Source organism: Grampus griseus, assembly GCF_964374135.1.
Source record: "Grampus griseus genome assembly, chromosome: 20".
NCBI lineage: Eukaryota > Metazoa > Chordata > Mammalia > Artiodactyla > Delphinidae > Grampus > Grampus griseus.
In genome coordinates this window covers 33,024,990-33,169,168 of record NC_139014.1, presented here as the reverse complement: position 1 = coordinate 33,169,168, position 144,179 = coordinate 33,024,990, and the positions used below count along the sequence as shown (strand labels likewise).

At 44.7% G+C, this 144,179-nt stretch overlaps 1 protein-coding gene across 2 annotated transcripts; it reads left to right on the top strand.

The window, feature by feature from the left end:
• The first annotated feature begins 49,893 nt into the window (after positions 1–49,893).
• On the top strand, positions 49,894–102,339 carry HLF (HLF transcription factor, PAR bZIP family member). Of its 2 annotated transcripts, none has more exons than XM_082679002.1 (4): positions 49,894–50,397; positions 52,571–52,906; positions 94,786–95,006; positions 100,009–102,339. In XM_082679002.1, the coding sequence occupies exons 1-4, from the start codon at positions 50,283–50,285 to the stop codon at positions 100,222–100,224; spliced, it is 888 nt and encodes a 295-aa protein (XP_082535128.1). In that variant the 5' UTR covers positions 49,894–50,282; the 3' UTR covers positions 100,225–102,339. The 2 variants fall into 2 exon arrangements, with proteins under 2 accessions (XP_082535128.1, XP_082535127.1); XM_082679001.1 differs by having other exon boundaries at positions 100,006–102,339.
• Positions 102,340–144,179: the final 41,840 nt, after the last annotated feature.

Sequence of the window (144,179 nt, the reverse complement as noted above, 5' to 3'; positions counted from 1 at the left end):
AGTAGGGTCATTGAATTTTCATTCTGTGGGATTCAGTGCTTTCTCAAGAGGCAGGCTGACTATGGAAGGTCTAACACCCCTGGCGGTGGGTAGGTCCACAAAACAAGTCCGGGTAAGCGTGTGAGTGTGTGTGTGTGTGTGCACGCAAAAATGTTTACCTGTGTGTGCATGTGTGTTTCATGAGAAGAAAAAAGTGAGATGAAAAGGATTGAGGTCACTGATGAACCACAGATTATCTCACAAACCCCTGCCTCTAGAATATCCACTTGTTCTAAACGTCAGGGAGAAGAAAGCTGAATCACTGACGTCTTATATAAATCTAAATTTTCTAATGGCATTTTACATTATTAAAACTTAATGAGAAAAGACTGAGTAGGGGAGAAGTCTAGCTTATTAAGCTCATTTTTGGGTCTATTTTTCATTTTATAAAGAGATTCAAATTCAAAGCCTACACAACAAAGAAGCACTCACTCTCCTTTTTGGAGTAATATGTTTGGGGGTTTTTTTCTTTAAATTGGGCTTAAATTAGACCTCAGAAGGAGGGAATTCATTAAAATCCTGATCTGTGATGTTGGCAAGTTGCCATCTGAAAGGCCTGTATTACTTCCTTTGACAGGGTTCAAAGGAGAAATAACAAATGCCAAAAATAAGATTATGGTTTTGCTTGATGTGCTAATTTATAATGTTTTCATCAGATTACAAAATCACAAAATTAGATAAAGAAGAAAAAGATTAATTCTTGATAGGTAGTTTTTTCCCCAGTTAAAATATGCATAGACCTTGTGTGTTTTCTTCTAGCATTTTTCTATGAAAAGATACACATGCAAATCCATGGACATTCATGTATGTGGTAAAATTGATATCACACATCATACATAAATTGTATCCTGCTCTTTCCCACTTAATCCTATATTATTATCATTACTTCTGACTGAATGTTATTTGAAAACAATTTTTAACTATAGATAAGGCATAAATTATTATTAATTGAAGAGGCCTCTGTCATTGTCTGTAGGGACCATTTCCAGTTGATCATCCTTGTCAGTAATGTATGAGAAGTAACCATGTTTAAATATAAATATGGAATCTGATATTGCTTTAGATTCTTAGAAATGGAATTTTTATATTCAAAGAAGTGCTCATTTTAAAGCTTTTGGGATATTTCTTACAAAATGTCTCCCCATGAAATTTGTTACTGTGTGACTGCCATGAGAGGGGATATGGGCCAAGCACTCCCCCCACCCTCACCAGCCTTGAGCATCATCCAATTATGTCAATTCGTGTGTGTACTTTGCACATTTTTATACCAGTGTTAGTATAATTCAAATTTTTTAAATTTTAAATTTAAGGCTATTAGCCCTTCTTTTTGTTTGTTTGCAAATGGATTTTCCAATTTGTCATTTACCTTTTAATTTTGTTTTTTGTGCTGGTGACAAACTACTTACATTTTTAGGTAGCCAGATATAACAATCTTTATTTTAAAGGTCTCTCCTGTTGCTTTTATGCTTGTAAGTCCTCATCTATCCTTAATTAGTTTACTGCCTGCCAATAATTTCTTCCTGTTTTTAAATTAAAAATATATATATAATCCAGGGACTTTCCTGGTGGTGCAGTGGTTAAGAATCTGACTGTCAATGCAGGGGACACATCCCTGGTCCGGGAAGATCCCACATGCTGCGGAGCAACTAAGCCCGCGTGTCACGACTATTGAAGCCACGTGCCTAGAGCCCGTGCTCCGCAACAAGAGACGCCCCCACTCACCACAACTAGAGAAAAGCCGTTGTGCAGCAACGAAGACCCAGCATAGCAAATTTTAAGTTCCTAGCATAGTGGCTGATACACACTTTATGTTCAATACTTGGTTATTATTGTCATATTATATTTATGATCTTTAGTCCTTTATCTAGGAATTTGGAGTGTTTCTTGTTCAAATACTTTTTGTATTTCTCAGTAAATTTTTAAGATTGATACCATACATTTTTACTTATGCTTATTCCTAGGTATTTCGTGTACTGTTAAAAAAAAGACGTTTTCACTACATCTTTTAATTGTTATTTGTTAAAAAGGCTGAAACCTCAAAACGATAGGTGTCAACTGCATCTGTATTCCAAAGTGAGATCACCTTCACCTTCAAGGACTAGCAGAGGAGACAATGAAAATCGGTTTTACGATCCTTGTCTTTTTACCTTCTCAAACATCACAAGGGTTAAATTGGAGAGGTGAGGAGAGTTTGGAAATGGAGACTTTTAAAAAGAGAATAGTCTGAAAGATGCATCCCATTCCACTCCCCTCCCTCTTACACACAACACACATGGTCCCATGGGTAAAAGGTGTAGGATGCTCTTCTCTCTACACAAGTCAAGTGAAAGTGGATGCATTGGGACCACTCAGAGAACTGGTCAAGAGTGCCCTGGAGCTGGCGGCATGATGGTGTGGCATCTGAGTCAGGCCTCAGGAATCTAAAGGATGAGAGTCTGAAGCAGCTTCAGGCAGAAAGTAGAGAGCTATGGTAGAATAAAACTGCATCCACCAACAGCAGATCTAAGAAATCTGTTTCTCCTGGAGCGCAGATAGAATCAGTGGAGCTATCTGGTGGCACAAGAGGACTTGATCAGGGACTTCCCTGGTGGCTCAGTGGTTAAGAATCCACCTGCCAATGCAGGGGACACGGGTTCGATCCCTGGTCCAGGAAGATCCCACATGCTGCAGAGCAACTAAGCCCATGTGCCACAACTACTGAGCCTGAGCTCTAGAGCCTGCAAGCCACAACTACTGAGCCCACGTGCTATAACTACTGAAGCCCACGTGCCTAGAGCCTGTGCTCCGCAGAAAGAGAAGCCACCACAATGCAAGGCCTGCACACTGCAATGAAGAGTAGCCTCTGCTCAACCCAACTAGAGAAAGCCCACGTGCAGCAATGAAGACCCAATGCAGCCAAAAATAAATAAATTAAAAAAAAAAAGAATCATGAGGTCGATTTTTTTTTTTTTTTTAAAAAGAAGACTTGATCAGCAAGATGCTGGAAGTGGGCAGCCAAGGGAAGAGTTGGGATGACTGTGTGAGTGTACATCCTCCATGTCAGTACATGGTAGTAGACATGAGATCCTCAGTGGTAGGGGCTTTTCAAAGAAGCCACAAAGTGCTCCAAAGAAAGTCCCCTTGAAGTATCTGAGCCCAGAGAGTGACAATGCACAATATGAACCAAATAAGACATTTTCTGCCCTTTTTCCTCTCCTCCTTTTTTCCCACCCCTTCCCCCCACCCATTTTGACTTTAGAAGGGTGAGAACTGGTATCAGCAAGTAGAGTGGTGGAGGAATGGAAACACACACCCAAAGCTGGGAAATGGGAAAAGCTTTAACTTCAATGGGAGTTTGGACTTGGAATTGGAATGAGAATGTTTTAAGGATTATAGTGACCGAAGCCTTATTAATTATCTCAGAGAGGCCAGAACATCATGGTTTCTGCCCTGGATTTTATCCAAGAGATTAGGAAAGAATTAGCCCTCCAAAATCAGTATGCAGGAACAGTGGTAAGAACAGAAGCAAGTCATTTTCTGTTGTAGCCTTCAAATTCTGATGTTCAACATGACAGTTACATTTGTTCAAATTTTAATATTATTTTAATAATAAGCATAAAAAGTAATGAAGGGTGTCAAGCAAATTAGGAAAGTGACATTCAATTATTTATCTTAGGGAGTTTATATAGCAGCAGATATGTTTTTAGGTGCTCAAAAATCAAACCAGTAAACCCTAGGGACGAACAGTCCAGGCCATCTAGTCCATTGCTCTGCCTACAGACCAAGGACAACTAAACCATCTGTGTCATATGCAAATTCCCTCTATTTAAGAAACTTGTACGGGAGATTAATCAAACCGTTTCTGAGCAGGCCCTTTGCCACCAAGAGCCCTAATGTAAATAGTGGATATTAATTTTCAGGCCATAAAACTCATGGACACAAAGAACATAATTTTGTAAACTTTTTCTCTAACTCATCCAATACAACTCATCCAGGGCCTTCATTCTATCTGATGTAAAAAACATAATCTATTCAATCCAGGTAAACTGTCAATTAATTAAGTGATTTTCTCCAGGCACCTTAAGCTAAGACTTATCCTAATCCTAAAGTAGCATCGAACTTTGAGAGGAGCTTCAGTGGAACGGGTGCCTGGTCGGCAGATTTCCTCCTGTATCTGATAGAGTTTGCTGGGATACAAAGCACCCTGTGTAAACTCTGTCATTACTTGGGTCCCTTCTGTGTCTTCCAGCATATGCTCCATCCTGACTTGCCTCCAGCTGACAGGGTCACGGAGGTCATTGTCTTCATTCTGATGACCAGGGTGAGCCATCCTGGTCCTCTGGGTGAGACATCCTCTGTCAGCCACTCTGTGTAGCTCTAAGGGGCACGTGGAACTTTTGGCCATTATTTCATGCTTCTCCAGTGTCATAAGAGCCACTGAGTTGGGGGGTTGGTGCTATCTCAAGCTCTCTTTGCCTAGACCTGCCCTATTCCCGTTTACGTGGTACAGCCACTTTCAAAAGCAGATGTAAAAGACTTCGCTAAAGCACTGTCACCCCCTCACACTTATCTGAGAAGCAGGATACAGATCTTCTCTACTTTGGTTATTGTGCCCCCCCCCACCCCCACCCCTGGGCTGTGTCCTGCTGTCATCTAGCTTTTCCAGGCTTATTCAGGGCAGGCGTAAAGGGCCAGGCTCATCTCGGGTACCGACTGGCAGCTAAGCTTCCTCATCCTTCTCAGAAACTCCTCCTTATGTAGACTGTCACCTTTTTCTATAGAAAGCTATAGAAGGAGTTAACGCTATACCTGCCTTCCATCAGCGTTTCAGCCTAGAAACAAAAAACCAAAAAAAACCCACCAACAACTTCTTCTCTTGCCTCAAAAATAAAAGACCTTAGATTTCAAGACTAATGCCTCTGCTCTGAGTTTCAAGAATCTGTTTGGAATTTAAAAAAGGAAGGAAAGAAAGAATTTGCCCCTATTCTCTCTAAGTTCTTTGTGGCTCCTTTCAGTGAGTACTCTCTGAGCTGTTAATGCCGCTAAGTCAACGGAGAGAGGGTCATGGTGTGAAGGAAGGAGACAAACGTTACTTAACATTTCTACATTTTAATCTGTAATACATGTGTTTCAAATCTTCAGTTATCTAACAAAAGTCACCACACGTACACCCACTTCTTCTCTACCCCTAGCCAACAAGGAGGAAACATATAATTCTACAGTTTCCTGGGCCTAAGGGTGGGGAAAGAAACTCGGCAGCAGGCATATATATATGCCCATTACTTACCAAAAAGTGCACTTTTTGGAGGTCAGCTGGGAGAGGTTCTAGCAGATCTGTGCTCTCCTACATCAGAAGTATCCCTGGAAACAAAGGGTAGAAATAAAGGCAATCATACCCAGAGGGGATTATTATTGAGATCAGAATCTGCTTTAAGCATTCAGAAAATTACTTGTTTACTTGCATTTTTAATTTTATGAATTTGACAACGCGAAATGAATGACAAAGTCTATCCACCTAGGTGCTATACGTTGGACAGTGAATACATTTTAACTTTGTAACAAATGAAACCAGATTAATACGCCTCCAACCTGAAATGACTTTGGAATTCTCAGAAAAGTGAACTGGGGAGTGTGACGTCCCACCTCTATTTACTAATCAGTTTGCAATGTCTTAATTAAATTCTCTTCTGAGCCTCGAGAAGGTATGGTGAGACTGGAAGGTATAACTTGAACCAAATTCTCCAACAACCACAATATAATATAAGTAGGGAGAAATAATCTCTGGATCTTTCCAAGATAAAAGGAAAATGGAATTCTTTCCTATCACATATTCTCTGTTAGAAGGGCTAACAGGTGGAAAAAAATTAGATTTATTTGGGGTCCTTGGCCCACAAGGCAGAATTATACTTCATTTTCAAGGAGGAAGACTTTAAAATATCAAATTACCCTCATTTCTCCCAAGTCATGCTAGTGTGGAGGCAGCAGAGTGGAAAGCAAGGAGAAGATAAGAGGAAAGAGGCTGAGTCACTGCTAAGGGTACAAGCAATAATCCACAGTGGCTTGAAATCACATTTCCAGTAGAATCATCGGCCCTTGAATTCTCTGGTCTCCTGCTTTCCCATGGCAGGTACTGGGAGAGGAAGGATTCATTCATTTGCTTCTTGCTGTTAGCTTGACATTCTGTCGTGTTGTCAGGTGAGCTCAATTTTCCCTGTAGTGGCCTTGACCATCAGATCTTCTTTGCCACCTCTGTTGCATTCTTAACATTGGGCTGTCACTGCCTAGCTTGACCTTCCCACTGCCAGTGAAATGGGAGAAGGTTCTCTCTTCAGCAATAATGTAACTTTTTTACAAGCAACCCCAAAGGGTAGCTTGGCTCTCACCATTTTCATTCATTCATTCGACATGTGTTCAACAAATATTTAATCAGCAGCTGCCACATGCCAGGCACTGGGGTTGGGACTGGCGGCACAGTGGACAACAAGACAATGATGGTCACTGACTTTGTGGAGCACAGAATCTAACATTGCACTTTTCTTCCTTTTCGAGTAACTTCAGAAAACCTCCTCAAGTGCCAAGGAACATCTGGGGGGCACTCTCCAGGCTGGCATTCAAAAGCATTTGTTCTGGGACTTCTCTGGTGGTGCAGTGGTTAAGAATCTGCCTGCCAATGCAGGGGACATGGGTTCAAGCCCTGGTCCAGGAAGATCCCACATGCCACAGAGCAACTAAGCCTGTGCGCCACAACTACTGAGCCTGCGTTCTAGAGCCCACGAGCCACAACAACTGAGCCCACGTGCTGCAACTACTGAAGCTCACGTGCCTAGAGCCCGTGATCCACAACAAGAGAAGCCACTGCAATGAGAAGCCCACGCACCGCAACAAAGACCCAACGCAGTCAAAACTTTAAAAATTAAAAAAAAAAAAAAAAAGGCATTGGTTGCCCAGCATCTCAGAACCTTCTCACTTCTCCACATTGCAACAAACTTTCCGTTCACGCAGGTACTTCTCCCAAATGCCTTTTTCTACTTACCTTTCTCAAAAGTTTAAAAAATATATTTATTTATTTGGCTGCACCAGGTCTTAGTTGCGGCATGCAGGATCTTCATTTTCGCACGTGGGATCCTTCAGTTGCGGCATGCATATGGGATCTAGTTCCCTGACCAGGGATCAAACACAGGCCCCCTGCATTGGGAGCTCAGAGTCTTAACCACTGGACCACCAGGGAAGTCCCTTTCTCAAATATTTTAATCACCATATCACAGAAAACAACTCTCCAATCCATTTCTTGCCATTTTTCCCAAGAGGTATAGAGGGACATTATGAAAGTGGAATTTCTTCAGCCCTAGTGGGCCAGAGCTATACTGATTATATATGAGAAGATATGAAGGAGTATCCAACCTTAAGAGTTGAATATTCATATTATAAAAAAACTTTATAGACAATGGACAGTTGAAGTTCTTGGTTGAAATAATAAATAGAGGATGCATTTTTTATACTTTGCACACTTTTCCTCATAGCTGAATGGTAAGGAACCCATTAGGAAATTTAGAAAAGAGTAACAAGATCAGGTTTGTACTTTCCATCATATACAATTTATTTACTATCTAGGGAGCTTTGAAATTGGGAATATTTAGACGGAATTGGGATGAACTATAGTGACTCTCCAGCTTAAAGAGAAAAGGTATCCAATTAATTTCTTTGCCTTTTTCTCTTCAGGGTAGTGCTTTTATCCTTCCTAAAATCCTGCATTGCAGGGACAACCAGCATTCCCTTTCTTCTTAAAGGGTTTTCTGGTCAAAAAATAGTTCTATAGTCAGAGCTATAATTTTCCTTTGTCCATAGTTGCAGACTCTATTCATGCTGGAAAAGACATCTGTGGTTCTGAGCATCATTCTCTAGGATGCAGAGGCTGAAATGTTTGGTCTCAAGGAGGTCAGAAGGGGAGGAAGTTGAGGAAGGAGCTGGTTTTCAGTCAATGGTCAATCAGTCCGTATCACAGACCACCCTGCCACCAGTTGAGGACCTGATGACAAACACCTCTGAACTGGGGTCAAAAGTCAGGCTCATTCCTCCTCTTTATCTTGAAAATAGTCCTTTTATGTATTATGGGCTGTAGGTTTTATGGTTGGCAGAGCATGTGTGAAGAACTGGGAAGGAACTGAGAAAGACATTGCAATGTGGACAGGACAGGGCGTGAACAATTATAAACCTTTGTGAAAGTGTTATCCTCTGAGCTGTCATTCACTTGCTTTCTCCCACGCTGAGAGTGTGCTCATGAGGTCAGTAAAATTGACTGAAGACAGACAGACAGAAACATGTTTTCCAGGGATCTCAGAGGAGTAGCAGCTGCAAATAAGACATCCTGGCAATGACCACAAAAGAGAGAGCTGGCTTGACAGCCTTGAATGTACAGGTTACACCTAGATGCCTAGAAAGTATCCTGATTCTCTACAGTGACTATTGACCAAAGGCAGAATCATCTAAGTAGAAGAAACAATGAAATGCACCTGAGAATTCTGACATTTTGTCAACAAAATCAATGCAGAAATTTGATATGGAAAATTTTCCTGGACAAAGGGAAAAGGCAAGTTGATCCCAGCCTAATTGATATTAACCTATCTGAAGGAAGACTATGGCAAGAGAAGAGAGTTGGTGAGCCAGAAAAGCGTAGAAAAATGGGGATCAGAGAGGCAAAATTCGGCCTTGTGTGCACAGTACCCAGGGGAGAGAGATTGTAAGTCTGGAAGATTCGTCACAACCTGCATATATTTCAAGAGGCCACAGAGCACATTGTTTAGGATGTCTCTGGAGTCAGACTAACGTAGTTCAAACACTAAGACCATAGCTTACTTACTTACTTACTTAATTGCTGTCTTGAACAAGATACTTAAGTTCTGTGAGACTTGGTTTCTTCATATGTAAAACCAAGATAATATTAATAGTTCCTTGTTGCCCCTTCTTCCTGGGCACACAGTGAGACTACATTTCCCAACCTCTCCTGAACTTTTAGGAGTGGTCATGTGACTGATTTCTACCCAATGGAATAGGAGCCAAAGTGGCATGAAACCCCTCCAGGCCCAACCCATTAAAAACTTCCTATATTCAATCTTCTATCCTCTTTACTTTCCCACTGGCTGGATGTGGCAGAGCCTCCAACACTTTGGGGACCTGAATGACTGTGTGAAGCAGAGCCCCTTTACCAATCTGGAACCACGTTAGACTATTTGTAGGAGAAAAAATTAAATTCTGTAGGGTAAACGATTATTCCTTTGGGGACTTATTTGCTCCAGCAGTTAGCCATCTTAACTAATATACTACTAATTGTTTTGTTGCATAAAAAGAGATGAGTCCATGTAAAACCTGTAGGATGGTACCTGCTATATAGAAAGTGCTTAAAATGTATAGCTATTATTTTTATTCTGAGCTAAACCAGATGCCTTTGAGGCTGGTGCAAGTTTGAAGATGACAAAATTGATGTCAGACTCAGCTGAAGTTTCTTCATTTTTTCTTTGTCGTATCAGCCAAAAAACACTACACAAGGTATAAATGAGATGATGAATATATGCCAACATGAGCAGGTCTCCAATACTTGCTTTCCAAGTGATAGATGGGGTGGGCTCAACAACCCACACAGAGCAAGGGTGTTGTCAAGTCAGAAGAGCCCAGAACTATAGACTAATAGCCTTCATACACTTTAGCTTGGGTTAGTAGGTGAAGAGGAGAGAGGGGGTCTCAGATCATTTCTCTAAGATGTCATTTGAGTTTAGGTTTATATCTTTTGCTGAACCATAGTTATATAATATTCTTACTTCCATATTTCATTTCTTATTGCCCCACTGGGTCTACCAGAGGTATCAGTGCAACACTACAAGCTATAACCTACCGCATTCTACCATCCTTCTTCCTTTGTACAAATTCCTTGATTTCCAAACTAACATGTATTCCGATTAGCTTTCCTGCCCTCTATAACTGAAAACTAAAGCCCAGGAATGAGGACAAGCATTGACCACGGAAAAGGAAATCTATATTACCAATGCATATATAAATCAATTATCTACCAGTCCCACTCCAGTCACTCTTTATCCTCCATCCTGCCTTATTTTTTCATGGCATTTACAGCTATCTGAAATGTCATCTTTTATTTATTTTCTTACTTATTTATTATCTGCCTCTTCCCCCTGATGTAAGCTTATGAGGATGGAGACTATCCTGTTGCTGCTATATCCCAACATTCAGAACAGTGCCACTCACAAAGTAGATACAAAGAAGCACATTTTTTTTTCAAATAAATACATAAATTTGTTGAACGAATGGATGTTTGTCATAGGTTGGTTTCCCTGAATATCTTCATTTATGGGGAACTGATGAAAGAATTTCTAGACCAAAAAAGCTAATTATTGGGGCCTTGACAAGATCTGGTACCAAGATCAGGTTACTTTGTGGATACTTGTTTGGGTATCCAGACAGCTGGGATCTTTAGGTAAAGTGACTCTACACAACCACAAAACATTTGGGAATGGAAATGTGTACATTACTTCTGGGGAGGTGAATCTAGCTTACTGTCCCTCAATTATATTACAATTCGTTATTCCCTGTTCTGGTGTCAGGAAAAGATTAGAGCCCTTGGGATTACTTAGCCTAGAGGATAAAATGCCGAGATGAGATACAATCTGCTCACTAAAATATGCCTTGTCAAATTCATCTCATGTCTTTTTTGGTGAGGGTCATTAAGCTGATGGATCTGGGGGAATGTTCTACAATAAAGGATTTTGTGAGATCTCTCAGGTTATTCTCACAGACAAGAAGGGAAAAGACAGGTGAATTGGCATATGGTTGAATGTTGAATGACCATCCCTGAAGGATGCAGGAGGGGGTCTTTGGTGATGGATTTCATTGGATTTTGTACAAGTACCTGGAATGCATTCTGATCAAATCTGTGGATCACAGATATACCTAGGAATAAGAACTAACACATGGGTGACAGAATCAGGTCCCATAAATCTCTTATTGAGCTGTAACAATGAATGTAATACAGCAAGACTGAATTTAACAGAGATAAAGATCAAGTCATGCACCTGGGTTCAACAAATCAATCACACATCTGACCCAGCTGAGTTCTTTTAAATCATCCAAGCCACTCCCAAGCTGCATAGCCAATATCCTGGAAAACTCAGTCCCTGACACCTTACAGAGCCCAAGTCTAGAGCCTTATTGCCCAAGGCCACAGCTAATTCATTTCTTGACCTGGTCTGTTACCTCAGCTCCTGACCCCTTACTCCATTCCCTGGCTCTGGCTGAACACTTGCACTTTGGCTCTGACCATAGGCTCCCCTCTGCTGCTATGATCCCATTTCCCCTGCTTTGACCTCTCCAGCTCCTTTGAGTCTGGTCTCTGGGACCCATACCAGCACCTTCTCTGAGAATAGATACCTTAAGGACAGAACGTTCCAAGCATTGACCAGTCTTGGCACCCATGAAGACACATACCTATGGAGAAGACAGATAAGCACAAAAGTAGATATATAGATAGATAGATACATACATACATACATATATATACATATACATATCTATATATACATATAGATATGTATATATATCTTAATTTTTTCTTTCATTCTATACATATATATATGTTTATAAAAATTCATCCATACTTTATTGCTACCTTTTTGTACTTTATAATGTATTAAGATGTTTTGACCATGAAAATAAATATTTTTCTATGGCAGGTTCATTGAAGAATGCATGTTAGAACTTTTTAAAAAGTATAGAGAGGGTTTTTTTATTTCTAAACTTTAAAAAAATATCACACATCATTCCATGCTAATTTCAATGATTTTTTTGTAGGAAAACATAAATGATCAAAATTGGTTCAAAAGGATGTCCACTTAGCTGGATCTCTAGCTTGAGGCTCTCTGAATGGTGACCCTTGTCCACCTGGTCACACATCCATAGTGGGACATGCAATTATTTTGTTTGTATGTCTTGTCAAGGGCAACCAGATATGTTGGAAGGCATTTCATTATCTCCAAGTTTTCTTTGATAATGACTTAATTTCTAAGAAATGAAATGCATCAGAATCCAGCCACAGCTGCCGGATTCAAGGGCTGCTCTAATGTCTCCCCACCCCCATTTTTGGCCCTTTTCCACCTTCTCTCCAGGCAAGAGGAAGGTGCCCTCCCTCCCCTCTCTCCTCTGCGAGTTATGTCAGGTGGCTTGCTTGGGGAGGTGCCAAAGAATAATAAACGCTGTTTTCAAACTGGCTCAGGAGCTGGTAATTCCTGGTGATTTCAGGCTGGTTTCCAAGCTGTTTGCCAAAGTAGGAGGGAGGACAGAGTTCTTAGTGAATGCCATCCACACACCGCCCTTCCAGACTCACTGTTGGGCCCTGCAGATCATCTCCGCTTCTCCCTCCAGGAAGGAGGCAAAGAATAGTGAGCAGTGATGTCATTTGGGACACTTCTACTGTTTCTATCTGATCCCAGCTTCCTCTCATGAGGAGCAAAACCAAGTCCCCCAAAGCTACCCGTGTCGGCCGTGGCCCACTTAGTCTTCCCAGGCACAGGGCCCCCTGAGGCACCCCCTCAGGTTCTGGGAAGAAAACAACCTTCCAGAGTGTGCCCCCAAGACTAAAGCACTCCCACTCCCTGTTCAGAGCCAGTGAGGACTGCCTCGGTGCAGGCCTCCTGCTGGGGCCTCTGGATGGAGCCCTTTTCCCAGCTCCTGAGGGCTTAGCTTGCTTCAAGTGCCAGCTCGAAGCAACCCTGCCCCAAGAAGCATCAACCACATCTCCTTCACCGGTGCCTAGCTCGCTTGGCACCCATTGCCTCAGCGCGCGGGGCCCTCTCTCTTTCACCCTCGTGTTATACTTATCACTGTAGATACCTTGACTCCCTCCCTGGACTGTAGGCTTCTTTATGGCACAGAAAATGACCGATTCACCTTTATTTCCCCCAGACGCACTCAGCAAATCAATGAAGAATGGGGTCATTATCCTAAAAGCTGCCTGAGTTCCTGGTGCCCTGGGTAAAGCTGCCTACTTCTGTTTCTTCTGGGACACATTGTCAACGATGCCTGTTTCCAAACACACTGCCACCTTCCAACTCTCTGGCTCCCAGGAACCTCTGACTGAGTTCTCTTTCTCAGAATCAGGAAGAGACCTCTGGGCTCTTTCCCAGCACATGCCCACGTTCCACAGGCTCACCTAATGCCATCTTGACCTGCAGTAAAGACAGAGCTGTCCTGATTGAAATAGAAAGGAATGTGGTTTAATCCCTTTTGCTTGATTTCTCTTTCCCTGGTTTCCTCATCTCCAGCTGCCCCCGTGAGAGCCCCTGGGAACCTCCGATGGCCCCACAGGACAGTCTGAATCCATTGCACAGATGGTCACTGAGGACCCCTCTTAATCTGCGTTTCTGATTCATAGCTTGGACAGCAGCAACAGCCGGACATGGAGGGGAGTTGAGGGGAGCAAAGCTCGTTACTGAGGAGAACCTGAGATCTACCCAGGAAAGTGGTCACTGTGTGCACACGGGCCACGTACCAATGTCCCAGGCCTCGCAGGGTATGTGGCTGTATTTTATCAACCTCTGCATTCTCACCACTTAGCATGTGGCTGGATCAAAGCTGCCATTTCTCCATCACATTCAAGGAGTCAATGAATATGAGTTGCTTTCCACACCTCCTCTGGCAAAGCATTAGATTCTACCCTGCTTTGCATCTAAGCTAGTTGGTCATGAATCAGTCTTGTCACTACGCTGTAAGACACTTGAAGGCATGGATAGTAGGCTATTCACCTCTGCATCCCAACCAGGCACAGAGGACAGAATGAGCCAAGGGTGAAAAGTCAGGTGAATCAACCTGGAGGTGTTGAGAAAGCAGCCAGAGAGCCAGCAGCAGGAAGTTTAAGTGGGTAGAGGATGATCAGTTTCAACTGTGGGTCAGGGTTAGAACACAGTGCCAAACCTCAGGCGGGCAAAAGGAAGGCTCCCGAGGGCAGAATAGTGCTGAGGTCCTAAGTGTGGGCCCTGGAGTTCTAGTGACCAGCAGTGTAACTTCTCTCTGCCTCAACTCATCATTTGCCAACGTGAGTGGATAACATTACTCACCTCCTAGGGTTCTTTTGAGGATGAACAACGTAATGCGTGTAGAGTAGTTAGCACGGTGCTGGGCACATAATAAGCTCTCAAGCCATTACGTCATTATTTGTGTGTGCAATTCATAAAACATTTTCCCAAATGAGCAGCAATTTCTCAGAAATATTTGATAGCTAGTGCCCTTTGGGGGCTCTGAAAATAGCTATGAAGGAAAGACTCTCAATAAACTACTTATAAATGGTTGGGCAGGGTCTTAGTCAGTTCAAGAGTTCTGGAGGCTGGAAGTCCAAGATCAAGGTGACAGCATGGTTGCCTTTGCTGAGAGTCCCCTTCTTGTTCATAGCCCATGTCTTCTTGCTGTGTCCTCACATGATGGCTGGGGCTAGGGTGCTCTCTGGAGGCTCTCTTATGGACAGCTAATCCCATTCATGAGAGCTCCACCCTCATAACCTATGCACCTCCCAAAGGCCCACCTCCTAATACAATCATCTTTGGGGATAGGATTTCAACATATGAATTTTGGGGGGAAACAAACATTCAAACTGTAGCAGGGAAGGTGTGCAGACATAAAAAGAAAAACACACCCAGGGATACACAGGCCTGCCTGATTCTCTGTCTCTGTCTCTCTGTCTCTCTGTCTCTCTGTCTCTGTCTCTGTCTCTCTCTCTCTCTCTCTCTCACACACACACACACACACACACACACACACTCCCCTTTTTCAGGTGTCCCTTGGATAGAATTCTGCCAACAATATGTCATAGCAAGCACTCTTGGCTCTGCCCCTCCAGGGATGATTCCTGAGCCAATGTGGAGGAAGGCATTCTCATCACCGTTTCCCTTGAGAAGCCTGTGGTTCCTTGGGATGAGGAAAGCCTGTAATAAAATGCTGTGCATGAACTGATAAAGTAACTAGTATTACTGCGGACAATGGAGTACAAGAAACGATCTATTCAGGCCTTTGAGTGTATACTTCCCTTGTTCTGTTACACACTGAATCAATCTTTTACAAAGCAAAAATGGATGTATATGTGAAATCTATACATCCCACTTCATAAACCGGGTTTATAAAATAAGTTCATTTTTCTGTTAACAATAAAATCTATATGGCTCTAAGGTTACACTTGCTGCTGAAAGACAATTCCTTCCTGCCCTATAATTACTTTTTCTGTGATTCCAGGTTGTTGGGAGAATTAAATAAGTTATTATAGGGAAAGTGTTTACATCAGTGTCCAGCTCAATTCTAATAGAATAGCAAGCACTCAATAAATATTCTTTGTTATTATTCCCACCATCAATATCATTCCCAGTATTTCAGTCTGCCATTGGAGTCTGAATTTGGTGAGCCAGCTAGAGGAAAAGGATGTCACGGGCACAGTGGTTGTTGAAACTGCTCCTAAGTATTCCAGCTCCCGGGTCTTCCTGGCACCAGGTAGAACTGGACTCACTCAATGGCTTGTGGTTGGGCGGGGGTCACATGACTAGTTCTGGTTGCTGGTTGTGAGTGGAAGCAACGCATGTCACCTCTGGGCTGGAGCTTTTAATTGCTGATGCAGAACCTGCCAGAAGACCAGTAACGTTTCAGAGGAGGGCTGCTCCCTCTGTCTCTGTCCTCAGCTGAGAACAATGACGAGATGGAGTAGAATTCCTGCCAGCCTGCAATGGATGCATAGGATGAGCAAGAAATAATTCTTCACTCTTTTAGCCACTGGGATTTGGATTTGCTTGTTACTGTGACCCACCCTAGCCTATCCTGACTGACACACCAGTATCTCGATTATCCCAACACAAGTTATTGCATTGCAAGTATATCACCAGAGAAGGGGGACATGGCTTATCAAAAATTCAAAAACGTTCTTTACCAGTGGCTGTTTCTGCCACAGCATTTCCCTGGGGTGGGGTTGGGGGGGTGCTGGGTGGTTTCTGGGAAAATATGGGGGAAGGGAAAATAAGGCTCCCCTTTCCAGTATTTTGCTCAACTATCAGCTCCCGGTGTTATGGTCATTCCTTGCTAATGTTCACTTGGTGATACTTTCGTCCAGCCTCGAACACATGCTTCGTCCTTGGTTTGACAAATGCCCTGTCTCCAACCAAGTCACCCCTCCATCACCGTGACATTTTGGTGCCCTTTTCTACTCTGCCTTTAGTCAGTACCATCTACATCATCAGAATTTTTCAAACAGTGTTGAACATCAAAAGGGAAAGTAAAAGGGAGTTTCCCGCCCTTTCAAAACTTGGCTCCTCATCCAAATATGCTCAACCCCGTCGGGTAATCTTTTAGTTCTCTATACTGGGAGAACGGGTAGCTTTGTCACACACCAAATGTGTCTCCCAGTTCCCACATATCAGGCATCTGGTTCTCTCTCCTGGCTCTTCATAGCACTGGGCAGAAACCTCTGTTGACCACTTCTCAGGACCTCTGCAATTTTCTGTTTTCAGGTCTGTCCCCAAGAGGTCTGTGAGGCTTTCAATAGCTGAGATTTAAATACACTTCCTTTCCCTACCCAAATTGCTTATGCGGGGGTGGGGGGTGGGGGTGGTGTCTTCAGAGAAGATGCAGCTCAGGTGTCACATCCTATGGAAAGCCCTTCTTGACCTCCTCTACCTCCCACCCGCTGCCAACTGTGGTAGAGGGAGCTGTTCACTCTCTTGTATCCCAATGACCCTGGCAAAATTTTACACTTGCTTATTGCCCTTATTTGTTTACACACTTGTCTCCTCCTTTTAAGGTGGAATTTCCTGGAAAGCAAGCATTTCATTGAGTTTTGTTTATTTTCATCATAGTCCTAACAACTAATGCATCCCTGGTCTACCATTGCAGACCATTAATGCATGTATGTTTAATTATCAGGTGGACAGACAGCTTATATATCCACATAAATTCACACACCAAGTTAATAATCCAAAGTGTAGCATATGATTTGGGATGTAAGAAAAAAGGATGGATGAGAAAGATTTTCAAAAGAAAGAAATAGAAAGAGGAAAAAAAACAGACAAATAAATACATGGATGTGAGTCAAAATCAACATCTACCACAGCCGACTCTTGACTTCCTTGATATGCTGTGAGTCTTAATGTCTCAGATGGACACTTTGAGGTTTCTAGTTTGGGCCTGTCCCGATTACAAGACAAAGACAGGGGCACACCATTCCCGTAAAGTTGCAAGATCCCAAGTGAGGTCCTCCCTAGCAGCTTCATTTGCCTCAGTTTAGCCCTGGCCCCGCCCTTGAGGGTGTGCCTTGATATTGAATTGATAGTTGTTGAATATTTGAACATTCAGTTGGCTGGAGGAGAAGCTTCCCCTTTCGGTGTGAACATGCCAATTATATGGACATGTTCTCCGTGTAATGTAACGTTCTCTATGTGATGACATAGCACACCACAAACACAGTGGATACATTTGGAACCATTCCTGACTCCTTCCTGTCCTTCCCATATACGCAGTCAAGTGGTGGTGAGACATCTTTCATCCTCCTTCCTAGGAAAGGATGATATGAAGGGGAACAGAGCAGGACAGGAAGTGCATGGCAGTTGCTGTGGGGTGACTATAATTGGCTGACAGACCTCTGAGCACATGTGAAAGACCCTTGAGTACTCTTTGATATAACTGGATGAGATTTGGAAAGGATGAGCAGGTAAGAGCAGGAGCCAGTGCAATTTAAATAATTACTGTGCATCTTTATCTGCAAGGGATATAAACCTGGGGAACCTGGTTTCTTACACTCCGTCATCTCTCACTCCTCTCCAACACAACCCTTCCCCATGCCAGTAAGTCTGGTCGCTAATCTTGAGAATGCTAGATTCATTTGTACCTCCACTCCTTTGCTCATATGGTGTACGGCCATCTATATAGCCCTTCCTTTCTCCCCTGTTTATCTGACCCCATCTGAGCCATCCTTCAAGACCCTCTTCTATTTCTCTCTTTAAACTAATATCTACCTATGTGGTCTCTCTCTGCTGTGAATACCTGCCACACTGCATTATCATCCACTTAGGCACTTAATTGCATGCTGTCTCATATCATTATTTTAAAGTTTTCCTAGTGTCTATCTTGTTTGCCTAAGTTGACTATATTTCCTTTGAGTTTAGGGGTCATAAATGTCTTCCATTTTTCTCTAAGAGCCCTTGTGCTTCCACATATAGTAGGAGTCTAATACCTATTGGATGTGTGGATGAAGAAATAGTACATAAATGTGGTGTTTGTATACTTCCTTTATATGATTCTGCCAAAATGACACCACTTAATCTCTCACCATAACTTGTTTTTGTAGTAGTGAAGACAGATTTTCCCTGATGTACTGACGCTCTTACTCACACCCTCAATGGGTAGATGTACATTGCAGGAAAAACTGCAAATACACTGGCTGCATAATTTGGGGCAAACCAAGATCTGTCACCCAATCCACACCTGGAAAAGGGGACAGTAATAGGCAATAGTAGTAATAAAAGTGATGTGAGGGGCACTGTGTTTGCCTCCTCAAGATCTACATCCAGTATGTTTGCTTGTTATCTGTAGCTCCCCCCAAAGCAAGTGGGATAATGGATTAACCCAAATGAATGAATAATCCGATCTCCTGCTACCATTGTTGATTCAGTTGTGGGCACTTTCCCCAACTCAGGCCAAAGAGTATGGGGAAGACATTTGCTCGCTGACTCTGGAAGAGAAGTATTTTCATTAAGTAAGACCTTCCCAAACCTTTAGAGGAAGCTGACATCATAGAAGGCATGGCAGACGGAAAGAAACCGGCTCTTGGTGACATTGTTTAGCTGCTGAATCAGACTATCCCTGAAGTCCGTCCTATCCTGGACTTCAGTTAAATGAGGTACCTGTTCAAGTTCAACTCAATCCACTTAGAGTTGGATTTCCTGTTCCTTGCAACCAAATATATTATAACTGGTATACATATAATGACAATAATAGCTGCATTACAAACTCACAGAGTAGTCTGGAGAGTAAAAGTTAATCATGGGTACGTAACTGCTGTGTAGGCTTTATCATGCAAATGTTTGTTGCTGAGAGTCCCTCTGTTAAGATGTCTTCTCTTAGGAGATAGAATATGGAGAGGATCTTAAAGATGCAGAAGTCTTGTTGGGTGGCTATCTTGGGAGTTAAAATTTTTTCTCAACAGAATTTATCAGAAAGCTTGAAACATTAAAATACAAGCTGAACAGAATAAAAAGTACTGCACATGACGAACTTTCTAGAAGGAAATGATTTAGATAAAACCCGATGCCCAGCACACAGTGCTAAATAACTCTTTGTTTTTAAATTCTATTTTTATTTTTAAAGACAAACTAATCATACAGGGTACATGAAGTTACCGAAGTCTGTAAGTGTAGTCTCTCTCCTCCCCTAGCCCTCAGTAGCCGATAAACCTTCCTTTGCATTTCTTGTGCATATTTCTAGAGCTATTCTGTACGCACCCGTAGCATCCCATATACACTGCCGTGCTCCATTTTACTTTTTTTAGATCACATGATGTATTTTGGAGGCCTCTCCACATCAGTGTCTATAGGGTTGTCCATTTCTTTTTAACCACTTCAGAGAATTCGAAACATAGCCCAAACGTAATTTCTCCTTCCATGAATTTGACCATGTTTACCTTTGGACACTTAGAACGTTTCCCATCGTTTGCGGAAACGATAATGGGATGTAAAACAGTGATGTCATGATTATCCTTCTAGGGAGACATTTCACAGAAGTGGGAACCCATCTGTAGGATAAATTCCGAGTCGTGGAACTGCTGATTCAAAGGGCTTATGTACAGTAACTTTTTCATTTTCGAATTCATGAATGTTAAATTCGATGAATTCGCGGGCAGCCGCGTGGGGAGCCTGAGCACTTCTCTAAAGCAGACGGTTAGATACTGGGCTGAGGACTAGGAGACCCGCAGAGCGAGCCCTGGCTCCGGCAGCGCAAAGCGGAGCCACGCCCCGCCCGGCCCACTCGCCCGCCGCCCCACCCTGCACGCGACCTGCCCGCAGCCCCCGGCGGAGGAGCGGCACGTGCGATTCCACGTGAGGCTCCTAGCGGCACGCAGAGGAGGAGTGCGCCTGCGCCGGCCGCAGGAAAAGTAGGTCAGACTCCTCCTGTCACGTGACTCGCTCCCCTCAGCTACCCCGGCGCCTGTCGCCCGGGCAGAGCCGGCAGGCGCTCCGCACCCAACGTGACGGCCGGGCGCGGCGGGGCGGGCGGGGTCCGCGAGCGCCCGGCGCCCGCGAGGATTCGCCGGTTCTCCTCCCTTTGGGGCTCTCCGCTCCGAAGTCGGGCGGGCAAGTGGAGCGCCGCACTGAGCCTCCCAGAACGGGGTGGAAACACACGGCAAAGGAAAGCGGCCTCGCGTCCCTGACACCCGCACGCGGCTTTTTGAAGCATTGCAGCCTGGAAGGAAGGGAAGTGCGTCTTGTTTCGGTGTTAGACGAATCCCACCGATCCTTTGCGGTCCCCATGTTATAAGGGAACACAGACATTCAAGGAAACAAACTTTGTCAAAGGAAATAGAAAAGAATGTGAATGGTTCCTGAACATTTGCAGGAATGTTCTACAGGCCCCATTTCTAATCTTCTGCCCACCGCCGCCCAAATATACCCGCCTACAAGGATTGTAGGCACATTTCTCACCTACAAGAGACTTCAGAGGTGATGGTGGTGCCGATGGGGCTGGGTGTGTGTGAAGGCAGCCCTGAATCAACTGAAGTCTGAATTTTATGCATTAGGAATCATTTTATTTCGTGCCATCCTTTCTGATTTTAAACTTGTTGCACAAAGACAGGCTCTGCCTAAGTGGGTTGCAATCCAGTGGAAGAGACTGACAAGCAAAGTCAATGGTCTACACCGTGGTGGGCTGTAAATCCTTCGTTAGAGGTGTGCCCAGGTGTTACATAAGCCCAGAGGAGGAGGGGCACCCGAGCGCAGGGTTGGGTACCCTGAGCCTTGAAGGCTAAGTGGGAGTTAGCTGGCAGAAAAGTAAGGCAGAGGGGGTGGAAAAGTGTTCCAAACAAAGGGAGCTACTAATAGTTACATAATGTTTCCCTCACGGAGTTCTTTACTATAATTGTTTTAGCCATGCATGTAGTTGGAATGTATATAGTTTCCATTTATCTTATTCTAAACCAGTCTTTAATGAACATCATTATGCACGATACTTTCCCCCCTCCACTTTAAACTCCAGGAACAGGATGGCTGCGTAGAAGACACAAACATTTTGTATCTTTTGTAAAGCATTGTCAAATTATTTTTCAAAAAAGTTGTAGTAAATTTGTACCAAGGTGGCATGTAAGTATTTAGCATTCAGGCAGTAAGTTGCCTGTTAATTATTTCAAGTCAACGTAGCCTGATGAGATTAACACTTGATTTACTAGAATGCCATAAATCATAATACATGCATTTCTAGTTTTCGTGATAAAATTCTGAATGAATTCAAGTTTGAAAAATGGAAAATACCAGATCAATGCATTTCATCCTTACAGGAAACCAGGTAGCATGTACGAGGGGGAGAGGAGGGGAGGAGAGGAGTGATACTAACTAAAGCAGCACAAATACCTGATTACTCTGATTACTCCTTTCTTGCTGTGAATCAAGAGGAAGGGAAAGTAGCTCCACACAAGCCAGAACAAGACAAGAAGTTTCCACGCCTCTCTGCAAGTGTCAGAACAGCAGCAGAATCAAAGAGGCCCTGAGTTTGACCCAAAAGGCCACTATAACTTACAGGAGGAAGGCTGGTCATGTGTTTGGGAACGAAGTTCCAGAAACCAACATGCTTCCGCTTGGTCTCTGTTGGCATCTGTACCTGCAAGGAGAAAACAATACTGTGACACTGAAAAGGACATTTAGGAGAAAAGTAATTTAGGTAATACGGACTATGAAAGCAGAACATTTCTTACTTTTTGCCTGTATTAAGCTAGATGGTTAAGGAAAACAGAAGCATGGTGCAGTTATGATTTTGCAGAGACGTGGCTGTAGTTCGTACTGTGGTTGTCTCCCTAATATCCATTCTGCACATTGCGTAATGACCTTATACTTTGGGGGGCAGGGCTTACCTCCCCTCAGCTTCAGGGGCTGGCCTTGATTGAATTAACAAATCAGTGTAGTCCCATTGCTCTTTTTATGAGGATTAGAAGAGTTAGTTCAGCAAAAGCACTTAGAATGGTGACTGCCACATGTTAAGTGCGCAATGAACATTTGTTGTTGATACTGTTGTTATTATTAGTGTAACAATGACTATTCAATGAGGGAAGGCCTGAACTTGTTTCAGTGGTTACAGGATGACATTCTTTCTCCTAGGATGGGGATAAAGAAGCATGTGTAACCACTGATGCCATCCATCCACCTTGAGGGGAGCCAACCCACCACACACCTGATAAACAAGGGGGGCAGAGGAGGCCACACCCCGATCAAACTTCAGTTGTAGCCGGCACCAACCACCTCTTGACAGTTCAGTTGTTTGAGCCAAACACATCCCATTTGTTACTTCAGTCACTGGAGTTGGGTTATTTGTTATTTGCCAGCAGAAGCATCTTATCTGAAACCATGCCTAGGTCCTTATTTTAACTAAAGGGTTAAAATGATGGCACTGGCATTCCATTCTGAGCATGAACTTGTTAAAGAATGGGATTAAATCTTACCTCCATGGCAGATGAATACAATGACCCAAAATATTCATTTTCTAGGGCTGCCATAACAAAATACCACTGGATGGTAAGACTGGTGGCTTAAACAACACAAATTTGTTTTCTCACAGTTCTGGAGGTTAGGAGTCTCAGATCAAGGTGTTGGCAGGGTTGACTTCTTCTGAGATCTCTCACCTTGGCTTGTAGATGACCATCCCCTCTCTGTGTTTTCATATGTTCTTCCCTTAGTGTGTGTGTGTCTCCCAATTTCTTCTTCTTATAAGGATGCCATTCATATTGGATTAGGACCCATCCTAATGACTCTGTTTTAACTAAATTACCTCTTTAAAGATCCTATTTCCAAATACAGACACATTCTGAGATACTGGGGACTAGGGCTTAATATGTATGAATTTAGTGGTGGGGGGCACAATTCAGCTCATAACATCCAACAAGACATTGATGATATAATATGGGTTATTTAATATCAGATCTTAGTTCTTATTCTAGTTCTCTTCTCCAAGGCTTTTGTTCAGGACTGCTTGTGTGTGTGTGTGTGTGTGTGTGTGTGTGTGTGTGTTTAGGGGCTCAGGAAGGGAGAGAGACGGATGTTGGAAGAGCATGCCTGAGGGTATAGATCCAGAAAAACTGCATGCAATGAAGCTCAGGCTAGATCTACTCTTAAATATCTGTCCTCAAAGAACAATTCACATTGAGGACAGGAAAGTAAAGGTAAAGGAAGCCTTGATTATTTTACTCTTTGTGAAGATGGGTGACTTTGCTAAAGAATATGCTTCAGGCGGATTTTTTTTTCCTCCCTTAACACTTCTTGGCTAAACTGCTGGTGCTTTATTGAAGAGTAGAATCTGATTTCTGGACCTGCTTGAAAAGCTGTTTCTGTGTTCTAATTTCAGTAAGGCAACATTCCAAAAAAGAATGGAGAGCTCAGTTTGTATTCCTAGGTTGGTCATTGACTTGCATACTTTGTACTATAGGGAAAAGCTGTGGGACATAGAAGACACTTCCCCACCTTTGGGCTCAGTTTCTCTGAATGTTAAGTGAAGCAGTTGGACTCCATGATTTCCGTTGTTTCTGTCTATTTATCATAGGATTAGATGAAAAGAATGTATTTTGGTTTCTTTGTTGGGCTTTATTAGTAAAAACTGCACTTAGTGTTCTCAAAAACTCTTTCCCAGCATTCAAGTGGCTATTTTTAAAAAATATCTATTGGCTGCACTTGGTCTCAGTTGCAGCAGGCAGCCTCCTTGGTTGCAGCATGTGAACTCTTAGCTGCGGCATGCATGTGGGATCTAGTTCCCTGATCAAGGATTGAACCCACATCCCCTGCAATGGGAGCACAGAGTCTCATCCACTGCGCCACCGAGGAAGTCCAGCAAGTGGCTATTAACACCACCTGCATCAGGTACTCACAACAGATAACGAAGGCACATTTCTTAAGAATAAGATGATTCAGATATCCCATCTTTGAACATCTGCCCATGTTTATCTCATTGTACAATTCTTTTTTTTTTCCTAGAGCGAGGAAAGGGGAGGGAAGAAGAATTGTTCAGAGTGGAAGCCAGCATTCTAAGGAGAATATTTTGTTATTGCTTCTCAGTGTACCATCCCAGGAAGGCATGCTCCAGCCCAGAGGTTCTTAACCAGGGATGAACATCACAATCACCTGTGACAGTTTTTCAGTACACATGCCTGTGACTCCATTTCTCAATATTTTGAATCAGTGATTCTGGAGAAGGGCCTGAATTTGTGGAAAGATCTACAGGTATAATGCCACACATAACCAGTTCCGAACTGCGGGTTTGATCCAAACACTTTCCTTCTTCCCATAAGCCATTCCCAGTTCCTTTTGGCCAATGATGCTAAAACACCTTGTATTACAAATACAGCTCATGTTAATGGAAATATATCTGCAATCGAGGGACAATTCTTTTTTCCCAAAGTTACATATTAGGAATTTTAGTTGGTTGTGAGAAAAATAATCTAAGTAACTCATAAAATTCTGCCTATTTTGCCATTGTAAATGCAGTTAGCATTTCTGAAACTAGGGGTAATGTTTTGCTACAGAGCTGATGTACTCTAAACAACAACAAAACTTTGTATGGCATTTGCAATAGTTGCAGAGCAATATTTGGTATCAATGTTTTTGTTAAATCACTGAGTTACATTCTGGAATTACAGCACTAAAATAACAAGAGGCTTGATTCCATCAACTCTCCTGGAGGGTTTATGTAAGGAAATTATATTTGCTTGCTGAACTGTAAATTAAACAGGTTCTAGCTTTCCACTCCTTCAGACTTGCATCTCTCTGGCTGCATATGGATTTTGCTCTCATTGGACTCCAGTAAAGAGCATCCAAGTAGAGAAAAAGAGGAAACATTACTCAACACATCGAAAAACAAAGAGTTTTCTGCTTCCCCCAGAAGTCCAGCTCCTGGAGCAGTGGAATAAGCAGACATTTTGGAGTCAAACAAAACTGGTTCAAACTCCAGCTCCTTCTTGCTACAACTAGTTTACATGTGTAACTATTTGTGTCTTCACCTTCTGAGCTTCAGCGCTCCTGAATCTGCGCAATGGCAGATCACACTCATGTGGCAGGGTGGCTATGAGCATCAGAGTAAAGATGATGTATGTAAAGTGCTTGGCACATAATAGGTACCCTCAACCGGTTCCTGGCATCATCATTATTATTTTCTTAGAAAGAAAAAAATAGGTGAAAATAAGCAAGGCTTTACTTTTTCTTCATAGTTCCCCCTTAATGAGAGGAATTCAAAAGGAATGAGAATAAATTTGGAAAGCCCTGACTTGCCTCTTGGTAAGCAGGGATGCCAACTCTGAAGGGGCTGCTTCTCTATAGATGAAGCACAAAATGTCTACATATACTATGGTATATGTGACATTCTCAAGGGAGTGAAAAGAAGCCCTTAAACTTCCTTTGAACTGCACATTAGCTGTGAATTGATAGCTCCACTTGAAATCTAATGAAAACTCAAACTCCCTGGAGTTTAGGCACAATCTTTTTCAATATGGGGGAAGTGGATTCAACTAGGATATGTAGTATTTACATGATCTCAGATTCTTATAGAACCCAAGATTACTAAGTACAAAGCAGGTGGCTGTAAACTGTACCTTAGTTGTTAAGAGGAAAGGGAAGAAGAAAATTGAGCCCTTTAAAAAAATTAACCTGTTAAAGTTCTGAATTTGCTTGAGTCAAATTCTTATAACAGCCTGAGTGTCCAGGCAAGTGGAAGTAGAAAATAAGGAAGGGTAATGATGTTAACATCAGACGTTCAAAACCAAGGGGAAGTATAACTACCCCAAAGTATAACTATCATAAATCTTTTTGCACCAAATAACATAATACAAAAATGTAAAACATAACTAATATGGTTGAAATAACATAGACAAACATCAGTGTTTTACCCTGTAAATAGAAAATACATGTTCTTTTGTTGTTGTTGTGTTTATCTTTTTTTTAAAACATCTTTATTGGAGTATAATTGCTTTACTATGGTGTGTTAGTTTCTGCTTTATAACAAAGTGAATCAGCTATACATATACATATATCCCCATATCTCCTCCCTCTTGCGTCTCCCTCCCACCCTCCTTATACATATTCTTTTTTTTTTTAAGTGTTGAAACATTTATAAAAATACATACTGGGCTCAAACACTTGACAAATTATCAGATATGGACATAGTATTATCAGTGGTTAACTCTAAAGGTGGAGTAAGGAGTGACATTTACTTTTTCTGTGTTCTTTCGTATTGTTCGAATACTTTATAACCAACATTTTTATAAGAAGACGTAAGATTATTTTCATTTAAAAATAATACCAAATAATTTCTGGATACTTACTGTGTTGATATAGGTATTAAGCATGTGTCCTGACATTTCATTTCATCCTCACAAGAACCTCTGTAGTAGTATGGCAAAGATTGATGGCATCTCCCTTTCCCATACATATCTTTTCTCTACTTCTTCCATAATAATAGAAGTTTTAGGTAGACATGCACCACACAGCTAGAGACAAGATTTCCCAGCCTCCTTTGCCCCTTGCCGGTAGATAGCCAACTAATTGGATGTGAGTAGAAGATGTCAGTGCAACCTCTGCCCCTCCTCCCTCTTTTAACCTTTCCTGCTGCTAGAATACGGACCAGTGGACATGGTGGGAAGCCGTATTCAACCAAGCCAAAGAGGGCCCCCCTGTAGGGAATAGAGAGCAACAAGAGAGAGAAAACCTGGGTTCCTAATGCCATGGAGCCCTAGATCAGCCTTGGACTGTTTGCACTCAGACTTCTGTAAGAGGGAGAAATAAACTTCTATATTCTTTAAACCACTATTAGGTTGGTATCTGTTAAATCAATATTCTGTTATTATATTGCATAGCTTTTCTTTCGAGAATTGTAACTTTTACATTATGTTTTATAACCATAATTATTTAAAAATTCACTTTAGCAACTTCCCTGGTGGTCCAGTGGCTAAGACCCTGTGCTCCCAATGCAGGGGGCCCAGGTTCCATCCCTGGTCAGGGAACTAGATTCCCACATGCATGCCACAGCTAAGAGTTTGCATGCCGCAACTAAAGATTCCACCTGCTGCAGCTAAAAAGATCCTGCATGCCACAACTAAGACCCTGCGCAGCCAAAATAAATAAATAAATATTAAAAAAATTCACTTTAGGGCTTCCCTGGTGGTGCAGTGGTTGAGAGTCTGCCTGCCAGTGCGGGGGACGCGGGTTCGTGCCCCGGTCCGGGAGGATCCCATGTGCCGCGGAATGGCTGGTCCCGTGGGCCATGGCCGCTGGGCCTGCGCTTCCGGAACGTGTGCTCCGCGGCGGGAGAGGCCACATCGGTGAGAGGCCCGCATACCGCAAAAAAAAAAAAAGAAAAAAAAATTCACTTTATGCTTAGTATATTTCAATGTTCACCAATAATCCTTATGTGTCTCAACATCACCCCTTTCATAAATACCTTATTCTTAATCATGCCCAGGGGCCCTGGTGGTATCTTTTCATTCCAAAAGGGATATATGAGTGATATATTCCCAGAGTTCTTCATATTTGAATGACAGTTTTTAAAAATTGAAATATAGTTGATTTACTATATTGTATTAGTTTCCGGTGTACAGCACAGTGATTCAGTATTTTTGCAGATTATACTCCATTATAGGTTATACAAGATAATAGGTATAGTTCCTTGTGCTATGCAGTAAATCCTTGTTGCTCATCTATTTTATGTATAGTAGTTTGTGTTTGTTAATCCCAGATTCCTAATTTATCCCTCCCCATTCCCTTTCTTCTTTGGTAATCACAAGATTGTATTCTATGTCTGTGAGTCTGTTTCTGTACATTCATTTGTTTTATTTTTTAGATTCCATAATAAGTGATATATAGTATTTGTCTTTCTCTGTCTGACTTATTTTGCTAAGCATAATATTCTCTAGGTCCATCCATGTTGCTGCAAATGGCAGTATTTCATTCTCCTTTATGGCTGAGCAATATTCATATATATATAAATACACATTGCACATCTTCTTAATCCAATTGTTTGTTGATGGGCATGGGTTTCTTCCATATCTTGGCTATTGTAAATAGTGCTGCTATGAACACTGGGGTGCCTGTATCTTTTTGAATTAGTGTTTTCGTTTTTTTCCAGTATATACACAGGAGTGGAATTGCTGGTTCATATGGTAGTTCTATCTTTAGTTTTTTAGCCTCCATACTGTTTTCCATAGTGGTTGCACAAATTTACATTCCCACCAAGAGTGTACGAGGGTTCCCTTTACTCCATATCCTCTCCAACATTATTTGTAGACTTTTTGATGATGGCCATTCTGACTGGTAAGGTGATACCTCTTTGTAGTTTTGATTTGCATTTCTCTTATAATTAGTGATGTTGATCACATTTTTATGTTCCTGTTAGCCATCTGTATGTCTTCTTTGGGCAAATATCCGTTCAAGTCTTCTGCTTATTTTTTGATTGGATTGTTTGTTTTTTTACTATTGAGTTGTGTGAGCTATTTGTATATTTTGGATATTAACCGCTCGTCATCATTTCCAAATATTTTCTCCCATTCTGCAGGTTGTCTTTCAGTTTTGTTGATGGTTTCCTTTGCTGCGCAAAAGCTTTTAAGTTTAAGTAAGTCCCATTTGTTTGTTTTTGTTTTTGTTTCCTTTGCCTTGGGAGATGGATCCAAGAAAATATTGCCATGATTTATGTACAAAATTGTTTCACCTATGTTCTCTTCCAGGATTTTTATGGTTTCATGTCTTACATTTAAGTCTTTAAGCCATTTTGAGTTTATTTTTGTATATGGTGTGAGGGAATGTTCTAATTTCATGCTTTTACATGTGGCTGTCTAGCTTTCCCAGCACCACTTGTTGAAGAGACTGGTTTTTTTGTATTGTATATTTTTGCCTCCTTCATTGTAGATTGATTGACCATTGGTGGGTAGGTTTATTTCTAGGCTCTCTATTCTGTTCCATTGATCTTTGTGTCTGTTTTGTACTAGTACAACACTGTTTTGATTACTGTAGCTTTGTGGTACAGTCTGAAGTCTGGGAGGGTTATACCTCCAGCTTTGTTCTTTTTTTCTCAGGATTGCTTTGGCAATTCTGGGTCTTTTGTGGTTCCATATAAATTTTAGGATTATTTGTTCTAGTTCTGTGAAAAATGTCCTGGGAATTTTGATAGGAATTGCATTAAATCTGTAGATTGCTTTGGATAGTATAGCCACTTTAATAATTTTAATTATTCCAATCCAAGAACCTGGAATACCTTTCCATTTCTTTGAATCATCTTTAATTTCCTTCATCAATGTTCTGAAGTTCTCAGCATATAGGTCTCCTTGGTTAAATTTGTTCCTAGGTATTTAAAATTTTTTTGATGCAATTTTAAATGGGATTTTTTTTTTTACTTTCTCTTTCTGATATTTCATTATTAGTGGGTAGAAAAATGCAACAGATTTCTGTATATTAACCTTGTATCCTGTAACCTTGCTGAATTCATTTATTAGTTCTAACAGTTTTTGGGTGGAGAATGACAATTTGATTGTTTTAGAATTCTTGAGTCACTCCCTTGCCCGCTTAGGTCTCTGGGGATTGCTTTTTCTTTATGTGATTTTTTTAATCTGTTATTTATCTATTGGGCTGAAGGGAGGTTTAAGATCAGCCTGATTACTACTTCTTTTAGAGTAACCTGACTTCTGCTGGGGCACTTATAGATTGTAAACTTTAGAATAACAACTTCACAAAGATTATGTGATAGCATTGGTCAATATTTAATCATTTTAAAAAACACCATAGACCCTTCATTGTGTAGCTCATTGGCTTTCATCATTCCATTTTCTTGTTATATTGTTTAACTTTTCTTTTTATTCTGTTATCTTCAGATACACCAACTATCTGTCTTAACTCATTCATCCATTCAACAAATATTAAATGTTGGTTACCACTCAATATTTCTATGTGGCAGGCATTGTTCTAGATGACAACAGTAGAGGAATGAATGGGATGGACCAAGTTTCCACCCCATGGAACATACCTTTTATTGGGAGGAGGTAGTAAATAATTAAACAGAAAACTAAACAAGATCCTTTCAGATAGAGATACGTTTTAGGAAGAAAAACCAGGATGATGTTAACAGTGTGACTGCCAGGAAGCAGTGGATCGAGGGTAACTTTAGTGTTTGAGCTGAACCCTGAATGACCTGAAGAAGCCATTCATCCAAAGACCCTCAATTCCTCTTTCTTTGTCTCACTTCACATCCAACCCTTCAGAAAGCCCAGCTGAGGGTTTTTGAAAGTAGATTTCAAAATATATCTCAAATCAGGTCACTTCTCACCACCTCAGCTGCTACTACCCTAGACCAAGCTATCTTTATTTCTCCACTGGTCTCTGTTTCCACTCTTCCCTCCTGAATCTACTTTCCTCTAGTATCCATAACAACTTCTGAAGAATCAGTCACATTGTGTCACTGCCTTGCACAAATCCCTACAATGACTTTCTATGACAGAAAGGGTTATTTTCTTTCTTTTTAAAACAATTAATTAATTTTATGGCTGCGTTGGGTCTTCGTTGCTGCACGTGGGCTTTCTCTAGTTGTGGCGAGCGGGGGCTAACTCTTTGTTGCGGTGCACAGGCTTCTCATTGTGGTGGCTTCTCTTGTTGCAGAGCACAGGCTCTAGGCACTCAGGCTTCAGTAGTTGTGGTGCACGGGTTTCAGTAGTTGTGGCTCACAGGCTCCAGAGCACAGGCTCAGTAGTTGTGGTGCACCGGCTTGGGTGCTCCGTGGCATGTGGGATCTTCCCAGACCAGGGCTCAAACCTGTGTCCACTGCATTGGCAGGAGGATTCTTAACCACTACACCACCAGGGAAGCCCGAGAGCATTATTTTCAACCAGAAAACATTTATGTCTTCTTCCTCTGCTAATAGAATTACCTAATTTTAGCTAGGCACATTTCCCAACTTCCCTTGCAACCAGTTTTGGTTATGTGACCAAATTCTGGCCATAGGATGCGAACAGAATCGATGTGAACAATTTCTAGATTGTGCCCTTAAAACGAAAAGAGTTGTCCTTTCCTTCTCCTTTCCTCTGGTCCCCATGGGGAACATATGGTGATGAGCTACCTTCTACCATGTAGAAGATGGCAAATTATGAGGGATGAATAGGATAACAAGAAGAAAGGTGGTTCTTTTTTGTGTGTGTGTGTGGTACGCGGGCCTCTCACTGCTGTGGCCTCTCCCGTTGTGGAGCACAGGCTCCGGACGCGCAGGCTCAGCGGCCATGACTCACGGGCCCAGCCGCTCCGCGGCATGTGGGATCTTCCCGGACTGGGGCATGAACGCGTGTCCCCTGCATCGGCAGGCAGACTCTCAACCACTGCGCCACCAGGGAAGCCCAGAAAGGTGGTTCTTGACACCATGGAGGTCCTTGGACTGCTTACCTTCAGACTGATACCTTCTCTTACCTTCAGAGGGAGAAATAAACTTCTGTGTTACTTAAATCATTGCTATTTAGGGCTGTGAGCAGAAATGATGTGTGGTACTTCTGGATCATGCCCTTAAAAGAAAAGATCAGGGCTTCCCTGGTGGTGCAGTGGTTGGGAGTCTGCCTGCCGATGCAGGGGACGCGGGTTCGTGACCCGGTCCGGGAAGGTCCCACGTGCCGTGGAGCGGCTGGGCCCGTGAGCCATGGCTGCTGAGCCTGCGCGGCCAGAGCCTGTGCTCCGCAACGGGAGAGGCCACAACAGTGAGAGGCCCGCGTACTGCAAAAAAATAAATAAATAAAATAAAGAAAGTAAAGAAAAGATCACCTTGCCTTTCCCTGACTTTGCTGTCTGGGATGCAAACACAACAAGAGCAGAGGGAGCAGCCACCTTGGGTTCAGAAGTAGAAGCATTGTCTTAAGGATTGCCTGGCCACCTCCTGATCCTAGGCTTCCTACTTATGGACAGTTCTGTGAGAGAAATCAAATCAACTTCCAACTTCTAACCTGTTGGAACCTCTATACTGTTGGGGTCTCTTTGTTACATCATCTTAGATCCTACCTAACTGATATATTTCCTTTCACACTTAAATCTGAAGTCCTTAATGAGAAGACCAGTATGCATAGGGAGGTCAACACCTAGCACAGTGTTTGGAACAAAGTATGCACTAAAAATATGAGTGCCCGGCCCCTCCCCCCACTTCACTCAGCACATCATTTTAATGCCTGGAAACCCCAAGGTCAATGTGACTACGTTTTAATGGGAAACTAAATACCGATAACTACAAAAGGTTGTTCTTAAGAGGATAGCATCACTACATATGTTTGCCAGGAGAAATCTTGCTATATTTTTGACATTAAAAAGTTTCCAGTTCTTTGGGAAAGTGAGGCATTGTTGATTTCATGCCTTATAACTGTCACAGATAGCTCTTCATCCAATCTAAGCCTTAGTTTTCTCACACTTCTCAGAACGCCTGCAGGAATGAATTCATTAGACATTCAGTGGCAGAAGCTTGATGTGTTAGCCCCGTGTGATGGTACAAGCTCTTTTCTTACCCTGTTAAGGCCTGTGAATGTCAGCCCACTGCCAGGGCATTAATTAAATTGGGCAACAGTGAGAGCCCTGACTAGAAAATCCGTGGAATAGTGAAGAGAGGTCTCACCTTGCTCAGCCTCCACCAGCTGCTGCCACTACAGAGAGGAAAAGGCAGCCAACAGGGTTTCTACTAAATACCAAGAATGAGACAGGTGCTTTACACACGTTGTTTCCTTCATTACTCGCAAGAGCCGGATAAAATTGTCGTTACGATCTCCGTTTTATTGATGAGAAAACTGAGGCTTAGGAGACTGGGCTATTTGTCCACAAGTGCTGAACAAGGAAATTATGAAGTCGGATTTTCTTGCGTTTGTTAAAAACTCATGCTCCTTCTATCCACCCACCCTCCCCCACCCACAGGCTTCTGACACTGTGATGAAGGGATGTGAGTTCTGGGTGGGGCCCAGGAAAAGGGGTTCTCAGGACCAGGCACTCGGGGCTCAGTGTCCTCATCTGAAGGCCGTGGGTGCTGGGGTTGAGCTAGACTATCTCAGGCTCTTGTGGGAAGAAGGCTGTGGAACCTGCAGCTGGTTAGGAATGACACAAAGTGCTTCCCAATCCTCATGTTGGGCCAGTGTCTCTGCTCTCTTCCTTGCAGCCACACACACGCCCTGGGCCGGAGCTTCCTCACAGGCCCGAGACAGCCAAGGATCAAGGGCTTCATTCACAAAATATATATTGAGCACCTTCCAGGAGCCTGACCTTGTGCCCTGGTCACACTGATCAACAAGACATGCATGATTCCTGGCTGCATAAAGCTTATACTTTAGTAGGGGGCACAAGCCAGAAACAAACAATTACCCAGTTTTAAAAGTATTTAGGGGCTTCCCTGGTGGTGCAGTGGTTGAGAATCTGCCTGCTAATGCCACGGACATGGGTTCGAGCCCTGGTCTGGGAGGATCCCACATGCCACGGAGCAACTAGGCCCGTGAGCCACAACTACTGAGCCTGCACATCTGGAACCTGTGCTCCGCAACGGGAGAGGCCGCGATAGTGAGAGACCCCCGCACCGTGATGAAGAGTGGCCCCCGCTTGCCACAACTACAGAAAGCCCTCACACAGAAACGAAGACCCAACACAGCAAAAATAAATAAATTAATTAATAAATTCCTACCCCAACATCTTAAAAAAAAAAAAAAGTATTTAGAAAGAAAAAAATAAGGCTTTGAAAAAAAGAGAAAAAGAGTAACTCGACTTTAGAGACAGCAGCTCTGGGGGCAGGGGGTAGACCTGGGAAGGTTAGGTTTTGACTGACCAGTCCAGGCTGGAAGGACTCGGAGTTCTAGAGAAAGTGGCAGGAAGAGCTCCAGGCAGAGGGAACAGCGTGTGTAAAGGCCCGAAAGCTGGAAAGAACATACCAGGTTTGAGGACCGGAGGCTTGAAGAAGTAAAACTGGAAATCGAATCAGGGGCCAGAATCTGCAAGGCAGGGCTTGAGAGCTGTACTAAGGAGCTTAGATTTTAGCTGAAATGCAGGAGAAAGCCAGAGAAAGATTTTAAACAGGGAAGAAGTGATCCAATGCCTCTGCCTTTTTTAATCCTCATGCTTTTCAGGGGGTAAATTTATTGACGTTCATAAGTTCAGTAAAGTCCACTTATTGTAAGTGTTCGGCTCAATAAATTTTAACCATGTGAAGATCTCTAACCAGCACCCAGATCAAGAAACAGAGCATCACCCCAAGCCCAGAATCTCCCCTCATGTCCCATTCCATTCACTTATCCACCCCCGTCTCATGCTGAAGCTGGCTCCTAGTGGCTTGTGAGTTATGAGGACTAAGTTTTCAGGAATTTATGAACTGGTTGTTAAACACAGCAACTATGAAAACAATTTATACAAACTTCTAATTAAATAAATTATATTAAAAAGAAAGGTAAGAAATTCTAGGAAATGAAAAATAATGAATAGTGACAGAAAACAGACCAGTGTATCCTGGCGATGGGGGAGGGCAGGGAGGGAAGGAGGAAGGGGTCGCACAGGGGCATCAGGAAATGTTGAGGTTGGTGGATATGTTCATTATCTTGATTGTGGTGATGGTTTTGTGGGTGTATATACAGCTATCAAAACTTAGATTGTATTCTTAATCGTGTAGTTTACTTTATGTCAATTATACTTCAACAGAACTGTCAAAAAGAAAAACTGATTGGAACATAGCTTGCTAAATATTTGTTCATAAGCTGAATAAATATAGATAGACTAGGAGGGTTCAAGAATGGTAGAAATCGGGCTTCCCTGGTGGCGCAGTGGTTAAGAATCCGCCTGCCAATGCAGGGGACATGGGTTCGAGCACTGGCCTGGGAAGATCCCACATGCCACGTAGCAACTAAGCCCGTGCACCATAGCTACTGAACCTGCACTCTAGAGCCTGCGAGGCACAACTACTAGTTGTGGCACGTGGGTGCCACAACTACCGAAGCCTGCACACCTAGAGCCTGGGCTCCACAACAAGAGAAGCCACTGCAGTGAGAAGCCCATGTACCACAACGAAGAGTAGCCCCGCTCACCACAAGTAGAGAAAGCCGGCACGCAGCAACGAAGACCCAACACAGCCAAAAGTAAATAAATAAAATCTATTAAAAAAAAAAGAATGGTGGAAATCAAGAGGGTATTTGGACATTTGACATCATTTCAGTCCTATGTCTTAGAAGACATTAGCTGCTGGGGCTTTCAAATTTGCATGTGAGTGAGGCGCTGGACAGGTCATTTAGTACCCAGAAAAAGGTAATAAATATTCAAAATTCTCCACTTCCTAAGCATTCTAATACATTTTATTAGTATTTATGCTCTTGAGGTTATTTACATCTGTCCAGTGGAAATTCCACATAATGTTGTGCTACAATATAGCTTTTCCCAACTCTGCATTAAATGACATTGCATTAGTAGCTTGAAATTGGCCGAGATAGAAGTATTTACACAGGGCAAACAGTCAGTACTAGAAATCTTGGCTTTCTTTTTCCGAGAGCCAACTGCTAAGCATTCATCTGTCCCCCACCCATCCCTCCAAGAGTAACGGCAACTATATGGGCTTCTAGACCCATAGAAACCTTATACACGGTGCATATACTCTTTTGAATCTTTATCTCTTTGGCTCCATCCATACTGTATTTGTGGGACTCATCCATGTTGTTACGTGGAGTGGATGCACTGAGAGGAGAATGAATAGCAGGGGTACAAGGATGGGAGAGGTGGACACCCGTGAAGAGGTGCTTTTGGCCAGATTTTGCTTTCAGGATAAAATCTGAGAAGGGAGTTAGAAAGGTGAGGCAGAGCTTTGCTTGGAACACAGTGTGGTTGGTTGTTGGCCCTGATCCCAGTGTCAAGGAGGGTCACAGCTTCTGGAAACATTCTAAGACCTGGAGTTTTGGGGTAAGAGAAAGGATTGAGGACTGTATGAAAGGTAAAATGTGTCTTGTTTAAAGAGGGGGCAGCTATAGGATTTGTAACCGATAGTTGGAGGATTAGGTGTACAGGAAATAAACATATGGTAAAAGAGACGGGGCTCTTGTAGGCAAGGCAGTTTGCAGCCATGAAATTAAGACGCCCATACTTTTGCTGAAAAAGCAGGTATTATTGTGAATCCTTGGTTTCAAAGACTTCTTTAGTTTGAAACAGGGGAAGGTGACTAACACACAAAAAGAGAAAAAGGAGGAATCTTATCTCAATGGTAAAACCATACTGATAAGACATAGGGAAGAGAAAACCAGGATAAGGATTACAGGGAGGAAGGGCTGATTATTTTTCAAGGTTCAATATACAAAGCCCTGCATGAGTTGAAAGAAGAGGAAATACTTCCATTCTTTTGTGTGTTTGTTCATTCATTCATGCATTTAATATCTATGTTTCCAGCAGTAGGTTCCATGCATTTGGTGAAGAGGCAGCATCTGAGCCTCAAACTTTGCTTTTAGAGCCAAAGTCTTATATTGGCTGGAAAGGAAAGGCATTCAAGAGGGGAGAGAGAGAGGGAGAGGGGGAGAGAAGAGGGAAAAGGAGGGGAGGGGAGGGGAGAGAGCAGTATGGAGCAGAGGAAGGAAGCCAGCCCTTCTGCACTTCCTCCTCTCCTTTTCTTCCACAACAGCAATGTGGCAAGGAAGATGTGCTCTGCCCAGGGGGAGAGCATTCTCTTTTATTTCTTATTTTTCAACTTACTAGTATTCTAGTGTAGAACTGTCTAGATATCATATAAACTAGTACAAAGATAAGCTCTAAAACTGATCCAGGACCTAGGGCAGCATTTTTACAGTATAATCCCAGAACTCTATAAATCAGAATAACTTTCTGTAGTGGGTCGAACTTAGTCCCATAAAGAAGATATGTCCAAGTCTTAACCCCCAGTATCAGTGAATGTGACCTTATTTGGAAATAGCATCTTAGCAGATGAAATTAAATTAAGGATCTCCAGATGAAAGCCTCCTATATTTAGGATGAGTTCTAAATCCAATTACTGGTATCCGTATAAGAGAAAGAAGAGGGATATTTGAGACACACCTCAGAGGCAAAGGCCATGTGAAGGTGAAGGCAGAGACTGAAGTGATGCAGCCACAAGCCAAGGAATGCCCAGAGCCCACAGAAGCTGGAAGAGGCAAGGAAGGATTCTTCCTTATGTGCCTTTGAGGGGACCCTCATCTACCGACACCTTCAGTTCTGGCCTCCAGAACTGTGAGAGAAAAATTCCTTTTGTTTTCAGACACCAAGTTTTTGGTAATTTGTTAGGGCAGCCCTAGGAAACTATATGCCTTGATGAAAAGGCAAATACTTAGACCCTACCCCAGACTACTGAACGAGAACCGTTAATAGCAGGCCCAGGAATCTGCATTCTTACGAATCCCTCCAAAAGTTGGTATATAAAGCTTGATGGCTGCTGATAAAGAACAATGGAGTGTGGCTTCTGTCTTTCAGGACTGAAGTGGCCCAATATTTCAAGATTTTTTTTTTTTAATGAAAAAGGAAATCCCATAGGCTGCCTGCTATTGTCTTAGCACAGAACCTAGGATTATTAGGCAGAAGTATGAGATACCCAGATTACTAGTTATTGGAGAGATAATTACTTAAGCCCTGACTGTGCAGCAACTGGAACTACAAGCCTGGAGACCTGGTGGCCGGTCTCATTGTGGGAAACCTCTCAATCGTGTGTGCAGAAACTAATGAGGGAGGAGAGCTGAACGGTCATGGGTTGGTACTGGCAGGTAAACAGAAACCGAGCTGGAGAGGTAATGGAGAATCTGGGAAGCATTGATAACAAACACGACTAACACTTGACTTGGATAAAAGCTGACAGGTGAAGGCGGAAGGACCAAGCTACCGAACTCTGTAAACGATATTTTCCACGCCTTTGAATGTAGGCAAGTAGGAACTGCTGAAATGTGAGAGTTAGAGAAAACAATGGCTAGGTAAACTGATCGGTACCTTTGGATGACCTGGGCAAATGACTCTAAATTTTGGTGTTGCCCCCATGCTATCCATATTTTTATGCCTTCAAACAGGTATTGTCTTCTATTTGGTGGTACGGAGTTAGGTATGGTGATGAATACCAAGAGGAAAGGACCACACCTTTGAGGAGAATAGGGAGAGATGGACATGTAAGAAAGAGTTTCAGGAGTACAAAGGAGGAGGAAGTGTTTCTCAGGGTGTCAGGAAGGTTTCAGCAAGGAGTGGCAGCTGAGCTGAGCCCGAAGGTCAAGACAGGCATTCATCAAATGGGGAAAGGAAGGGAGCATGTGCTGTGAGAGCATGACTACTCATATTTATTGAGCTCATACTTTGGGCCAGGCTCCAGTCTAAATTCTTACGTGTATTAATGCATGTAATCCTCACCTGTGAGGTTGGTACAAGTGCTATTCTCATCTTATGACTGGGGAAACCGAAGCACCAAGAAGCTAAGTGACTTGCCCCAAATCATCCAACTGACAGATGGTGGAGCCAGGATTTGAGCCCTAAGGTCTTGTTCCAGAGGCTTCCACCTAAACACTGCATGCTGCCCCCTGCTGGTGGGACTGGAGTACAGGTGGAGAGCAGCAGATGGCAGGAGCTAGAAAGAATCTGGAGGCCGGTGCTCAACTGGGACAGGGTGTCTGCTGCATGGTAAGAAGGCTGGGTTTCACTCTGCAGGTAGTGTGGAGACACTGAAGGCTCGTAAGTAAAACAAAACAAAATAAAATCCAATCAGGCTTTTGGAAGATAACTTTGGTGGAAGACTGTTTCGGGGTGGGAGTGAAGAGAGAAAGTACAGGGACAGCAGTAGGTAAGGAGGCGCCCTTCTAAGGAGAGCTGAAGCAAGTCTTAACCAAGCCAACGGCACTGAGGACAGAGGGGAGCGGGTATTTCTAAGAAACAGATAGAATCTGCCTTTGATTTTAAATATTGCATTTAGTTCTCAAAAAGTCAAATTAGGAGGCATGAGGAAGAAAGAAGGGTCAATTCTGTAGGTTCTAACTTGGTGACTTGGTAAATTGGTGCCAGTGGTGGCGGCGGGGGGGGGGGGGGAGAAGGAAATACAAAAAGGGGAGGAGTTAGTTTATTTGAGAGTAGGAGGAAAGTGGAGCATAATTTAGAGTTATATTGCAAAGAGCATTAGATTCTCAGCTAAGCTCACTTGGTTGAATTAGAAAATTGTGCTAACCAGGCCGTATTGTTTCCATTTTCTATTTTCTTCATATTATGACGGTTTGACATCTTAAAAACCTTTCTGGCTGCGGGGAGACTGCCCCTCTTGGTGCTAGACAATTGTTAGAGATAGCAGAGGACTCCGCTGGGAGCATGCCTTTGATTTACAAACCAACCAACCCAGAGCCATACCTCCTCTAACTGGCCTTCACACCCCCAAGGACAAAATTCCTTTGCCTTAATTATCCCAGGGCTGGGTGCTGTGCAGCTAGGGACCACCTCTATAGCCTGGAGCCCGCTGAAATTATTAAACTAACCAATTGTAGACTGTGTACCCTTCCCTGACTTGCCTTTCCCACAGAAACTCCAGTAAAGGCTGTGGCCCAGGTTCTCCCCTCACTCCTGCCCCTTCTGCCTCTTGACCAGCGCTGGTGTTTTCTCCCGTGGCCCCGCACGGAGTGCCGTGCCTCCCATTTCTAGGACCTGTGGGTATAATAAACTTGCTTTCCTGAGCCTCTCCTTGTCTCCTCTGTGGCTGCACCTGACTGACCATCACCTGAAAGAATAAAAAAACACAGGCAAATTCACCAACTCTGAAGCCACAGACTGCGCTATTATCCTTGAGGGGAGAGATAGAAGAATATAGTTACCTCATTGCAAATCCATCTCTCCTCATGGAAAAACAGGTCTAGGCAGAAATAATACGTAATCCTCATATATTGAAAGCATTTTTTTAGACTATCAACTTTAATTTTGATGAAATAATGTAGCTCCAAAGGGTTTGACTTTAATTTTGTCCATTATTTGGCATCTAGTTAGCATTTATGTGCACGAGTTGAACCCAGCACTTGAAAACAAGGAGGCAGCTCTCTGACAGGGAAACTGGTAAGACTCAAAACCGAAAACAAGGAGGTTGAGATAACCCAACATATTGTCTGTAAATGCATGGGGAGGAGGCCTGGGGGCCAGCAAAGGCCAAGCAATGTCCTTCGAGAGTGTGGGGCTGTGTAGGGGAGTGGTAATCAGTACTCAGATGGACCAGGGCTTCTCAGCCTTAGCACTACTGCCATTCTTGAGCCAGATCATTCCCTGTGGGGCTGTCCTGTGCAGGGTACAACTTTAGTAGCATCCCTGGCCAGAAGCAGCCCCACCCTCAACCAGAGTTGTGAGGAGCTGAGATATCTCCAGATGTTGCCAGCTGTGCCAAGGGGAGGGTGCAAAATCCTCCCTCTTTGAGAACCACAGAGAAAGACTTAGATTGGATTCCAGTTTCTTCTACTTATTAGCTGTGTGACCTCATGTTAGTCAGCCTCTCAAGCTTCAATATCCCCATTCCTAAAATAAAGAATGCAAGGGGCATATGTGATTTTGTCTGCCAAGGACCCTCTCCTCTAACTGGTCTTCCTTCCACTCCAACCATTTGGTCCCAGTTGAGTGGTCACATTCTTACCATCTACAACCATTGCTGATTAATCCCAGAATGGGCAGCCAACTTAAGCTGGGCCCATCTGAGCCCTTCTCTGGGATTTTTTTTTTTTTTTTTTTTTTTTTTTACTAAAACCAAGAAATATCTGAAGTCAGGGAGGCTGATTCCTCCAGCTCTGTTTTTTTCTTTCTCAAGATTGCTTTGGCCATTCAGGGTCTTTTCTGTTTCCATACAAATTGTGAGATTTTTTGTTCTAGTTCTGTGAAAAATGCCAGTGGTAGTTTGATAGGGATTGCATTGAATCTGTAGATTGCTTTGGGTAGTAGAGTCATTTTCTCAATGTTGCTTCTTCCAATCCAAGAACATGGTATATCTCTCCATCTGTTGGTATCGTCTTTAATTTCTTTCACCAGTGTCTTATAGTTTTTTGCATACAGGTCTTTGGTCTCCTTAGGTAGGTTTACTCCTAGGTATTTTATTCTTTTTGTTGCAATGGTAAATGGGAGTGTTTCCTTAACTTCTCTTTCAGATTTTTCATCATTAGTGTATAGGAATGCAAGAGATTTCTGTGCATTAATTTTGTATCCTGCTACTTTACCAAATTCATTGATTAGCTCTAGTAGTTTTCTGGTGGCATCTTTAGGATTCTCTATGTCTAGTATCATGTCATCTGCAAACAATGACAGTTCTACTTCTTTTCCAATTTGGATTCCTTTTATTTCTTTTTCTTCCCGGATTACTGTGGCTAAAACTTCCAAAACTATGTTGAATAATAGTGGTGACAGTGGGCAACCTTGTCTTGTTCCTGATTTCAGAGGAAATGGTTTCATTTTTTCACCCTTGAGAATGAATGATGGTGGCAGTGGGTTGGTGATATATGGCCTTCATTATGTTGCGGTAAGTTCCCTCTATGCCTACTTTCTGCAGAGTTTTTATAATAAATGGGTGTTGAATATTGTTGAAAGCTTTTTCTGCATCTATTGAGATTATCATATGGTTTTTATCGTTCAATTTGTTAATATGGACAGGACAGGAATAAAGACACAGACATAGAGAATGGACTTGAGGACACGGGGAGGGGGAAGGGTAAGCTGGGATGAAGTGAGAGAGTGACATTGACATATATACACTACCAAATGTAAAATAGATAGCTAGTGGGAAGCAGCTGCGTAGCACAGGAATATCAGCTCGGTGCTTTGTGACCACCTAGAGGGGTGGGATAGGGAGGGTGGGAGGGAGATGCAAGACGGAGGGTATATGGGGATATATGTATACATATAGCTGATTCACTTTATTATACGGCAGAAACTAACACTACATTGTAAAGCAATTATACTCCAATAAAGATGTTAAATAAAACAAATAAAAATAAAAAAACCAAGAAGGAGAGTTAGTCCCTCTCTGGTGGAAGAAAGCCAAAGAGTTTAATGAAACTCCTAAACAACCGGAAGTCATGTAGTGCACAGAAGAGGCCAGTTTGCAGAAAGAGGGAAGCAAGAGACAATGAGAAGGCAAAGAGGAGGCTTCCCAAGCTCCCCACACTTGCCTCAGCCAGTGTGACTTTGGCTTATGACACCCCAAGAATTTTCATCAATAAAAATATATTAGGGCTTCCCTGGTGGCGCAGTGGTTGAGAGTCCGCCTGCCGATGCAGGGGTCATGGGTTCATGCCCCGGTCCGGGAGGATCCCACGTGCCGCGGAGCGGCTGGGCCCGTGAGCCATGGCCGCTGAGCCTGCGCGTCCGGAGCCTGTGCTCCGCAACGGGAGAGGCCACAACAGTGAGAGGCCCGCATATTGCAAAAAAAAGAAGAAAAAAAAATTAGTGCCCGTCTCATAAGGTTGTCTTGAAGATGGTCTGTGATGATACAAAGTATTTAGTACAGAGCCTGGCCTGGTCTGTGTTCTGCAAATAGTCATTGTCATGGTTAAGATCATCTGTATCATTCTTATTCTTGTGAACTTGGCATTCCAGAAACTGAACAGCCCGTAGTTCCAGCTGTGCTATTCCACACCTGTGTACTTTGTACTGGGCAGACCTCTCCTGTTCCCCACCTTCCTAATCTACTCCTATGCTATCTACAAAACCTTCCTGAGGCCCCTCTCTGAAGACTTCCTAAGCCATTCAGACAGAGGCAGTCACTTCCCTCTTCACACCCCCTTTTTCTCTCTCAACTGTTCAGATCATACTGACGTAGGTATCTAGTTAACTGGCTGTCTCCCCACCTGACTGCAGGGAACCCCATACTTCTCTTCTTTGCTTTAATCCTCAGCATCCAGCATGGCACTTGGCCCCGAAGGGTCCTGCATCAGTGTTTTGTGCACTGAGGAGAAGAGGACCTGCAGAATCAGGAAGACAGGCCCGCTGTAAGCTCCTCAATCTTCATGTTCCCTGCCTGACGTTTAAAAAAAAAAGCACTAACAGATGGGGAATAGTGTGCTTGGAGTCTAGTAAAAGTGGCAGCCAAAGAGTCAGGAAGCCTGCTTCCAGCTGTGCAAAGACCAGTAGATGTGAAGCCTGTGAGTTATAACCAGCAGGAACGGTTATAGGGATTGCATTGAATCTGTATGCATTGAGCTTAGAACATGTCTGTCAGTGTGTGAGAAGACCTAGCACAATCTCTAGCCAAGAAAGGCCCTTTCTCCTGCTTCTCCCACTCTGGCTCTCAGCCTCTGTGATGTAAATGTCCACATCCTCACAGCTACTCAATGGGAGAGAAGTCCCAGCAAGACTGTGTGCAGCCGGCTGGCTCTGCCTGGTGGCATTAAGGCCATGCAACTCACTTGCCTCACTCTGACTCCACGCCCAGCAAGGGTGCTCCCACGGAGAGTGTTCATATGGGGCAGGGAACACACTGTCCAGTTGACATGAATTTTTAAGGATTGCTTGAAGTTCAACATACCTGGTTTGCCCGGAGCTCCTTTCCAAAGGAAAGCCGTGCCAAGTTAATCTGGTGGCACATGGTTTGTGCCACGTGTTTGAGTTAAACCAGCTGCCTTGGCCTCTAGTAATTGAATCGATTACCAATGTCCCAACAAAGACACACACTTATAGGCATCAGGTTGGCCAATCACTTATGAGATGGCAAAACTCGATATAGAATGGTGACGCTGTCTACGGATCAACCTTTGTCTTGGCGTGAAGACACAACGAACAGAGGGAAGTTTGTCCTGCATCCCTGCATGCGGAGAGCCAACTGTTCCTGTTCTCTCCAGGTCTGCGGGATGTGGTGGTCAGGGAAGTGCTTGATCCATGACAGCATGTGTCCTCAGCACAAGTTTGTGGTCTTCCTCTCTGCATGTTTAGCCTAACAGTAAATTCTCATCACCTCAGGGCATCTGGCCTTACATCTTCCATGCACCTAAAAGAGCCTAATGCGCAGCTTGGAAATTATATTTTAGAGAGTGATTAACGCTAATCGATTTTGCTGAGCCTGATGGACCCTGGATCCTGAGAAAACTGAAGACTAGATTCTAGGTCATGGCAAGTCCTTGCCTCTGTAGTTCAGCTGTCTCTAACTTCGGTTATATTTACTAGATTTGAAATATTTTCATGTGTTAATTAAGCCACAAATTTCTATTCCTCAGCTTTTAGTAAGACAGGAAATGGGCATCCCTCCTCTACTCTGGCTGAAGAGCTATTTGGAATCTGCTTTACTTGATTGTTTCATTGAACTTCAAACTCATATGTATTTTGGAGTCTGGGAGCAATAGAAGGTGGCTGCCCTGGGGAAAGGGAGAAGAGGGTGAGAAGAGAAAAGGACATGTGTGTTTGGATGAAAAGGAGCATTTAATATCATGGACCAAATAAACAGAAATGCAAACACACAAGTGGGAGCATCCCTGCAAAGGAGCAGAAAAACAGAAAATGCAAAAAGCCCCACTAAACAAGTTCTGACATTTGTTTAGTCCTTCACAATTTACCAAGCACCTCCATGTGCACTATCTCATTTAGTCCTCCAAGCGACTCTGTGAGCTTTAGTTTATATTTTACACAAAGAAAGTGGAGATCTGAGAGGTTATTCAAGGTCACACGACAGAGACAGAATTTGAACCAGCTGGAAGCCCAGCAAGTTTATTTGATGGATGATTGCCATTCATTTACTGTATGGAGGTTAAGAGCGTAAGATTTGCAGTCAAGCAGAACCGTTTTCAGCTACAGCTTCTCCATGTCTCAGCTAGCCATAGGACCATGGCAAGTCACTGACTTTTCTGAGTCACACTGTCCTCATCTGTAAAACAGGGAAAACAATGCTCCCTACCCTACGCTGTTGTTGCAATTATTATTTCAGTAGGAGCAGTAGTAGATACCGAAGTATGTCTCACCCCAAACTCTGTTTATTCTACTGTAACACACTGCATTTTTTTTTCTCTCCCTTTTTCACATATATCTTTTTCTTTCCTTCTCTTCAACACAGTTTTTCTTCACCTTCCTTCCTATCACACATCCATAAAGCCTCTGGCTTTCAATAAACACACACATACTTGGCTTACTACCTATCTGTTTGTCCCAGTCTTCCTCACTCACATTCACTAAGCACCCCACGACCCAGAGCTGGGATAGGAAGCCCAGCCATGGTCCTTTGCACGAGTCATCCTTTGGAGGAGAGCTTAGCCTTCCAAACACGTGTTTGATTGTTTTTGGTTTGCATGTTCCTGCACCAAGAAAACGGATTTGAGGGTCTCCAGTAGTTAAGCTAATTCAATACAATTTTCCATTTTCAGTGTTTTAGCTGGGATAGAGGTTTCAGGAAGGAAAGAAAGCTGGGTTAGGTGTATCCAGCTCAACTCCCATGTGCTGCCTTTTACTTCTGATTTAATTCCCTGGATAAAGTGCCCTTTCTGGCAACAAGATGAACATCTTCATCTAGAAGTTTGGCTCGCTGGCATAGAAAGACTTTTATAACCCCAGTGCTTATCTCTCTCCACCCCAGGCTCCCAGCCCCTGGTAGGGTACAGTGGCAGGCATTGTGTGCTCAACAAGGTTTCACACCCATTGGGAATCTGAAACACAGACACTATTTACCCTGCAAAGACCTTTCTGCAGACCTGCAGGGCCAGTGCCAAGGTGGCTGCATCACATCTGCCCCCACTGGGCTGCGAGAAAGACTTCCTTACCCAACCTCACTATTCAAATTCCTGAAATAAGACAGGTAGAAAACATTGGCTGGGCAGAAGGCTGATTTCCAGAGCTTCGGGGCAGAGTAGGGCTGTGCTGCATCTTTTAAGAAGTGGATTCTGAGAAACCTTTCTTCTATGGTCATTTCTATTTTTAGGACAGTTCCATACCCCGGAAGCCTCTGTTATCCTTCCTCGCTTGAAGAGGCAACTGAAGAGTTTTCCACTGACTTGTCAAATGTTCTCCTTATAGTATTTATTTGTTTGGATTTATGCAACAGAGGTTTAGTTTTGATTTTTTCCCCCCCAAGCACATGCAGGTTAGGACAGGAGTGCTAAAAATGCTCATAGTTGTAACCAAAAACATTCAATAGACTTGATTATTTGCACATATACATAAAAAGCAAATTGGCCATTGCCTCTGCCTCTAGGCTCTTATTTACCTTAATGTAGACAACTTTGTAGAAGGTCTTGTAACAAACCAAAGGAGCCATCGAAAGTGAGCCATTCATTTTAGCTATGAACTTGGATGAACTTTGTTCTGTTGCTTGATATGAATCAGAGCCCGGGAAACTTAGAAATAGCATTATTCTGTCCTTGGAAATAAAGCACCCACTTTCCCTTGGGGTCAAAGGTTTTGGTCACCCACAAATATACAGTCAAATAATTTTCAACAAATGCACCAAAGCCATTCAAGGGGGAAATAAAAGTCTTTCCAACAGTTGCTGCTAGAACAATCAGAAATTCCCATGAGAAAAAAATAGAACCTCAACCCCTACCTCAGTGCTATCCACAAAAATTAATTTGAGCTGGGTCATTGACCTAAAAGGAAAAGCTTAAACTATAAAAGCTTTAGAGGAAAATATCTCCAAAACTCAGGATTCTTAGTTCACAGAAAGTAATAACCATGAAAAAATTTTTAATAAATTTCATCAAATTAAATTTCCATGAGTCCATGAGTTTTTGCTCATGGAAAGGCAATGTTAAGAAAATTAATAGGCAAGCAACAGATTGGAAGGAAACACAACACATATATTTGTCAAAGGACCGAAGTATATAAAGAACTCCTAAAATTCAATAATAAAAAAAAACGATTTTAAAATGGACAAGGCACTTGAACAGACACTTTGCACGGAAAGATGTACAAATGACTAATAAGCACATGAAAAAGTGCTTAACATCACTTGTTATCATGAAAATTCAAATTAAAAGCGCAATGAGACATCCACCCACGTCAATGGCTAAAATACTTTAAAATTGACACCACCAAATATTGGTGAGAATCCAGAGCAACCAGAATCCTCAACTGCTGCTGGAAACGTAGAATAAGTCACCTACTTCAGGAAGGTGTTTGGCGGTTTCTCGGAAAGTAAAACATGTATCTACCCAATGAAGCCATCTCCACTCCTATTTGTTTATCCAAGAGAAATGAAAACACATTCACAAATTGTCAGTTTCCTTTCTCCATATCTTTACCCATGTCATTCCCTTCTGGAATTCCCTTTTTCCTATCCCATCCCTGATTTCTGCATGTACAAATACTATGCAGTCTTAATGTCCTGTTTTGAGGAAGGTTGCTGGTTCCCTTCCCTTCTCTTTATCCTCCAGACCTCTTCTGTACTCTTCCTGTGTTTCTCATAGAACATCACTTTTCACATTGGTTACATATGGCATATCGCCAGCCAGTCTCTAAGCTCCCATCCGACCTGATCCCTCTGGTCTGATTTATCTTTGCACAGCACTCAGAGCTTTACAGTACCGAATGAATGACTGAGTGGACACATACTCATCCAATGACACACTGGACTTACGGTCAGAAGATCTTGGTCCAAATACTAGCTCTGTCCAATGATGTTGGATAAATTCTCTGATCTTATTTGCCTTTATTTAAGATAAAATAACTTAATGACTGTGGTAGACTCTTACTTTGGGGGCCTCCCAATGAAGTATGCCACCCAACTTCCATGCCCTTGTATGGTACCTTCACACACCAACTCAAGGCTTGGCCACATGTCTTGCTTTGACCAGTGGAACATTAGCAAGAAAAGTCCTGATGAGCACTGCACACTGGGGCTTATCTTGGATGGATGGCTCTTGGCAGCCCTGAGCTGCCACGTCAGAAGTCAGACTACACTGCTGGAGAGACCACACAAAGAGACCATGTAAGGAAGCCACATGAAAGTAGAGAAACCTTGACCCTCCATGGAGAGGAAGAGAAGGCTGGCCATGTCAGAGTCCCAGCTGAGCCTAGGCCAGATTGCAGGATGATGAGAGAAAATAAAATGGTTGTTCTTTTAAGCCAGTAGGTTTTTGAGTGATTTGTTTGGAGATGTCACTTCCATCTATCCATTTTTGCTCATTTAAGACAATCTTATAATGCACATATATGCCAGGCCTGAAACTAAACTTCCTTGAGGGTTAGATATGTCTTATTCATCTTTTTCTCCCCAGTTCCAGCATAGTCCCTGGCATACAGTTGGTGCTCAATAAATGGATGTGGCATTAGCTAAGTCTGCTGTTTTGGGAATTTGGTTGAAATCTGAAACATTACAGCACCGTCTCACTTAGAATCTTTCGTCATAATTTTCTAGTGAGGAGAAATGTAGAGGTCACTTGATCATATGCCTTTTATGAGGAAACTGCAACTCAAAGAGGGAAGGGCACTTGCCAGTAGTCACCCTGCCAGGGGCACCCTGCACTTGGTCTCCTGGCTTCCAGATGCCATCGGGGGCTCCAGGGAAGAGCCGCTGAGACTCCAGCATATCCCACCTCAGAGGCAGTCTTTACAGAGGCCTTTCTGCCTCATTGAAAGAATGTTTTCTTTAATTTGTTCCCATTCCTTCTTTCAGTTCCTTCCCCAGATGACGGTACCCTAATCTTAGCGAGGAGACGAAGGCGGGGTGGAAGACCCCGATGCCTGCTGCGAGCTCTCCAAGCCTGGATGCCAGCGCTCCCACCCAACCCACACCCAGTTGCTGGCAGTGCTCAGCGACCACCAGAGCCCTGAGACCAAACTGGCAAAGCTGCGGCCGCTGCGATCGCCCTGAACGCCTATACCACTTTAAGGGAAACTTTACAAAATTATTTTAATTACCGTGCAGATCTCGTAACCCAGGCACAGTCATATGTTCTCTCCTAGAGCAAATATTTCTGAAATACCATTCCCTGTGTGTCTCTCTCCTGTCCTCACTCAACTTCAGGCCAAAGTTTATCCCTATAAATACCCCCTTCAAAGCGTGGGAAACAGTTCACAACGAGTCTCTGTCGTCCCCCTCTCTGCTTTTTGTAACTCATTAGAACTTCTAGCAAGTACGGGGCAAGAGAGAGGGTGCTAAGCTTGGCTGGCACCAGGAGAAATATTTAGAAGGGTATTTTCAATTCGATCTAAACCAATCATTGTCGAACTTGGCAGCTCCTTAAAACCACTCCGGGAGCTTTAAAAACTAATGTTCCCTGGATGTCAGGCCAGAAGTCCGATTTAACTGATCTAGGATGCGGCCTGGGCATCTGGATTTTTTTTTTTTTTTTTTTTTAACTCCCTAGATTATTCCCAGGTTAAAAACTACTGAGATAAATTTCTCATTCCTCTTCTTACTCTGAAAAAGTTAGATTCTCAGCCCAGGTCTGTGGCCCAGGGGACCTGACGCCCCGACGCCGGTCTCTTTGCAGCCCGCTAGAGCCGCACGGTCCCAGAAAATTGGAGCGCGCGACGACGCTAAACACGCGGCGGCGGACGGGCGGGCCCGCGTGGGGCCCCGCCCCCGCACGCCTATCGGCGCGCGGTGCGGGCCCTGACGTCACTCTTGTCAGGCCGCGGCACATGGGCGGCTGGATGCGCTGAGCCCGGCGCTGCGGGGCAGCGGAGCGCGGGGGAGCAGCGGCCGCTGGCTCGGGGAGGGGGGTGGGGTGGGACGGCCCGCGGCCTCTGAGCTAGTGCGACGCGGCCGGGCGGTGCGGTGCTTTCCGCCCTCTGCAGCTGTCTGCATATTTTTTCTTTCTTTTTCGCAATTTTGAACATTTAACAAGACGAGGGGTTCGAAGCAAGTGAGAGCATCTTGCACGTCGTGGAGGAGCCCGCGGGCACTTGGCGCGCTCTCTGGGGACTGCATTGGGAACCCGAAAGTTTTTTGTTTTTATATTTTTACGCAGATGTATTTATAAAGACATAAGTAATTTTTTTTTCTTCCCTGTCTGCACCGCCTTGAAAGCGAGAACTTTTGGCAAAGGACGGAGGAAAAAGCTCAGCAACATTTTTGGGGGAGGTTGGGGTTGTTTTTTTTTTTTTTTTAAGAAAAAAAAAATTGAGTGCATCGCGATGGAGAAAATGTCCCGACAGCTCCCACTGAATCCCACCTTTATCCCGCCTCCCTACGGCGTGCTCAGGTCCTTGCTGGAGAACCCGCTGAAGCTCCCCCTTCATCACGAAGACGGTGAGCGCTGCCCTCCTGGCTGCCCCGCTCTGGGAAGGAACAACGCTTCCGGGGCCCCCTCCTGGGCCGGGCACCCCCGCTGGAGCATCCATACCCCTCCGTCCCTGCCCCCGGCACCCCGGCCTTGCTTTGATGAAATCGAGGAGCTCACCTATCGCCCCATCCCTCCTCCTCAAAAAGGGGAGGGGACCCCCTCGCTGAGCAACGTTTAAAATAGCGTTGGGGACCCGGCCGGGCCTTCCCGGGTCCCGCTCGGGCGGCGCAGGTGGGAGATAGAACTTGACAGGTCAGTGTTCCCTAGATTGAGGTTCACCCGCACGCAGAGTGAAACCGCCTGCACGCAGGCAGAGTAGCGCGGGCTGGGAAGAGAAACCACAGGGCCGGCTTCCACGCGGGTGGGGGCTCGAGTCGGGGGTCTCACTGCGGAGCCTGGGTATTGGGATCGTGCTTATCGTTGCTGTTAGTTGTTAGTGTTTGGAACACCCGAGGTGAGAGCGGAGACGCCTGTTCTCCCTGGCTGGGTGCTTCAGAAAGGGGGGTGTTGGTTGGGGTTGGCTGGGGGAGTGGTCTCTGGGCGGGATGCCGCGCACGCCCCCAGCGCTGCCACCTTCCCAGCGCACTTTTCCTGGTGGGAGGGGAGAGCGGAGCAGGCTCACGTGTAACCGCGCAGGAGCCTCCTCTGGCTTGAGCCTTTTCTTGGTAAGTCCCAAACCTTCCCCAGGCAACCTTGGTTGGAGCGGGCCAGGAGGGGTCGTGCGAGGAGGCGCCGAACCCAGCTGGTGCCGCCAGGGATTTGTCGTTTGGGTTTCATGCCTTCGATATCATGGTAGCAGATATGAACCGTGCGGTGAACCGTGCGGCTCAGAGTGTAAAGTCTTGAAAGATCATTTGGCTACAAGTAGCCCGGGATTACTCGCATCTTCTTTCCTAGGGCAACCTGTTGCATTACAAGAGTTGAGGGGTTTGGTTCGCCGTCTGCAGAACATAGCTTCCCTCTTAACTCCCCTTTAAGGAGGAGCACTTGGGAGGAAGGTGTTGCCTGCAGGCTTTTGCATCTGTGGGTGTTTTAAAGTCAGATTCTTGAGAGATGAGACCGTAGAGGATTAGAATGAATGGCGATGGAGACTGTGTTTCTGTGAGGAAGAAGCTCAGAAGCCAAATTGCTTAATCCCAGATGCCACCCGCACCTGAGTACTAGACTTGTTCAAATCCAGAGCGCTGGTTAAAGACCTAATGGGGTGAGTGATACTTCCAGGTAGAAAGCAGCTGCACACCTCCATCACAGGTATCCAGAGGAACCACCTTTTCTGATACTTGTGTTTTTGACAGGTTGCATACATGTATAATTTTTGAGTTGGATCATACTTCAGTGTTTGGGGAAGAGGAGGAAGAAAACACTTTGTATTTAAAACCAAACCAAAACAAAAAACTCCTTTTGTAAAATACGACGTACCTCAGTGGCTTTAGAAGCAAAGCACATTGTGGGCTAGGCAGTTCTCAGCTTTCCTCTCTGCAATGTGAGGCATTGGTCAAGCTCCTATCAAGTCTCAGAGCCTCCATTGCTTCATTGTGAATGGGGATCGTCGCTATTTGCAAGTTTATTATGAGATTTTTTTGAGGGAAAAATATATGGAAAGAACCAGGTATGTTAGTAGGTGCTCAGTACATGGTATCAAAGAAGGGTGGAGAGTCCCTGCTTTACCAAAATTAGAATTATGAATGCACTGGCTTTCTAAATATGAATGACCTCATATTGTTACCGTAATCAGTTTCCTGGAGGATAAATCATGCCTGGTTATTGGCTGTGTTCTTAAAAATCACAGCACTTGTATGTAATTGCAGGTGTTATTTTACCACTGTAGATTTAAATTATCGTCTCCTCAATAATGCACTGAATCCTGTGCTGTCTTGTTTATATCCCAGATCAGTCTCTAGCCCTGTCCCGAGGACTAGTGCTTTCTTTCCAAAGTAAATAGGAAGATGTTGAAAAACAGGCAGAGATCCATGTCCTGCCTGAACTTTTAACTCTAGGTCCACAAGAACCAGCAGCTAGAGAAGAACCCCGGCATTTGTGGGAAGTAGTCTTGTAGCAGAAGCCGGGAGGAGTGATTAAAAAAGCAAGACTTTTTCATTTTCTTTTTTAAACTCCAATTCCCCCCCCCCCTTTTTGCAGCATTTAGTAAAGATAAAGACAAGGAAAAGAAGCTGGATGATGAGAGTAATAGCCCGACGGTCCCCCAGTCAGCATTCTTGGGACCCACCTTATGGGACAAAACTCTTCCCTATGATGGAGATACTTTCCAGTTGGAATACATGGACCTGGAGGAGTTTTTGTCGGAAAATGGCATTCCCCCCAGCCCGTCTCAGCATGACCACAGCCCTCACCCTCCCGGGCTACAGCCGGCTTCCTCAGCTGCCCCCTCCGTCATGGACCTCAGCAGTCGGACCTCTGCACCCATTCACCCTGGCATCCCATCCCCCAACTGTATGCAGAGCCCCATCAGACCAGGTAAACTCTCAGAAGGTTCTCCCTTCAGGTGGGGAGGAGGGAGAAGGAGGGAGAGGGTGCGGGTGATATAAACGTCTTAACGATCAGGGGTGCTTTAGCACACTTGAAAAGTGGAGTCTTGTATTTCATTGTAGTGGTTGTCCCACTTCAATGAGCATATCAGCTGGAGAGTCAGCTAAAGGCAGATTCTATGGAACCTACCCCCAGAAAGTCTGATTTTTCAGGTCTGGATGAGGCCCAGGGATATGCATTTTTAACCGGCTCCCTGGGGGATTCTATGCAGCTGATCCAAGGACTGCAGTTTAAGAAATACCAACCTACAGTTAATGATTTGGGTAATTTAGGCATCCATCTCATCTTCTGTCTCTTTTCCTCATTCCCCAAATACACAGATAATAGGACCTTGCTGAATGGTTTGGGTAGACAGACTGTCTATAAGGCTGTGGTTTACCTATATGCATTGTTCTCTGGCCCAAAGGAAAAAAATGTGAGTCAGGGGTGTGGGGCAGATAGCTTTTCCATCCATTTCATCTTGTGTTGTCGTCGATTGAGAAACTAAATCTAAAAGCAGCTCTCACATTAAGCGTGGCTTAGCCTTCTTCAGCATCAGATCCCGTCTCTCTCTTTTCCCCATTCCTATAAACCAAATTGTTCTTATATATTTTTTTTCATTTTCATCTGTTCACCACACGTAATCCACTTTTATCAAAACCCACAAGGCCCCAAGGCTGGCTTTAAATGGTGTTGAAATATTACACAAAAACGTTACCTGAAATGACCAGTACTTCAAAACCCACCGCCAAATGCTCAGATATAAACACAAGTTGAGGGAGCTCTGTCTTCGTGCCTTTAGTACCCTGTCGTACAAAATGAACAGGAAGAAAGGCCACTTCACGAGCGAGCGCAGGTAACCAGGAACAAAGATGCAGCCAGATAAATTGTCAGGAAGGTCGCTGAGCCAAGGGCCTTAGCTGCGGGGAGGACAGAAAGCAGGACAATGGGAGACTTGTGCTAGAGATCATTCCTGAAGTCTATGTCCTCAACTCGTGTAGAATTTCTGTGACACACAGAGCGAGATTAAAATGAAACGAAACGGTGCAGAGGAGGAAGAGAACGCCCCTGCCTTGAAATGTTAGTGTTGAAGCTTTCCCATCAAATCTCTCTGTGCTGCCCCTTCTCCAAAACCCACTTTGAATTATAACTTCAAGGCTACTGGCTGGCATGGCTTTAAGTCTTAGCCTCTGACCACCTCAGAAGGCCACGGAAGCTTAGGGAAACACTCCTTTATGTGACCCTGAGCCCCTGTTACTTAGGACACACAGGCCGTTTTCCCAGGAACAGACAACAAAATAAATAACCATTCAGAGTGAGAAAACAACCAGGAGGAAGGGGACAGAGCCTCAGGGAGAAGGTGCAGTTATGCCTCAGTCATCTTCCCTGCAGAATGAGACTGACCACTTCGTAGCCGTGTGACCTTACAAAGTGATACAGTCTTTCCGGGCCTCAGTTTCCCTTTGTGTAGGAGGGTATAATTTCTATTTGATTGGACTATTGTGAAAATTAGAGACAGTATGTATAAAGGGTCAAATGACAAGCACTAGTTATTTTTTAATGAGAGCAGTTACGATCATTATTCTGTGTCAACTTTCATCATTTATTCCAATTTCTGCCTTCTGAAATACCTTCATAAAGTAATTAGGTACAGTATATAACCCTTTTTTCTGGAGAGAAATGTCAGGAGATTTTGACCAATAGTTTTTGGCTTGGGGTATTCTAAGCCTAACACATATACTCAGTTGACACGTATTTCTCAGTTTTCTCTCACGTACAGGATATGTGCCATGTTAGAAACGCTGTATTTTTTCCCAAGAGGCATGCAGATATTGGGACCCCACCCTTAGGTTTCTACTGAAAAATCAAGAATTGGGGTTTTGGAGTTTGAAGCTTCCTTAAAAGTCACTTGTCAGGGCTCACAGAATCAGTATTAATGACTTTCAGAAACTTCTGATGCCCGAATCAGGTTTGCAATCCATAACAAAGGACTGCTGAGTTTCAGTGGCTATCATTTTGTTAGGTTATGGAGTTAAAGGCACTAGGATCAGACGGGGCACTGGCATCTAGAAATAAGCTCTTCATTTAAGCGTCCTTTTTCATAATGGAAACACACTTCAAAATAATACTCTTCAATTCATTTAAACTCAGTGATAGTCCTGACAAAAAAGGAAAAGAAGTTAGAGCTCTTCTTAAAATACCAAATGCAGGTAAAATAACACTGCTTTTTCGTACAGTGCTGATCATTATAAAGGTGATAATGCAAAGTAAAATTCTAGGGAGTGTTGGATGGTATATCACAAGCAAACCTGAAAAAGGAGGAAGTTCTTGATTATTCTCTGTAATCACAGTGGTGACCAGAATAGAAATACCAAGTTAATCTTGAGGAAAATAAGTCCTCAGAAGGGAAGAGCACAGATGTAGCTGTGAACATTCTGGGAATTGTAGAATTTCAGTCTAGAGCAAGATTTCTCAGCTTTGGCACTGTTTGACGTTTCAGGTAAGTCTTTGTTGTGAGGACTGTCCTGTGCATTGTAGGATGTTTAAGGGCATCCCTGGCCTCTGTCCTCCAGAAGGCAGTAAAACTACCCCCTCCCACAACCTGTGACAAGTAAAAATGTCTCCAGTTACTACCAAATGTCCCCTGAGGGCAAAATCACCCCCGTTGAGAACTACTGATCTTGACTTTCGATTTGAATGACAAAATCTGGGCTTAATTCAGGGTCCTGTCACACACGTGGATGCTTTTTACCTCCTGTAATGCTTTATGGCAAAACTTTTGAGACGGTCAGGAGACCTTAAGTTGCCAAGAAGAAATATAATGTTAATAAGAGTATACTTATACACTTTTAGTTGATAAAACTGAGACATCAGACTAATCAGGAGATAATTGCAAAACAATTTTATTAAACATTTGTTTTCTGCTCTCTGCTCGGCATGCATCTTTTGAGTTACACTCAGTAACATTGTGCCATTAGTGCTGCCTGTGTGGTTGAAAGGAAATGAAGCTGTGAGGTGACAAATTATGCATTTCTAGGTTTACCCCAAGTGTGTCTTGGAATGACAAGGTGAGCGTTCTTGTGAATTCTCTTATTATTTACCCTGACTACCCTCCAACCCCTTTCCTGTTTTATATACTCATCCTTATTCCTCTGTCTAGCTATCTGATCAAAGAATGAATTAAATATCTGAATACAATTTTCCTTGAAGAAATAACCCAGGGATCCATTGAAACCTCCTGTGGCTATGGGGTTATTGCTAAGCTTTCTGGGGTGACATCTTAATGAAGGAAGAGTGGTGGTTCCTGGGTGCTATAGCCACCTGCACGGGCTTCTCAGTCACCCGAGATGCAGCTTCCTGGACTTTCCCGGGCCAGCCTGGACTTTCCCAGGCAGGAAATCATCCTGACCACTTCGATGTTTGCATGTCAGATGCTATCAGAGGTGGTACCTGGGAGTGCTTTCCTGGAGGTATGTGCTGCGTACTGGAAAAATAAGAATCAGTTTGCCCTGAGAATTGAGCAATTGCTTTAAGGACAGCAGTCCCTTTAGGGAAGTCATCTATAGCAGACAAAGGCAGAGTTATTTTTAAATCACATGCTTGTAAAGCCAGATTTGAAATTGTTTCCTCTGGTGGTTTTTCTTTGAATAGCTTGAGGGTGTCCTACCACTTTAGACCCGTATTCAGCTGAGAATTCCGAAGCCTCTCTTTCCAGTTCTGAGCACAGAGCCTAGGTTGTGATGAAGGCTGGTTACGGAGTGAAGTGAAAACCCTTACATGTGGTGGTGAGTGGGAAGAGGAGGGCATGAATGGGTGGCCCAAGGAGAGTGAGGAGGTAGGGGAGACCCCATGGTACCCTCGCAGGATGGAATCCGTGTCCTGGAATTGCTGACCTTGCCTTGTAATGAGCTTTTCACATGGAAAGAAGATGCTGGCTCTGGGTTCTGAACCATGGTGGAGGGGAGTTCTGTGCTGGTGGTTCTGGGATTATGAGAGTCCTGCTTAGGCAACAGGCTTCTTTTGGTTTTTCCAGCATCATGAGATGAAGCTTCAGTTTCTCCCTTCCCTTCAGGGCATGCAGTTCGTATATTTTCCCTTCCAGCATGTTGATAAATCTGCAGATTGGCAGCGCCCTGATTGAGTTGAGGTGCACCGCGCCCCAGGTATATCTTGAAAGTGCTTTTCATTCATCAGGTTCAAGGAGATCACGAGGGGAGAGAGACGGCTTTGTTCTGGAAGCAGGCAGACTTTTTTGTTTCTTGTAAGGGTTTGTCTTCTCCACCACACCTTGTAGAGGACAGGCCTGCCCTGTTCTCTTGGCTTTGTCATGTGAAACATTCCCAGGACAGTGGATCCTAGCCTTCTGGCAAGAGGTATTCCCAGACAGGTATGGACAGCAAGGGTGACTGGGTGCTTAAGAGTATCAGCTCTGGACCCAGGGACTTGGGTTCACATCCTGGATTTGTAACCAGAGGTCGATTCCTTGACCTCTTTAAGCCTTGGTTTTCTCATCAGTAGAATGGAGACTGTAAATAATCCCCCTTTTGTGGGGTTTTAACAGGGTGTGTGGCACATGCATACTCAGAGCCTGGAGCTAGAATGATGTCGTGGCTTGCAAGTAGGGAAAGGAATGGCTTATTCCCAAACCCGTTCTCCATTTAGGGATTTGTTTCATCCAGTGCCCTTCCCTCTGCAAAAATAGGACGTGCGTTTTTTTGTTGTTGTTGTTGTTTTTTCCCCAGCATGCCCAGGCCCTATTCCTTAGAGCCTGCCTGACTTTTCTCCTCTGCTCTGGGTTGAGACGAGCCACTTCCCTGACGTTACCCCAGCAGCTGCGCTTCTGGGTTAGCAACTCCTGTTCCTCCAGTGTGGAAACAGCCGCTCACTGGCTACCCAGCCCCCAGGTCTCGTGCGAGCCCGGGGCACCCTGGCTGCCTGCCTGCATGACCGTGTGCTCCAGGCACGTGGCTGTGCCCTGTGGAGCTCGCCCAGCTCTGGGTGGCGTGCTGGCTGCCTGCCACCCTCCTGCCCCCACTCTCGCTTCCCTTCCCAGGCGAACTACAGCGAGTGCCAGTGAGGAACTGTAATCCTGACCCTGGCATGAGAAAGCTGAGCTCTGGAGGGCCGTTCCCATGCCAGGGAAACCTGCTCTGCCCCACATTCTAGCCAGACCCCAAATGCAGCCCTCTCTCCTGCCCGTCTGCCCGGAGGCGCTGTGTTCTCTGCGCTGCTACAGGAGGCGGGATTCCTGTAGGCCAGCGCCTGCCAGGGGGCTTGTCAGAGTCTTTGCAGTTCAGCGCTGTGTCTACCAGACTAGAAAAATAGCAACATCAAGACAGAACTCGGTAGAGGAGAAGGAAGGGGGTGAGGGTGTGGGTGCGAAGAAAGGCGCTGTGATAACGTCCTGGTGTAGAGAGCCAGAGGGTGAGAGACAGCGGTGACTTATTAGGTTTCTCATAAACCTCCCCTCCAACCGGCACTAATCACTTTCACCCAGGAATCATTTTTTATGTCTCAGCAGTGGAAATGGAGGAGAGAGGGAAGGTAGTAGGGGAAGTAATGAGATTGAGAAAAACATTGGAAAATAATACATGAGAGAGGGACAGGCAGGTACAGGCCCTGTATCTGATTCTGTAAGGGAATGATTGAGAGTATTGGTCCCATCTGATGTCTTCCTTTATTATAATATTTGGTGTCCCCGCAGCAAATGTCTTAATCTGAAACCACTAAACCACTGTTTGGAGTCAACTGAAATGTGCTGCAGACCTAGATGCCTGCTGGCTCCCCATTCAAACGTCCATCAGAATGACCTGTGTTGGAAAGACACAGATCCCTCCCGGCAAAATCCCGCCCCTGCCATGCCTGCTCACGATCTCAGGCAGGTCCTTCAGACGGTCTGAGCTTCGGATTTCCCACCTGGAACTTCGGAGTAATCCCTGGACCTGCCTCCTAGCATTGCTGAAGTTTATATGGGGATTACTAGGCACAGGGACGGGCACACAGCAACGCCCAATAACAGCTGCTCCGAGTGGCTTTCTCATTACCATCTGATCTCATTTCTCATAGGAGGACCTCCCACTGGACTCCTAGGCAGTCTCCATACTTTTCCCTTCCTAGCCAGTTAAGGCCTCTGGAGTTGGAATTCCTCCTCTGCTTCTCTGCCGAGCCTTTCTCGCCCCTCTCTTCGCCTCTGAGTTTTAAGTAGCCTTGGGTAGCTAACTTTTTTCAGTCCTCCTTGTTCATGAGATTAAAAAAATCAAGCAAGCAAAATGCAGTTCAAAGAAGTTCTTGAGTAGAGGATTTCTCCAGGACATATATGGCTAGTAAATCAGTCAATCAATTGTTGTTACTATTGTGAATTTTTACTAGTAGGCAGTAATTATACTTGAAGGAAATACAGTGACCTCAGGGGTAAAGGAACCATAAAGGCGTGTTAGGGTGCTGGGAGAGGAGGGGAGTCTAGTTCATCTTCCTACTTACAAGTAAGACTTTACATAAGCATTCCAGAATAATAATTCCTCCTTCCCCCCAGTGGTCCTTTAATGGATAAATCTTTCTCTTTCCACACATTTATTTTCTCATCTGCAAAGTAGCATTTTGGTTGGGTTGATGTGAGCTTTCTAATGTGCATGAAGGGCCAGCATGGTACCTACCCTAGTTGGCCAACCCTTACCCGAGATCCATACCGTTACTTTCCTGCAGTCAATGGTATGAAGATGAGAAAGCCGCAGAGGAAGCTGGCGGGGTGGAGAGCCGTGTGGACGGTCCCCAGCAATAGCATCAGCTTTGGCTTTGTGCTGCCCCCTGGGGAAGACAGACAAGGGTGTGATTTGGCTGCTGGTCTCCAGGAGATGGCAGCTTAGTAGGGAAGATAGAACTTGTAGGTAAAAAGATGAGTGACAGGACAAGCTCGCATGTCCTCAGTGCCAAGTGATGTGTACATAGAAGCCTCCAATGTCTACTGAAAAGAGGAGGGTGAAAGAGTAAGCAATAAAGTGAGCAAAACATTTGAAAATTAATAAGGGAGCAGTGCAGACGGTGAGGGCTGCCAGGCCTCACAGGAAGCAGTCAGTGCCTGGGGCAAGAGGGCCTGGGGCGAAGCTTCTTGCAGGAGTTGGACCTTCCGTTGGGCCTCCAAGTGAGTGGTGGAGGAGCCAGGATGGTTAACGGCAGAACGTGGAGGCAGGGATGCCCACGGGTGTTTAGGGAACAAGGTGTGGATCCAGTTTGGCTGGTGCAGAAAATTCATATGAAGGAGGCAGGAGTGTGAGTCTGGAGAGGCAGGTGCCAGCCAGGCTGGCAGCTTCATGCATGCCAGGCTACCGAGCTTGAACTTGATCCAGGAGGCAGTGGGGAGCCATTGAAGGTTTTTGAGCAGGGAAGTGGCATGTGGACGTTTCCTCTTGGGTTCAAGGTTGGATTTGAAACATTTTTAGATACTTCACAATAGTTTCCTCTGGCGAACCGGGACTTCCTTATTTTTGTTATTTTGAAAATAAATACTCTCCCTTGAACATAAAACAGTTTTTCAAAACACAATGTTCTAATGATCTAGAGAAAGTAATTCAAAAACACAGGGTTTAAGTTTCACTTATGAAGCCCATAATTTTGGCAATTAGGGGAAACACTCTTTGGCAAGAAAATAGTTTGAGGGATTTGAATGATTCAGAATTTAAAAGTCCAAAAGCAGGCCTGATCTCATAGGAGTAGAAAAATAGATTTTAATAAGCCCAAGCCATTAATATTCATGACTTTACAATGCCTCTGTTATAAAGCTTACTGGGTTTGCAAACAAGTATGTTACACCTATTTCTATGAGTGTAGGTTTTTGTTTTTCTTTGAGTGTGTGTATATGTGTATGTGAGAGAGAGAAAGAAGGAAGGTTTCAGTGATACAAATAGTACTTGATTATAAGGATTACCTGCAGCAGTAATATCAGGCTGAAAACACTTAGGCAAGTGTTTGGCCAGCTTAGTAATTTTACTCCTGAGAGACAAAGGAGTCCTTATTACAGTTTTGTATTCTTTTTTTTTTTTTTTTTTTTTTCTGGTACGCAGGCCTCTCACTGCTGTGGCCTCTCCCGTAGTGGAGCACAGGCTCCAGACGTGCAGGCTCAGCGGCCATGGCTCACGGGCCCAGCCGCTCCGTGGCATGTGGGATCTTCCTGGACCAGGGCACGAACCCGTGTCCCCTGAATCGTCAGGTGGACTCTCAACCACTGCGCCACCTGGGAAGCCCCAGTTTTGTATTCTTGAGTCCTGACCTTGTATTTGTGGCTCCCTTCTTCCCTGAAGCCGGAATTAGCTGCACAACATGCAGAGATCTGGTGGCTGGGGTTGGGGGGTGCTGCTGGAGGAAAGGGACTTTGTGGGAGCAGACAGGCTCTGGGAGAGCAATGGGAGCTGCTGAATGGCACCTGCACGAAGTAACTCACGCAGGTACCCCCGAAGTATTCTCTGAGATCAAGCCAAGATGACAGAAATAAGGAGGAGTTGCCCTAACCCAAACCAGTTCCCTTAAGTAAAAGAAAAAAAACAAAACAGTCAATGTGTGCAATTTCACCTCCAGCTATGTACAATAGACAATTACAGGAGTGTTGGCAGAATCAGGCATCTGTTGGGGAAAAACTATTCAGTACTCTTTTCTGTCAAATTGGCTTCTGGTGGATATACACTCCATGACTTAACGTGAAAATTCCTGAAATGTTTGTTTTCCTTCTTTTCTGACTTTAGCAAGTATTGTTACTGTCTCAAGTCCCTAACCATCCAGCTCATAATGGGAATCCAGTCTCATTTTCTGTCCTGAAAAATTATACAGTTCTACTGTCACACAGATCTCCTAAAAGTTTTGTTTTTAGAAGTTTAATCCAGGATTTTTTATTTTTTTCATTAATGATTTTTGGAAGAATGCTTTGGAATTTAGGGTCTTGTAATGAGAGATGGCTTGTGGCTAATTAAACCCCTTTCCCTCTCACATCTTGCCTGGGAGACCCTAGATTCCTAAAAACAATGAGTGCATGCTGCAGAAGGGTGCTCCAGGGAGCTACAACATTAAATCATCTGTGACAAAGTGTTCTCTTAGAAAGTGAGATTGCATAAATGGTTCAGCAGAAATAAGTGCTTTGGCAGAAACTCCTTGAGTGGGAAAGAGCAGTGCTTTCTTTTGTAATTAACTCTGGGTAACAGTCTGCTTTGATGTCCTTGCAGTAGAACCCAAGCATGGATAGTGGAGCAGAGAAGGAAAGCCTCACTGCTGCTCTGTAAGTGTTTTTGCACTTAATGGAAAGAGTTAAGTGAGGCTGTCCATTCATGCACAATAAATGCCTCTTGAATTGAATTGAATGGGTAAAATGAAGGTTTGTTTGGGGAAGGATGCCACCAGGCCCTGACCAATGGGAATCAGCGCTGTAAACCAGATGAACAAGATCATCTAGATAGGCAGTAATCAGATTGCTCAGAACAGAGATCTCAGTACCCCAAGGTAGGAAGAGTTCTTCTAAGGAGAGTGACAAAGAGTCAAACTCCATCTGCCCAAAGGATTGATCAGAAGACTTAGTTCACCTTAGAATGGATTCATTGTGCTGTGGGCTTAGTATCACTGAAGGAGATTATGGAGGCTTTTACTAGAGAAAACTTTAAAAATAGGATGGGGATCTCATATCCAGTTGGAATAATACTGCTTTTAGAGACTAAATGCCACTGAAAGATTTATAGAGGAAAGAGTAAATAATATAAAATGTAAAGATAGAAATAAAGCCTTGATGGAGTTTCTGAGGCTAGAAAAGGAAAATTTGTAGAACTGACTTCATAGGAATTTCACAGAATTCATTTCATTACAGTTGATTTCTTTTTATTAATACACTTTACCAGGGGAGTTGGATGCCTTTTTTTTCCTCATAGACTCTAAAGTATGTTTATTTCAAATGGCCAGTAACACATGAATGATTTTTAAAATAATACTTGTATTCATGTCAAAAATATTTTTTAGCATTGTAAATGAAATTGGCCCAAATATAACAGGGCATTTAGTGATATTTAGTTATTGGATTCCTTAGATGTTTAAAGGTAAAAGACAGGAAGTTTCAGTATTGCAAAAATTAGGTATAAAGAAGCAATTTGAGTTTACTTATAGTCTACTTATTTCTCTTTACCCTCAAGCTTACCTGACAGTAACATTGCATTGATTCAGATTTTGTGATCATTTGATTTTACACTGATGATTAAATTGAAATTGGTATCTTTGTCTTCTTTATAAAGATATTGCCAAACACATTAATTATGCAAATATAATTTTAGGAGGCACTTGAGTACAAAATAGGCTTTAAAGACATTAGCTGCGTGTATATACATTGATGTTCTTAATCACAGCGTATATTAGCAAGGAGCAAAAGAATTTATGTCATTTAGATGTTTCAGTAATTCGGATTAGTGTTCCCACCAAATTGTTGCAGTTTATCTCTCTCTGCCCTTCCCTCCCACTTGTCTCCACCCACTAAATTTTCATATTTTTAAACTTAGATTTTCATATAAGGAAATATATGGAAACGAAAGAATGTTTTTGTTCAATTATGTACCGCCAGAGAAGATGTCATAGACCAATCTGCAAAGATGGTGGTTTTCTCTCGAATTTTACTAATGAAATAATCATCTCCTAGAGCAGCCTGCTCTCATTCTTCGCTTCCTCTCACCGACGGGCAGCATAATGTGGTTAAAATTCCAGACTTGGCTTAGATCTTGGCTCTCAGAGCCAGATTGACCCGCTCTCTAACTCTTCTGCCTTTGTTTTCTCCTCTGTAAGTGGGGGTGGCAGTACCTGCTCCAGCCGATTCCTGGACCAGTAAACGAGATGCTCTAGGGGAAGCACTTAGAACAGGGGCCGATCTGAATGAAAGCTTTCACCACTTTCATTTGTATTCGTTTTTTTTTAATTTGAGAGATTCTATTTCTTTTTTAAAACATATTTTTCTATTTATTTATTTATTTTTGGCTGCGTTGGGTCTTCGTTGCTGTGTGCAGGCTTTCTCTAGTTGCGGTGAGCAGGGGCTACTCTCCCTTGCAGTGCGCGGGCTTCTCATTGCGGTGGCTTCTCTTGTTGTGGAGCATGGGCTCTAGGTGCACAGGCCTCAGCAGTTGTGGCACGTGGGCTCAGTAGTTGTGGCTTGCGGGCTCTAGAGCGTGGGCTCAGTAGTTGTGGCGCATGGGCTTAGTTGCTCCGCGGCATGTGGCATCTTCCTGGACCCGGGCTCGAACCCATGTCCCCTGCATGGGCAGGCGGATTCTTAACCACTGCGCACCAGGGAAGCCCCATGTTTATTCTACGATTACTATTTTTCTCTTTTCCTACTTAAGTGGGAAGGAATCTTGTGCTGTAGTAGTGGTGGCCAGCGATGATTGCTGTAGCAATGCTCTCCGCCCCTTGAGTCATTGTAGGGAAGAAAGGGTGATGGAGAGGCAGAGCTGGAGCATTCTAGGTACTGACATCTGTGAGAAGATATACCCCACTCCCCAAAAAACCCATTTGTGATCCCGTAACAGTGTAAGTGCCTGTTTCCTTGAATAGCTCCGTGGGCAAGGGCTGTGTCTTTCATCTTCACACCCCTTACCGTCCTCTGACTCTGTTCCTGGAAGACCTTGAGGGGGTGAAGGGGGAAATGTGACTTAATTCGTTTCTGTTAGTGCTCTCAAGCTTTTCCAGAGTGCTATAGGATTTGTGACTGGGGTTTCTTCTTTTTCCTTTTTTGGTGACACCTTTGGGTTGTGGAGTGGAGGACTGGCAGTGCCCCTAGCTGTGAGTGATGGGCTGCTGAGTGGGGGAGGCAGGACCGAGGGTTTCCATGGTAACGAACCCCCTAGGCTTCTGCTCCCCCTGGTGTAAATCTCTCAAACATTTTCTTAGCCCTCCCTACAAGATGAAAACCTGGCAGAGGGTGTCTCCAGAGAGGAAAAATAGACGCTTCTGTCAAGGTACAATGGAAACATGAGGAAACTGAGAAAACAGAGGTAAATTATTTGGAAGAAAAGTGTGAAAATAGTTTTTTACACAAAAGGGAAAGCTGTAAGTCAGTTAATTTAAGAATTGGGATTAACCTGATATAACTTTGCTTTGCAGCCAGATCAGAGATGTGGAGTTCTTGGCATGGGTCTTAATATAGTACAGTGTGTACATATGGGTGTGGCAGGATAAACCTTTTAAAGGTACAACAGTCCTGCAACTAGTCAAGACCGTTCCCTCTTGTGAGGGGCGTTTGAATTCCCTCACAAGAGGGAACTAAAGCTCCCTCAGCATATTTTTACATCCAATCAGATATCTGAGCTTTTATAAAAGAGTAGGCACAATGCTCCTAAGTTTAAATGAGCTAATTGCATATGAAATCATAGCCATACCCATTATGTGTTAAAGCTGGGATGCTGCTCAGCACTCAGTGTAAGAGGTTGTAGGAAATCAAGTCAGTCATATTAGAAATGAAACTGGGGGACTTCCCTGGTGGCACAGTGGTTAAGAACCCGCCTGCCACTGCAGGGGACACGGGTTCGAGTCCTGGTCTGGGGAGATCCCACATGCCGTGGAGCAACTAAGTGCATGCACCACAAATGCTGAGCCTACGATCTAGAGCCTGCGAGCCACAACTACTGAGCCCTCACATTGCAACTACTGAAGCCCACGTACCTAGAGCCCGTGCTCTGCAACTAGAGAAGCCACCGCAGTGAGAAGCCCACGCACAGCAACGAAGAGTAGCCCCTGCTCGCTGCAACAAGAGAAAGCCCACATGCAGCAACAAAGACCCAACACAACCAAAATTAATTAATTAATTAATTATTTTAAAAAAAGAAAAGAAATGAAATTGGTTCCTGGAATTTAGTCTGCTCGCAAGAGGATTGGCTGTTGAGGATCCACTGCCAAAGCATGTCTTCTCTTTTCTTCGTCAGCCCTTCCATCCTGATTACAAGCTGCTTAAAAATAAATGTGGGCCCATCTCAGGGGCCAAAAACCATGGTGATCAGGATGAAATCATTGTAAGGCAGAAATAACAAGCTTTGATAAAGACATTCAGAGAAGCACAGTCTTAATAGCATCAGCACACTCTTGTTGGAGCCTTTAGGCACTAAACTATTCTAAATCAGTTTTGGAGTCAGAGGTCGCCTGAGAAGCCATGATACCCAGGGCAAGTCACTTAAATTCTGAGCCCTGTTTCCTCGTCTGGATCATAGCGACCTATTTTGTAGGAATGCTGTGAGGGTTAAATGCCATTAAATGGGCTAATCAGTGAGCAGACCTGGGAGAGTTGTCACTCAGTAAGTTTCAACTCAGAGTGATAATCTGGTATTTAAACATCACTTTCTACAAGAATGTACTTGTAGTTCATATCTTTGGAGTCTCACTTTTAGATTTCCGACTTGCTGGGCTGAGTCTTTTCAAGCCCCATGATGCTCCTTTAGGTACACTAACAGATCCAATTTATTGTTTCAGCTATGCTGTTAAATACCTTAAGCAAGTTGTCAACCTCTCTGGGCTTCACTTCTTCATTTGTAAGATGGGAATAATCTATGTTTTTCTAACTTACAAATAAATATAAAATAAGATAGTCAATTAGAAAATTGACCAATCTAAATTCAAATCAAAGTATAAATCGTGTTAGCATTTTTATTTACATTGGGTTTTAAGTGGTAAGAGGGGAAAACACATAGCAATAATTTCAAGGTAGACCATTTACAAAGAACACAGAATTTGGAATCAGCCAATCTAGGTGCCGGACCTGGTTTGCAAGGATTGGTGGTGTGTCTCTGGACAGGTCATTGAATCTCTCAAGCCCTCAGTTTTCTTATCTATCAAACACGGGTGTTATTTTTAGTTCTGTGACCCTGTATTCTAAGACTACTATGAATCGAAAGACAAATATTCAAATTTTGGTGCAAAACATGTAAAGCTTCTTGGGGTGATGGTGCTGCTTCCAAGCTGGTCAGTGGGTTAAGAGTCTGACGTTCTGCCACTCATAAAGGATGACAGAGTTCAAAAGCTAAAACTGTAAAGCAAAAGACATTTGACACCTTTGGGGAAAAAAGGCAACAGCATTAAAGCTCGTTACTTCCTAAAGAATGGTCTTCATTCTGAATGGGAACCGCTGGCTTCTCTCTGGTGTTCAGCATTCCAGAGGAAGCCTGAAAGCAAGTTATCTGGCTAGAGTCATTGCTCCAAGGGTTAGATTTTTTTAAGCAGGGTTTTTTATTAGCCAGAGAAAATAATTTTTAAAAAAGGAAAACCCCAAGACCCACAGCTAGCTTTGATGGCAACTTTTCTAGAAGGGCAGTTGCCAGCTGCACTTTGGCTTGCTCCTCTGGGTGGCCAGATCCTGGTTTGAAGGAGCTTCCCATGCAGCAGGTTTCACCTCGGCCGGTTTGGATGGATTAGTAGGTACCTGGAATGTCATCTCGAAAGACTGAAACTTGGTCTGGGCTCAATGGAAAGAGTTCTGTGATTGATTAGGGATGTCTGCCCTGGGCTTAGGTAGGACCATATTTGTGCCAGGTACTTGCTCTCCTGACAGAGCAGGTTATGAAGGATCCTTTAGTACTTGTCCCTCCAGTGGGCAGAAGATCAAGGACTCGGGCCAGTGCTGTTTCCGGTGTCCTGGAAAAGTGTTTATCCAAGACCCTGGCAAGTATTGTTTTTTGTCAGCGGAAGTGTTAACTCTGGTTAGCTTCACAGAATGGAAGAAGGGAAGTCTGTTGATTCTGTACCATGGTCACAGGACAGGAGTGGCCAGGTGGAAGGAAGCTATAACTCCAACAGTCCCCGTCAGATTCCCGTGGATATTCCAGTGGAGCACAGACTGGGGTGCTTACTGCTCAGCAGAGGCAGCGGCAAGCCATAGAGCCTGGCAGGCTGTGGCCAGCGGTCACGGCTGCAGAGTCCCTGGAAAACTGGCCCTTGGAAGGACGAGGAGGCTGGGCCCTCGGGACTCCACACACTGTGATTCTTTTTTTTTATATATATAAATTTATTTATTTGCTTTTTATTTTTGGCTGTGTTGGATCTTCGTTGCTGCACACAGGCTTTCTCTAGTTGCGGCGAGTGGGGGCTACTCTTCATTGCAGTGTGTGGGCTTCTCATTGCGGTGGTTTCTCTTGTTGCAGAGCACGGGCTCTAGGTACATGGGCTTCAGTAGTTGTGGCACACGGGCTCAGTAGTTGTGGCTCATGGGCTCTAAAGCACAGGCTCAGTAGTTGTGGCACACGGGCTTAGTTGCTCCGCGGCATGTGGGATCTTCCTGGACCAGGGCTTGAACCTGTGTCCCCTGCATTGGCAGGTAGATTCTTACTCACTGAGCCACCAGGGAAGTCCCTACACACTGTGATTCTTGACATTGAATACAGAAGTTCTGTTACCTTCCTTAAAAAGCATTGGAGAATTTACCAGTCTACTTAGGATTGGAGGTGACCTTCAGTTACCCATGTTAGTAGTTCTGAAGTTTTTTTCTCTTCAGCCTTGGAATGTGCTTTATGTTTTTGTGCTGTTGATCTGCTTTCCTAGAGATGTTTGAACGCTTCAGATTTTTCTTTTTGTAAAGCATGCTCTGGGGGAGTGTAGTGCTCTTCACAGCTCCCCCAGTGTGCTTCCCCTAGCCAGCCAAATGTCTTGGAGACCCCCTAATCTCCTAACTTTAAATCCATCAACTACACTAGTGGATTGATAATAGTTGCAATTTATTGAACACTTAGTATGTGCTTCCAGGCACCAGGGTCACTGTATGACAAGGGATTGGTGCAGGAGTATATGGGGGCAGTGGGGTGAAGTGGGCTCGAGTTTAAACATTGTCTATGGAGAAGGTACAAAAGAGTTCACTGAGAGTGGACCTGACTTCCTCTGCTACTGAGGTTTCCTGCTGTTTCCAGTGACTGCACTTGAGCTGTGCATATGATTAACTTTCAATTATCCTGAGCCAATTAACCGGTTTGCAGATTAACCAAGGTGAAGGCTCACCTGGGCCTGGGAGGTGCTCATCATCTCAACTGCTCCGTAATTAGCTGGTTATGGCTGATTGCATACCCCGTGGTCCAGGAGCCTGAGGGCTGGGCTGCTGCAAGGGAGGGGAGACAAGGAGCAGTGTCTTCTAGGACCTTCCACCCCCTTCAACGAGAGGAGCCCACTGGCTCATAAAATCCTGCAGTCTCTGGTACAGTCCCTGGGAGGTTCAGAGGCTCCTGGAGTCCTGGTGCTCTGCCCCTGTCCCCAGTACCTTCCAAGTTGGGAAGCTCAAGTTGGCTGGAGGGCACAGTGCATTTGAAATTCCCAGAGATGCAGTGATCTAATATGTTGAAAGGGGCGCAGTGAGCAGGGGCACTAATCCCCCTTTTCTTCCTCAGCCCGTGAACCACCCTTCCGTCGCCACCCCAAAGATGTAGTTGACAGGCTTGAGACCCTGAGCAATGGGTCCCTCCTGTGGTCATAGGAGGCCAAGACCACAGTGGCAACGAGGTGGGAGTTGCCCACAAAAGCAAGGTGTTTGCCACACCTTACACCAGCCCAGAGTATACACAGTTTAACCCGGGAGCCAAACTCCTGCCATACTTGGAGTGATCTCAGTTTCGTGGGGAGGAACCTTGAATCCCAGGTAAACTCCAAATCTTGAGAAAGTGTCCATGACGGACTTTGGCCTATGGCCTGTGAAGGAAGAACAAGCCTTTGCACAGGATGGTGTTTGATGGGCTTCTGTGGATTATCTTTATGTCTTAGGCAGTGTTCACCCGAGCACCTGGCACATCCTTTCACCTCTGACTCCGTGATCATCCTGCACCTGCCAGGCCTGGAGGCCTTGCCTCAGTACACCCCAGTTTGCCGACAGCTGCGTTCCCTTCTCAGCCTGGGCCATGGGTTTCCTCAGGTCCTTCTCTTTGGCTCACGTTTTCCCAGGGCTGCTTGTGTGTACAGTCTAGAGATCACATTTTATTAACACAAAGAAATCTGCTCGGGCTGCCTGGCTCTCACAGTCACATGGAGAGAAATGTGCTCCTTCGCTTCGCCAGCCCTCAGCTCTCTGTGCAGAATACAGCCGAGAGCTGGGCACCGGGCCAAGCTTACATTTCACATTGGAACACACTTTCACATCACTCGTTGGCAGGACATCCACGGCGGTGTCTATTTGGGGGGTAAGTCAGAGAAGTGTTATTTCCCTCTTCTGCGTGTCGAGAGATAGGACCTTTAAAAAATGTTTGACCAGGGCTTCCCTGGTGGCACAGTGGTTGAGAGTCCGCCTGCCGATGCAGGGGACACGGGTTCGTGCCCCGGTCCGGGAAGATCCCACATGCCGCGGAGCGGCTGGGCCCGTGAGCCATGGCCACTGAGCCTGCGCGTCCGGAGCCTGTGCTTCGCAACGGGAGAGGCCACAACAGTGAGAGACCCGCGTACCGCAAAAAAAATAATAATAAAATAAAAAAATAAAAATAAATAAAAAATGTTTGACCTTTCCCCATCCTTGTTGTCTGCAAGGTGCCCAGGTAGTTAGGTGATCCAGCGAAGCGTGGCAGCAGCACGTGAGAGAAGCCCCCTCCCTCCCAGGTTCCCCTGTTTCCTAAATCAGTAAACATAGCCAGGACTGCCTGGGACAGAGAAACTCAGGCCAAGGTAATAACATCAAAACCAAAGTCCTGGAACTCTTGAGTAAACTAGTTACCCTCCCAGATAAAACAACTTTGTTGTCCAGATCTTCCTTTCCAAAGATCTAAGACTTTTCAAATGCTGGTCCAAGGCCAACCATTGAAAGAGAGAACTTCAGCAAGCCTCCTGGAATGGAAAACACTGTTAAAGTAAACAAACGAGCCTCTTCCATTCAGTTTTCCCTTACTGGTCTATTTTTATGTCTTATTTTACCACCCCCCACCCCGGTACTTAACATTTTGTAATACTCTCCCTTCTCCACTTCTACTCCCATCTCCGTCTCACTTTTCTCAGGGAGCAAGCTGATCATTTTGCCTTCGGTAGCACAAATATCCAATTTCAAAAAGAGGAGTTGGGGGAAAGAGGTGGTATAATTCACTTCTTTTGGTGTCCCCCTCATACTCAGCTCTTACACGTGGATGCCTGAAGCCTGACTTGGGTTTGAAAAGAAATTTGATCCTGGAATTTTAAACCCTTTTTAGGAAAGATTGGAATGGTTAGAAAACAAAGATCTACTGGAATAATACTGACTTTTCTCAATGAAATAGATCCCTCTTGAAACAAAAAAGTTGAAAGTAAACTCTTCCTTCCCCATCACACCAACCCATAAATTCCGTGAGGATTTCCCAAGTGCCAAAGCTTATTCTGATTCTAGTGTTGACTACTTTGGGATGTTGCTTTTGCTGTCGGTCCCATCCAGCCAAGCAACAACTAATCAAGATTTAAAGAAACTTTTTCCCACAAGATGCATATGCCACCTGCTGCTTTGTAGGACAGGCCACCCGTGGGAAGCCCCCTCTCACTGAGAAGGATGCCCAGAACCTTGGGGACCCGGATGCAGTCTCCTGGGACCCGGATGCAGTCTCCTACCAGTCACCTGGTGAAGCTTATGCTTACTCTGCAGAAGGGAGGTGGCAGAAACCCATTCCACCTGCAAGTAAGTAGTTTTAAAAATAATGCCAAGTTCTCATATGGTGGGTAGATGCCTCAGCTCAGTGCAGGGTGGAAAGAGTGCTACTTCACAGAGTAAAACGGTTGCAATCACATTACTCATTTCAGGAGAGGTCAGATAAAGTTTATTGGAGAGATGTAAGTCACCCTGCAGTTTCAAAGAGTTCTCCTGAAAGCATTGAGAAATGGTTGAAGTTCAGAAGTTGATTTGAAGCTTTGTTTCCCTTCCCCTTATAAGCGAGACAGGTATTTTTTAGTCACATTTTCCTTTTTGATGGACAGAAGATCTGGCGGATGACTGGGATGGTCTGATCTGCAGTCAGCGGCAGGTCTGTTGGGTGGGTCATCTGCTTTCTGCATGGGCCGTGGTGAATGTGTAAGCTCTGGCTAGTTGCCATCTGCCACCCAGCAAGACAGCACCTGGAGGCTTTAGCCCTCTGCCCTCGCTTGGGGAGGTGTTCAGGGAATGTAATTTCGTGTTATAATTAACTGAAGCAACGTGCAGTGCTTTGCTTAGTGTGTTACGGTGGCACGACACGTATCACTCAGAATCGACTGTATCGGGACTGCTTTGACAATCAGTAGGTTAAGTGGTTGGGCCTGAGTTTGGCCTACTCTCGTGCCAGTGTGGGTACTTGAATCCTGTGAGAGTTTTGCATAAAACGGGTAGAGGTGTGTTGAACCCAGTTTTCCCCAAAGCACTTCTGTGGACTCTGCACTCGGCTTGCGAGTGTCTCAGAGGCACAGGAAAGGGTTTTCTCTTGGGCACCTAAGCCCATGCTTTACACTGTAGTTGGTGTAAGTGTTTACTCAGTAAACATTTGTTCGGTGATTGAAATAACAAAGACATTACTTTCATTATAAATGGTTTTACAAGAGCACTTGTGCTCACTTTAATATCTTCAGTGATGCTGGCAGAATTCAGTTCAACATGGCGAGTCTTTGCAAAAGGTCACGTGAGTGTGTTGAGCTCCTTTGGGGCAGAACTGAGTCAGGGTGGTCTTGGAGGAAGGGACATGCAGACAGACCATGTGGACAGCGACAGGGCCAGGGCTCACCACAAGGCTTTGGTGAGCTGCTCTTCCATGTGAACTTTTTGCAATTTTCGGATTGGTTGTTAAATAGCCAAGGATGAAGTGTTTTCAGATGAGAGATCACAAGTAAAGGTGGATACCCAACCCTGACTTTCCATCTTCAATGATAGACACAACTGGAAGTCAGCAGCTCCAGATTCTACAGTATTCCCAGATCACCTGTAAGAGTTCTTGAAACTCATCTAACAGTTTTATTTTTAATAAATTTATTTATTTTATTTATTTATTTTTGGCTGCATTGAGTCTTCGTTGCTGCATGCGGGCTTTCTCTAGTTGCGGAGAGCGGGGGCCACTCTTAGTTGTGGTGCGCGGGCTTCTCGTCGCGGTGGCTTCTCTTCTTGCAGAGCACGGGCTCTAGGAGCACAGGCTTCAGTAGTTGTGGCACACGGGCTCAGTAGTTGTGGCTCACGGGCTCTAGAGCGCAGGCTCAGTAGTTGTGGCGCATGGGCTTAGTTGCTCTATGGTATGTGGGATCTTCCCAGACCAGGGCTCGAACCTGTGTTCCCTGCCTTGGCAGGCGGATTCTTAACCACTGCGCCACCAGGGAAGCCCATCTAACAGGTTCTTAATTGGAATTTTTTTAAACATGGAATTCATAATATTTTATTTTATTATTATTATTTTTTGGCCACTCCACGGGGCATGTGGGATCTTAGTTCCCCGACCATGGATCCAACCCAGACCCCCTGCAGTGGAAGTGGAAGTGTGGAGTGTTAACCACTGGACCGCCAGGGAAGTCCCCTCTTAATTGGAATTTTAACTGAGCAAGTAAGAAGTCCCATGTTGGGCTGGGGGAAAGGAGGAACGGAGAGGGATGTCGATTTTTTTTAAAAAACACCAACTTATATTTCTTTGGCTAATAGGTGCGGAGGAGGCCTCTCTGGCTGGCGTGTGAGGATGTAACTTCCTTGAGCATAGGATTTGATTGGTTTATGGAGTGGTGCTTCTGCCCTTACCTGCCAGTGGTTGGGGTCACTAAAACAGACACAGCCCTGCTGGAGAGGAGAGGGGCTTCTGAGGTCCACTCCAGGAGCAGCTGCAGCCCGCCACTGAGGGGTGGCAGGAGGCTGCCCTTCTGGCTCACTGCCTCCACAGCAGCAGGTGAAGAGTTAGAATAGGTTGATGGCTGGACTTGTGATGTCCTCAGCAGTCCCTGAGCAGAATTCATTCTAAGCCCCCAGCATGCTCTGTGCCCACACCAGGGAATACAGTGTGAAGCTTCTAGCAACACCCGGAGATGCTCGACCCTTCCCACGTGTGTGTGTTCAGTTTGCTGTGTCTCAATTTAGTAGAACGTTGGGGAAAATAACCTCCCTCCTACCAGGGTGAGGTTGCAAAGGTCTCTGGAAGGAACAGTGCAGAAAAGTATTCAAATAACTGAGGCATTTGAAAAATTATTTTGAGAAGGATTTAAAATATTTTTAAAAATACATAGCAAGGACCCTTCCTCCATTATCCAGAATTAACAACTTGGCATATTTACCATATATGTTCATATATAAATTTATATAGTCATCTATGAATTTAAACATTATAGATCAAGTTGGGGTCTTGGGGAACTTTTTAAAAAAAGCTGTGTGTGAACTCATAAGGCAGAGCAGAAATAACTCCAAATCTGCTTTCTCAGATGTGAATCCCTCCTGGCACTTTGGGTCTGTTGTATTAATAAATAAGCCTGGTTTTAGTCTAGTTAGAAAAGAAGGCCAGGCTGGTGCATCAGAACGCTGCATTCCTTTTGGTTAGACTTTGTCAGAGGATAGGCAGGCGGCTGTTTGGCACAGAGTTTCTGGGTGTTTCCCTTTGGAATATAAAAGGAGTATCCCTTAACCCCAGGAGAGACTGCACCAGAGCCATCTTCTTCCCTCTGTGCTGAAGAAAAACAGACAAATACGCACAACCAACATTCAAAGAAGGGCGTGGTGCAGCCTGGAGACAGGCAGTGAGCTGTGACACTGGCTCACTCCAAGGACTGCAGTGTCATAGGGATGCCCGTTAGAGGTGGCAGCTGGAGTGGTCGCCATTGTGCCTTCTCTCCTGGTTGGTGAAATCCTGTGAATCAGGCAATCTACAGCGTGCACCAGTTTTCCTCTGAACACAGAGCTTCCATCAAACGGGTGAAAAGAAACAGCGTGATAATAGCTAACCCTTCTCTAGTGTTTACTGTAGTCTGGGCACTAGGCTAAGTACATGTATTATCTCATTAAAACTCAAAACAAACCCTGGGCACTGCTATTTTTAGTACTAGGTAGGTACTATTATTATGGTCCTTTCACAGATGAGAAAACCAAGACCCAGAGAACCGAGTAAATGCTGACGGGAGCCCAGTTAGTAGACAGCAGGGCTGGTACGTGCAGCCCCACGGCCTGGCACCAGCATCCATGCGCCGAGCCGCTACCTCTCCTGCTTCTCCATAGGAGGCACTTTGCGTCATGGAAGGTGGAGAACTCCTGGGACCTCAGAACCCCCGTGTGGATGGCACAACACAGTGTCTTAGGTGTACTGGGAACCTGGGTGTGGGGGGGATGCAGACGAAAGGAGCAACAAAACCAGGCCAGTCAAACGCATTGTCTGTGGCGGCCCTGAGGTCTCCGCAGCCAGGGCCTGGAGAGGCCAGCTTTCAGAGCACAGGCTTTACTTTTAAATCATGAAGAGTTTTATTTAAAAATGGATTCTGTGCTTTGGTGTGACTCTCAAATCCACAGTGCCTTCCAATTTCTTAAAAGTGAAACTCTGTGAAATGATAAACACAGACATCCAGAAAGAGTCAGGGACAGTCTAGAGGGGTATTGGGAACATGTCACGCCTTGGTGCCAAGCCCACGGCACAGTCCACGTGAGGCAGAGAGCAGGAATCATCCTCCTGGTGCCCATTCTTTGCGGATCTGCCCTGGTACAATAGTGAGACCCATCAGTCCGGAGAATCGCAGTCTTCCATGCAGAGATCCCCCACTTCAGCCGCCCTGAGAAACCCACATACAGAAGCATGCATGGCTGTGTGGATGTGCTGGGCGACAGCTCTGCACTTTGCCGTCAGCCGGGGGGGGAAGGAGTGTTCGCCTTCACGTGCTTCTCAGAGATGTGCTTGCTGAGAGCTCCTTGCAGATTCAAAACATGGGGGACGTGTGTTCTCGAGAGCTGTGTATGTGAAGCAGCACAGAGCATGCAGCCGGCACTTGGTAAATATTAGTTCCCTTCCCCTTCCTGTGTGTGAGGCAAGTCGTACAAGGGAAGCGTCAGCAGTTCGGATGCAAAAATAGATCTCCATGTGAGGATGTGGCCTCTTTTCCTTGAGTGTGGACCAGATGTCAGGCTGCCTGGTGAGGACTCCAGGAACGTGACAGCTTCCTTCTTAGGGGCTTCATTGCTTCTTCACTCTGTGGAGAGGCCTCCCTCTCCATGCACTTCTTGCATCTGAAAAACAAGAATGAAAAAGAGGATGGTAGAAAAGTCCCAGGAATGAACTTTCTGTTTTCTCCTTCTTAAAAAGGATGTGTGTGTTATTTGGATCTTACTTTGAAGTCTGATACCTGTTCATCACATCATTATCCCTGTTATTGAATAACATGACAAAAATTAATGTAGAACCACAGCAAATGGACATTTGTTTTGAGTGCGTTTATCCTTTTCCTTACCTGACATTTACTGAGGGCCAACTGTTTACCAGGCACTGAGCTAGGTGTTGGGAATTCAGAGATAAGGAAGGGTCCATCCCTTGAACTTGAGCAGTTTATGAATTGCAAAGAGATAGTTAAATAATTGCGAATAAAGTGTTAAGGGTATGTACAAAGTGAAGGCAAGAGAGGTCAGCTCTGAATGGGGTGCGGAGGTAAGATCAGAGACGATCTTTGAATTGTGTATTGAAGAATAAGCACAAATTGTTCAATAAGAAGGATACATTTAAGTGACTCATTGAATTTTTCTTGTCTGATATTAAGTTAATTTCCATTAAATATGCTCAAGAATTAATTCAGGTCATAGTGTTAAGGGACATGGGACTGGAATAAAAAAATGAGGGGGAAAAAGGAGAATAAAAAGAACGTATAGGGTGGTTAATCCACAGAGGGGCTAACTAACTCCCTCCTACCCAGAGAAGGGAAACCTTGCTGCATGGTGAGGGACCCGGGCTCTGCACTGCCAGGGCAGCTGAGCCACGTGTCTCAAACATGGCATGTTTAAAGAAGTTGGGAGGTTATAGGCGGCATAACAGATGTGATTTGACAGTTGCTGTGGCAACACACCCACTTCCAGAAAATCAGTTAGTGGGAGAGCAGGAGAACTCATGGTACTTGCCCTGGGCTGCCCTGTGCCCCACACTGCCTGTTCTGGGCCAAAGGTGTGGACAGATTGAGGACAAATGCCCCACATGGCTGACTGCCACCTGCCTTTGTGGAATTGACTCTGGAATAATATAGGAGATGCGTAAACCAGAACAAAGACAACAGGGGAACAGTGTGGGGGAGGAAGGGGAGTTCTGAGCAAGCAGTGCCAACTCCTTTCAGGCAAATACCTCCCAAGCATTGTATTTGAATATATTGAATGACCCATGGATTTCTATGAAAAAATGCATATGGCATAAATGTGTATAAATCTCCCTTTATGGAAGCAGCAGCAGCAAAGAATGCTGTAGGCATAAGTAAAAGCGTCCCTAGAGTAGCAAAAGGACTTGAGTTAATGAAAAATTGGTTTTGAAGTTTTGGCCGAAGAGCTGGGTGATTGCCTCTGTGGCACCACCTTCTGGCAAATCAGAGATATCACATGGTGTGGATCCTCGGACTGTATAGGTGGTGGGTTTTCCAAGCTTCAGTGTACCAGCTGCTTACCTCCACAGGGGCTGTTTACTCCAGACTATTGGTTCTCAACCTTGGCCTCACTCGAGAATCACCAGTGGAGATTTTGGAAAAAGTTATTTAGAAATATTTAATTACAAAGTAATATATGACTGTTGTAAAATAAAGTCAGAACTGTGCAGGTGTACAGCTTGAGTTCCTATATCCCATTCCTAGATTTAACAGTCAACAGTTCCTTGGATACTCATCCAGACATTTCCTTTGTGTTTATAAGCATATGTGAGTGTGTGTATAAATGTATTTGTACATATATTTATATAGAGATTGATTGTGTCTGCACAGAAGTATGGAAATATATGTATATGCACACACTATACATAGACTGTATACTATACATAGTGCATATGTACTATACATAATGTGCAACTTGCCTTTTTTACTTAATATCTTTTGGATATCTTTTCATACTAGTATATATAGATCTATCAGCTGCATGGAATCCCATTGCCTGGATATGCCATCATTTATTTAACAAGTACCTTTAGCTTATTTCCATCCTTGGTTGCCATTCTCCGTATATTCAGCATACCTAAAGTTTAAATCCCTAGATGTGGAACAGTTGGGCCAAAGTATGTAAGCTCCAGGGGCTTCGCTGGTGGCACAGTGGTTGAGAGTCCGCCTGCTGATGCAGGGGACGCAGGTTCGTAACCCGGTCTGGGAAGATCCCACATGCCGCGGAGCGGCTGGGCCCGTGAGCCATGGCCACTGAGCCTGCGCGTCCGGAGCCTGTGCTCCGCAGCAGGAGAGGCCACAACAGTGAGAGGCCCGCGTAGCACAAAACAAACAAACAAACAAAAAAAAACTGTAGGCTCCAAAAGAATTGTACTAGTTCATACTCCCACCAAAAGTGTGTGCGAAGGCTATTTCTCCTTTCATTAAAAGTAAAGGCTATTTCTCCTTTCATAAATAAGTAAAACAAAACAAAAATACAGAGCCCCAGGCCCCATTTTCAGAGCTTCTGATTGAGGTGGGAGGGGTGCTGAGCATCTTTATTTTTTTAGATCCACAGGTGAACCTGGTCCATAACCAGGGTTGGGAACTATGGCCTTAGATAGAGGGGGTAAAGTTAGGAGCCGTTCTCCTAAATGCTGATGCCTTGGTTATGCCCTTTCAGACCCAAACAGCAAGATTTCCCTTACTGTGGCCAGCTGGGGAATAGAGCTACCCATTTCTTCTGAAGTTCTTCTTAAACTAGAGATCTTTATTTAGACAGACATAAAATTAAATGAATCTGTATTTATTAGAGTAGGATTAAAGCTACAAGAGCCAGAGAAGTAACACCTAGGTACAGTTTGATACTTTTCTCACTATTCTGTAATTATTTGTTCATAAGTCATTTCTCCTTTAAAGACTTTTAAGAAATAATTGTTTAATTCCTTTCCGTGTGGCTTCAGATTCTATTAGAAGAGGTAGAGTTTGTGGATATTAAAGTCAGTACCTTGTTCTCTGATTTCAGTATGAAGAGCCCCTGGGCTGGTAGGCAGCTGGCCAGCTTTGGGGGAAGTAACCAAAGTGTCTCCTTTCTGCTGCTTAGTTAGCCACAGTAGCTGGAGAGAGAGAAAAATGACATCTCTTTTCCAGAGATCCTGTTGTAAGCATTCTCCATCTTGGGGGATGATTCCTCCTTCACAGCCTGTTTCATTCCTCCCCTTGAGGCCGTGTCTTGCCATCCTCTTCTGTGTCTCTGTCCACTGAGCTGCTACCAAGGACGGTGTCCCTTGCTCTGTGGCATTAGGAAGCCGTGTCACGCCTTCACTCCTCCCACCAACCCGAAGACCATTGCCTTCAATCTAAAAGCAAGTCTGTCTTTGCCTTTTTGAGGAAACACCCCTGCGCCCTCCCGTTTGTCGTTTGCCCACATTTCTTTTCAGTTGGTCTCTTTATCTCACTTCCATGTTTAGGTGAGAACTGCCTTCCGTTAAGTTTATATTAGGAAATCTGAGCCGATTGGGATGGTGGGGGGAAGGGGGCGGGGGGCTGGTGCGCACTGGAATGACAAAGGATCTCAGAGGTGCTTGGACACTCTGGGTCCACAGAAAGGTTGCAGACTGTGCTGAGCCTTCCCGTCTCATGTCTGTCTCACGCGTGGTCCTGACGGGCCCCAGCCTGAAGCTAAAGAAGAAGGTGTGCCACAGCACTAAGGAACCCACACAAGTGTTTGATAATGACTTAGTGTCTCATTTCTGTTTACCCAAGAGGCACACAGACCTCACCTGTGCCTGTGGAATAGAAAGGCAGATTTCTGCCCCATACAGATTTCTCTACATTAGGCAGGAGCCAGATGGGTTTAGCTTGGCTAATCTTAGTACAAGCTGGAAAATTCCAATTTTTCCAAAACAACACATTTCTAAGCAATTGTCTGGTTTAGAATATTATTCTAGCATATGTAAGGGAACCGCACGACTATGGGCTGACTTACTGCGGGCTTATAAATATGGATGAGAATTTACCTGCGGCTCCCTTTGTCCCGCACCAACGTGGCGGTGGTAAGAACTGCACTCAGTAAGCCCCTCCATCTTTATTCCTTGTCAGAATCAGGGGCTGTTGGGCAATTTTTCCCTTGTGTGGGACTTGAAGTTATTTGAGAAAACCCGAGTGTACGCCTTTTCCCAAGTCTTGGCTTGCATCTGGATGTAAAATCAGATGCGTGACGCATGCTCATTGAATGTTGCTTCGGATTATAGATCACTGGGAACTGTATGTGTTGCTCTTTAGTCTTCCCTTTTCCTCTGCCCAGATGACTGAGACTGAGCTGTCACTTCTTTAAAATAGAATTCCTCCCGTGATACCTCATCACAAATGTATATGCCGGTCAGGCGATAACAAGACCGATGAACACCTACATGAAGCAGAGTGCCTGGCAGCTGCCGCAGAGGCTGGCAGTGCTCACCCCACCCCGGATGAGATGCTGGGGGGCACAAAATCCATTGTGTTTAGTTACCAGCTGACTCTGTGGAATTAAGTCGATTTTCCCCCCAAGAATCCAGATCCCTGACTTAGCGTAACGCCACCCCTCACCCCCACCGCAGCTTCTGTTGCCTAGCGATAGTTATTTAGTAACCTTTCAGAATTAGGAAGAGAACATCCCTATTCCGTGTCATATACACAGCCTGCATTACAGACCTCTCTGTTGTTGGCTGGAGGGGGTGTCTACAGGCATTTTAATCTATCACCCTCCCTCTCTCTCCATAGCCCCTGCCCTCCAGCCCGCAGCATACACTCTGTAGACCAAGAGTAAAAAAAGATGTCATAGGCCAACAACGTAATAGGCTGGGTCGCTCAACACCGCTCACAGAGATCTCCCCCAGAGAAGGCAGAGCAGACAGGAACGTCCTGAGGACCATGTCAGAGCCCCAGGATTCCTGCCACAGGTGGGGTCTAGGTGTGGGCTGCTTGAAGGGAATTGTTGGCCACCAGCCTGTGGCATTACTTTTGTGGGTGGGCACGTGCGGGTGGCAGTGGAAGTGTAGAGAGGAGGGTTAGGGCTTTGGAGCTGGCCCTGGTTTGAACGTAGGCTCTTCCAACTCACTAGCTGTTTGACCTTGAGCAAGTTACCCAAGCTGGTCGATTGCTTCTCCTTTGTTCGGTGGAGATGATACAGCTCCCTGGTTTGGAGGCGCAGGGACTGCCTGTGAGGGGTTGATAACATAGCTAGGAGAACCTTTCCTCAGTCAGTCCCGCTGCACCAACCTGTCCAAGGATTAGTTTACCTCCTGCTTTTCTGGCTCCTCTAAAGTACTGTCCACAGAGTCCTCTTCATCTACCCGTCCCTGAAATGTCCATGGCCCCCCAAGGCCTTGTCTTTGGCTTTCTTCTTGCTCTGTATTCTCTCCTGGGGGAATCTCAAGGCTATGAAATCTGTATCTCCAGGTAGGATGGCTCTCTTGCAGCCTGGACTCGTGTTTAAAGCTGAGATCCACGTCCTTCGGCATCTTTCTCTGCAGCCCAGAGGTGCCTTGGACTTGATGGATCCACAATCAGATGCTGCCTTTTCTTCTGAATGTGCTCAGGACACTGTATTCCGCATCTCAGTGAAGTTTACCACCTCCTTTCTGGCTGTCCAGGCTAGAAACCTGAAAGTTAACTTGCTCTCTCCTTCTCTCTCCCTTATATTGACTTGACTGAGACTTACATTGATCCCACCTCATTAATAACCCTTGAATCTACCTGGTCCTCTGCCATTGATGTGGGCGAGCCGCTCACCATTTCCTGTCTCTCCTCCGATGCCTTCTCCTCTTGGTTGCCACAGCGTTATTTCCTCGATTGCTCACCATTCCCTTGAGGATAAGATCTGACCATCAAGGGCCCCTCTCTGTCTGGTCTCAACTCTTCCAACCCCTCTTCTTGCCCTCTGAGCTCCAACTAACAACTGCTTTCAGTTCCCTGCCTGGCCCATGAGTTCTGTCACATCTTCATGCCTTCACAGATTCTGTTCCTCTGCCTTGATTACCCCTTATCTCTTTACTTTCTGGCCAATTTCAAGAATCCACCAAGATGCCAACTCCCTCTGAGAAGCATTTCCTGATGCCCCTGCACTCCCTCCAAGGATCTGGATTAGTGATCCACTTTTGGATTCCACCCTTTGGTTCCCCGGGCAAAGCCCTCCCATAGCACTTAGCACCTGTTCTGTGAACACCTGTTTGCTTACCTATTTCCACTTCCAGACTGTGTGCTCCCAGACGTGGGTTTTATTTATATATTTCCAGAGCTTAGTCCGTAGTATGTCTCAATATATGTTTGTTAAACAAATCAGTGTTTTAATCAACAGGCCTTTGTTAATCATCTTCTATGTGAGGCATTGGTAAGGACTTTGCCTGAAAAGATTTCCAGTCTAGTTTGAGAATAGATAATTGCTTAAAAGCTATAGAGTCACTTAACCTGATAAAACTTCCAGGCCAGCATATGCTTAAGTGCAAGAGGATATAGATCTTAAATGTGAGGGAAGTTGGAAGTTGTCACCAACACTGGGACAGTCAGCGGGAGGAGGACTTGACTTAGGCCTTGAGGGATGGTGCGACAGGTAGAGGCGGAGAGGATGAGAAGCCAGACCAGTGTGCCTGGAGCAGAGAGCAGAGGTGGGAGTGAGGATGTCCTTGACCTCCAGATGGAGAGCTTGGACTGGAAGGCAGTGGGAGGCCACTGCTGCCGTTGATCATGGTAGAGATGTTCCAGGAAGAGGAACCTGGTGGTCGTGTTGCAGGACAGGATTGCAGGTGGCAGACAGGCCAGTTAGGAAGGCACTGAATTTGTCCAGGTCCTCAGAGGAATGGCCTGCCCTGGCCTGTGACAGGGATCTGAACCACAGCAGAAAACCTTCACTGAACTTAAGGATAATTTATTGCAAGAGCTAGAATGAGCCTTTGCTGTCATCCCAAACTCTTGTCCCATTATATAACGGGTGGTCAAACCGAAGCCCAGGGATTCTCCCCCACAGTTCCCATAACTGGCGTCGTCTCTGGATTTCAATCCTTCTGCATGAGAGGGGTGTGGTTAAAGTTCAGAGCCTGATGGAAAGATGACGACAGTTCTCAGGCTGATGGTCCCTGGGAGCTTGGAGGATGAGTTTGGCTTTGAGACGACAGTGAGCCATGACCAGCCGCGCCCAGACCAGTGCAGGGTTCTCTGTGAACTCTGGGGTGAGGGAATTTCAGAGAGCGCTGGCCAGGCGCCAAGGCAGGAGGCTTTAGAAAAGCTTGTTTACTTTTGGGTGCTCAACTTGGAGACTCGCACAGGAAGGAATTCTTGTGGATCTCCTTGAGCAGCCGCAGAACCACAGACACACCTGAATCCTATTCTCGTTCATCCGGAAACTCAGGCTTTAAAACAATCCTGGTTTTCTTCCTATGTTTGTTTGGACTGGTTGGGGGGTTGAGAGAGGAGGAAGGGTGTTGCTCAGGAGAGTGTGGGCCACTTGTTTGCAGTCGGTTCCTGGGTTCACAGTGGACGTCAGCAAGCCCTGCACTTACCTCACGCTCTGCTTCACTCTCCCCTCTAAATCCAAACAAAAAACTCACATGGCCCAAAGGAGAATAGTCAGTTTAATAACTCAGCGTGACAGCAATTTGAAAACTGCGGGTTTCAAATGACTAGGCCTGCACATTTTCACCATCTCAGACAATTAAAGAGACTCCAGGGACCTAGGTGGTGCTGATTCCAGCAGTGCCTGTTGTCATTAAAGATGGAAAGAGCCTCCAGGTATAGCGAGCTTGTTTCTCTGCTTGATAAGAAGGTAGCCCCAGCCTAGGGGGACCTCAGTAAATTGCTTAGTGGCTCAATTTCTCCGTAGGTAAAATGTGCCCATGGGCCCTACATGCTTCTCAGGGTTGTCAGGAGGGTGGGATGAGGTTATAGATACTCAGCGTGCACTTGAACCAGGTCTAGATGCAGCATGTAAATGCAGGCAGGAGCCCCTCCTCTGCTCCTGCCTGGAGAGCACACATGGGGGCTCTGAGGAGGGGCTGAGGTTAGGACTCTAGTCCCCACTTTATCCTTTCCAGATGTCTCTTGTTGCTTATCCTCTAGCATGAGGAGTTGCAGAAGGGCTTGAAGTGGCCATTCTGGATTATAGCCACTGTCACTGTTACAGCCTTGGGAGGATTGGGCCTCTGCTCTCTCAGAAGAGATGGCTGCGGGGACTTCCCTGGTGGCTCAGTGGTTAAGAATTCTCCTGCCAATGCAGGGGACACGGGTTCGAGCCCTGGTCCTGGAAGATCCCACATGCTGTGGAGCAACTGAGCCCGTGCACCACAACTACTGAGTCTGCGCTCTAGAGCCTGCGAGCCACAACTACTGAGCCCGTGTGCCACAACTACTGAAGCCCACGCACCTAGAGTCCGTGCTGCGCAACAAGAGAAGCCACCGCAATGAGAAGCCCACACACCGCAACGAAGAGTAGCCCCCAGTTGCCACAACTAGAGGAAGCCTATTCTTAGCAACAAAGACCCAGCACAGCCAAAAATAAATAAATTAAAAAATAAAAAAGAAGGGATGGCTGCTGCACAGAGCATTTGAAGACTGGGCAAGCAGGCAGTTGGTGGGACTCAACCTTGCACTTCCCGGGTCTTCACCCACCTGCGTTTCCTACAAGTGCAGAGGAAGCCAGGAGGCCTGCTTTTCTCCAGCCATGCATGTTCCATGACTTGGGGTGGAGTGGCGCAGGGACATGAGTGTGTGTGGGGGAAGGACGATGCACCTTGTTTCCAGTTTATGACACTCCCCACGCACCTGTGGCGGGGCAGGGGTGGGGGTCAGTGTCGCAAGATCTGAAATCCAGTTCACGCAGGCTTTGGTCTCTGGCACTATGAGTACATTTCTGGCCACGCTGTTACTTGTCTGTACACGGAGGTGCTGTGACAGCAGTGGGGAGAGGCTCTTAGACCCCGGGAGAGCAGGTGAAGGGGACTCTGCTGCTCTGTCTTGGGGACAGTGGCGTGGTGGCCAGGGGGCCCACACGTGCCCTGACCCCTGAATGGAACTGATCTGCTCCATGTCACTGACTGCCAGCAGGCGTGGCTCTGAGCCGCTCTGCTCTCGCCTCTCAAGTTCACCTCAAGGAGGCAGGTTTCTTGCTGACTCCACTGGCAAGACATGCGCTGGTCCGCAGCCTTGGAATGAGAGGCCTTGCTAATCCAGTCCCAGCCTCTGCCAGATCAGGAGCTGCCAAGTCAAGGCAGGGCCATTTTGGGTACTGGTGCACCATCCCAGAGCAGTGTGCTGGTCCTGGACACGGGTCACACTTGGCGACATCTAGCACGCTTTTCCTGGGCTGCAGCCAGAGGGAGGTGTGTCCCGGGGGGCTCAGGGAGGGACGGGGGGCTCAGGGAGGGACAGCGGACAGAGGAGGGAGCAGTACTCTGCATGGGGGAGTGGCTGGCCCCAGGCCACAGAGCTATTTAGGGGCAAAGGCACCGTGAGTCCAGGTCTGTCTGTGCTTTCTGATGAACTGAGCCATCTCCCAGGACGGGTCAAAGTGAGGGATGAAGGCCAGAGCAGGAGCCTGGAACGGTGTTCCAGCTGTCTCTGCCCAAACCCAGACCCAGTATTAATTGGCATACTGATAATTCAAGGGTATTGGCCTCTGCAGCCATATCCCATAACAGAATAAATGAGGTGTGGTCCCTGGCTATCCAGAATCTCTTTAAAGATGCCTGAGTGAGATGTAGTGTTGACAGGAGCCCTAGCCCTGAGGCTCATTAGTTGTTTTGTCATTGAAGGAGTGCTCTTGGCAGGAGCTCGCCATTCAGGAGGACCAAAGTAGTGGAAGAGGGAAGGGAGGGAAAGGAAATGGGGTGGCTGGCTGCCCGAAAGTTCCTGGGACTCTTGTCCATAGCCGGAGGCATTCCTGCCTCCTTGGGGGACCATCTGCTGCCCAGGAGCCCGGTGGGCCATGAGAGACTGAGCCCCACCAACCTCCCACCAGCTTTCTGGCTGCATGACTTTGTGTATGGCTGTTGGGGGCGGATTTCACCTCTGACCCTCCACTTCGTCATCCGTAAAATGTGGCGCGGGCTGATGGGTCAGTGGAACGTTGTACTTGAGGCCAGGAGACCCAGGTCCTGATGCGAAACTCTCAGTTGAGAAGCACACAGTCCCTTGCTGTCCTCTGAAGCATTTACATGCTTAAGAACTTGGGCTTTAGAATCAGAAGAGTTGGGAGGTGAGATTCTGTTTCATGTACTAGTTGGGCAACCTTGAGCAAATCATTTAGCTTTCTGAGCTTGTCTTAAACTGTCTGGAAAATGGGGTTACTAATGATTCCACCTTCACACAGCTATCTTTTTTTTTTAAGTTTCTTTATTTTATTATTTATTTTAGTTTGGCTGCATTGGGTCTTCATTGCTGCACGCAGGCTTTTCTCTAGTTGGGGAGAGGGGGGCTACTCTTTGTTGTGGTGCGCGGGCTTCTCATTGCAGTGGCTTCTGTTGTTGTGGAGCACGGGCTCTAGGCATGTGGGCTTCAGTAGTTGTGGCACTCGTGTTCAGTAGTTGCGGCTCGTGGGCTCTAGAGGGCAGGCTCAGTAGTTGGGGCTCACGGGCTTAGTTGCTCCGCAGCATGTAGGATCTTCCCGGACCAGGGCTCGAACCCGTGTCCCCTGCATTGGCAGGCGGATTCTTAACCACTGCACTACGAGGGAAGCCCCACACAACTATCTTGAGGATTAAGTGAGGTGATACACTGGCAGGGCCTTGGCGAGGGGGTACTCCTCCCGGCCACTCATCACTGTGACTAACTGGTTACTCAGCGGGCAGGGGAGGCCTGTCTGCCAGCCCACGGGACTGCATTTCTTTCGCCCTCTCAGTAAATGGTAACAGACAGACCCTTCCTAATGTTTACAAGTAATGGATTGGGCTGGCTTCTTGGTGCTGTGCTTTACCCATAGTTCTGTTGACAGCCTGTTACTGGGTGGAGAGAGTTGTTGGAAAAGAGCTGCTTTGATCAAAGTAATCTTTATAGAGGACCTTTCAGTGTATTTGTTCCACAATCACAGACAGCACTTACTGGGCACCTTGTCTGGATATGGCACAAATGAAGTGTGTGTGTGTGTGTGTGTGTGTGTGTGTGAGAGAGAGAGAGAGAGAGAGAGAGAGAGAGAGAGAGAGGGAGAAGAGGAGAGGAGAGGAGAGAGAGAGGGAGGGAGAGAGAGAGAGGCGGTTGGGGGAGGGATTTGTTTTTGCCTTGAAGTCAGTGTATCAGCTGCGTAAGGCTCAGGACACTTGAAAAGTCTCAGGGTTATGACAGATTCCCAGCCTCTGGAGTTGAGAAGGACTCTTTCTAATATAACCTTTGGTTAAGCCTTTTCTTTCTCCTCCTCTTCTTCCTTTCTGGGGGTTTGAATGGTCTTTTCTTGACAGTATTTAACACAGCCTCTTGAAGGTTATATATGTGCAAAGTGAAGCAAAATCCATTTTTAGAGGATAATTTTTATTTCTGTCTTTGAAAGTAAACGTTGCCATTATAGACAATTTGAAAAATATAACAAATAAAAAGAAAAAATAGTCCGTGTTCCCCACAACAGTCCTTGTTAGGAACCAGGGGTGTTTATCTCCAGTTACTCAGTAGTTAGTACTAAGCATCTTCTCCATGCAGGCTCCTTCTAGAAGCCAGGGATGCAGCAGCAAAGAAGACAACGTCCCCGTTCCCTGGAGCTTGCATGCAAATGGAAGGAGGTCACTGACAAAAGTCAAACAAATACAAAAGATAATTTGGGGGGGGGAGATAAATTTTGCAAAGGAAATGAAACTGGGTGGTTTGATAGGTGGTGAGTTGGGACAGAGGAAAGTCAGAGGGTTTGAAGATGTGGCATTTGAACTGGTGTCTAAAGCATGCAGAAGGACCAGGCAGGCAGAGAGCAGGGGGCAAGTGTTTAGGTGGAGGGAATACTAAGGACACAGGCCTTGGGGGAGGGGGGGCCCTGCTTAGGGCAGTTGAGGAGCAGAAGGAAGGCCGGCATGGCTGGGCATGTGCGGTAAGGAGGGGCCTTGAGTGTTATCATGTGTGGCAGTGCAAAGCCTTTGGAGGGTTTGAGGTAGGGGGTGACCTGCATAGGTTTCTGTTTTTAGAGTGTTTCCTAGTGGCTGTGTGGAGAGTGCATTGTGGGGACTCCAGTGGAAGGAGGGGAGCAGTTAGGAGGATGTGGAGAGATGCTCAAGGGAGAGACCATGCCAGCTTGGATGAGGAGGCAGTCTTTTTTCTTGATTTTTTTTAAAGTATCTGGGATCATAGTATCTGTCTATCTCTATATATATTTTGGCTTGCGGCTTGCAGAATCTTAGCTCCCCAACCAGGGATCGAACCCGGGCCATGGCAGTGAAAGCGCTGAGCCCTCACCACTGGACCACCAGGGAATTCCCCACAGTGTCTATACTTTATATTTGTGTTTATCTGGAGACTACTGATTGCTTTCCAGGCACTGTGCATTATGTTAAGCACTCTATAAATACCTTGTCTCATTCATTTCTCACGTAGCCCTATGAGGCAGGCATTGTAATCTCCATTTGCAGATGAAAAAACTGGAACTAAGAGAGGTAGGTTTAAAAAAAGGAAGAAAATTCACCAGTAGTTCCTGTCCTCACAACAGACCTTACTAGGAAATGCGGAATATTTCTTTCTGGCCCTTTATTCACAAACACCCAAGTTTATACTGTATAGGTGGTGGAATGAGAAATCAAACCTAAGTCTGACTCACTTCACAGCTTAACCACTACCCAGTACATTTTAAAAACTGTGATATTAATGTTATTGTATAAGCACGTCCCCAAATATACTAGCTCAGCTTGTAGATCAGTCATCTATTGCCATGACAGTGTTTACCAAACACTCACAAATACTTGGTAGCATACACACATGAGGGTTTATTGTTCTCGTCTGAAATTGCTGTGGGTTGGTCAGGTAGCTCTGCTGATCTTGGCTGGACTCGCACATCTCAGGAACAAGTGATCTGGGCTGACCTAGACTGGCCTGCCGCACATGCCCTTCACACCCCCCAGGAGGCTAGACTAAGCATGTATATATGGTGGTGACGAAAGTGCTGCAGAGAACCAGCAGGACATGCAAAACCTCTTTAGGCCCAGCCTCAGAACTGACACTCTGTCACTTCTGCCACAAGGCCAGCCCAGATTCAAGGGGTGGGGAAATAGACTCAGCCTGGAACTGCAGAGTCACGTGGAACAGGACATGGGTAGAGGGAGGGAAGAGACCTCTGGCCATTAGGACATTGTTGGCTTTGCAGAGTGCTTGTTGGCCAAGTTAACAGGTTCCTGCCATCAGAATAGAGACTAGCTAAATCATCCTCAGAGTTCAGAAAGCCTGCATCCTTAGGGTGTACTTTTGAGGCCTTTATTTAATCTCTGTACCTAGTATGGTAACACTTTACATACCCTTGAGTGTTACTGCAGTCTTCTAAGTTAATTGGCACCCTGTAATGTAAGGATTCTCGGAAGCAGGGTGTTTTGCAGTGAAGGGAGCCCCGAGGATGGTTCTCTTCTGAAAGCAGTTGGTACAAAGGGGGTCAGAAGTGCTATTTCAAACTCAAATTATGACTCTCTAGGGTCAGAGAGGTCATGAGAAGCAAACAGACCACAGACTGGTTATGGGAAGGAGAGGAAGATCATGAACCAAACTGAATCACAAGGAATTTCACCCATCAGTTCTAATAGAGAACCCATGGGCCAACACCAAATCGTTTTCTTTCTTCTCAGCATTCTTTATAGAGGATAATGTTCATCAGCTGGCTGATGCTCGTCAGTGGTTACACTAGGATATGGTGTCTGTCCTGACAGTACGGCTGTGTTTAACTTCCTGAATGGGGAGCACATCAGAAAGGTTGGAGATGCTGTAATTGGTCTTGAGGGTTAAGTCGTAAATGTAGCTACAGTTTATTACTTTGATGCAGCCATAAACTAAAGAAATAAACCATCAACTTCAGATTGGGACACAGAACACAGATTGTGGCCGTACCCATTCATTGATGACTTCTAGCTAATCAGCTAATTGAACGTGAGATGCTAAATTCTTGTTAAGTAGGTAAGAATAAAAAACATCCTATCTTCAGTTATGCTATTTGGAGGTTTAGGCATGCCTACTCTATGACAAAAGTGGAGGCCAATTTTGGGTTTGAAGGTAACTTCTAATCTTCTAGATTTAAGCCCTTTGTTCCACCCTTTCCACCAGAAATCCTCCTTGGCTCTCCTGGAAGTGACTTTCATTAAGATGGTTTTAAAAAGAAGAAAACAATGTTCCAGCAAACTGCAGAGTCTACACCGTGGGGTTGATCCTGTCCACCCCTGATATTTCAAAGAAAGCCTTGGAGAAATACCAAGTTCAGACTTAACAAATACAGGAAAAAACCACATGATCATCTCAACAGATACCAAAAAAGTCATTTGAGGAAATTTAATATGTGATTTCTGATTTTAAAAAAACAACTCTCAGTGCAGTAGGGCTGGAAGCGTTGGAAATGCCTTAGCTTGTCAAACTGTTATCTGCTAGGATTCTATAATAGACCTTAAGGATATGAAGCATTAAAAGATTTTTCATTAAAGTCTGGGACAAGCAGGGACCTCCAGTCTCATCCCTTTTACCTATTGCCTTGCAGAGCCCAGCCAGTGCAGGGAGGTGTTTTTTTTTAGGTAGGAATTATAAACATTGAGGCAACAACTATCTCTAGAGGCAGAAAAGATTATTTACCTAGAAAACTCAGAGAAGTTAGAACTATTAGAACTAATAAGGGAGTAAAGTGGCTGGATATAAACCCAGCATTTTAAAACCAGTAGCTTCTTATATGTCAGCAGTAACCAATTAGTAAGTCTAACAAGGGAAATTTACATTAGCAACAATTATGAGAAAACATTGAAGGGATAAATTTAGCAAAAAATGTGAAAGTTTAAAGTGAAGGAAACTGTGAAACTTAAAGATGTAAGAAAAAGAACAAAAAATAAAAATGGGGAGTATACTAAGGTTATATTGAATATTTAAAAGGTATCAGTTGTCCCTAAATTAACCTATGACTTTCATGCAATCTTCATTCAAAAATTCCGTTAATAATTTTAAATATAACTTAATATATCCTGAAATTCATCTAGAAGAGTGTAAGAATACTGAATAAAATTTTACGAAAAGAACAATAAAGAGGGAAGAACTTGCCCTATCAAATATCAAACCTTACTTACCATTATATTAAGACACTTGGAGAATACTGTGTAATGCCCCTTGCATGTACTTTATACAAAAATAAATCTTAGGTGATTCAAAATCCTAAAAATATAAATTAATTATAGTTGTATTAGAGAAAAGTATAGAGTAATATATGTACACACACGTATGTACACACATGTATATGTATACATACATGTATACGTGCATGCATATAATTTGGGGATAGAGAAGGTATGAAATTAGAAGCCATAAAGGAGAAAATTTTAAGACATTATTACCATATTACAGTGTAAGATCTTGTCAGTAGTGCAAACCTCTATAAGCAAAGTTAGAAAACAAACAGTCTGGGAGAAAATATTTTCTACAAATAAAACAGATGAAAGGATTATATCCATCGTCTATAAAGAGTTCTTTCTATAAAGAATTCTTACAAATGAATAAGCAACAAAATCCATTTAAAAAGAAGCAAAAGATATGAAGAGGGTGGTATACAGGAGAAGAAATGGATCCAATGGACATGTGAGATGCTCAGTCTCACTAGTAACAAGGAAATGTAAATTCAACAATAGTGATATTTGTATATATCAGATTGGCAACATTTTAAAAATTAATATTTAATTGTACAAAACTGCACTCTTAGAAATGTTGGTACAACTATAAATAGATAAGATTCAGCAATGCTTTTAGAAATATAAAATATACATGTCTTTTGCATGAACAGTCTCACTCCTAGACATCCCTTCTATAAAAATACTCACATACCTAAAAATCCTTCCATTGGGGAATGATTAAGTAAATTGTTACATATCCAAGCTATGGAATACTACTCACCCTTTAAAAAGAACAGAGTAGTTCTGTTTGTACTAACATGGGAAATTGCATATGGTATACTGGTATATTGAAAAAGTAATTTAAGATCTGTGGGTAGAATAATCCTATTTGGGTTAAATCATTTATATGTAAAAACCAAGGATTGAGAGGTTCACACCAAGCAGTTAAGGGTGGTCTCCTCTGGGAAGAGCAGCAAGGTAGATTGGGGGCAAGGGAGACACATTTCTGCATTTGTTGAAATTTTGCAATGAACATCTTTGGTAATTTAAAAAAAATAATGTAGGGCTTCCCTGGTGGCGCAGTGGTTGAGAGTCCGCCTGCTGATGCAGGGGACACGGGTTCGTGCCCTGGTCCGAGAAGATCCCACATGCCGCAGAGTGGCTGGGCCCGTGAGCCATGGCCTCTGAGCCTGTGCGTCCGGATCCTGTGCTCCGCAACGGGAGAGGTCACAACAGTGAGAGGCCCGCGTACCGGGAAAAAAAAAAAAAATTAATGTAATGATGCATTCTTAACTTGAAAATTCTTATATTAAAAAATTGCAAATCCACAAAAGGTAGGACAAAATAATAAAGATCTTCCTCCCTGTTACTCAGTGATACCGTGGACATTTAGGAATAAAGGGGGAAAAAATGAGTCCAGCAGAGTTAATACAGTAGAAAATATAGACAAACAAGTTGATGCAAGGGTATCTTGGGAGAAAAGAGACCCGGCTGTGTTTCTCATGTCCTTTGCTGGTTGCTCTGTGATGCTGGGGAAGCTATTGAAAGCCATTGACTCGTCTGTGGTCCAGTTAGGTTTTCTCTGTGCTGCAGGTAGGGCTGACCTACTTCCATTGGGAGAAAGGGCTCGAGAGAAAGAATGCAGATAAAGCTTCTGCCTAAATGTGAAGTGTTATTGTTAGAATGTTCATGAATGAATGTCAGCGCCCAGCATCTCAGAGGGCCCCCATTAAATGAGGAGTATTCTTTGTAGAAGCAGAACTCTGAAGCAGGCACCACCGTGAGGAGTGGGGTGGGGATAAGATAGAGAAAACATGAAAGACCATGTGGTCTGGTAGAGGAGGGTGTGTGTGTGTGTAAACCTTAACATGTATAAATCAATAAAGGGGATTTAAATACAACATAATTAACAGAATACTGAAGTACTAGGGAAGAACTTGAAGTAACTTTGAGCAATTAGATTTGGGAAATATTAATTAAGACATGCTTCCAGAGGGGAGCAGAGGATGTATCTACCTGTGGGTGTGTGTATGTGATGCGGGGGTGACACCTGGGGCATGGTGGTTGAACTGAGAGGGCATTGGGTAGCTTTATTATTAAGTTCAAAGAGAGTTTCTAAAGGGAAAGTAAAATACCCGTTTGACTCAGATATGGTCCATTTTCTAAGGCGATGTCGAGAGGCACAAGATCAGATTTAGCTTGACCCCATCCAGTGCAGAACTCAGCAGCCTCTAGAAGCTGGAGCTGAACTGAGCGTGGCTAATGAGAAATCTCCATCCTCTGCCAATGCCTTGGGACCCATCTCTTCCTCTTTGGCAAGCAGGATACAAAGAGAGCTCAAAGCAGAGTGGGGACCAAAAGGTCCCCAGAACGTTCATTCTGCAAGCTCCCCACCAGGCCTTTCCGGAAAACAGACGAGCCTGGTTTCACAGGTTAGCCAGAAAGCAAGTCGATGGCTTTGCCCTTCAACCCGGGGTAGTTTCTAATGGCACCTACAGGATACTCCGCATGGCGTCCAGCCTTCAGCAGTGAGGGAGAAGAGGACGTGTGCTAAGCCGAGCTGAGCTGTATCCTCTCATTTATTCTCTGGGCGTGAAAGGGGTGATTGTAAAATTCAAATGGAACTAGAAGTTGAGGTTCAGAGCTCCCCACATAAACGCTGCAGTCTGTTATTCCGAAATGCAGTCCACCCTCTTTCGAGGACCTTTGTGCGTTTCAGTGGTTTTGTTTGCAGAACCGTCAAGTGGAAGTTAGATCATCTCCGTTGCATCTTTTCCGTTTTGCTCAATATTCCTTGAATGCACACATGGGTTAGCACCACAGCCTGGTAGCTCATCTCCTGTCTCCAGTCCTGCCCGCTTCAGTTCACTCCTCACACTTCTTTCCACACTTCAGCTCTGCTTCTCACTTCAGTGCTCAGAACCCCTCAGTGACATTCAAGGCCTTTTATAACATCCCTACTGCCCACCTTCCTTGACCACGTCTCTTGCATTTATGCCTCTCTCCTTTCCATCTTGTGTTCTGATACAGCTACCCAAGACTACTTGTGGTTCCTCAAAAATGCAACCCTCTGTCTTGTATCTGTCCCTGGATTACCGTTTTTGCTAATTACTGTGTGTCTCAAGACGCCGCTATACCAAGCATCTTCTCTAGGAGTGTTCCTAACCTGCTTCGGGTTATGTCCTTTCCCCCCACACTCTGGAAGCATGTGTGGTTTCCTTTCATCCCTTCACTATCTCTCACTGGCTAGTTTTGGTCTGATTCCCTGACTCACCTGGAAAACACCTTAAAGGTAAAAAAGAGTACCTGACACACAGTTGGTGCTTCATGAATATGTTGTAGGACGGAATGAATGCATGTATTTTTTAATTTAGTTTGTGAATATGTGTATGTGGGTCCTTGTTTTCCCTGATCTGACATGAGTAAAGCCATTCAGCCTGCTGTGCCTCAGGAACGATGTTAGAGTCACATTTAAGTAAGTTTAAGACTCTTGCCCTCATTCTCATACTTGAGCATCATCAAGTAGCTGTCTCCTGGGCCTCCATAGAGTGTGCATGAATTAAAACTCCTGTGTTGTTCCAGGCCAGCTGTTGCCAGCCAACCGCAATACTCCGAGCCCCATTGACCCTGACACCATCCAGGTCCCGGTGGGCTATGAGCCAGACCCGGCCGACCTTGCCCTCTCCAGCATCCCCGGGCAGGAAATGTTTGACCCTCGCAAACGCAAGTTCTCTGAGGAAGAACTGAAGCCACAGCCCATGATTAAGAAAGCTCGCAAAGTCTTCATCCCAGATGATCTGAAGGTAAATTGGAACTGGTAATTAGGCTGTGGGCAAGTGGAGAGTGGGATCAAGAGGCAGATTAAAAGGGTGACCCCAGGAAAATCACACAAGCTAGTGAAGAAAGACTTGTGATTTCTGATCCCATTTCTTGGCACGTGACGAGGCAAGTTGCTTCCTCTCTGGGTGTCTTCTGAACTATGCCTTCCATATCTTGATAATGCATAGATATAAGGAAAAGCAATAAAATGGAGTGCTTTGCAGCCCATGAAGGAAGCAAACCCACTACTATCTGCAAGGAAACCTATGAAAGCCTAATAAAATCAAACCAGGATCTTTCAAGGTTGAAAAGAGAAAAAAAAAATTATTGGGGAAGGGCATCTGGACCTCATAGTCTCCAAGGGTTCCCTTTCCTTTGGGAATTTCACACTAATTAACTGCTTCCATTTCTCTGTAGGCCTCAGGGAGTAACAGCCAGAGACAGGACCTCTCTCCACATTGCCAGCCTTGGAAGCTAGGGTGGGATTTTTAAGGAAGCTGGTGGGTTTCCTGACACTATTTATAAGTAATATTCACTCTGTGTCTCAAGTAAAGATCACTTGAGTATCTCAACAAAAGGTTAATTTGGGCTTGGTTTTTCTCTACTGTGTTGAAGGCACACATTATTTATAAAGGAAAATAGCCTTACCTTAGGAAATCAGATACAACTTAAAATTAATCTGACACATTTAACGATACCTTAGGAAGAGAATTCTTTCTAAACTTACGCCACGCCTACCAATACCAAAATAGAACCATTTTTGATTACCCATTGCTTAGAATTTTTTGTGTTTATGTTGCTTTCCAATCATATGGACAATAGAGATATGATTGTATACATTCAAGGCATTGGAAGCAGACATAATTTTCTAACTGCTGACCACCATTTCTCAAACCTAAATATGGTTCACATGAAGAGACACTCCTGTTGGGAAAATGGGAGTTTGGGACATTGTCCTGGAACTGATTTAGACCATTTACTTCTGCTTTTCACATATACAAAGAGCACTGGAGGAAAATGTACCCGGCAGATTTAAGTCACTGCTGTCATCCAATACCTCAGATTACCTTCAGTGATGCAGAATCATAAAATGTCCGGGTTTTGGGACTTCCCTGGTGGTGCAGTGGTTAAGAATCCACCAGCCAATGCAGAGGACATGGGTTCGAGCCCTGGTCCGGGAAGATCCTACATGCCGCGGAGCAACTGTGCCTGTGCACCACAACTACTGAGCCTGCACTCTGGAGCCCGCGAGCCACAACTACTGAGCCCGTGTGCCACAACTACTGAAGCCCACATGTCTAGAGCCCATGCTCCACAACAAGAGAAGCCACCACAAGGAGAAGCCCTCTCACCACAACGAAGAGTAGTAGCCCCCGCTCGCTGCAACTAGAGAGAGCCCGCACGCAGCAACAAAGACATAATGTAGCCAAAAATAAATAAATAAATAAATTTATTAAAAAATAAAATGTCGGGTTTTAAAAAGGACCTCAGAGATTCACTGGACCAAAGTGATCATTTTACCACTGAGGAAATGGAGACACAGAAAGGTAGAGGTGAGCACTGCTAGTTAGTGTAAGGCCCAGCTTCGTCCCCAGGTCGGCTAGCTTCCAGAAAGGTCACTGAAGCACGTTGGCCCTGACAGGAGCTACATCGGGAGCCTTTGGGTGACAAACCAATAGCTGTCACCCTGAGAATCAAAAGAGGAAAGTGCATAGTAAAAACACCAGAAAATTGAAGCTAGTCAGGGAATCGATGGTTAGACTAAGATGCGGTAAGAAAGGGGCCCCATGGGATTAGGTCCTGGGTGATTAGGCATCTTCTTTCAGCTCATGCTTTTCCTCATCTTGTGTTCTTAGCCATACAATTCTGTGTGCATTTTGGAACTTGCCTCTTAAACTAAACAGGGGAGCCCATTCAGTAGGGATTTCCTCTTGAATGGAGGCAAGTTTGAAGGGATGCTGCTGAGTAGTAGATACAACTTCCAGCCAGACCTGCACATGGTCTCCAAATTTACACATTTAAAGCAAAGAGCAAGCTTACTTAATTACCCTGGTAACCTCAGCAACAAAGAGGCCACGTGAAAAACGTCTGTGCTGGAATTATGCATGTCACTGCCACCGTGGCTGGGCCTGGCCTTCTCACGTGCCAGTGAGGGGAGCAGGCAGGAACACTGTCCTGCCAGGTGTCCTTGGATTCCTTCAGTTGTGAGTAAAGTCTCAGGCCCCAGAGCATGAGCAATGGTGAAGCAAGAAGCAGAGCTGTAAGATGTTTCTCGTGTGGCAGGAGGACTGAGCTGGGTGGGGCAGGTGACCTCCAGCCCTGGATGAGCAGACCGAGTGAGTGAAGTGGCTCTCCCTGCCACTGCCTGCACTCTCTCTCTGGAGCCATTCATTTGGGTTAGGGGGCAGCCCCAGGAGGATGAAGGGGTGGCATACTGATTCCTAGCTGAGAGTCAGTTTAATCGCCTTGGTGTCTTTCAAGCACCCATTCATTCACTTGATAAATATTTTTCAAATGCTAGTGTCTGCCAGGTCCGATGTCAGGGCCTGGGGATTCCAAGGTGAGCCACTACTGACATTGTTCCTGCCCCCAAGTGAGAAAAAGGGAGTGTTGACATGTCAGGGGGGGCCTGCTGGGCAGAGGTGTCATCAAACACCAGACCCTCAAGAAGATGGGACTGGACTGAGGAGTTCTTTGCCAGGTAGGGGTATCTCCGTAGCCAGATGGCATCTGCCCCTGGGAGATAGAGGGAAAGGGTACAGGTGATGTATCAGCCCCACTCAATATCCCGCTCTCCCCGCCCCCCATTTCTGTGCTGACAAAGGTGGGAAAGCTGGTTTTTCTTGTCTGGGACAGTCCTCCTATCATGCCTGCCTTCTGCAGCCTCTGCTCCAGTCCTATTCCCAGCTCCCCTCCCACCTGAGATGGTCCCCATTCCACACCTTGCCCAGCTCATCTGCACATGTGGACAGGTGAGGCTGGGAAATGAAAGCACCTTAGAAGTGAGAAGAGCTCAGAAACTGGTTGCTACACTGAGGTCAGCTGGTGACTCCCCTGGTCCTTAAGACCTGGTCACAAACCACCAAGTCCATGGCCTACGGTGGTACCGCTTCCCCATCCTCCTGCGCGCTGCACACAGCTTCTCCTTGTTCTCATGTAACCCTTCTCTCCCCGGCCCCTGTGTGCAGGTTCTGATACATCCTAAGCCAACCCCTCTTTCCAATCATCTTGGAAACTACACTCCTGGGAACACTAATGAGTATGGTAGATTCACTGATTGACCAAGGGGGTGGAATTGGGGCTTCCAAAGTAATGCAGACAAGTTCCATCAGAGCTGGAGCTTTCACTGCTGTTAATGTGCCTTAGGCTGTCTCACCCCTGTGGAGTCTTGTGCTCTCTTAGCTCCTCCCAGCTTCTCTGGGCCAGCGCCCTAGTCTCTCACCCCTTCCTCCCTCCTCTGCACCCTTTCTGAAGGAAAGCAACAAATCCTGCCCGAAGCTTAATTATCCAGGTATTTTCCAAAGGACAGCCTCCTCTCTAAGAAGAATTCTGGTACTAGCTATTATGAAGATCACCTTTTTCACTTTGTTACACATTATGAAATGTATAGCAAGCTGGGAGTGGTTTATAAATAAGAGAACAGTACTAGCCTGTGAAGGGCAGATAGAAGGTGCTTGCATATGCTTTCTGTCTCACACTTCCTGTCTTTGTGCTGGGCAAGTGTTGGCTCAGGATAAATGGCAGGGATGGCACAGACCACTGACTTTGGACTTTGCTCGCAGCCTTGGCCTCAAACCATGTGACCTCCTCCAGTGCCAAATGCCTCTTGGAATCCTGGGGGAGGGGAAGAACTGGCTCACTCACTTATTCTGGGTGGCACATAACTGCAGGTATTAGCTTTGCTAGGATTGAGGAATTTACTGTTGCAAGTTGTTGAAAAAAGGGGGTTGCAAAACCCACCAGGTGGCACCATAAATGGAAGAAGACTTACATTTCTTAGTCCTCCTAGGAAGGTTTTCCCTTTTTTGGCAGTGATGGGGGCGGGGGGGGGGGGGGAAGGAGGGATTGCTTTCATGTTGACCACAGTTAAACATCACTTAGGCTAAGACAGCCTAGAAAACAGTTAAACAGGAAATTCGAGTAAATTATTTAAATGTTAGCCACCAAAATGAGTATATTGATCAGTGGCAGGTGGAACTTTTTTTATTTGTTTTTAATTGCCAAAGTATACATGCCCATTATAGAATATTCTAGTAGTTCAGAAGGATATAAAATAAAAGGTGAAAGATCCTACCTCTCTCCTTGGCTCCCTCCTTCAATCCCCTTTCCAAAGCCACCACTTTTAATAGCTGCGTATAAATCTTCTGGGCCTCTTTCTATGAATATATACTATTATAATTTTTAAACCAAAGTGGGATGAGGAACCTGTTGATCTGCAAATTGCCACTGTTTCTACCCAGATAGTGATATGTTGCTAGCATCTTTCTGGTTCAGCTGGATCATTATTTTTAACAGTTGTGTGAATCTATCATGATGTAGTTATTAAAGCTCCTGATAATTAGGGGGGTTTGCCCATTATTTTCTATTACAAACAATGCTGCAGTAAAAATTGTGTGCCCGTGTGTGCGCACGTGCGTGAGGACTGCGCTAGGGTGCAAGCCCAGAGGCACGGTGCAGATACTGCCAGGTCGCCTTTCAACAATGCTGTGTCAATTTATTCAGGAAAGCACGCTCCCAGGGAAGAAAAAGGTTTAACATTTCCAGCAAAGAGAGGGAAGGAGTTAGGCTTGTCCTTCAGGGAGTGCGGGAAGCTAGGCTTTGCTTGGGGACGTGCGCTCTGTTGGGCGGGAGAGGCGGCACGGCGAAGGGCGGGTGCCCTCGGCTCGCAGAGCCGGAGCCGGAGCCGGGGACGGGTAGCCCGGTGGGGATGCGGGACGCGGGCCGAGGTCTAACCGCGTCGGTGTGTGTTTCCCCCGCCCCGAGCAGGACGACAAGTACTGGGCGCGGCGCCGGAAGAACAACATGGCGGCCAAGCGCTCGCGTGATGCGCGGCGCCTCAAGGAGAACCAGATCGCCATCCGCGCGTCCTTCCTGGAGAAGGAGAACTCGGCGCTGCGCCAGGAGGTGGCCGACCTGCGCAAGGAGCTGGGCAAGTGCAAGAACATCCTGGCCAAGTACGAGGCCCGGCACGGGCCCCTGTAGGCCGGAGTCCGCGGGCGGCCTCAGGCCCCGGACAGGGGTCTACTGGTTGATTGCACCGCACCTACCGACCTTCCTGACATCAGCACTTTACCAGATGCATCAACAGGACGGACTCACATTTTGGCGTGGGTGTGTGTATGTGCTTGTGCTCATGTGTGGTCAACGGGTGTGTGTGTGTGTGTGAGTGTGTGTGTGTGCGCGCGCGCGTGCGCGCGTCCCTTTGCACTTGCCATTTTGATAGCCCTCCATCGTCTTTTAGTTCCAAAATGAAAGGTGCCATGTTTTTACTGGACTGCGGAGACCTCTCGTGGGTTTCCTGACCCCTTTCCTCCTCCACTCCTGTCCTTTCCGCGTGGCTTCATGTTGGCACTTACCTACTCTTCCAGGACACTTTGGTTGGGCTCACTAAGAAGGGCCCTGGTGAAATAGTAGATCTTGGTTTTCAAGACCACAGGCTCTTGTTTCTGTTTAATCTGTAAGTTACCATGCTAATAAGGTGCACAGAATAATTTAGCACTACACTGCAGCTCCATTCAGTTACAGGTTGCTTCCCTCCTATCTTCAGTTTTGGTGATAATCGTCTTCAAATTTAAAGTGCTGTTTAGATTTATTAGATCCCATATTTACTTACTGCTGTCTACTAAGTTTCCTTTTAACTCTACCAACCTCGGCAAGTAAGAGTACTATTATAGAACACAGAGTGTGTTTTTGCACTGTCTGTACCTAAAGCAATAATCCTATTGTACGCTAGAGCATGCTGCCTGAGTATTACTAGTGGACGTAGGATATTTTCCCTACCTAAGAATTTCACTGTCTTTTAAAAAACAAAAATTACAGTAATGCATTTGAGCATGACCAGAACATCCCCAGGACAGAGAAGCAGAGGGAAATGCCAGGTCTAAGAACGAGGGGTTAACTTATCAGTATACAGCCAAAAAAATGCATCTTGGAACAGTTTTTGACATTGATGTGTTTGCTTTTGTTTTCTTCTCTTTCCCATACCCTTAGCCCCCAGTTTTCTAGTTAACTTTTTCCACATCCCTCTTGATATTCAATACAATTCAATTAAGATTCAGTTTTCCCCGTTTTTTGTAATATATATGTTTTTGTGAATTATACCTTGTCGTTTTTAAAGATCAGTCAGTTAAGTTAATAAGTTGATGTTTTGTAAAACCCTTTTTCCTAGTGGTGTCATTTTTGAATGCTTCATAAATTAATGATTTTGGAGCTTATGTTTCTTATTCTCTGTTTGCTTTTGAACGTATGTGCTCTTATAAAATGGACTTCTGAAAAATGAATGTAAAAGACACTGGTGTATCTCAGAAGGGGATGGTGTTGTCACAAACTGTGGTTAATCCAATCAATTTAAATGTTTACTGTAGACCAAAAGGAGAGATTATTAAATTGTTTAATGTTTATACAGAGTAATTATAGGAAGTTCTTTTTGTACAGTATTTTTCAGATATAAATACTGACAATGTATTTTGGAAGACATATATTATATATAGCAAAGAGAAAAGGAAAACTATTCCATGTTTTAAAATTATATAGCAAAGATATATATTCATCAATGTTGTACAGAGAAGAAGTGCTTGGGTGTTTTTGAAGTCTTTAATATTTTAAGCCTATCACTGACACATCAGCATGTTTTCTGCTTTAAATTAAAATTTTACAACAGTATCGAAGCTTGCTGTGACAAATTCTGCTCTAAAACATCAAAGGAGCTTTCTTATTTCCTATTAGGTCTCAGAAAGAAGTCAGTTAACATCACCCAAAAGCACAAAATGGATGTTAGTCAAATATTTATTGGATGATACAGTGTTTTTTAGGCAAAGCATCTGCCACAAAAATGTTCACTTCAAAATTATGAGTTCCTGGAATGGAGCATCACTGCAAGCATCCCAAACAATTCTGTTCTCCTCTGTGAGCACGTGCATCGTACGCAGTATAAGGTTAATATTGGTGCTATGTGTATGGTTTATAATTTGATAGATGTTTTGACTTTAAAGACGATTGTTCTTTTGTTTCACTAACTTGTGTCGAGAGATTCTGCTGTTGTTGCAAAGAAACATTTTCCGCAAGATTAAAATACCCTTTAATCAGTGGGATTTTCTAGTTTCCTGTGTCCAGAGTATGTAATTCTTTAGTGACCTGGTGGTCTCCTTGTCAATCCATCAGCAATGCTTCTCTCATAGTGTCATAGTCTTGGAAAATCTGAATAGTAAAATATTCCTGCTAGGTATCCGTTTTGTCCCAAGCTACAGATTATGGTGGGAGATGGGAGAGTATTGGAATTGAAATACATTGTTCAGGTAAATAACCAATAAAATAAACAAGACCTTTGGCAAACTTAAGCAGAACTGAATAAGTGTTATTCAGAGAAACAAGTGGACATGGAGTTGGCCTTTTTATAGGTAAAGAGACTAATTGCAGCAGAATTGTTAAATCGTCACTAAAACAGAAACAAATGACATCTTTAAGTGGAGAAGTGTTGAAGGATTGTCCTGAAGACCATCTAAATTCATTGACGTTTAAAATGGTAGCTGAAAAACTGTATTTGAGTACTGGTCTTTCTGAAATTAGGTTGTTTGTATCAAATGAGCATCATAAATGTTTCCTGCAGAAGAAATAAGATCATAATAAAACATTCTTTGGCGTGCCAAGGGAGGTTTCAGAAACCTACCTCGTCTTAAAACTTTAAAAACTTTGGAGTCTGTATAGGTGCCTTATATGTAGGTTATTGTCACCACACACATGAGCACTCAACCCCTGGACTCACTGCCTTCTGTCCAGGGCAGTCAACTAGTAAATAAAGCAGTTCTGCTAAATGGTATGGGAAGCCCGGCCCAATTTGGAATGACTTGGATCATCCAGGGTCAAATGAGTTCTGCAGACTGAAGCTATTAAAAGAGTCCTGTTGTAATTTTTCACCTTTTCATCATAAGCATCTTTCAGAGATTAATTACTTGGCCATTAAAAATGAATCCAAATCATATTATGCCAACATCATTTAGACATGATTTGGAATGAGCGGCCTAGAACTTCTGACAAGGTCACATCATCATTTCTTTTGACTAGACTTGCGAAGAAAGGCAAAAATTGGTCAGCCTGTCCTTCTGCTTGTGCCGCCTTGAGGACATAGGTAGGGAATGGGAGGGAGGTCAGTGATCACTTCCTCCCCTTGAGACAGTGGCCACTTTTGACCATTCAAAACCCACAGTGAGCAGGATAGTGACAGGCCTTTCATCTTCAAATACAACAGACCACTGTGAAACCATCCTTTGAAGCAGAAGGACCATTCGTTTGAGGAGCGTGCAGAATTCTGGCATTGGGTGGGGAGGAAGCTGTATGAGAAAGCCCAGAGGTTCCTTCCAACTCACCAGTTTTGTGAGGGAATTCACAATAATTCTGAATGTACATTTGAAAGGTCTTGAGTCTGTTTTCAGAAGAGTCAAGAAGAATTTTAAGTAGAGTCCTTCCCACCTCCCACCCCCACCCCAAAGTAAAACAAAGGTCATTCTGTAAAACACAAGGAGTTTATCTACTTTTCCCCTAATGTTCCTTTTAGGAAAACTCAAACTTGATCAGCGTTAATCAGACCAATCCCAGAAGGTGGTAGACACCTGCTTTCAGTCCGCCAGCTTCCTGCTGAGGGCTTCTAGGCCCCCACTGGGAAGGCCAAGATCTCCTCTAGGTTTTCTCTACAGTCAACAGTGTCATTTTTAAATGAGCAAAGCCATGTCTTCAATCTTGATGCATTGGATTTGGCAACTAAAGTCAGTACATTTTGCAAAGGGCCAAGTGTATGTAGAGGAATGTGTGTGTGTGTGTGTGTGTGTGTGTGTGTGAATAGTTAAGGCATAAAATCTTTCATTTTGGAGCACCTTACCGAACATAACAATAATCACTGTTATCCTTTTGGCAACACCACAAAGACTGCATCTGTTAAACAGGTACAAGTTCACTTGAGGTCAGTGTAATTGTACACCATGGTATTGGTGGTGTTTATTGCTGATAAGTCCAAACCTTTATCTGTCTGTTATTCTTAATGTTTAATAAACTTTGGATTGTTTCCTGTCTTTCCTTTATTTTTGTTGACAGTCTGCTGGAAATGAGATTCTGTTCCTAATTCTATCATAAAGAAGCCATTGACAGAGTTAATTACATAGATGATAAAGTAATAATACTATATAGTTAGTGAAAAATCAACATTTATTGAGTACTTACATGCCAGGCACTATGCTAAACACTTGCATGGAATATTTTATTTAATCCCATGTCAACCCTATGAGGTAGGGACAATTGTTATCTCCATTTACAGAAGAAAGAAGGTTCGGGAGCTTAAGTAGCTGGTAGAAGTGACAGAAAAGAGTTCTGATCCATCAAATGGGTGTCATTTAGAGTGGTGGTTCCCAAAAACCAGTCCAAAGACTGTTTTCTTGTTGGACGTATAAGAATCACCTGGGACCATATTACAAGACTGCAGATCCAGTGATGCTGAATCAGTACATCTGGGATGGGGCCTGGAAATCTGAATTTCTTAAAGGTTCACAGCTAACTCCCATGTGTGGCCAAGTAATTAGAGCCAAGGATTTACAGACTTGACCTTAATTTGAGTTCATGACCTTGGGGGATCCATGTAGAAGCTTCAAAACTTCCATAATTACCTGAAACTGTATGCAACTTTTTGTGTATAAACATGTATTTTTCTGTAGAGGAGATCCATAGCTTCCCCACCCTCCAAAGGAATCTGTGATGCAAGATGGAATAAAACCCCCTGATTAACAGGAAGGCTGATGTAGAATGGTGGTTCCCAGCCCAGGCAGCCCATTAGAATCACCTGGGGAGCTCAAAACACTGGCGCTCATGTGCCACGGTCCAGGCCAAGGAGCTCAGCATCTGTGGCAGGAGAGAAGGGAGCTCTGGTGAGGAGTTAGTTCAGTGGTTCAGATCTGTCACTTAGCGAGTGTGTGACCTTGAACAGCTACTAAGCACTTTTAAACCTAAATCTCCCATCTGTGAGAAGGTCAGCTCTCCACCCCTGAGGGTTTTGGGGAGAACTAATGACATAAATGCATAGTCTCTGGTACCTCATCGGCCCTCAATAAATAACTGCCACAGGGACCTGAGGATAGAATGTGTACCTGCTGCACTTTTTCCAGTTCAATATTTCAGACCATTTGTTCCTCCAAAGAAGTCAGAAAACAGTTCTGTGCAGAAGAAGGGGTAGGTGGCTGGTGGCGAGAGAACAGGTGATGCCCCGGCATGGGTGTGGTTCATACTCTGACATCCCTAGTAGATTAGAGCTTTGACCACAGGTTGGGGGACGTCCATCCAGGTGGCACCTTCCAATTTAAGCAGCTACAAGTCAGGGGTCAGCTCTATTTCACCATTAAACAACTTTCTCCTTTCTCAGAGGAATAGGTACAATGACCTTAGCAAGATTCTCTTTGAGTAACTGATTTTATATTTTTGCATCTTCAAACCTCTTAGAGGAAATTACTGCTTCTCCATGCCTGGAGAGACTTGTGACTTTAGGGTGGCAGGAACTGATGTGAAGCCCAGCTGTGTAGATGCCCAGTCACTCATGAGACCTCAGTCCCCAGGGCCCATCACATGCTGCCCTTGGGATGGCTTTTCCATTCCCATTTAAACGTAACAAACCTTCAAATGCAAAGCCCTTCTCTTCAAAGCACAGGAATTCCATTCCCTCTTTGAAAATCACTGGCTTAGAAGTCTCTTTGGGCATCTTTAGCAAGGATCTGGGTGGGAATTGTGGCAGTCTTGCCTTTGTGGTCGGGAGATGGCTTCTTGGTAATAAATGTAAATGACCCTATTGGAGGAGAAAGGCCCAGGTAAAGAAGGTGGTGAGCGTTCTCTGCCTCTCTGGGCTTTGAGTCAGTGAAGACTTGCATCCAAAGGCCCCTCTCTGACTTCTCCTCATCCTGCAAAGCCTGGCACGATAGGAAAAGCTGACAGTTACTGAACCCTGTACTAAACTAAAAGCTGACAGGTACTAAACCGTGTACCTGCCACATCTCACTTCCTTCTCATGCTATGAAATTGCTACTAATATTTTTCCTGTTTTAAAGAAACAGGCTCATGGAAATGAAGTAAGCAGAATTTAAGCCCAGGCAGGAAGCCTGATTCCAGAGTTTGTGTTCTGTGCTACTGTACTCCATGGCTTAAACTACGGGCTCAACAAAGGCAAAAGGCAACCACTGTAATTAGGAGGGTGAGCCCGGAGCAGGCAAACCTGGGCTTGAATCCCGTCTCTATTATTTACTGTGTGACCATAGAAAATTCAGCAAATTGCCCTGAGTTTTACCTGCAAAATGGACAAACTACAACTCTCCTTATATGGTTGTTATTAGGATTAAGTGAGAACATGCATTGAAAACACTTGGATCAATGTGCAGAGTATAACAGGAATTCAACAAGTATTTGCTTTTTGTAATAATCATAGCAATTATTAATAAATGTTGCTTGATTTGATTTCACTGGTGATGTGTTACGATAGAGTCAGACTATATATTGTGTATTTTAGTGGGTGCTTTTTTTTTTTTTTTTTTTTTTTGCGGTACACGGGCCTCTCACTGCTGTGGCCTCTCACTGCTGCGGCCTCTCCCATTGCGGAGCACAGGCTCCGAACGCGCAGGCTCAGTGGCCATGGCTCACGGGCCTAGCCGCTCCACGGCATGTGGGATCCTCCCGGACTGGGGCACGAACTCGTGTCCCTGCATCGGCAGGCTGACTCTCAACCACTGTGCCACCAGGGAAGCCCTAGTGGGTGCACTTTTATTCTGCAAATACTTGATTCAAGAGCCTCTTCTACATTTTGGTGACATCCCTGTTTTATGGATGAGTAAACAGCGGAGAGAGTGTGGTCACTTTATGAGCGAAGTTGTGTTTCTGAGATTGATTTTATAAACATAAAATTCATGAAGCATCACCAATTTCAAGCCAACTCTGTTGCCTCTGATATTGTTGGGATCTTGGAGACCTTTACTTTAACGAATGTACTGAATGGTACTGAAAGTCTGACCCTTGCAGTGTGAGGGAAGGCTCCCGCTCACACAGAGATGAGAAGTCGTGGGTGGTTCCCAAGGGTCTTTTGTTAGCTTCTGCCTTCAGGCCTGCCCCAGTCTCCATGCTATACATCTATATCTATACCTCTATCTATCTATCATCTATCTATGTATCTATCATCTATCTATCTATCTATGTATCTCTCTCTCTCTATCTCTATCATCTGTCATCTTTTTTTAGCTCCTGCTAATAACATGTAGAGCCAGGCCCAGACCCCCATGGTCTATGACAAGGCTGAGAACTATGTCAGCAGCTTACTAAACCCATTGCTTTCCCTTCTAGACATTCACCTAGACCACCTTTTCCAGCCTTCCTTTCATTTCGTGTGGCCAGACAACTGAATTCTGACCAATAGAGCATGAGCAGGAGTGATCCTGGGTGTCACTTCACGACTGGCCCACAAACATCTCCATCTACCCTTCTTCCTCTTCTCCTTCTTCTGGCTCCAGCAGGTGCTCTGAGAAGAAGGAGACTTAAGGAGGAAGGGACCTAGGTCTCTTGAGTCACTGAACTGTTACATGAGGGAGAAAAAAACCTTCCTGTACTAAGCCTTTGAGAACCTGGGGTTGGCTGTTGCAGTGGTCAGCCTACCCTGATTTGAGAACCTTCTTCTGCATTCCAGTGTCCTTATTTGAAGTCCTCACATCTTTGCCAGCCTCTTCCCCAGGCTGGGGAGTGGAGGATGGTTCCTTGTTAAAACCCAGACTTGTCACCTCTCGCATACAGGACCTTGTGGTTTACCTACCTCCAGGACAGACCTCCCACCCTGGTTTGGCCCAACCTGTTGGGCTGGACCTTCAGAATATCACTGCCTGCCTCTTGCCTCAGTTTGTCCTGCATTTGAACAGTGTCCAGAGCTGTCCAGATGCCCTCAGGGGACCAGCCTCTATATCTATCTCTCCCCTAGCCTAGACCCTCTCCCTGGCCACTTGGTCCCTCCTCCATCCCTCACACCAGATATTCAGTTACATACCTAGAAATGAGGTCTAATGTTTCCTAGAGCACTGATCTTCCCATTTTTTAAAGAATAAATTTTATTTATTTATTTATTTATTTTTGGCTGCGTTCGATCTTCGTTGCTGTGGGCGGGCTTTCTCTAGTTGCAGGGAGCAGGCTTCTCATTGCGGTGGCTTCTTCCCATATTTTAACTCACATAACTCCCTAAAATTCTTTGTTAACCATGAACCCACATTGCACATTATAAAGCTAACATCTAAAAATTTTCACCACAAGTATAAATAGGTACCAACAGAGCACTAGCTGCTCTAAATATCAGCATTTTAATAAAGCACGACATGGCTCTTCTTAATGTACCCAGTGAGTTACAAAACCCCAAGTGATCAGATACCTGCCAACATCCATTTGAAAAATGCAGGGCTTCCCTGGTGGCACAGTGGTTAAGAATCCGCCTGCCAATGCAAGGGACACGGGTTCAAGCCCTGGTCCCGGAAGATCCCACATGCCGCGAGCAACTAAGCCCGTGCGCCACAACTACTGAGCCTGCACTCTAGAGCCCGCGAGCCACAACTATTCAGTATGCGAGCCACAACTACTGAAGCCTGTGCGCCTAGAGCCCCTGCTCTACAACAAGAGAAGTCACCACAATGAGAGACCCGTGCACTACAACGAAGAGTAGCCCCTGCTCACCGCAACTAGAGAAAACCTGCGCACAGCAACAAAGACCCAATGCAGCCAAAAATAAAATAAAATGTAAAAATTTTTAAAAAAAGAGTAAAAAAGAAATGCAGTTGGAATTTGTACATCACTTCTTTTTCCCCCAAAATCGTTATTTTCATGGTATTGTCCCTCATTGAATTTGTTTCTAATGTAATATATTTTGGGGCTTAAAAGTCTTGTATTGACCCTCCATATTTTTCAGCCGTGAAACCATATCTATAGACTGAGATTATTATTTTTTTCTCTCTGAACATAAGGCTGAAAAAGTTTTAAAAATGTTTCTTTAGGTGTGATTTACAGTTACCTTGACTACTACTATGCAATTGATCAAAACCACATATATATGTTAAATTTTTTTAATTTATTTTTTTGAAGTATAGTTGATTTACAATGTTGTGTTAATTTCTGCTGTACAGCAAAGTGATTCAGTTATACATATATATACATTCTTTTTCATATTCTTTTTCATTATGGTTTATCATAGGATATTGAATATAGTTTCCTGTGTTATATAGTAGGACCTAGTTGGTTATCCATTCTATATATAATAGCTTGCATCTGCTAATCCCAAATTACCAATCCATCCCTCCCCCACCCCCTCTCCCCCATGGCAACCACAAGTCTGTTCTCTATGTCTGTGAGTCTTATAAATTCATTTGTGTCATATTTTAGATTCCACATATAAGTGATATCATATGGTATTTGTCTTTCTCTTTCTGACTTACTTCACTTAGTATGATAATCTCTAGATCCATCCATACATATGTTAAATTTTTTGATAAATTTACTACTGACCTTTAAAAGCAAAACTTCAGTGGAATTGCAAATCTTGGGGAGATGGATGTGAGTGATTGTGGTGCCTTGACAACAAAAGACTTTGAAGACAGCCAACTTCCTCTTCATCCCTTGGTGCCCCAGGCATTTTTACACCTGGAACCAGAGCCCCCCCACCCCAAGTAAGACTTAGACTGTGCGGGAAGTATGCCTATTTTTGGTAAAGAGAGAGGAGTATGATTTTGAAAGAGGAGGAAAGGAAAGGAGTCCTCATCAACAGCACTTCCTTGGGCAGATCAGTTTAAGAAAAAGTACATATAGAAGTTGAGGATCTAGAAATTCCCTTAAAATTCGCCTGTGCACACATATCCCACTACTTGCATGGCTCCTCCAATTTGAAGGTTATGCTAGCTCAAAGCAATGTGCTGGAGTGGGATGGATGGGGGGGGGGTAGGGAGCAGGGAGGTCATATGGCCAAGTCTTACATTTTTGAAGGGTTTAGGTTGTTTAATTAGGATGTTTGAGTTGTCATCAAATGAATATAAATTCACAGAGATAGAATGGCAATTTTTTTGGTAACTTTCTCTGGGCACTTCTTCACCTTTTGGAATATACCTTAAAAGCCATAAAATAGGAGTGGCCCCAAGCCTCCCTCACTCTCTGATGGGGAACAGGGTGGGTCTTGGGGGGCTCTACAAGGGAGGGTGATGGTTGAGCTGAGTGAGGAAAAGCAAGAGTTTGTGGGGGAAAGATGGGCAGGGATATTCCAGGTAGAAGCACAGAGGTGAGAGAAACCAGAACCCTCATTGGGGTGACAGCATTGTTGGATCATAGGGTCTTAGAAGCAGCATGGTGGAAAACGAGGTGTGGCCAAACCATGAATGTCCTTGCACATCACTCCGAGGCCTTTGGACTTTATCCTGATCAGGAGAATGACATTAGCAGATTCCTCATTAGAAAGATTATACTGGCAGCTATGTGGAAGATGGATTGCAAGGAATTAGGAGGAGTTGGAGGGTGAGGGAGGATCTTACATTAGTCTCTGAATAAGGCTCTAGAGATGAGATGGATGGATAGATTGGGAGGTTGAGTCCACAGGATTTGGTAGAAGAGTCAAGGATAGCTCTAAGGTTTCATTTATATGACCTCAGTTGATCAATGGGTCACAGCCAGGGATGGACAGAAGGATCATCTGGGGAGCTTGTGAAGACACCCTGGCCTGCACCACCCTGAGACACGCAGCCTCTGGTGTGGAAGACCAGCCTGTTTTCCCTAGAAAATTCTCCTACTTGAGTCTCCCTTGTATACCCTTGGTTGAAGAGCACTGCACTGACTCTCAAAACACCCTGAGAGGAATATGGATCCAAGATTGGCAACTTTTCCCTGGCAAGCCTCAGAAAGTAGGGGAGGCTTCAGGCTATTTCTGTCTTACGGATGTTAAGGTATATTTCAAAAGGTGAGGGAGTGCCCAAAGTTACCAAAAAAGTTTCCATTCTATCTCTGTGAATGTGTATTCATTTGGTGGCAAATCGAACACCCTAATTTGAGACCCTTCACCTTTGACTTAAAGAAACCAAGGCTCAAAGAGTTCTGGAATCAGAATTTCTGGAGCAGAGCTTACAAATAGGAAAAGTAATGCCAGGATTCGCACCAAGCTTTTTGGACTCCCAAGCCCTCTACTGCTCTGGATGTGCTGATCCTTGCCCACCTGCCCTATACAGTCCCAAGTGGGGCTGGTGTGTTTATACCTTGTGAGCCCCAGCTCCATCTATGGCTGCCTGAACTAGGAGGGACACCTAACTCCAGAGAAGCCACTCCCTCTAACCAGCTGAGAGTTTGATCTAAGACAGTGGCTCTTAAACCTTGCCCCTCATTTGAATCACTTGGGGAACTTTAAAAATATCCTGATTCCCAGGTCATATTCAAACCAGCTGTTATCAGAATCTGCTGGGGTAGGTGGAACCCAGACATTGGTAGTTTAAAAAATTCCTCAGGTGATTCCAGTTGCAGCTTGTGAATTAATACTCTAATGCTTTGGAGTTTACACTTGGGTTCAAACCCTGCCTCTGACATCCATTTATTTAATGAACAAATATTCATTGAGCATTCACTATGGAGAAGCTCTTTTTAGCTAGTAACACTGTACTTAATTTTTCTGAGTCTCAGAGTCATTTAATGCCACCTTGTTTGCATTAAGCAACACATATAAAGCACCTGGCAACTTGAAATATTAGACATTCAACAAGTATTAGTTCCTTCTCTCAGGCTACCCAACTTCTCCTCTCCTTGACCTTGCAGGAGGTAAATAAGAAGCTCCAGGTAGGAGGGGCCCAGAGTTGGAGTCCTCATTCTGGCCTTTGAAATTCAAATGAGTAACACAGGACAGGACAGGACAGAACACAATGAGACCTTTTAGCACTTTTGTCCCTTAAGCTAGATTTACTTGTAAGATTCCTATTCTAACACATTATAGGAAAGTGAATGGATTAAAAAAGGACTCTTGGAGAATCTCTCAACTATTACCCTTATTTTAAGATTAGAAATCAAACATTTGCTAGTGGAGACTGGATTCCATCGTAGATTTGCAAACTCCTGGTCTAATGCTAATGCTGAAACATCAACCTTGCCTCCTAAGAAATGAAACCGAGAAGGACCCTGTGGGGCTCCTGGCCATGGAAGTCTTTCTATGTCCCCCATTTCTTATTTGTAGAGAGTAGACTCTAGCCTCCAAGACCTTCCCTGAGTTCCAAAGGGCAGATACCAACAGTTGCTAATCAGGGAAGGGAGGTTAGGGTCCTGGTTCTGCCTCAAGGCATACACATAACAATATCTTTGAGCTCTTTACAGAACTTAAAACCCCCAACAAATGGAAGATGTTAGCATTCTTAAATCCAGATTAAAGGAACCAGAGAAACTCATCAAGATTAAGAGACCACCTGAGACCAGATTAAAGGAGTGTGGTGGGGGGGGGGGGGCTGCACACACCATAATCCTTATCAGCAACCCTGCCCTTGAACCACTGCTATAAAACCCCTCACCAAATCCTGCCTGGTTGCGATACACAGTTTTTGAGGTGCACGTGTCTTCTGTGTCCCCCTTTGCCTGGCAAAGCAATAAAGGTATTCTTCTCTACTTCACCTAAAACTCTGTCTCAGAGGTTCCATTCAGCTCTGGTGCACAGAGGCCAAGTTTTCGGCATCAGAACCATCATCACGTCTTTAATTTTTCACTCCAAGGAAAACTGGTAGCGGAGCATCATGGAATATTCTACCCCATGATCAGCACTAACTTCTGAAAGCTTCCCCAAATTAGCATGTAAAACCGTAATGCTTGCTTTACTAACATGACTGCACCCCACTCCCCAAACAGATTGCAGCCCCTAAGCCACTTCTGCCTAGAAATTCTGAAGCCACCCCTGAAAATGAGTCCTAGGATGTAAGGATTCAGAGATTTATGCCCTTCAGTGTGGACCCACAGGAAAATTGTGCAGTTTTCCTGGGGAGTAGGTGGCTTCCAGCATGACACACGGTCCAGCTACAAGCCAGGTTTCTTCTCCAATTCTGTCCTTTCCCCTGGCGGCCTCCTGTGACTTGAGAAGGGGGTGAAAGGAAGGAGAGAGAAGGGCAGGTCTCTTCCTGAACCTCTCACATGAGGAAGACCCACTCAGGGAAGGAAATGATTCCCTTCCCTGTGCTGAGGCTCCCGACATGTCTGAACACCATTGCACCTCAGAGCGGTCCCTCATCTGTTTCTCATTAGGGCCCTTTCAGCAACCCTGTGAGGTGCTCCAGGTAGAATAAACAAGGAAATTGAGGGCTGGCCCAAGTTCAAAGAGGAGGAGGCAACCTGAGCTGCAGAGTGGCTTTGACATCCCTACATTCCCTAAGGGACTGTACTGACCCCAGCCCATCATATGCCTCCTCAATGCTCTGAAAACATACCCCGACTTCCACAGCTATAATTAATGAATTTTGAATATATTAAAAAAATAAATGCCTCTGACAGGGTGCTGACTCCCCAACTTGCACCTGGTGCTTCGTCGCCCACAACCTCTGAGATCAGATTAGGCTTTGTGAGCGAGAAGCCGGGGCTCGGGTGATTTCATCCGTGACAGGACTGCCTTTCCTAAAAATGAATCTTCCCACCTATACCCTTATTCTCCTCTTCCTAACTTTTTTGTTCATAGCTTTGAAGGCCAGAACATGAGCCCTTTGACAAGGCTTCCGTGACAGCCCAGGGATGCCCCTCCTGCCCTGGAACCTTGAGAACCCCTTCTTTCAGGTGCCCCCTCCCCCTGCTGCCTCCCCAGAACTACAGAGGGATGTGGACACCCACAAAAGCCTCGTGAAAAGAAAGACCAAAGGCCCTTTCTTTCTTTTGAATGAAGATGAATCTCAGAAATAGAGGAAAAATTTTTGAAAGGAGACGGAGGTGGGAGAGCGGAAAGGAGATGAGACTTCCTTGGTCTCACAGTTCTCGGTGGGAAGCTTGGATTTGAGCTATTTGTGCGCTGAGATGGTTATTCTCCCCTCCCTCTGTCTCCTGCAGTCTCTCTCCTCCCCAACCCTCCTTCCTTCTCTCCCTTCCCGCACTCCCTCCCTCTCTCCCTTCTTCTCTCCCTTTCTGTGGTGGTGGAGGGGGGATGTGAGCGGGTGGATGTGAATGAGAGGTGGGGAAGACCACAGATGGAACAGGAAAAGCCCAGACTTCCTGGCCCCCTCTCTGTGACCTTGTAAACACCACAGCTGACTCCCTGAAGCAATACCCATTTGCTAAAGTGACTATGTGAACAGGAAGCCCAGTGCCCATTCTCAGAAATCCACCCCAAGGCCCTTTTAGGATCGTGCAATAATGTTTGAGTCAGAGGATGCCTTTGAGATATTTCAGCGGGTAAACCCTTTCGTGTTGTAGCCTAGAGAAGGAAAAGGACTTGCTGAGTATCACACACAGCTAAGTGCAACTACAGTCATCCCCTACCTCCCAGGCCGGGCTCTGTTCAATAGAGCACCTGTCTCCTCTTGTGTTATTCTCCGTGTAGACCCAAGGGGTAGAGAGGATGGAGAAATAGAGGCCCTGGCTTCTAGGCGTTAGCATAGTCTTTAAGTATGCAAATCCTACTCGTTCTTCAGGACAAACTGAAATGTCACTTTTCCTGTGAAATCTCCTCTAGTCTCCTGGTTGGATGCAGTTTCTCCCTCCTCTGGACCTCACTCCATTTCCAACCCAAGCTCTCCACCTGTCCTGCTCTTGTGACGGTTAACATCCTACAATGATACATTTGTCTATAAAGTAGCCCCTCCACAAAGACATCAACATCTTTGTGGGCAGAGACTGTATATTATGAATGGAAAACCGAACGTAACCCTAACTAACACAACGCTTCCTTTTTATTCTTTAATGTGTTTCTGTATTTGCATATCTTTTAAGCCAAGAGTGAAATAAAAGTGAAAAAAGAAGGACCTCATGGTGGAACACTGGTTCCATGAAGGCTGCCTGACCACACAGATCCTCCCCTAACAAAGTAAAAATGGAACTTACTTCCTCCAGGAAGTGTCTATCGAGGGCTGGGCGAGCTGGGGGGTAGGATAGGTCAGCCCTGGGTGTAGGCAGTAAGGGGTTCATTGTTTGAAGTGATTTTTTTAAATGATAATATCAATGTTCTCTGTTATTCAGTCATTTTCTGTTTTTGCAGAAGAAACATTTTCGAAGATTTTAACCAAATGCAATGATATTAGATGGATTTTCTGCTGAAGGTATTTTAGTAGAAATTCTCAACTGTGGAGACTTTGGAAAGCTGCTAGAATACATCCTGAAGGGAAACAAAGACACGGGGAGTATTGCAATTTCTGGAATTTATTGAGAAATGGGATATTTTATGTATCTCAGCCAAACTCACCCTTAGGTAGGTATTAAAATTTCTACTTGTAAAACTGTTGCTTTGTGTGAAAGAAAATTTCAAAATTAAGACTGACTAATAAAAATATTTGTTGATCTACAATGAGTGAAGATAGCTTGACAGAGCTGGCTGCATTGTCTACTGAACATGAATATGCAAAGAAGACTAATTTTTTTTTTTTTTTTGGTGGTACGCAGGCCTCTCACTGTTGTGGCCTCTCCCGTTGCGGAGCAGAGGCTCCGGAAGCGCAGGCTCAGTGGCCATGGCTCACGGGCCCAGCCGCTCCGCGGCATGTGGGATCCTCCCGGACTGGGGCACGAACCCGTGTCCCCTGCATCGGCAGGCGGACTCTCAACCACTGCGCCACCAGGGAAGCCCAAAGAAGACTAATTTTGACAGAGAAGACTAATTTTAACAAAATCATTGACAAATTGATAGAAGTCAAGGCATGAACATAGAAGTTATAATATTATTCATTATTGCAGAAGACCAATATATAGGTATACTTTTTCTCTTTTGAAAGAAAATACATTCAGGGCTTCCCTGTTGGTGCAGTGGTTAAGAATCCGCCTACCAATGCAGGGAACAAGGGTTCGAGCCCTGGTCTGGGAAGATCCCACATGCTGCGAAGCCACTAAGCCCGTGTGCCACAACTACTGAGCCCGCGCACCTAGAGTCCGTGCTCCGCAACAAGAGAAGCCACCACAATGAGAAGCCCATGCACAGCAACAAAGAGTAGCCCTGCTTGCTGCAACTAGAGAAAGCCCGTGCGCAGCAACGAAGACTCAAAGCAGCCAAAGATAAATAAATAAATTTATAAAAAATAAAATAAAATACATTCATATAATTTAAAAGTATTAATATAGTACCCTTTTCCTTTTTTACTATATTTATCTTTTTATTACTGACAATTATGTATATGATATTCAATTAAAAAAATTGTCTTCTGGCTGTTATTATTTGTTTTAATTTGATTGTTACTGAATATAATCGTGTTGTACAGAGGAAAGGAAGTTAAAAATGATCTGTTCCAAATACACCCTGGGTGCCAGCTTGCCAAGGGTGCACACAATTTCCTCTTGATCCAATAAAACCTTTGACTTATCCATCCCCCACAGCATTTCAGAAACAAAGCTCCAATGAGGCTATGTCTCTGGTAAGTTAAGTTTTATCAGTTGTGTCTTCCTTATTAAATAGTAATCACCTTGGCTCTGGGTCCTAGTTCATTTTCACAAGTGTGAAAGGAGAGAGACAATTTCCCCCTTGGAATCAATCCCCTATAATGTATGTATCAGAGGGTTTCTTCACCTTGGCACTAGACATTAGGGGCCCGATCATTCTTTGCTGGGGCCGTTCTTTGCACCACAGGTTGTTCACCAGCATCCCTGGCCACTACCCACTGGGTGCCAATAGCATCCCTCCCCTCAGTGTAACAACCAAAATGGTCTCCAGAAGCGGCCCCAGCCGAGGACCACTACATTAGGTGGAGATTCAGCAGCTGGTATTGAAATGGACATGGAAGAGGCCCTCTCCTGAATTGTTGAACTTGAACAAGGCTCTGACCATCATTGAGCCTCTGTTTTCTGCAGCTATAAAGTTGGAATAAAACATCTACTTTGATTTGATGTCAAGTTCAAAAATGATAATAATGTATGTGAAGATGATTCACAGGCTCTAAATTTGTTTGTGAATGTGTAAGCACATCATTATAGAGAGGTAAAAATTTTTACACTGCAATTCAGTTGTGCAAAAAAAAAAAAGAAAATTGCAGCACTAAAAAGTATCTATAATTGATTTCATCAATTTATTTGAGTTCCCAGAAAATTTAATTGGCCAATTAAAAGTAATTTCCTCTTTTCCAATTTAAAACAGGCTCTTTCATTCAACTTGAACTCTTTGGGTTAATAATTCAATCAATTCAAAGTACAAATGTCCAGGGCAGTTTCTCTCAAGATATCTCTCTACCTTCCTCTCTTTCTCCAGGGTGGAGGTGGAGGTGTCTGGGTGGAGATGGAACTTAAAAGTCCTACAGTAGCAGGGGGTAGTCACAGTTCCATGTGCTGCTATTGGGTATGTGCTGACCCGTGGGCCATTCTGGTCTGGTTCCTGGGTATATACCTGGGAAGGAAATCCCGCCTGGTCCTTCGGAGCTTTGTGTGGGGTCCCCGACTTGGCCTCCAGGGATGAGTTGCCACTCCCTGCAGCCATCTTATCTACCACCCAGATCTATTCTGGTTCTTCCTTTATTTCAGCCTCTGCATCTCCCTGTGGGTCCAGGAACTCTCAGATGTGTACCCCGCAACCGAGCTGGAGTCTGCCAGTCTCTGCAAGTTGGATCTCCTGGAAACCTTCCTCAGCCCTGGTGTCTGCTGCCCTGGGCTAAGACATTTGCATTTCCTGGGGTCGGGGATGGGTAAGTCAACCTATTTCCCTATCTGGGTGTTTCTAACCCCTGATAAATATCTTTCCTCCCCTACTACCCACAACAACCTGAGTTTGACCTGGAGTGGAGGAGCAGAAACACCCACACCTCATACTTCTTGCCCTGACTTCTCTCTCTTCTACGCCCTCTTCTCAGACATACAAATGCATTTCCTCCCCTTTACGGCTGGGTGTGGAATTCCCTTAATAACCTGTCTTCCTTCTTTGCTACTCCGTAGCTTTCCTCTCCCTCCCAGTGACCATATGGCTGAAGGGATCCTGGGAAAGAGACGGATTCGTCAATAAGAGAAAATACATTTAGATGTATTTCAAAAATATTACAGTGAGGGCTCAGGGCCCAGTGGTGGGAAAGAAGAATTCTCTGAACATAAAAAGCATGCCCCAAACTGTCTTCACCCTTCAGCTTACTGTTCTACACAGAGACCAACTCCTGCCCTTGCAAAGCAAAACCCGTCCTCAGAGAGAATGTCTCTTAAACCTTTTAGACCTGCTTGCCCTTCTGAGTTTTCCTTTCTTTTCTTTTCCTCCTTGTTTTTCCATTGTCATCTCCTCTCTATCTGGATTTGGTTTCCTGTATGGTTTGCTCTTGGGAGTTGTCCCCTGGAAAGAGCCCCCTGGGTTAACAGAGGGAGCTCTGCTTGCTTTCCCTTCTTTTCTGGGGAAGCTGGGCTGACACAGCTGCTCTGGCAACCATCGTTTCCAAGGAGAGCCGCCAAGCATTTGGAGCCTCCATGGAGGAAGCTGGGACAGCATCTCCTCACGGAAAAGCCATTCCAGTGGGTTCCTTCAGAGCCACCTAATAGGGCCAAGGCAGCCCCCAGAGTTACTCACCAGCCTGAGGCGCTCAGGAAGCAATCCCCAGTGGCTCCCTCAACAGCTCCCTTTGAAAATTCATATCCTACAACCTGTCCAGGGCCAACTATACATTCTTGATAGCACTCCAAACTCACACTATGAGCCACGCGCGTGCGCACACACACACACACACACACACACACACCCCCGAACACATCTCCCCTTCGGCTCTGTTGAAAAGCCTGGATTAATATAATGGAACTTCCTCTGCCTTATGGACTAAAATAACTCTGGCATCCCCCTTCTGGATGGATTTTAATTAGGAAAGACAGCATTTAAATTATGCTTATTATTTGCAGTTGCTTGCTGTGGGTTTAGGAAAAGGCAATAGAAGTCATGTGAGCTGGAGTTTTTAATGGGATGCCTCTGGAAGGGAAAAAATGCCAAGGGCATTTTTAATCTTTTCTCCCCTTGTAATCATCCTGGCTGAGAAAAGAAGTCCAGGTTCCAATATCATCATCATTATCATCATCTTCATCATCACTAATATCCCTTGAGTGCCTACTCCATGCCAGAATAACAGCTAATAAGCATTTTATATGCATTGTCTTATTTAGTCAAAAGAATTAGAATTTGACCAACAGAACCTATAAGGGACCATCCATTTCTAGGGGAGACCAGGAACAAACCCTTAGCATGAATCAAGGGTTCCTTTCCTCCCTGGAGCTGCCAGGTGCCTATCATAGTACCGGCTAAGAGTATTTATGTGATGAATCGATGTATTAATAAATAAATGACTGAATGTAGTAGATGTGCTCAGAATGAATCATATGCAGAAGAAACATGTGTGGGAATAGAGTCCATCACTCCTTGGGGTTGAGTCCTGGTCACAGACCTTGCTTTTGAGTAGACCAGACAGGCAATGCATTATTCCATTCTCCAATGGATGGATAACGTGATGGTGGGATTTAAAATTTGGAAGAATAGAGAGAATTTCTCTCCCTAAAAGGTCTATTGGTATCTCAAAAGGGATAAACTTCCAGGCCACAATTATGATTTTAGGCAAGTTGTTAAACTCATCTGATTTTCCATTTCCTCTACTGTAAAGTGGCTGTGATGGTAATATCCACCTCAGGGAGTTTTCTGGGGATAATAAAAGATCAGATATGTAGCTAAGGAATGGGGGCTCCAATATATTAAATGACTTTCCCATCATTACTCATTCAATCATTCAACAAATATTTGATTATCTATTATGGTCCATACTCTATTCTAGATGCTGAGGATACGACAGTGAAAGGGACAGACCAGGCTCATTAGCGGGTCGGGGGGTGGGGGGCAGACAATAAACAAATAAAGTAGATAATTCCAGATTACAACAAATATGAGAGTAAAAGAAAGCAGAGTGAAAGGGCTGTGATAGAGTAGGGTGGGGAAATTTATACGAAATCCTCAAGGAAGAACTCTAACAAAAAAGTACCTGCGAAGCTGAGATCTGAATCATAAGAGGGAGAAGCCATGCAACTGGTGAAGAGCAGTTCAGTCAACAGCAAGCACGGAGGCCCTGAGGCAGAAAGGACATTACCGCAATGTGGAAACAGGTCAGTGAGCTTGGTGAGTGAGAAGGAGGGGGTCCAGGATAGAGCTACACAGGTAGGCAGATGCCAGATCATGGGAGGTGTTACAGGACTTGGTGAGGAGTTTGGATTTTATTTTACATGCAGTGAAAATATTTGGAAAGTTTTAGTAGGGGAGTAGCGTGTTCTGATTTACATTTTTAAAAGATCCCTCTGGCTGCCATATGGAGGATGAATTACAATGAGACGTATGTGGAAGTTAAGTAGAATGGTTGAGGGCAGACGTGATGGTAGCAGGACTATGGGACAGTGACTCAAAGGAAAAGCTTGGGTTCAGGCAGTAAGGCAACTGGGAATAGAGCCTGGCCTGCTGCAGCACCTGCCCTTCCGGCCCACTGTGTGCTGAGAGAAATACTCCTGCTTTTCTTTCCTTTTAAGTAGATTTCCCATTTAACAGTGTTTCTTGGAGAGCCAGGAGGTCCCTGAAAACTGCTAAGGTCCACACCTGAGCAAAATTAGCATGCTGGTGTGATATGCATTCATCAGTGTCTCCACAGTTCACTCACCTGCAGTGCTGGGCCTGAAAGGATCCAGGAGGCCCCAGGAAGGTCAGGAAAAGAGGGACTGGTGGGATCCCAGGGCTCCTGCAAAGTATGGGGTTTCTCATCCAGAAGGTGCAGATCTGAGGAATACACAGTAGGGGTTACAGCCCATTCCCACATAAGAACAGCAAGCTTGCTGGCAGCACAAGGAGAGAGACCCGCGTGGAGGGTGCTGGGGGACAGTCGGTGGGAGCCCATGGCCTCTTTGTTTGTGAGTCCACCTCTCCCATGGAAGAGCAGTCTCTCTGAAAGTGTCTTATTGACTTTTGCATCCTTGGACCATATCAAAGGAATCGGTAGGCAGTTAGCAAAGACTGCTGAACAGTTAGATGTATGACATTTCTAGAAGCACGGAGCCAAGGAATTGCTCCAAGTTGGCTGATAAGAATTTGTAAATCAATAAGTCCTGGGATTCTAAGCCATTGTTGGTCACAGACCCTTTTGAGAAAACAATGATATCCATGGATACTTTCTGCAAAATTCCACATATAAAAATTCTTCTAATATGCAATTTTTAACAGATGGGAAAAATGGAGGAGCATAAAACAGAAGTGACTTATCCAAAGCCACCAAACTTTCTATGACGGTCATACCCGGAAGCCCAGGTGTCTTGACTCTCCCCTCCTGTGCCTGGGCGGAGCATGTGGACTCTTCCATAGATGATGTCACACGGAGGGTACAAAGATAACAGTCAGAACCATCCCAAGAACTGGCCCCCCAGGAGAGTTCTTAGAACACAGATGATTGCAGAGATAGTAAGCTACTGCCTGGGACTGCATGATCACCTACACCTATCCTGGGCAGGCTAGGAAGAGCCCATCGGGTATTCAAGTCCTGAAAGTGAATGACTACTCAATTGTCTCTGAGAGTGAGGCAACAATACCAGGTGTGCGTTCAGGAATCCAAACCTAATTGTAACCACTAATGAGCTCATTTTCCACCTCCTGGGCACAAACACCTGGAAGCAGCAAAGCTCCACCTTTACATAGAGGTTTATTTAGGACAAAGTCACAGGGCAATGCAGGAGCCTAGGCCTGTCCTGTCTGTGTGGCTGAAGCAGGAGGAAACACGTCTGCTAGGTTTATCTCACCCCCTCCCACGTAGAGAGAGAGAGAGAGAGAGAGAGAGAGAGAGAGAGAGGGAATGTGTTGGAAGAAATGAAAGAAGAGGAGGAATTAGTATACGATTCCTTAACAGTTCTCTGGGTCTTCACGGCCTAAAAATGCCTTCTCAATGTTATGTCACAGAATCCCCCAGCACTGGTTGCAATGGCTGAGAAGACCTGGAGGAAAAAACAGTAATATTCTCTGTAACCACCCTGATCATTTTCTTCCTTCAAGAGCCATAAGGCTGGGTTCTCAGGAAAACAGAACAAAACAAAACACTCAAAAAAAGACAACCAGCTTCCCTCTGAGGATTGTCATTAAACACCAGATGTCCAGGAGGGAGACTCTAAACCAAAGCAGCTGTGTGGACAAGGCTGCTTCCAGCCTCTTCAGACTACAAGTCCCTGTGCCTTTCAGCCTGATGGCAGTTGCATCCCCGGCCCCTGCCCTTGATGGGTGGGGATGATCCCAAGGCTGTTGCTCTCTCCCCTTGTGGGCAGGCTCCCTCCCTTCTCCGGCCCTCCAGGCCTCTGGCAAATTCTGTTCAGTCTTATTCAGCTCAAATGTTATCCCTTCCATGCTGCTTTTATTCTTAGACCCACTCTTCCCTCTGTGCTGAAGATGAGGACGGCTAACATTTATGTGTCTATTGTGTATCCACCATGTGCTACATACAGTCTCCTAAGTCTCAGATCTAGGAATAGCTGGGCTTCTTCAGAACTCCTCTGCATTTATCTCAGCACTCTGAATCATAACTAACCATATTTCCTTTCTTACTGCCTTGGATGCTAAGAAGCTCAAAGTCAAATTTGTGCCCCATCACTAGCAATTATACAGACGCTTACGATGGGAGCTAAGATCCTAACCTTGTCTCTTGTTTTTTCTATCCTTGATTTTAAGACCTATTCTAAAAAAAAGTCATTGGGCTAATTTCTGTTTTTGAGTGGGTAAATTCAAATCCTATCTAAAATGGGTCATGATACAAATAAAAAGTGAAAGGTATTGTATACACATTTCTGTAATTTTCATGATAATCTTTCGACTTGCAAGGCAAGTAGAGCTCAGAGAGTTTACATAACTTATTCAAGATCATGCAAGATCTTAAGCCAAAGAGCAGGGCATCAAATCGACACCTGACAGACTTCAAAGCTCATGCCCTTGACAGTCATAATTGCTTATACTCACAGGCGTGCTTACTAGGTACCAGGTTTTATGCTTATTATCCTAAGTATATTATCTCATGTATCCTTACAACAATCCTATGAAATAACCACAATGATTACAAACATTTCTGAGATGAAGGAATTGAGGCTCAGAGAGATCAACTGTTTGTCCGAGGTTGCTCAGCGCTCTGAGATTCAAATCCACATGCCTGAACTTTGAAACTCTGCACTCTTTCCAAGTCCTTTAACTTATAATAGAGGTAAACATATAAAAAGCCAGCATCCTAATTAAGTGTTTGACTTCTTTGGAATGCCCAACTGCCTGGTTATATCACAAAGGCTTAACAACTGACAAATCCTAGTGGAGAAATGGGTGTCTGGCTGGAAGTAGGTATTTCTGAGTTTCACAGTTCTTCATGGAGCAGATGGATCAAAAACACAAAGTCTGTGTGCAATACTGGATTTTAAATACCAGCCTGAGCACTGACAGAGGAAGAGAACTACCTCGCACCAAGGGGTGGAAATGAAAGCCTTTGGAAAGGGCAGCGCTGCTCACAGGCGCCATCTTGCAGTAGAGGTGGGAAATTGCTCCCAGAAAGAAACCCACATACAAAATGGAATTCCCCGAAGTACAACTTATTGGGCCTCTTGTGTTCTGAGTGCTTAATGCACGTATTTTTCTTTCATACCATTCCTGCAAGAGAGATATGATTATTTTTATTTTATAAACGAGAAATTTAAAACTCAGAGATATTAAGTAACTTGCCAAGATGTTTGACCATAGTGTGAGTAGCCTCTCTCAACCTCCATTCCCACTAAACCAGGTAAACTCTCAACAGCAGTGTTCCTTAGGGGCTCCTGCCTTCTCCAGTCCCTCTCAGCTGGAATCACAGGTGCTCCACCCTCCACCTTGAGCCATTCGTGAGACAGGCAGGAGCCACGTCAGCAGAGGAATCAATAGGGCTGTGCCCACAGTTGCCCGACTCACAGCACAGAACCCCTGCCCTGCGGGCTATGTCAGAAGCTCCACCCCAAACTGCAGTCAGTTTAGCTGGGCCTTATTATGCCATGCTACTCTCAGCAGCCCCCCTCGTAGGGAGTGGGGAATGCAGATTTCTCCTCCCTCTGTCCACTAATCATTGACTAGGTGCTCTCATGATTACAGAAAGAAAAAAAAAAAAAGCCAGCTCTGAACCCCACCACAGTCCTCTGAGTGCAGTTTGGAACTCTGATCTTGTTGACTTCCCGTGACACCACACCTGGAACTACGGATTAGCTGCCCAGGCTGCCTACACTGGAACCAGTCTCTGTAGCTAAGCAAGCTTTCCCCCGACCATGCTCCTCCAGGCCCTCTCTTCATCGCGAACAAGACTGCTGAGGATGCAGATGAATTCTCACACAGTTGTTGTTGTCCTTTGGGTAATATGTGAAGAGATGAAAAAGGGGCTAGGAACTTGAGGGCAGACCAACGCTGCCTCAATTTTCAAAAAGGAGCAGTGATGGCTCCTTGATATTTCACTAAGTGTAACGTTCTTCAGAAAGAAATGATGTGTGAACAGCAAAGAAATAGTGAAACATGAGAGTTAGAAAATTTTGCTATGAATAAATCATGGAAAATTAACCAACTTTCCTTTTGAGAAAAAGTTGTCTTACTAGTAGATTTTGGAATGCTAGAGGCACAGTTTGGAAACAGGTAAGGTTTCCAAAAGATTTTAATGGACTAAAAGTTCCCCTGGAGGGGTACCTGGTGAAGCAGCAAAAGACTGGTGTGCGCTCTGACTCAGCCAGGGGTGTTGTCCGTGACTTAAATGAAACTAAAAAGCACACTTACTGATGCAGGATTCACAGTTATTTGACATCTTGGAAAAACAACAATAAAGAAAAACGAAATTGAATTAGTGAAGATGAAAAGTCTTAAGCCTCCCTAAAAACAATTAAATACAGGCAGGAGCAGCCAGCAGCTCCTGACAAAAGACTGCAGCTTTTGATGACTACAAGCCAAGTATGAGTGAGAACGTGACGCTGCTGCTTAGAAAGTCCTGCAGCCAGGCTTCCAGTTTGCACAACGGCAGAGTAGAGACTTTGAAACTCTGCTCTTCCACAAAGCAATGAGAACACTGACCATTTGGTCAAAATGGTCAGAATCAGCATTTTCAGAGCTCTGGAAATTAACCAAAGTCTTGCAACAATCTGAGCAGTATTTATTACGAAAAAAATGCCTGAATCTCATCAAAAACAGTGTCCTTTGTGCATGTAAACTTGTCCTATTCCTATCTGCCTCCCTTATATTTATATAAATATAAATATATAAAAATACATGTATGAACTTAGCAACGTGCCTGGTACATAACCACCATTTAACAAATTTTACCTTTAACGTTTCTTTTTTTCCCTTCCTGTAGTAGTTCTGCCTCCATATATGATCACTTGCTAGGTATCCTTCATTTTTCTTCCCTAATTTTCACCGGAGCTAGAAAATCCTGGCAAAAGTAGTGGTCTTCTGGGTCCATGCTAGGGCTCCAATGTATAGGGCTGGGGCAGGCCGGGTTGCCTCTGGGGAGGAGAGGCAAATGTGAATTACAACCAAGGACCAGACCAAGATTAATGCCAATGGGGGCTCAGACCCTGAGCCTGTGCTTGTGTAAGACAATGGGCAGAATGCAGGGGAGCAAGAGAGTGGGGCAAGGAGGAAGGGAGTGATGTGCACAGGCTGCAGCGTGGGCTGAGCAAGGCTGCCGGCAGCAGGTATAAGTGCTGGTCATCTTTCCGCTCCATCCTCTTCATCCTCATAGGCATCCTTTATCCCGTATCTCCATCCACTCACTGTACTCTTTGGACAATTGCAGGTGTTTTCAAATTGTGCTACCCAGAGGTGCACCCAAGGTTCTCCCAACATTTGATTTGATTTTTAAAAACTATAGCCAATTCGCCATTTGCGAGCTGTAAGAAGGTAAGAAAGAGGCCTAGTAGGTGAAGACCCAGGTTCCATACTCCTGTTTCAGTCAGAACAACAGCTTCATTTTTATTTCTCTTAACTACTGGGGTTTCTCTTAAAATTCAGCTTTATTAAGAGTTTTTGCTGTTACAATATTTGGCATCACGTTGGTCTACTGCAACATTGCCAGGGCATCCCTGATTTTGCCACTTTTTTTTCCTGCACCCACTCTAAATAAATGATTCTAAGTGCTTCTTCATTAAGGTACCTCCCCCCTGATCCAGAATATTTGTTGACTTTTTATCATGCTCTGAACAAATCAAATCCCCAGCTGAGCCCCTGGGTCCTCTTCAATCAGAATGAAAGGAATGGGGACTTCCCTGGTGGCACAGTGGATTAGAATCCTCCTGCCAATGCAGGGGACACGGGTTCAATCCCTGGTCCAGGAAGATCCCACATGCCACAGAGCAGCTAAGTCTGTGTGCCACAACTACTGAGCCCCTGTGCCACAAGTACTGAAGCCCGCGCTCCACAACAAGAGAAGCCACTGCAATGAGAAGCCCTCGCACTGCAACGAAGAGTATCCCCCGGTTGCCCCAACTAGAGAAAGCCCGCTCACAGCAGTGAAGACCCAACACAGCCAAAAATAAACAAACAAACAAATAAATAAACAAAATTTTATAAAAAGAATGAAAGGAATGGGGTGATGCCTGACACTGTTTAGAACACTTAGTGCATGGCAGGCACTCAATAAGTAAATACCAACTTATGGTATTTGTTCCTTAAGGGAAGTTTTGCATCCTCCCAACTCCTAGAACACGACCTTGCACGCAGGACCTTCCTCTTCACAGCATAATTCCTTGTGCACAGCTCAATTTCCATGGGGAAGCGAACTGGTGATGTTTAGGAAGGTCCCGAATTTCTATTTTCTGTGGAAAATGATGTGGTGATGTTTAGGAAGTGCCTTCCACTTCCATCTTCTGTTGTCTGGAAAAATACCTATTTCTGGTTGGCTTACAGATGGAACTATTGGGATGACCTAACTGAATCCCTGGGGTGGTTCATCATTAACCTGGCTCTTGGTGCCCCCTTGTGGCAATCTGCCACCATGCAGAGTTCAACAAGAGGGTGAGAGCCATCCTTTAGTGGGTGGCGAACTCTGAGCCAAATATCACACTAGGCGTAGCTCATGCATCCTCACCACACTCCTCTGAGGTAGCTGCCAACTCGTTCTTAGCAACATAGCTAACAAGTGGCAGAATAGAGACTTGAACCTAAGCTGGTTAGTCTGGGGCTTGTGCTGCTGGTGACTATGCTAACATGCCGAGAGACATTTTGGTGGGCATATAAAGATGAATGAAGAGGCAGCATTTCTGGAATAAAGGAGTAGAAATCTTGGCAGACCTTATCCCCAGCAAAACAACAATCGAACTGAGAATATTATTTAAAATAGTCATCATTGAAAGTCTCTGGAAAGTGTCCTAAGGGCATACAGCAAAAGAGAAACATTCATTCAAGAAAATCTATACTGTCTCAATCAAAACTGTGAAACTCTGTGGTGTTTGAGCCCCACTCTGCTCCATTGCCCTCCCCACTAGCTCCATGTTATGGAGGTTCTGCCCAGGGCAGGTACAGCCAAGGGCTCCATCTCTCCTGAGATCCCAGTCTGGGGTTGTGGTTTGACCCCAGAAGAGGCAGGATGCTGGTGCTTCTTGGCCCCCAGCCTCATTTTGCAGAAGTCGTACTGCAGATAGGCACTCCAAGAGGACCAGGCCCCCCACCTGTGGGGCGGAAGCTCTGCTCCAGGCTTGGCAAGTCAGGGTACTAGGGCCCTGGTTGCCCACACCCCAGCTCACTTGCAGGGCAGAGATTCTGTGCTGAGATGACAAGGGGTTTCCACATCCCCCTCCCCCAGAACCCACTTGTAAAGCAAGCACATCACTCTGGGAGAAGGGTCTCTGGCCCAGCTCCAGTGCAGTGGTAGAGGGGTGCTGCCTAGTGGGAAAGGCAGGCCATAAGGAGGAAAACTTCCACAACTCTGAGTTTCTTTGGAATAAAGAGTGGAGAACTCCATGCCTAAGAGTGTTGTTGAAAATACCCCTGATCTTTGTGGAGAGCAATGAAGGAGGCTGATATCTGCATGATACAAGCAAAGTGGTGGAGCACAAGCCTAATAGCAAAAACCAGGGAAAGAGAAACACAGAAGAACTCCCCGTTGATCACAGCCAACTCTGGGGGTCATGCTGCCCCCTCGGGAGCAGTCAGAGCAGCATGAGGACAGAGGAATCACTGTGGACTCAGACAGGAGCCATTCTGGAGTGGTGAGGGGAGAAAGCAGACCAGAATGGGCACAACAGTGAAGGGGGAGTCTGAATGGGAAGAGAAGACGTGGAGACAGACCACCCATCTGAACTAAATGCCCCAGAGGAAGTCAATGCTTGTCTACACAGGTCTGGTCTGCCCAACAGCTGAGTCAGAACTGTGTCCAGCCATCCGCTGCTCTGAATACAGGACAGCAAGCCCTCTGCAATGGCCCAGCTGTTGATCAGCAATGGCATTTGTTGGGACCACAGAGACCCAGTTCCTCTTCCTCTTGCTAAGAAACACTTAGAGCCATTCACTGGGGCCTTATTTAAAGATATTACATTGATAAATTAAATGGAATAATATATCCAGCTTGCCTCGCACATAGGAGGGCTGCTTTCCTCCACTTCAATTATAAAAACACAATGAAACAATGGAGAATACACATTGCTCTAAAGAATTGTTTTTCCCTCTGAATTCTAAAATTGCAATAATTGTAATACTGAAACTACTATTGCTATTGTTGATCCTAAATCACTCTCTTGGCATTGGCTGGAATTCCATTTGAAGTGAGTCTTTCCTTGGCCCCTACCAAATAGGCTTGGTGATGCAGCCTGGTCTAGAAGGTGTTCTCTCAGCAATAATGGTAATTACCGCCCGTAGTGAGATGCTCCCGCGTGTCAGTTAGGTGCTGTGCTTGACATACATTATCCCCATTTTCCCAGAAACTCTGTGAGAAAGGTAATCGGCAGCCCAGCTTAATGGATGAAGAAATGGAAGCTTAGGAGAGTCTTGGCCAAGACTATTTTATTCATGATGAAATTCATAAATAAAAGGTTTTATTTGATGCCTGTCATATCATTGATGAAGCATAGCTAACCTTTGATTAGAATCTTCTGAAGAATTTTAAAGTTCTTTGAAACTGTTTCCTAAGCTTCGGTCACTGTGATCAAACACAAGAGGCATATAGTTGAAAATGGCAAGTGGAAATTCATGCCTATCTTATATTTCTTGAACACTGCTGATTTTTGATCAAAACATAGCTCCAACTATGGGAATCTGCCCTTGGGTTTTCCCTTCTCCTCTGCCATTGTCTCTGTGCAACCTCACTCATGCTTAGGGCTTTAACTGCCAACTCTATTCTGAGGACTTTTAAATCTTTAATTACAGTTCAGTCTCTTTCCTGAGTTCCAACCCACTTATATCCAGTTACTCATGAGGTAGGTGTCTCCTCCTGGGTGCTCCTAAGGGACCTCAAACTCAATATATCCCAAACTGAACCCATAACATTTTGTCTCAAACAAGCATCACCTCTTCTAGTTTCCATCTACGCAGACAGCTGTGGCAGAAACCTGCAGTTCACAGAATTCTCCCACTCCCTCTCTCTCTCTTGCTGTTATCCTATTGGTGGCCAAGTCCTGTAGAGGGGAGATTCTCGGAGTAAGGTCTCCAGATCACCAGCGGCAACAGCATCTGGAAAGTAGTTAGAAATAAAGATGCTTAGAGGCTTCCTTAGGGGCTTCCCTAGGGGCTTCCCTGGTGGCGCAGTGGTTGAGAGTCCGCCTGCCGATGCAGGGGACACGGGTTCGTGCCCTGGTGCGGGAAGATCCCGCAAGCCGCGGAGCGGCTGGGCCCATGAGCCATGGCCGCTGAGCCTGCACGTCCGGAGCCTGTGCTCCGCGGCGGGAGGGGCCCCGGCAGTGAGAGGCCCGCGTACCGCAAAAACAAAATAATAATAATAATAATAATAAATAAATAAATGAATATGCTTGGACTCCATCCTCATTCAGAACCAGCATCTTTGGGGCTGGGACGCAGCAATCTGTGGTGCAACCAGCCCTCCAGGTGATTCTGATGACGCTCTAAATTGGCCTTCCTTATTATCTCTCTAATTTCTCCATTCCTAAAGCTCCTAAGTCAGGCCCTCCTCTTCTCACAGCTGAACTATTACAATCATTTCCTAACCGTGTACCTTTCTCCAGCCTTAGATCTCTCCACGCTTCCTCTCCTTTCCTGCCAGAATGTTCCCTCCAAACGCAAATCTGATCATGTCTCTACCCTACATAAAATTCTTCAATGTTCCCCCAGTGCCTAAATGGCACCGTCCCCAAGGAAATATAATGCAGGCTCATATGTAATCGTTTTATGTGGCTACTAGAAAATTTTTTAATTAAAAAAAAAAGAAATTCCTTTCTCTCCTTTCTTCTTTTATTTTTTTGGCCATGCGGCATGAGGGATCTTAGTTCCCCGACAAGGGATCGAACCCGTGCTCCCTGTAGTGAAAGCATGGAGTCTTAACCACTGCACTGGATGGCCAGGGAAGTCTCCAAAAGAAATTAATTTAAATAATATATTATTAAATCAGATATATCAAAAATATTTCATCATCTAAACAATATGAGGGTCATTAATGAGGTACTTTACATTCTTTTTTTCATGCCAAATCATTGAAATCTGGTATATATTTTTATGCTTACAGGTGTATCTCAATTCAGATGTTAAATTTTCATTGAAAATACTCAATTTATATTTAGATTTTATAAAATGTACAGGTGAGTTGAAAGAGTAGTTGTACTTATCCAAGTTGCTCCAAACATACTTAAGCATTTTTCAATAATTGAATTAACACCTTTAAAATTTAAATGAATTAAAATTAAAAATTAACTTCTCAGTCATGCTACCACATTTCAAATGCTCTATAGTCACGTGTGGTTGTGCTACCGTGTCGGTCAGCATGGCTTAAAGGACAAAATCCTAACCCTCAGCCCTCCCTCCAGGACGTGGCTTCTTCCCCTGGTCTCCAGTCTCATCCCCGTCGCATCCCTGCTGCACAGAGTGATTCATTACAGGGAAGCACATTTCCTGAGATATTTCTTGTCATTTCCTGCCTCAGGACCTTCCCCCACGAAACCTCCTCTCCCTCCACTGCCCTGTCCCTCATCTCCTTCTTCACGTGGCAAAACCCACTCATTAAATTTAGAGTCAGCCCAAGAGGCACCTCCTCTATTAAGCCTCCTACCTCTCCTCCCCAGGAATGACCAATCATTGAATTTTATTTGAATATAAAATTTATTTGAATTTTATTGAATTTTATTTATTTGTTCACGTGTCTCTTTTTTTTGAGATTTTTAAAAAAATTATTTTATATTGGAGTAGAGTTGAGTAACAATATTGTGTTAGTTTCAGGTGTACAGCAAAGTGATTCAGTTATATATATACATGTGTATGTGTCCCTTGTTACTAGGGAGTGAACTCCTAAAATCTTGTTATTCATCTTTTTTATCCCTAGCACCTAGAACACCATCACTAATAGACATTAATAAATGTTGTTGAATGAACACATGATTAATACCCAAATTTGCACCCTTTTGTTATCACATACTCCCCTCCATGGACCTGAAGGGCAGCAGTTCACTGTCACTGAAGAAGTAGTGCTCTTGTAATTGTCACATCATGGCAATTTCCCCAAAGCTGAAGGAAAGAGATAGGCTTTTCACTATTTTTTTTTTTAACATCTTTACTGGAGTATAATTGCTTTACAATGTTGTGTTATTTTCTGCTGTATAACAAAGTGAATCAGCTATACGTATACATATATCCCCATATCTCCTCCCTCTTGCGTCTCCCTCCCATGCCTCTAGGTGGTCACAAAGCACCAAGCTGATCTCCCTGTGCTATACAGTTGCTTCCCACTAGCTGTCTATTTTACATTTGGTAGTGTATATATGTCAATGCCACTCTCTCACTTCGTCCCAGCTTACCCTTCCCCCAACCCGTGTCCTCAAGTCCATTCCCTACACCTGGCCTTTATCCTGTCCTGCCCCTAGGTTCTTCAGAACGTTTTTTTTTTAGATTCCATATACATGCGTTAGCATACGGTATTTGTTTTTCTCTTTCTGACTTACTTCACTCTGTATGACAGACTCTAGGTCCATCCACCTCACTACAAATAACTCAATTTCGTTTCTTTTTATGGCTGAGTAATATTCCATTGTACATATGTGTCACATCTTTTCTATCCATTCATCTGTTGATGGACACTTAGGTTGCTTCCATGTCCTGGCTATTGTAAATGGAGCTGCAGTGAACATTTTGGTACATGACTCTTTTTGAATTATGTATTTCTCAGGGTATATGCCCAGTAGTGGGATTGCTGGGTCGTATGGTAGTTCTACTTTTAGTTTTTTAAGGAACCTCCATGCTGTTCTCTGTAGTGGCTGTATCAATTTACATTCCCACCAACAGTGTAAGAGGGTTCCCTTTTCTCCACACCCTCTCTAGCATTTATTGTTTATACATTTTTTGACGATGGCCATTCTGACTGGTGTGAGGTGACACCTCATTGTAGTTTTGATTTGCATTTCTCTAATGATTAGTGATGTTGAGCATCCTTCCGTGTGTTTGTTGGCAACCTGTATGTCTTCTTTGGAGAAATGTCTATTTAGGTCTTCTGCCCATTTTTGGATTGGGTTGTTTGTTTTTTTGATATTGAGCTGCATGAGCTGCTTGTATATTTTGGAGATTAATCCTTTGTCAGTTTCCTCGTTTGCCAATATTTTCTCCCATTCTGGGGCTTGTCTCTTTGTCTTGTTTATGGTTTCCTTTGCTGTGCAAAACCTTTTAAGTTTCATTAGGTCCCATTTGTTTATTTTTATTTCCACTTCTCTAGGAGGTGGGTCAAAAAGGATCTTGCTGTGATTTATGTCATAGAGTGTTCTGCCTATGTTTTCCTCTAAGAGTTTTATAGTGTCTGGCCTTACATTTAGGTCTTAAAAATATGGAACGCTTCACGAATTCGGGTGTCATCCTTGCGCAGGGGCCATGCTAATCTTCTCTGTATTGTTCCAATTTTAGTATATGTGCTGTCAAAGCAAGCACTGGGCTTTTCACTTTGCCATTTGTTCTTACTGCAAGGTGATGGGGCACTCCTATGAGTGCACCCTTCACAAAGGATTTAGAAACAGAAGACTGTAAGCCCTGATGATTGTTATCTTTCTCTGGTTTGCCCAGACCAAATCCCTTAACCTCTCTGAACCTTGGTGTCCCTTTCCGTAAAATGGGGATGTGATAACCTAATGAACTAAAGGTTGTAAAATGCTTGGTAGACTATGCTGAGTAAAGCACACCTATGGTTCTATTGTCATTTAACCTCAGAAGGTCACCAACACAGACAAGAAGAGAGGAAACACCTCCTTTATGCAGGAGTCTACACAGCCTGGGGAGGCAGGTGAGGAGTGAAGTGTGTGTATGAAGCGTGGATGAAGACATGGGCTGCCTCGTCCTGTCTCTTCATCACATTATGTTCCTAGAGGGAGAAGATGCCACTTTGCACTCTCATTGGTGTTGGGTGTTACCCAGCTGCTACATATGGCCTTTCCCCCTCCAAACCTTCTTTTACCGTCTTGAGATCTTTCTGTACACAGGCCGCTACATAAAAGGTCTCTGGAGTTCAAGGTGGGACTAAAAAGCAAGAACAACATTGTCAAATTATTGGGTGTTAAGATCACCGTCGTAATCCAGGTGTAAGCTGTAGTGATTTAGCTCAGGATACTTGCTGAGCTGGGTTCCCCCTGCCCATCTCCATCTCCCAAGGGGAAGAACGTTAGAAGGTTGGAAGGAAAACAAGAAAGCAGATGGTGAGTGTACCTGAGAAGGGACCACCCCCCCTCCCCAGAGTCAGCTTCAAGGGGGGTGAGATGAATGTCCCCAGGTGAGTGTGAGTATCCAGGAGTAGGGGAGCCCTGCCCTGGGCCTGGGACCCAGCATGCAGGTGTTCCTTATACCCCTGTGGCGTGAGAGCAGTAGGTAGAGATTATTATGCCAGAGGCTGAGAGTAGAGAGAGTCCAAAGCAGCCACACACAGTTTCCTAGGCTCACAGGAGCATGGGAGAATTCTAAATTGCCCTGTGTGTCCAAGAAGGATTGAGAGAGACAGCCACCTGGTAGACCCTGATGGTGTCTGTGTCACAATGAAGCAGATGGTCAGGAAACCACACCTGGGGATCAGGTGGAGGCCAGCACAATAGTGACAAGTGCCACCCAGGCGTCTGATGACCCCCCAACCTCTAATGCCCACTCAGCATATGATGCTTAGAACTCAGACACAGTCCTAGGAAGTGCTAGGAAGGAAAAGTAGAAAACACGGGATTGACTGGGACAGCCTGGAATTGGCTTGACTAGGAATTCAGTCAGAAGTGAGTGAGGCGGGGGATGGAGACTTTTATAGAGATGAAGTCAAATTACAGAAAATAACAAAGTAGGGATGTGTTTCTGGCATCCATGAGATATATCACAACCTCTGTGGACAGTTGTTTGTGTGCCTGGATTCCTGCTAGACTGTAAACTCCTTCATGGTATGTTTTGTGTCTCGTGCATCCCTGCTCTCCCCAAGCCCAGGGTCTGCACATCATAGGTCCAACTGATAAGTTTGCTCTGAAATGAGACGAGGTGGAGGTAAGTTTGCCTGGCACACCTGGGCTGTGTTGTGTCTTTTCCATTTGCTCACCTGTTGTCACAGCTCAGGAAGTGTGTGTGCATTCTTTCATTTGCTCACTCATTCATTCACTCAGAAAATATTTATCGAGTTCTTGAACTGTGAAGCTTTACAGAGTGAGTTAGGAGGGGAAAGGAGATTTAAAATGTATTTGCATGATTTGTTTTTAATTTTCTAGAGTCCTTTCCTACGTACTGTCTCACTTTTGCTTCACAGCCATAGTAGAGGTAAAGGGGAGAGGAGTGTGTTAACTGCACTGTACAGGTGAAGAAAAAAGAGAGACAAGTTGAGATTTGACCAAAACAACACAGAAACTTGTGGTAGAGATGGAGTGGGGATGGGGTGGGGGGAACATCTGTCCCCCCTTTGCTTCATTGTTCTTAGGTAAAAAGACATCAGAATGTATATTCGGCCAATGGAAAGAGTTCCGAACGGCCAAAGCCAGAACAATCCGAACAATTAAAATAAAGTAGTATTGGATTATATCCATGACTCTATAGTGATAGAAATAAAGGATTGAATAAATAAATGGGAAGAATAGCTAACTTTCCCTGCAGAATTCCAGATAATTGATGTAGATATTCTGTCCTCAAGGACAGGGAGCAGACTCCCTGCTCCTTAGTGTGGCTGTGCGTGGTGACTTCCTTCCCAAGAGCACAGTGTGGAAAGATAGGAAAAAGGGTAACTTGACAGTGGAGAAAGCTGACAGGCACTGCCTCAGCCAGGTGACCCAGGCCAGCATAAGCAGTTGTAGGTCGTGTGGATAGTAGGCACCCCTGGTATGATGTGATGAGAACAGCACTTCACCTCCGTCGATCTCCCTCTCAAAACCCATAACCCCTGGGCTTCCCTGGTGGCGCAGTGGTTGAGAGTCCGCCTGCCAATGCAGGGGACACGGGCTCGTGCCCCGGTCTGGGAAGATCCCACATGCCGCGGAGCGGCGAGGCCCGTGAGCCATGGCCACTGAGCCTGCACGTCCGGAGCCTGTGCTCCGCAACGGGAGAGGCCACAACAGTGAGAGGCCCGCATACCGCAAAAAATAAAAAAATTAAAAAAGTTAAAAAAATTAAAAGTTTATGGGAAATGAAATGAATTTTTTGTTGTTGTTAAAAATAAATGACTTTAATCTCAATCTCCCAATTCATCACACCACCACCACCCTCGCCACTTTCCCCCCTTGGTGTCCATACATTTGCTCTCTACATCTGTGTCTCTATTGTTGCCCTGCAAACCGGTTCATCTGTACCATTTTTCTAGGTTCCACATATATGCGTTAATATACGATATTTGTTTTTCTCTTTCTGACTTACTTCACTCTGTATGACAGTCTCTAGATCCATCCACGTCTCTACAGAAAAAAAAGAAAGAAAAAAAAAGGAACGAAATTGGGTCATTTGTAGAAATGAATTTTTTAAAAAGATTAATTGGGACTTCCCTGGCAGTCCAGTGGTTAAGACCCCATGCTTCCACCACGGGGGGCATGGGTTCGATCCACATGTTGCACGGTATGGCCAAAAAAAAAAAGATGAATTGCACAATGAAAAAAAGTGCTGTAAACTTATTGCTGGCATTGTTAGGGTGGTGGTGGGAGGCAGCTGCTGTATAAGCCTTTATCCTACTTTCCCATGAGTCAAGAGGGATTCAGTCAGCTTTGGTTGAAGTAACACAGAAAAGCGCTCTTGTGTTCCTATCACAAACATGTGGTCCCTTCCATGCCTGGCTGATTCTGGATAAACACATTTTCCACACCATCATCTCCAGAATCTTTGCTCTCCAAGGTCAATAAGGCTATGAACATCTCTTTGGTTGTTGTTCCTGGAGCCTGAATACATACTTCATGAACCAGCTTATTTTCAGAATCCAGAAAAGAGTGGGAAACTGGGAGTCAGAGTACCTTTGAGTATCACCTGATTGCCATGCTCCTTGACTTGACCTTTCTCATTCCTTACTTCTTTATCCATAAACTGACGATAATGATGCCCCCTGGGGTAGTACAAGGTGAAAGGGTAGAAGGTATATGAAAGCTTTCTGTGACCTAGAAAGGGCTGCGACGTTTTATTTTGGAACGTCTTTGGCTTTGGGAGACTAGGGCTTCCTGTGTGTCATCCCTTTTTAAGCAGCGCTCCGGCTTATTCACTCCGTTCATCTCCACAGACATTTGTCAAGTATCATTACTATGTCAGGCACGTGAAGAAGTGCCTTACCTGGGTAATGGCATCCCTGGAAAAGTAAGAAGTGGAGAAACTCAGGTTTGTCAGAACCTTCATGGCTTTGAAGAGCTTCACATGGCTGGATGGATAAGCTGCTTGTATGGGGATTATAACCCACAAGAGGCATTCATTAGTCATGATGACTTTGGCTGTTGGGCATTGAAAACCCAAATCAAAATGTCCTGGACAAGCTGTTGGCTCACCTAACTAGGATGTCCAGAGTTAGGTGGGCTTCAGGGTTCAATGATACATTGGCTTAACCACAGCACCAAGGATACAATGTTTCCTTTTTCTGTTATCTATAGTGATGGTGTTATCCTATAACTAGCACCTTTTAGGGTATGGGATGGCTGCCAGCAGCTAGTGGAGCTCTTAGCTTCCTTGTTCATGATGAGGCAGGGTGGGGAGGGCACTTACAAAACTAAAGCCACAACTCATGACCTTGGCCATCCTATATTAATTAGCTGCCCCTACCTCCAGTCTCTTGCTCCAGTCTCTCTGCATTATCTCTTACACAATTTGAACTATTATTTATTTTTTACTTTGCTTATTATTTATTTGTATGTTTACTCATTTATAGTCAGCTCCCTTTCTGGAATATGAGCTTCATGAGGTCATGGATTTCATCTTGTTCACCATTGGTCCCTAAACCACCTTCTAAGCAGATTGGGGTCTGTCCTCAACACACAGGAGAGAGGCTGAGTGTGCAAAAGGGATCTTCTTTCCCTGCCATCCTTTCTAAGCCCACGATGCTTGCTGCCTGGGTCGTGACTACTGGAAGGAGGTACTGCCAATCAGAATATTACTGGAATATGAGGATCACAGGTGCCACTTGGAAGAGATCTTTCTAATTTTTTCTTTTTTTTTTTTGGCCGTGCCACACAGCATGTGGGATCTTAGTTCCCTGACCAGGGATCAAACCCATGCCCCCTGTAGTGGAAGCACGGAGTCTTAAATACTGGAACACCAGGGAAGTCCCAGAAGAGGTCTTTCTAAACAAAGGCAATCTGAGTTGGTCTAGTCTGGGTGGAAAAACAGAATTGCGGACAAAAGAAACCTAGGTAAATTTGGGAAGACAAGACTGATGGACAAATTATCCTTGAAGTGAGAAGGAAAAGTAGTAGTGGGCAGCAAGGCTGCGGGTCAAATGGGTGAAAAGCAAAATATCACAAGATGACCAGTTCAGGACCAAGTCCAAACAGAGGGCGGGCATGACAGACAGAGCTCCTGTCCCACAAACCTCTGTCTACGTTCCTGAGCACATTAACTACACTTTTGCATACACCTTGGCGATGTTCCAAGGGCCCTGTGAAAGATACATAATAGCTCTTTGCAGTTTAAGAGCATTTCGTAACTTGCAAAACATATTCCCGGACATTATCTCATTTCATTGTCATAGCCATTCTGTGGGGTTGGCTTTATTACTCCTATTTTGCAAGTGAAGAAACCAAGCCTCAGAGTGACTTTCCAAAAGCCATGCAGTTCAGAAGAGGAAAAGCTGGGTGCAGACATTTTCCTTCAGACCTTGAGTTCATGCTGCCTCAGTGTAGTTGAAGAAAAATGGGCTAATGATTTCCTGAGGTGAAAATACATACTTAGGCCTAGGTTTTTTATTTTGCACTATTTGTCTTTCTGTTTAGAGTTGAGTTGCTGTGTACTTTTGTATACATATGTAATTTTCCATAATGAAAAATTTAAAACATTGAAAGGATAGGGCTGAGTGGCTTGGGCAGCCCTCAGCAGAGAGAATCAAGGGAAGGTCAGGCCCCAAGAAAGTCAGGTGCTGAAGGGTTTGGGCTTCAGTGATTTAAGATTTCACTTATTAAAAAAAAAAAAAAGAACATTTGGGAATAAGAAATAAGAAAAAATCATATGTGTGCTCAAGCAGCTAAAAAAAAAAGGCACAGAGGAATGAGTTGCTCCCTCCGGGTTTTATATTCTCTTGCCAGATCCTTTAATTATGCTTCTATTCTTTTTTCCCAAATTTAATTTTCCCCCAGACTTAAATAAAGAGCAGCTGATGCTTCATAGAAGACTTGGTGAAGCAGACTTTCAGAAGGTATTTTTGCCCAGGTGCAGGTCCTGGCTTGCTGTCCGTTTCACCGTGTGATCTTGGGTTATTATTTCCCTCCTAAGAGGTTCACTTTCTTCAACTGTAGCATAGGAGTTATGTTATTTGCCACCAAATGGCCTCCCAAGAAAACTGAAAAAGAAAGCGGGGTGATAGCCATGAAGGCTCTTGGAAAATTTCCAAAGTAGAATGTCTTAAGCTGGTAGATGTTATTATTAGAACTTTCCTTGAACTCACCTGGGTTTGTGGGTTACTAGAGTACAGGGCACTGGCAGCCTCTGCTGCCCTGGAATTAAATCTGAAAGGACCTTAGTGATTGACCTGCCTGGAATGGAACCTCAGAGCTTTGGAAGCTGGATGCCTCCTAGTTGATTTGGTTGGTTGGACACAGCTTTCACCCCATAAGGTGTTATGAATTTGCTTCAGGAATGCAGTGTCCTGAGAAAGAGGTGTGGTCTGTCCTTGATTATCCATGCTAAGGGGTAGATCAAAATCTCAAAATCTCAAAATCTCAAAGGGCAGATCTTCTCGAGGAATGGGATCATTTTAATTCAACATTGCAATACTACTATTTTTTTTTTTTATTTTTGCGATACGCGGGCCTCTCACTGTTGTGGCTCTCCCGTTGCGGAGCACAGGCCCCGGACGCGCAGGCTCAGCCGCTTTGCGGCACGTGGGATCCTCCCGGACTGGGGCACGAACCCGCGTCCCCTGCCTCGGCAGGCAGACTGTCAACCACTGCGCCACCAGGGAAGCCCCCCCCTTTTTTTTTTTTAACCTCCTTAAATTTGTTTGCTCAGGCTTAGCTTTGCAAAACAGAAGAGAGAGGTGACCCAGATAGATACTGGGTGGGGGGAGGAAGGTCATCTGGGATTAAGCCTGGCTCAAGACTTGTCTCTCTTTGCTTTCACTTTCAAAGACATCAGTACACGTGCTGATGGCTCATCTGACAGCCTGGTCTCCCAGCTTCTTGTCTTCTCAGTGTTATGGATGTTCTTTCAACAAATGCTCCCTTCAGTGCCACTGACCATCAAGTCTTCATTTAATCATTCATTCATTTGCTTATTCAATGTATGTTCCAAGTAGCTCCTATGTGTTGAGAACTTCTTAAGGATCAGGTGTACAAAGATTAGAAACCTTCCTTTACCTTGAGGTCTGTTGTGGGAGACAGGTGAGCACCATATGGTGGGATGAATAACTATCATAGGGGAATGCCTTTGGTGACTGTGAAGGAGGAGCACTTTCTAAGCCCAGTGGAGTCAGAAAAGACTTTCAGGAGGAGGTAACACTTGAACTTGAAGCCTAAGTAGGAATTTATCATGTGGATGGATGAAGGTGAAGGTGGGGGGAGGGAGGGCGTTCTAAGAAGAGGGCACAGCATGTGCAAAGCCATGAAGGCATGATATAGCGGTGGCATAGTTGAGGAGCAGCAAGCATTCTGAGTGGCTGGAGGGTACCTGTGGAATGGCAGGAGAGATGAGTAAGTAGGTAACTAGGTGCCAGACCCAGCACTAACTAGGCTTATCCTGAAGGACATGGGGAACTACTTTGGGGAATTGAGTCAGATTCTCATTTTAGAAAGAATGCTCTGGCAGAAATGTGGAGATTAGAATAGAGACGTGTGAGATTGAAGGAGTGGGGCGGGTGGCAGAGAGACCTGTGGGGAGCATTCACCATGAACCAGCTGAGAGTGGATAAGGGCCTCCACTCAGCCAGCGCTGGTGGAGGAGGGGAGGGTTGGAGAGAGAGATCTGAGCGGAGGGTATGAGACTCGGGAACTGACAGAATGTGGGGGACAGATGTGAGGGAGGGAAAGTCTAGAGTGGCTCCCAGATTCCTGGTGACACCGAGCAGGGCCCTGTGGGGCTCCTGGGCACAAAGCCTTCCTGTGTCCCCACTTCTTTGATTACCTTCATTCAGCCTCCATGACCTTCCCTGTGTTCCAATGGGCAGATTCAAGCAGTTGTTCATTAGGGAAGGGAGGGAATGTGAGACCAGGGAGACACAAACAGTCAAGAGAAGCAATAGTGCAGCCTTGGGGCAAGGTACTGGTTCCCCATCAACAGATACACACAGCAATATCTTTGAGCTGTTTTGCAGATACGGAAAGCCTTTACAGGTGGGAGAAGTTAACGATTAACGATGGTATGCTGCCCACAAACATGTAGACCCCAGGCCAGCTGGAACCTGAAGGTTGATGATGCGGACTGCTACTTAACTCACCACCAACCCATCAGAAGAATATCCACGAGTTGATCACACCCTCTTTGAACCATTACTATAAAACTTCTCACTATCCTCTCCAAGTTGGGACACGTAGTTTTTTGAGGCAGGAGCCTGATGTGTCCCCCCTTTGCTTGGCAAAGTAATAAAGCTATCCTTTCCTACTTCACCCAAAACTCTCTCCGAGATTTGATTCAGCACTGGGGTACAGAGATGCTGAGCTTTCAGTGTCACTGGCTTAGGTGACTGTAGACGATCAGACTGCTGGCACATAGGACACACAGGAGGAGAACCAGCTTTGGGAGAAAGATGATTTATTTAGCTTTGAAAAGACTGAGGTGAGTATGGGACATCTATGTGGAAATAGCCAGTATGCAAATAGGTTTGAGGATTTGGAACACAAGAGTGTTTGAGGCTAGAGACCCTCACCACGGGCATCAGTGAGATCACCGAGGCTGAGTAGGGGAAGAGAGGAAGCAGGAGGGCCAAGGAGGACCCCAGGAAGCCAACATTTTAGGTCAAGTAGAGCAGGACAATCCAGAAAAGAAGACTGAGAAGGAGAGTACAAAAATGCAGGGGGGGGGGGAACCATGAGACAGCATGCCAGGGAGAACGGGGCAGATTTCAGAAGGGAGAGTGGACAGCGTTGTCAGGTTCCTAGGGAGGGCAAGTCTGATGAAGGTGAAAAACGAGGGGCATGGTTGGTAGAGCATGGGCCCCGTAGCTGATGGGCTTGAGGAAGAGCCTTAGCTAGGAGGAGGGCCACCCTTCACTCACATGGGATGAGAGGAGCTGGGGAGCAGAGCCATCTGCCTCACCCTAGTTCCTAGCCAAGATCCTAGCCAGGAGCTATTTCACATTCTCCAGAGCACCTCTGAGGAGGAATAGCAGTTGGAAATGGAATTCGGCACCTAGTGATCGTCAGGTCCTGTGTTGGACATTTCATGCAAATAATCTCACCATAGCCCGGTGAGGTGACAGCATAATCTTCCCTTTCAAACTGAGGACATCAAGGCTGAGTCAAATCACTTATCCATCTTTCCTCTGCCCAGGTCAGAGCCCCCAAAACAGATCTCTGAAGAGCCAGCCTTTCATCTCTCACTGGCTCAAGTTCCTAAAGCTGATAAAGAATAAAGATAGCTTGGGCCAGATACAGAGTAGATTTCTACCACTGAGGCCTCCACGTGGACAAGTTAAGTCAATGGGCAGAAGAGCGGTGGAGACCCTGCACAAAGCAGCTTTCTTTTTCAGGAGCAAAGATAAGCCAGGGAGGGGTGGAGGTGGGGGTACTTGTAGGGGAGGAAGGTCAGCTCCCTCCATGACTTAGCTGCAAATCTCCCTCCCAAACAATTAGATAGTTCAAGGCTGCTTGGGAGGGAATACACAGGACCACTTTTTATCTCTAAGATTGGTGCTTGTTTTAAAATGAATAATGTTGCGTGTTTCACTATCCTCTGAGGTTGGTCTTATTACTAAAATCTCTATTTTAAAGATAAACCAAAACTCAGGGATTTGCCCATGTCCTTTCTGATATTTAGGAGCCAGAACTCAATTCATTATGCAGAGCCCAGCGTTGGGATCTCTCTAACCCTGAGATGTGGATGATCCCACAAGGAATCCCATCACTAATAACAACCCCACACATGCACCCGGGGACCTTACAGTGGCTTCCAAGGCCCTATGTATCCATCATTCCGTTCCCCTATTAAAGAAAAAATTATCCATGACACTTGTTAAAGATGGGAAGTCAGACATCATTCAGGGGCTACTGCAGTGGGGTTTTGGAGTAAGGAACTCAACTCAATACGACAAGTGTGGAGTTATAGCCCAAACACCAGGGCTGGCGGGGGAGAGGGGGTGGCCAGAGGATGGAAAATTACTAAGATACCAATGGTTGGGGGATGAGGAATTTCATTAGCTATCAAGGGTGGGGGATTTTCTACTGAACTGACCCAGCAGGATTCTTGCTAAAACTGGACTAAATGAGCCAAGGACAGAGCCCAAGGTCAGGGACTATTCAGAAAGAGGACTCAGGAGGCTGACTCAAGTTTGGTCAAAGGAGATGGTCTTTATCAGCCTCTCTGACCTCATCTCCAGAGCTGCTCTTCCCTTGCTCAAAATGCTCCTCACAGGCCTCCTTCGGTGCCTGGCACACTCCATCCTCAGGCCTTCCCAGGAATGCCTTTCCCAGCAGGAATCATGGCCCCCGCAGGTCTTTACTCAATCTCCCCTTCCCAGAGAAGCCTTCTCGGGCCCGTCTGTGAGCGCAAGTCCACCCCTGCCCTTGCACTCCCCCTGCCTCTTTCCTATTGATTTTGCTCCATAGCACTTAACACCATCTAACACGCTAGTGTTTTACTTATACATTTTATTTATAGTCTGTTTCCCGCCCAGGAGAATGTCAGTCCCATGAGGCAGGAACTCGTGTCTGTTTTGTTCACTGTTGTATCCCCAGCACCTGGAACAGCATCTGGCACGTAGGAGGGGCTCATTCTTTGCAGAATGAATTGGATGCCTGGATGATGGTCTCCATAATGGCTCAAATCTTGATTATCTATGTCAACAGCAAAGGATAACGGTCCCCAGTGTTGGAAGACC

Excerpts from the sequence above, each read along its gene's own strand:
- HLF (XM_082679001.1), top strand. The coding sequence starts at position 50,283 with ATGGAGAAAATGTCCCGACAGCTCCCACTGAATCCCACCTTTATCCCG. Across the intron at positions 50,398-52,570 it reads CCCCCTTCATCACGAAGACG|CATTTAGTAAAGATAAAGAC; the intron begins GTGAGCGCTGCC and ends CCCTTTTTGCAG. Across the intron at positions 95,007-100,005 it reads TCATCCCAGATGATCTGAAG|CAGGACGACAAGTACTGGGC; the intron begins GTAAATTGGAAC and ends CCCCGCCCCGAG.